General features: G+C 47.1%; 4 protein-coding genes and 1 long non-coding RNA gene across 8 annotated transcripts in view; 3 read left to right on the forward strand and 2 right to left on the reverse strand.

Annotated features, from left to right (window-relative positions):
* The first annotated feature begins 2,075 nt into the window (after positions 1-2,075).
* Positions 2,076-65,085, forward strand: ZCCHC14 (zinc finger CCHC-type containing 14). Its single transcript, XM_080410676.1, has 13 exons — positions 2,076-7,515; positions 21,496-21,619; positions 44,854-44,927; positions 47,747-47,818; positions 48,031-48,140; positions 50,101-50,195; positions 50,288-50,342; positions 51,806-52,079; positions 53,446-53,537; positions 54,972-55,099; positions 55,503-55,643; positions 55,730-57,199; positions 58,547-65,085. The coding sequence occupies exons 1-13, from the start codon at positions 6,952-6,954 to the stop codon at positions 58,600-58,602; spliced, it is 3,255 nt and encodes a 1,084-aa protein (XP_080266802.1). The 5' UTR covers positions 2,076-6,951; the 3' UTR covers positions 58,603-65,085.
* On the reverse strand, positions 63,711-73,238 carry MAP1LC3B (microtubule associated protein 1 light chain 3 beta). Its single transcript, XM_080410682.1, has 4 exons — positions 73,080-73,238; positions 70,309-70,364; positions 67,744-67,850; positions 63,711-65,652 (listed from the first exon to the last, which is right to left on the reverse strand). The coding sequence occupies exons 1-4, from the start codon at positions 73,117-73,119 to the stop codon at positions 65,478-65,480; spliced, it is 378 nt and encodes a 125-aa protein (XP_080266808.1). The 5' UTR covers positions 73,120-73,238; the 3' UTR covers positions 63,711-65,477.
* Positions 73,239-81,373: 8,135 nt separating this feature from the next.
* Positions 81,374-109,711, forward strand: FBXO31 (F-box protein 31). 2 transcript variants are annotated; one of them, XM_080410677.1, is made up of 10 exons: positions 81,374-82,316; positions 89,720-89,791; positions 92,137-92,223; positions 96,693-96,769; positions 98,131-98,298; positions 99,048-99,122; positions 100,787-100,896; positions 101,642-101,795; positions 102,426-102,790; positions 103,983-109,711. In XM_080410677.1, the coding sequence occupies exons 1-10, from the start codon at positions 81,935-81,937 to the stop codon at positions 104,203-104,205; spliced, it is 1,713 nt and encodes a 570-aa protein (XP_080266803.1). In that variant the 5' UTR covers positions 81,374-81,934; the 3' UTR covers positions 104,206-109,711. The 2 variants fall into 2 exon arrangements, with proteins under 2 accessions (XP_080266803.1, XP_080266804.1); XM_080410678.1 differs by lacking the exon at positions 92,137-92,223 and having other exon boundaries at positions 81,383-82,316.
* LOC308073003 lies at positions 105,025-116,875 on the reverse strand. Its single transcript, XR_013931864.1, has 2 exons — positions 105,769-116,875; positions 105,025-105,736 (listed from the first exon to the last, which is right to left on the reverse strand). It is a non-coding gene; the product is annotated as an uncharacterized lncRNA (long non-coding RNA).
* A 2,204-nt stretch (positions 116,876-119,079) lies between these two features.
* The window catches only part of KIAA0513, a 26,193-nt gene continuing 4,884 nt past the window's right edge, over positions 119,080-140,388 (forward strand). The window contains exons 1-11 of one of the 3 annotated variants that reach the window (XM_080410679.1): positions 122,477-125,665; positions 126,870-127,084; positions 133,498-133,992; positions 134,828-134,927; positions 135,369-135,442; positions 135,592-135,662; positions 136,219-136,426; positions 136,873-136,913; positions 137,502-137,580; positions 137,916-137,993; positions 139,694-139,723. In XM_080410679.1, coding sequence (XP_080266805.1) covers positions 133,655-133,992; positions 134,828-134,927; positions 135,369-135,442; positions 135,592-135,662; positions 136,219-136,426; positions 136,873-136,913; positions 137,502-137,580; positions 137,916-137,993; positions 139,694-139,723 — 1,019 coding nt within the window. In that variant the 5' untranslated portion in view covers positions 122,477-125,665; positions 126,870-127,084; positions 133,498-133,654. Of the gene's footprint in view, positions 122,441-122,476; positions 125,666-126,869; positions 127,085-133,497; positions 133,993-134,827; positions 134,928-135,368; positions 135,443-135,591; positions 135,663-136,218; positions 136,427-136,872; positions 136,914-137,501; positions 137,581-137,915; positions 137,994-139,693; positions 139,724-140,388 lie in introns of those variants that run through there. The other 2 variants (XM_080410680.1, XM_080410681.1) reach the window with 2 other exon arrangements.

Below are 140,388 nucleotides of genomic sequence, written 5' to 3' on the forward strand. Positions count from 1 at the left end.
TGCTGTAGGAACTTTTTGGTGGGAAAGAAACATCACAAACATTACCCTTACACAAAAAATAAAATAAAATAAAAAATTTAAATGCCCAGATGCAAGTTCTGGGCTCAGCATGCAAACAATTGATTTCTGTGCCTTCTGCCTTAGTGACATTTCTTTCCAAAGGGTTTTCAAGCTTCTGTGCGGTTCTGTACCACTTATTCTGGATAAAAGCGAAGCAAAAGAAGACATATGAAAAACCTCCCCCTTCAGAGAACGCATCAGGCCTAAGACACACACTCTGGCACTGAGAGTACATTTCTTTTTCTATGATTAATTGATCACCATGCAAGACATTTTAGAAGTAGTCCTTTTAATAGAAGACACAAAAAGTTGGAATCAATAAGCAATAATAAAAGAAAGGGAAAAAAAAGGCATTGCAGAGAAAGCAGGCACCAGGCCCATTCTCTGAGGGTTTTGTCCTGCTCCCACTGAAATCAAAAGGAGTTTTGGAGTTGGCTGCAGTGGGAACAGGAACAGTCCTTAAGGCACTAATTAGTACAGCTGGTTGAATAATGCATAATGAACAGTTCATTCAGCTAATTTCATCTCTTTTTCTATTCATGAATTGCCTGTGAACCAATCCCAATTTTCTCATTTTGGTCGTCATTCAGAAGTTATTTGTGGGTTTCTTCAGGAAATCATCCCCAGCGTGCAATTCCAGTGCACATTGCAACATGTAAATATTTGAAGTTTGCACAGAAGTGTTTGAAGTGTGGGTCTAGCAGGTAGGGCAGATGACATTCTCTCTGTTGTCCGAGCAGGTATTTCTGTAACCAAGTATAGCATGAATTTCAAATGTTGCAAAGAAATGCAGAACTTTATATTTGGTAAATAATTACGCATGTTCCTGTTCTTCCTCATGCTTTCTCCTGAGCATTTAAATGGATATAGCTCGTTAGTGGAATACTGACCAAGGGCAAAGAGAGGAGGGATATGATGTGAAAACACCCTGAGGAATGTCACTGGAATAGTCAAGTAAATACTTCCAGACTTTCCTTTCCAGCTCGAAAGTGATTTGGCTGTAGCAAAAAGTACGTTAACATTGTGTGATGGATAAGAGTTGGAATCAGCCTGTGGATAGGAGAGCATGACTCCACTCTGGGTTGCTGCACATCCCTCCTCCCAGGCTGCCAGAGCAGTGCCCTGTGCATGGGGCAGGGGTGGGCTCTGGCAACCTGGACCCCGACATGGCAAACAGCTGTGCTACCTCAAGTAAAAGGAAACTGAAAACGATTGCAACACAGCCTTGTTTTGTAAAGAGTCACCCAAAATGTGACTTTCCTGGGGTGAGATTAAAGTAAGGAAAAATTCAGAACAGGAATCCAAAGGAAATAGCTGCCCCGTGACTGGGGTGGTGAGGACAGGGAGGCTGTAGCTTCAGCAAAGGGTGACACATCCCTGTGCTTCCAGCCAGGCAGAGCAGGAGAGGGAGGGACAGGCCAAAGCACGGGCCGTGAAAGACAGGGAAAACCAAGAATGTTTCTTTTGCAGCCATTTCTGAGACGGATGTAGGGAGTAAGGGCAGGGAGGCGGGGGAAGCATTTTTGGCAGCCAGGGACTGTGGATTTTCATGCTGAAGCAAGCCCTACAGGGAACCGCACAAAGCCAGAAGGTCTGCCTGGCTTCTGGGGCCAAGAAGGGACGTGCCAAGGCTGTCCCGCAGAGGAAGGGACATGGGGGACGCGGGGCAAGGGAAGTTCAGGGCTGACTCGCACTTTGAATTTTGAAAGGTGACAGATGAGACAGCGTGGTGATCCGGGGGGGGGGGGCCTTTACTCAGGGAGAGGCAAGTCTATCCCTTATGCCTTCAGCTGGAAAAAATCCCAAAAAAATCCGTATTTAAAGACATGTCTGTGTCTGCCACAGTCTGTCGGCAGAGGGCAGTGACACTCACACACACACTCGTGCGCGCGCGCACACACACACAGAGACACACAGACACACACACACACACACCCCCCACACACACCCCCCCACACACACACATCCACACACATCCACACACATCCACATTGCTGCCAGCCTTTAATCCACCCTGCTTTTGCTGCCGTCACAGCAAGGACACCTTCCACCACCCCTGTCCAAACCGAACGCGTTCAGGTTGTTGCTTGAATGTCACACTGCAAGGGATGCTGCAGGCAGTCCGACAGCTGGCCTCTTTTTTTTTTTTTTTTTTTTTTTTTTTTTCCCTTTTCCCAAAGCCCACGTGATATTTTTCTATGTGCTTCAAAGCTGGGGTTTGTTTGTTTTTTCAAAACCAAGAGCTCCAATTCCAGCATCTGCAAGAAACCTTACAGGAAATCACCCGTGTGCACAGAAGTAGTTGAATGAACATGCAATGGCAATATTTATCTTTCCCTTTCATATAACGGCGCAGACGGCACGCAACGCTATCGCTCCTGTCACTCACTGCATCCCAGCAGAAAAGGGGACGAGGGAGTTCAGGGTGGAACTGCAGGATCAAAAGATTTCTCTGAGGCTGAATGGCGAAGAGGAATGGGAGAGGTGGATGTTGGGCAGGTCAGAATGGGCAGATTTATTTGGCAATGGGGAGCAAGGTTTTGGAAGAGGGCAGCCAGGAAGGGTGTGTGGGGAGAGGCAGGGGATGATCAGCAGCAGAAACTTTGGGAGAGGTGGGATAGAGCAAAGGAAATACAAGGAGGTAGCACTGATACCACAAAAGGAGCCCACAACTCCAGGGCCAAAGCCCACAGAGGTCTCAATTAAAACAACACAGAGTTGGTCTGTCAGGTTTGATGTACATCGATATACAGAAATATGCTTTCTCTCAGCGTATTTTCCTGGGACAGCATCCAATCCCAAAGTGGGGGAAAGCTGGCTTGGGGTGGAACCCACGTGAGGGAAGGATGCCCGTCACAGCTAACTCATACCCAGTGAGACCAAGACAGCAGCAGGTTCTTCTATGGCTTTGCAAGTCATTTTGGTAGAAGACTTAGGATTTCCAGGCTGAATTTCTGGCAGAAGTGCTAAGATTTAAGCCACATTGAGGAGGTCAAAAAATGCCAAACGTGCAAAACCTTCTGTCCGTTTAATGACAAGTGTTGAAGAGCCTCATAAAGGAACCAGAGAACTTTTAACAAGTGATAGACAAAAGCTCTGAAAAGGTCCCTGCAGAGGAGTCCTGTGGGCTGTGAGCACGGGGTATGAGATAGATCTGGGTAACGCAACTGGCCTTTTAACCAGCAGCCTCCTAAACAAAGGTCCCCCTCTTCATGTTGATTCTATGGATGGGTAAAAAAGCGAAATACCTCCTTTCACACTGGACTCAGTTACCCATCTCACACTGAATTATTTCAGTTAATTTTTATATGCTTTTGGACATGTCATGTTGCCTTGAGTCAAACTCACGTGAAGAAGAAATTATCTTCGTGGATTTGGCTATGTTTGCTTTGACATGCTGTTTAAAGGAAAATCAATACTTCAGCCAGGCTCCTTGGTTAGACCTGAGGAAATCTGAGTACAAGAATTCAGACCATTAAGGCAGCAGGTGAGAACTGAAGTAGACGCATCCAGTTCTGAAGAAATGGACCCTCTCCCTTCGCCTGAGACATTCAGTAACAGCCTCTGCATGTTCTGAAAATACGAAGAGAGGAAAACAACTGCACTTTCAGTTATTGTTTACCGATTACTCCGACTCTTCCCCAGCTGTTTGTCTCAAACATGCACAAGGAGAATTTACAGGAAGCGAGAAGATGCAGGAAATAGGGTGATCTGGGGATGAAAGAAGGAGCCAGTTTTGGTGTCCTGAGGGCTGTGGCTTACGGGGAACATGGCTGTGCAGGCACTCCAGAACGACCTTCACTCACAACCCGCTGTCTCGAGCAAGCGGTAACACGAGCTCTTACGAAGTTGATTTATCTTGCTGAGGGTGGTTCTTTGCTTTGCCCACTGGCTAGCCAGGAATTCTTGGTGGCTTGTGACAGAATTATATGTCATGCTCCTTTTGGTTTCTCAGGCTTCACCCAAAGCCACTTCTAATCAGAGAAAAGGCTCCCAGTTCATACACTACACTTCAGATTAGAGTTTGTCTCACTGTCTGGCATTGAAGACAAACAATTTCTGCTCTGGCTGTAAACCACAGACTCACTCTTTAGCAGCAAAATTCTGATTCAAACTTTCATTTGGGCTCAGGCTTAGACCTGGTTCCCAAGCAGAAAAGTTTAAACCTTTACCTTGCTACAGAGCAGGCAATTGTCAGATACCTGACTTTGAGCACAGCGCAGTGCTTTCAGAACGGATTAACTCTGGGATAAAAACCAATATAAGCAGAAAGGCCACCAAAGAACTCAATGTCCTTATGCCTACTGCCTGGCCTGTGCTGCAATTCAATGCAAACCTTTCCTAAGGGACTGAGAGCACTTCCTCTGTTTTCTGCATATCCTTTCCTCCAATGGACAATGCTGGGCACGGCAGGAAAAGGAAGCGCATATGGTTTGCACTCAGTGGCGGATCACTACAAGGAAAGGACACAGAGAGGCTGTGGGATTTTCAAGGACCCTCTCACAGCAGGAGTCTGCAAGACAGAAGCAGAGTTGTATAGCTTTACAATATATGACATTATGCAACCCCAGTAAGCGTCCTTTGATTGCTTACTCTTGCATTTCAGAGGACTCCAATAAATGCAGTTGATGGTCTACAATATTCCACAGGGAAATAAAAAAGGATAAACTACCAGCATTTGGAATTTTTGTGGTGCAGCAGTTCATCTTAGCAAGGTGTATAATGAGATTTCCAATAAACCGTCACCCAAAGGAATAAGCCTCTTTCTTTTACATGACATCAACACAAGTGTTCACACAACTCATGTGACAGAAAGCAGCCTGCGTTTGGGCATCATGTGCACCCCATAAAGATCAAGTCAAGACAAAATGCAATGCTGCTTTTAAAAACCTCAGTGTTAGCTCTTTCGTTTATCTGTGTTGCAGCAATATTGCACTTGTTAAAATAAAACACACGGTCCATCTTCCAAGAAGATTACAATCTTATAAAAAATCAAGTCTGGAATCATCTTTGCTTGCCTGGGGCTGCATTTAAAAATGTTATTCCTGGCCCACTCCACTTAAAGATCTTCCCCCGTATCATTTATCTAACTGATGCGCAGTCTGGCTACTGGGCTACAGCAGACATACAGCCAAGTCCCATGGAAAAACATTATGAAAAAAATAAATTATGCGTCCGCCCCTTGGTTGCCGGGTGCCGTCCGTGCAATCCATAGGCAAATCTGAAAGCTGCTTCAAAATGTGCATTGCCACATCGCTGTCAGCCAGAACCCCAGTTTAGAATGGAGAGTAGGGGGTAAAAAAAAATAAATACCATTTTGACACCTTCAGCATCTCTTTTGTTTCCACACTGTATTTAAAGACAATCTGAAGTCAGCTGCCAAATTGGCTGTGACCGTAGAGCGCGGCTTGGTTTGGTGAGGCTGCGCAGGGAAACGCTGGTGCCAAGAAGCTTTATCGGAGTTTTTGGCATCAGGCAGGCAGCAGCAGCTCATGCCATACTGCACCCCTCCGCTCCATCCTGGAGGCTCTTTGCCATCCCACAACGCTAGCTAAGGAAAGAAGGCATCGTAGCCATTCCCTCTTCTACTCTGCGAGGCTCTTCATGACTGAGATCAGGATACTTTTGACAGAAAAATCGGTGAAAAGGCACATACAGCCCCACATGAGGGTTAGCCAAGAGCACGAGTCAGCAGATGGGCTGGGAATATGCCTTCCAGGCAGGACAGAACGAAGGTGGTCAGAGAGAATTTGGGAAGTCAGTCAGGGCAGTGGCCTGAGGCACATCTCCAGGCAGCACTGGCCATGCCGCAGGAACGGGAGCCCCAGGCCCCCACCAGTCCCCACAGGAGGACAAGGCACAGCTCTACCCTGAGGTGGTCACTGCCCCAGGCCTGGCCCCGTGGGCTGCGACAGGGCCGAGAACACCATCTCCCCCCAGAAAAATCGTGCTCCCCGCCTCAGGGTCGCCTCACGCCCCAGCTCGCCACCGCGGGCGGCTGCACACAAAAGGCGGGCTGTGCCCCCCCCCTCATATTTAATCGTCCTGTCGACCAATCAGCGCCGGGGGAGGGATTAAAGGGGGTCTAAACGCTGGCGATTGACAGCCCCCCTAGACCCCGCTCCAGTACGTGAGGAAAGGGGCGGGGGGAAGCGCGCTAGCAGCCAATCCCCAGGTGCGAGTAGACGGCTCGGCAAATCGGAAGGGCGGTGGGCGGGGCCCGCCGCGGGGTCAGGCCGGGAGTGAAGGCGCTCCATCGCTCCTTCTCCTCTCTCTCTCTCTCCCTCCCTCCCGCTCCGCTCCCGGCTGGGACTTCTCACTCCGGGATCCCTCCGCCGCGGACCGGCGGTGCGCGCGCGGCACCGTCCCCCTCCGCCTGCTCGCCGCCTTCTAGCGAGGGATTATTTCCCGCGGTTGTGGCGGCGGCGGGGCGGCTCCGGCTGCGGCGGCGGGGCCCAGCGCGGCGGGACAGGCTTGCGCAGAGGATGGAGGCGACCGGCGCCCGGCTGAGAGAAGGAGCCGCCCCGTGAGGGACGACGCGGGAGCGCAGAGGCCTGCTCGGGGCCGCCGGGCCCTGCCGGGCGGGGACCCCGCGGCCAGGCCGCGCCTCACTGCTCGGGCCTGCTCCCCCGGCGCCGCCGGCGGCCACCCTCGGGGGGGCCCGGCCCGGCCCTGCCCGCCGCCGGGGGCTGCCCCCCGCGCTCCTCGCCGCCGGGCCCCCTCGCCCCCCGGGGGGCGGGTTTGCCGGGGGGGCGGGAGCGCGGAGGGGGCCGCTTGGGGGGTGTGGGGGCGCCGGCCTTGCGGGCCCCCCTCGGGGCGCTGCCGTCCGCCCTCGCCGCCGCTGCCCCGACCAGGGTGTGCGCCCTCCGTGCCGGGGGCAGGCGGAGCACCATGGTGGAGAAGCGGTGCCCGCGGCTGCAGCGGGACGGCGTGTACCGCTGGTTCTCCGAGCTGCCCTCCCCGCAGCGTGTGGAGTTCCTCTGCGGCCTCCTGGACCTCTGCATCCCGCTGGAGCTGCGCTTTCTGGGCGCCTGCCTGGAGGACCTGGCCCGCAAGGACTACCACTCCCTGCGCGACTCCGAGATCAAGGCCAACAACCCCGCCGACCTGGGCAGCCTCACCAACCTGACGGACGAGGTGGTACGCAGCAAACTTTTGGTCTCTCTCGCTCTGCTCGGCTCTGCCCACCGAGAGGCGGCCGGGGTCCTCTTCCGTACCCTCACCCACATCGATTCGGTCATCAACAACTATGGGCTACAACTCAACGAGGGCCGCACGGGGGATGAGTTCCTGTTGCTCTTCACGATGGCATCCAACCACCCTGCTTTCAGCTTCCACCAGAAACAGGTGCTGAGGCAAGAGCTCACCCAGATCCAGAATATCATGGCCAGCACCAGCAAGAATCCCAGCACCTCTACCCTCAACACCATGGCAACCTATCCTGGCTGCCATAAGGTGGGTATCCTGCTTTTGCTCACCATCATGGCACTGCTGCAGGGCACTGGGTTGCGTCTTCAGCTATTCTTGCAAGCCTGTCCTTTAGTACAGGCATCCTGGTGATAAATGGCAGCCTGAGAGGCTGGCAGGGATCACTTTGCTTGGTTGATGATGGGGATGGTCAACAGAGGGCAAAAAGAGGGGATGCGTGGAGTTTTTACGGGCTCGTGACATTTAGATGAGAAGGGGTTCACAAGCTGATCAACAGGCAGCAGTATAAACCTTAACTGATTGCTTTTGGAAATACATCTGCTGAGGGGACAGTCCTGCTGGCTGCATGGAAGACCAGTGATTTAGTAGGGGAAACAAACATGTAGTATCTCTAGATTCAGGAGCAAGCGCCTGTTTAAAAGTTTCCCTGGAAGAAGTTGGAAAGGAGGGTCGGCTTTGGGAGTAGCTGTCCAGTGGCAAAGGCATCTTGGTGAGTCTGGGGTTTTGTTCAGATAAGTGTGATGGCAAACAGTTTTGCGTTTCTGATACTGAGCTTAAAGAAATGTTGTGGTTGCCTGTCACCCTGAGTCTCTCGGGTATTGATCCTGGTGTCAGTGGTTCACCGTCATTAACTTGCTGTTCGTTCATTCAATTGCCAGCAATTAAGCTAGGCAGTAACATTTTAAGACGTGCTGTTAGTAATTAGATATGTTACTGACTGCTTAAGTACTCTTAGCCTGCTACAGATTAGGGAGTCAAACTGTCTTTTCGACTGAATTTAACATGCTTGAAAGTTCAAACCAAGTACTAGTTAAGTGGGTGTATGTAATCAGTTAACGGGATGTAGGTCTCCATCAGCAAATAACTATCTTACCCTTCTATTGGGAAAGATGGTGTATACCTGAAGGCTGCAAAAAATCCCTGTATTGGACTAGTATCCTAAATAAAGCTGTTTCTGAGGGCTCAGTACAGATTCCATTAAGTTGAGTATTGAATTTCAGACTGAAGACAGAAATCTATGCCTGGTCTTCTCCTGAATACAAATGTCCTTCCAGTTTCATGTTTCGTTGAATACCCCTGCTTTAATTGTAGAATTTAGATAAGTATTATTAAATTTCGTGTTTCTCTTAATCTTCCCTTCCTATGTCTTTAAACAGTGCTTGTTCCTGACATTTTGTTTTACGGGGAAAGAACAAGGTATGGGAAAGCCTCTTTATTCAGTTTAAACCTCTACGTGAATAAAATATAGATGGAAAGAATATTTCACACAGATTGTAGAAGGGTATAATTAAAACCAGAAAAAGCTGCCTTTCAGGCGCTTAACTACTTGCAACTTCCCTTATTCCAAAGATGCGAAACCCAAGGTTTGAAAGGAAAGACTGTAAATCACATACAAGTTTTCCCAAAATACGATGAGAAAAAAAAGGTACAATTATGCAGGCAGGAACGTTTTTTTAGAGTAAGCTTTCAAAGCTTCACAAATAGTGCACGATTTATGTAGCTGAAAAACTCTGGCACTATTTATGTCAATCTAAGATGGACGGAGAATCCATCCTACCATTTTTCATGCCAGTAATAAGGCATACAGGACAGTCATTTGATTATTGTGGTGGGGTTTTTTTCTTCTGAACTCACCGTAGGGTTATTTCTTTAAAAATACCTGTTGTTTTTTAAGAAATTGGCATTGAAGAATACTGGTTGTTGAGTACAGCATAGTTGAGAGTCATCAAAAAAGGTGATTTTCCTTTCACAGTCTCTTGAATATGCATTTTGTTTGAACAGATGCAGATTTCCTTTTTTTAAGATTGTTAAATTTTTTTCAATGTTGATAGTCCAGTAATTTTTTTACTTTTAGAGTAAGCACTTGGCTTAAAACAGGAGTTGGATAAAGCAAGTGGAAAAAAAAGTCTTTCTCCATTCAGCCCTGTTTAAATATGCACAAATAAATTCCGACGCTGTGGGCTTAGATCTTGTGATGTTACCAAGTTATGTTGTGACAATACTTGTGTTGAAACATCATCTAGAAAAAAAACAATGTGGATGTCAAGAGAAAGTGAGCTGCACTGGGCTACTGCCTGCCAAGAGTCCGGCGCTCTTCGTCCTCTTCAGAATTGGAGGAGAGTTTCTTCCCTGGTGCCAGCACTTTCTCATCACTCTTGCTGCTTTACTACAGCTTGAGCTACGCTAGGCTGGTACTTGAAGTCAGCACTGTGTGTTAAAATGGTATGAATGCTGCTCCTAAATTCCCAAGCTCAAACCTCTTTGAGCTCATCCTTAGAAAATGAGCTGGAGAAGTGGTCACCATTTGAGGTCCTGAGAAACTTTTGGAAGCTGGAATGGCATGGATGTGTAATGGCATGCAAATAGGGAGCCCTTTGTGAAGAGGGCTAGTTACCCTTCAGCATTTCCCTTGTGCGGAGTGTGGGAATAGGGGCTAACACTTGTGTGACTGCCTGTTTTTCTGTATAACTAGAGGTCTGTTACAATTTCTGATGATTTACATTTAACGTGTTTGTTAGAGAAATGCAACAAAAAAAAGTTGAACAGTGCTCTCTGTTCTCTTTGCAGAGATAAATGGAAATGCACTGCTTCTGCTTAGTCAGTCCTATTAAAATATGATCCAACTCGTTATTAGCTCCAACTTTTTTACTGAGGGTTGGAGCTTGCAGTCTTCTTTCCATCTCTTCTCTTTCACATCTTATAGTGAAATCTCTCAAAAATAAGTTGTGTATAATAGTGAAGAGACTGAAGTGATAGTGAAGAGATAGAAAATTACTGTAAAGATTTCATGATACTTCATGCTTTGGGGGTAGGTGAATACATTTAAGGTTGGTTACTGATGCAAGCCACTGCCCTTTGTGGTTGTCTTATGCAGCAAATGCTGACTAGAAGGAGGCTCAAAACAGCTGCCCATATATTTTTGCTTTAATTTGTGCTTTTTGAGATTATTCTTGGATTATATATGCGTTACATATATGTATAAATCTTAACTTTACAGGAAAAGGTGGCTGTGGCTGGCTTTAAGTAGGTCAGTAATTATTAGATTCATGGTTTTACTTGATAGTACAAAATGAACATTAAGTTTCCTTGCCCCGAGTAGGGAGAACACTGTCCTCTCTACAGCAGACTATTGCTTTAGTCTCTAAAGATGATCATTTCCACCCTTGTGTATTTTCTTCTGGTTTTGAATGGTGACAACGCCTGCAGGACTTGAGTTGTGAATTCTTGAAGCTTTTTGCTTATAGGCATAAAATCTAAGGTGGATATACGGTATTTAACAATTGAAATTGTCGTTTATACCTTTGCCACAAAGGAGAGAGAATGGTTTTCTGGCCAGCACTCAGAACCTAGCATCTGAAGGCTGATTTCTATGCTGATGTACCATGCTTAGAGCTGCAAATTGCTGCTCCCTTCATAGAGGAGGGGGGGCTGGAAGCATCGGGGCACATGAAAACCAGTAGTCAAATCTTTCCTGCTCTGCCTGTACACATCTGGGTGCTTTTATAGGCAGACTGACTGCTACTGCTGGATTTGTGACCCATGGAGAAGGAAGAAATGTCTCAAAACTGTCTCCCAACTTCTTGAACCACCCATTCAGACTTGTGTTGCGTAGGACTTGTGACAGTGAACATCTGTCTCTGCTGTAGGTGAAAACTTAATGTTTCTATTCCTTCTTGGTTTCTTTGAGGCTGTAGCAATGCTATCTTTACAGAACCCCTTAGGCTTATGTCTTGCAGATAGAGACATACCAGGACCTGCTTGGATACTGGCGCTCATCTAGACGTAATAATATGACTCTCTGCATGGGCTAACTTTTTCCTCTCAAGAAGTCTACATATGTTAGTGACACTGAGGACATGACTTCCAGAACTAGAGATTCATGAATCTGCCACCTTGTATTTCTTGGAGTTGTTTCATCAATTCATTGAGATCGTTCTGTAAAAACAGGGGAAATAAGATAATGCTTTGGCTACTTAGCACCTGCTCTGCTAGCTGGCTAGCTCTTCAGTGCAGTTAGAGCCATGATCTGGTTGTGGCTTCAGCTGCAGAACCAGGGTCATAAATAGCAGGTCTGACTACGGTTTTGTAGCTGAGAGGAAACAAGAGGCAGTGACACTGTAGTTATGTGGCTGTTTCAGGTTGGTATCTGGTGAATGGGAAAAAAGGCTCCTGCCTAGTCAGCTTCCAAATACTGCATCAATGGCTATTTCAAGTTTATAGCATAAGATGCTATTTTTCACCTGTTCTAATTCCATAGGCTCATCTAAAACTTGGAAGTAAAGACTGTGTATTGGGAGTGTGTAGAGCTGATGTTCTGAGGGGGCTGTTTCAAATACCTTCACCTGTCTGCACTCTGTGCTATAGGTGATTGGAGTTACATACTCCAGAAATACTCAGATTTTTTTTCATCTGTGGAATGATGAGTTGGAAAAAAAACCTATTACTTGTTGGGTTGAAACTGAGTCCTTAAGTCCTCACGGAGTAAGCAATCTAGCTATTAAGTGATCTAGATCAGTTGCCTTTATGGCCTTTATGCTAGCTTTGTAGGGATAGAATGAATCATGAAAAACCCAATTTTAGCCTCCTAACCCACTGAGGATATTTCATAGCTTTAGTAGATTACCGTGTTAATAGCAGTTGCTAGCTAGGATTAGAGGTGTTTACTCACTGATATCAGTAGTTGCTGTCCCAGGAATGATCTAATTTTCAAAAACACGTGCGACTAACCTTGGGAGCTGTAGGGGCAGGTTTTGCAGCTTCCATTTGGTGACACATGCCAATCTTTGCCCGTCCTGTCAGTATTTTGGATACTTGAGGCTACACGGATTACACTTGCCTCTTGATGTTCCAGTCAAGAAATGTGAGGCTTCCAGTGCTGGCTCATTTTTTACTGATATTCTTGTTTGAAAGTTGTGTGACTCTTATAAAATGGTTCATACTCAAACCTGTAATATTTTCAGAAATGAGCTTAACGTATAAAGGAATCCTTGGAAGATAAAGGTCTCCTGTAGTAACAGTATTAATTGCCCCCAAATTCACTTTGCCTTATCCTATGTTACATGATGAACTTGAGTTTAAGAACCTAAATGAGTTTGCTTGGGAAGTGCACTGTACATCCAAACACCAGGGACAGAGCAGCCAAAAACTTTGTGTTGAGCTAATAATGTTGCTTTTTCCGTGAACTGCTTTCCCATTTTTTTGTGCAGGCTGAATGAAGTTTTTGTTTTAAGAGTGAGTTCCACTTCACTTTTTTTTTATTTACTCTTTTCTACTAATTGCTTAACTGACAACTAACAGTATACAAGGTAATATTGAAGTAGGCCTCATCTCTTCTGGAATAAAAATGCCTGTTGTAAGGTGTTGGACATTTTGAACTGTGCCAGACTTGAAACTGTTTTAATTGAATCTGTGTACAAGCTGTATGCAGATCCTGCTTGGAAGAGCAGAGCCAGTAGTAGTTAACCACACCTAACAAGCATTCCAGTGTCTAACTTCAAAGGTACTGAACAGCATCCTTGTGTGAAAGTATTTAACCATTTGGTCTAGTGCTTTTTCTTAAACGTCTGAATTGCTGAAACGGAGATCCTGTCATCTTTTAGCTGGATATTAGATACAGCACTGCCTCTTTCTAGCAGGATAGAGCTCTGATTCTTGTATGGACTTCTCAGTGCTGCAGTACCTGTGATACTTTTAAGTGTGCTCTGGTAAAGGGATGTGTATAGTCATCTTCTGTATTCAGATACAGCAGTGTCCATTTTACTACTTGATCTTGAGTGCTTTTTCTACACCACCCCCCCCCCCCCCCCCCCCCAAAAAAAAAAAAAGCCAACAGTTCCCAAGAATCTAAAGAATATAGATCAGAGTTTCTGTGAATCTGCAGAATCTTAGTATAGAAATACTAGATGTAATTTGTCTGTCGAAATGAGAAGCATTGTCACACTTAAACTAGAATTTGACTTTACTCTTTGGCAAAAGAATTGGAACAAGTTGAATTGAAGTTGTTCCTTATTTAAATTTGAAATGGTACTAAATCTGGCAAAGAGATGTATTTCTTGGCATGGGTTTTGTAATGAGCAAACATCTAAATTCCTTGCCTTTGCCTCATGTTAAAACTGATTTTTTCCTTTGGTCCCATTTGTATGATTATCCAATAATATCCATTTGAAGAGATAAACTTTTTAACAGGTGTTCTGGCTGATACAGGGTGTCAGGGTTTTGGTAAATAGCTGAAGTGATCCAGAAATAAGAAGATCAATTACTTAAGAGCAAGATCTTAATTTTAATTAAAGACCTGCCAAGTCACGATGATAAATAGTGAAAGTGAATATTTTTCATGCGTATTATGAATACTTTTCCAGTGTCACCTTTTTTCACCATAAGTAGCTTTATTACACCCAAGCAATTACTTAAATGGATAGAGGAAGGGAAGGAGGGAGAAGTACAATTCAGTGAATTTGTGGCTTGTCAGATAACTTTTGCCAATCTTGTTAATTTGTGAATTGTTACAGAAGAGACTGGAGTGGCAATGAACCATTCTACCAGGGAAAGGCTTATGGTACCATTGCTTGGGTTATACTTCAGCAGATTTTGGAACTGCTTGACTCTGTTTACCTCCCAAATGTATATGCTGGCCCTGTGGGGGCAATTTCCCACCCATATGCTGGCAACGTAAGTATGGTAGCTTGAAAGTCAACATGATAATGTTTTAAAGGCAGATATCATTAAGGGCTAAAGGCTTGCATAGCAGTTAGGACATAGCTACATTTTGAATTCTCTTGGGAAGTATAAGGTAATTTTCCTGTTTCGATGCTATGCTTCTAGCTTTTGGTAGCATTCAAGTGGACAAACTGGGACATACTTGCCCATCAGTTTTGGGATACAGAGCAGTAGTATCTCTTCCAAGGTCTGGTTAGAAGCAGTTCTCTGTTTTGACTTTGAGGTGTTTTTAATGATTGGTTTGTAAAATTCAGATTTTATTTCTCTTTCTGTTTTTGAAGGAAAAAGGAGTAAAATATTCTTGTCATCTGTCTCTTCTGGAAGTATGATTCTGATGTACCAGAAGTCTAGAATGAAAGTGCGTTGAACTAGCACAATGTGAGTGAACTGGTTGCACTTGCAGCTTGTCCAGTAAGCTATAGTAAACCGTGGAAGATCAGGTAGCTTAAACAGGTTGTTGGTTTATAGCTTATTTGTATTAATACTTGTGTTTTTCATGTTGCCTGTTACAGAGAGGTCTTCCCTTTAGTTTTCCCTTTAGAGTTCAATCTTTAACTCGGTGTTTCTTTTCAGCGGGAAATCCCATGGTTTTTGCCTGTTTGGCAAGCTCATGTGGTTAACTGTTGGAGACTGTAGTGATGGCAGCAAGCATTGCGTTAGCTAACGTTAAAGAATTCTGAAAGGTCTTTGCAGAGCATGGCTTCACCTGTTTGGCTTAAGGGGTGAGCGCACATCTTTGCAGAAACTACAGTTGCCAGGTGTTTTCAAATGCTTCTTTTGACTGTCTGCCTTGAAGGGCAAACACCAGTGCAATGTAGTTAAAGTCCAGTTACTCTGTAGTAGGTTTATGTTCCTGGTGTTAACAAAGTATTCACAATTCTTTAAGCAGTGGATTTTTAGTAGAAATTACTTAGTCAATAGAATCTAGCCCAGACTTCTCTGGTCCATCTGCTCTGCTGAATGTATAATGTAGCCTTGTAGCAGGTGTGTGATTGTCCTGTAGCATTTTAGTACTGCATGCCTCATTTCATTCCAGTAATAGCCTCACAGGACAAAATCTATTATCCTATTTCACTGTGAATTGCCTCTTCACCCTTTGTGTTCAAAGATGGATATGTTTTTACCGGCCTCCTATGAGAATAGGTGTGGGACGTTTTGTAGTTGTGGAGAAACATGGACACACATGACTTGATTGCACCTGGTGCTTAAATCTTTTTTTTTTTGTAGACCCTGGCTATACATACTGCATGAATTTCTAGCACAAACGCTTTCAGTTGCATTCCTGTCCCAGTCCAACAGAGCAACTGAACACATGAATTTAAATGTTGAGCAGTGTTGAGGACTTTAAAAGGTACATGAAAGGTTGGGTGTGTTTGAGTTCCTTAAACATCCTTGTGGAAGAGCCCAAATCTTCAAAAGGAGTAGTTTTTAATGTTGTTCTTCTACTAGGAGAACAGTTGGGTTTTTGCATATATAAGTAAATGCAGAACTGGTGCCTGAGGCTATGGTTTCACAAGCAGCTGGGCAGACTAATGGCTTGTTGCTACTTAGAGGAAGATGTTTGCTCAGTCTTGCTCCTCCTGGTTTTGTAGTCTCAGTAGATTTTGAGTTTCAGCTCGTTGCATTGGTTGCTCTTGCTTCTGGCTCAGATTTAGCCTACTGAACAATCTCATACATCAGTAGGCTGACATCTGAGTGTCAGCAGTGCATTTCTAAAATATTTTTTTTTCCCCCCCAAGTAATTTGGGAACCTGAGTTATGTTCCTGCATTGGGAAATAGCAGCTTATCTGCCTAAGCATGCAAGGGCTGTATCCTTGCCATCAAGCTTCTGCTGGAGCATTTTTGCAAACAGCATTGCACTGTGTTAAAGACCTTGGTGTTAACCTCAAAATAAGCTGCTGTTAATACTCACTAATATGAAACTGGCAGGAGTGAATGGAGTTGACTGTTCTTTTTCCCCCCAGACTTCAGTGCTCCAATTCCTGAGTGCACTCTTATACGTTACCTGCATCAGCCTCGAGCATGGAGGTCAGTTTGTGATTATGAAAAACCTTTTTAAATTGAGACTTCCAAAGCAAGTATTGGCAGAAGCATTTATCTGTGGGGCTTCCCCAGTGTATCATTGGCCACTTTCGAAAACAGCATCATGTGAAAAAGTTTTTTCCTGCGTGATCAATGGGAGAATGTTTGTGTAGCTTTTAGCTGCAGCCCTAGTATCTCACGTAACTGACTCTTTGCTTTTATATTTTGTTCACTTTTCCTGTGTAATGCATGACCTAAACTTCATACCGACCTAGGTATAGAGATCTGTATTTTATTCCATCAAATCATATATTATTGTTACATGTATACATGTTACTTTAGGTAGTAAGCTATGTTAACTTTTAGTATTGGCTCCACTTCAAACTAAGTCAGCAAATACTTTGCTATTATGCCATGTATTCTGTGTTCTGCTTAAGTTATTTTTAAAAGGAACATATTGCTGTTTTGGTAAAATTCTTGCCACATTAAGTTGATTTCTCTCAGTCCTGTTATTTTTATGAAAGACTGCTATATTAAATGTTAGGCATTGTCCCTGGGGAAGCAAATCTACCAGTTACTGAAGCTGGCTTTACAGGTTTGCCATATTTTCCACACTGATTTCCACCGTCTTGGATCGTGGCAGAGCCACTTCAGGTAAGAGTGGCTGAAAGAGAATCACCCCCTGTGGAACTAACTGCTCCTGGTTTTGTTGTGTGGTTTTATTTATTAATTTTTCTGCATGTTTTATGATGGGTCAAGTGTTTTGGAGAGCTTTGTAGTGTAGAACTTTTTTTTCCTGTCCGAAGAAAATCTCTGCCTGTTAGTACATCTCTTGCCAAAAAGAAGATCGCTCTGCTGAAAAAAATGCTGTTGTTCGCTTGCAGGTGAAAAGGGGAAAAAAAAGTGATAACAGCTAAAATTCTCGCAATTACATCTGATACCTTGGCACGATTGTCCTTGACCCCTGAATCAAAGCAATTTTTGCTCTTCCTGGTTAACTCCTGGAGGTGGAGGCCTTCAGGGTGGCATTCTGTGATCCTTCTCCTCTAGCCCTTGCTTGGGAGGATGTATTTTGGTAACTAATACCAGTTTTGCTGCTGTCTTTACTAATATGGAGAATGAGGCACAGAAGAATTCAGTCTGAGCCTCAGTTAGTCATTAGGTAGTGATGAATTTTTGTTGTTATTTTTAGTTATGGCTACTACTTTAACTTGAAATTCAGGAGACAAGCTATGTTCTAATCTGGAAAATCAGAATTCCATCTGTGAGCCAGATGCTTTGCTATGGAGGGAGTAGATGCAACATCAGAGATGAGTAAAAATAGTTTAGGAATCTCTTCTGCACCCATTTGAATCCTGCATCTTCTAGAGTCATTTAATAAGCCTACAGGCCACTCTGATGTTAAAACAACTTAGGAGTAACCTAATGAAACTATGGATAGGTGAACAGAGGGTTTTCCTTCTCCCTGACCCTCTGCAAAATGCTGTGCTAAGAGTCAGGTTAGGCATAGTGAAGAAAATTTCTATTGCTTTAGCTCTCTGGGGTTGCTGTTGTTTTTGAGTAGTCTTTGTGAACTGTTTCTGCTAATATTCTCAAATTTCAGTGGAAAAATCCAAAATCTCTTGTTCAGATGTCTGATACTGTACCTTCTTAGACCTTGAATGAATCATGAATTTTTCCGCATTTATAAAATGTCACCCCTGTGGTTTGTTATTATACATAGCCTGAACATTTCTGGTTTCTGTGATGCCAGCTTATCCACCTTTGCTGTGGACTGTTAGAGCTTTAGAAAACAAACCTTTAGCAGCTCTTGAACAGCAGATGCTTATTCTTTAATGGCATCTTGGCTTTCTTCAGAGATGTTAAAGATCCTAAAAGATCCAAAGCAATTTGCTAACCACTTTTCAGAATCTTCATCTCACTGGAATGCTGTGTTCTTTATTGAGAATCCAGTGAGTACTTATTAATAGTTGCTTCTGCTGACTCCAAACTAGGGATTACAGTAGTGTTCAGATATGGTGAACATTCCTCCCAGAATTTACCTTGTACAGTTGAATTTGGACAAGATCTCCCTGGACATCTACTGTTAAGCTTTTGCCACTGTTTTTCTCAACCGTCCCAGGACAGTATCTTCTCCAGTTCATAGCTGACAGGTTCTGTTCTGTTTTCCTTGGTCTCAAATTAAAAAAATAAATTAAAAAAAACCCAACCGAAAAAACCCAAACACACACTCACATGCCCCGTTACTATTTTGGAAATAGAACTTTGATTTGCAAAACATTTTTTGTTATTTTACTTTCCCTAAAAAAATCCAAACGTTTGCAGTATTGCTATGTTTAAGTCAGTGGAAAAAATTATTTAAAATTTGGAATGAGAGCTTTAAGCAGTCAGATTTACTGGTTATAGCACCATTCAGCTCACTAACAAAGTGCTCCATTTGGAACTAATCAGAGCTTTGTGATTTTTCTAGGCCAATTTGAAACTGCTTTGCTTTGATGTGCGACTGAATCAGATAGTATATGAGCTCAGTCAGTCAAGACATATGGGCTAAATTAATCTTCACCAAGTATAAAAAAATTAAATCTTTATGGAAAGAATTGGAGGTTATGTATAAACAAAATACAAATTTTAAACTGCACGCGATGTTTATTTTAAGGATAGTGGCAAGAAGGGAATACAAGATAGGAGGCAATATATTGTAACAAACTGCTTGTTTAGAGATTTTTTTCTGAGACCACGTGGTGATGTTCTTACTCTTTCAAGTACTGTAAGTGTTTATATTTGCTGATAGTCCTGAATATTTGGAACCTCGTTGTTTAGGATAACATTGTATTGCCTGAACATAATTTTCTAGCTTGCTCTGTGACTCAGTTGCTCTTCTGAAATCTCCCATCGCCAGGAGGATGGTGGTGTCATTGCTCAGTCCACTGGAACTTCCTCCCAGCAGCAATCCACTGGAGTGAGAGTTTAATGAGCTCCAGGAGAGAGGTGGTGTGAGATAAGCTTTGGTAAAGACTGACATTGGCAAGGAGACTTAAACTATTCCCCACCTCTCCCCAAGCTTAGAGTTTAATGGCTAGTCTTTCTAATAGGAAAGCCTAATAACGGAGGTTTTGTTATTGGTGGAAAGCTGTGCTGGAGAAGCATACGAGTAAATATTTTTTTCATTGAAAAGCAGACTAACAGTGCTGAAAAGGAAAGCAGGTAGTTGTAATCCTGCTTCCTCCCAACACTCTGCCTTTCTGGATTGATTCCTTTGCACATACAAGCTTTTTTTTATGGATGTGAAGTAGACAAAGTCTTTCACTTGTGCTGCTGGCTTAAACTGCATATAAATCCGTAAACATTGGTCTTAAAATGGAGCTTACAATAGGTAATTGTATAGAGTAGGGATGTGCTATTTTTGGCTTGCATTGTGTATTCTGATTGATGTCAATATGTAAGGCTAATGATAGGGTGAACAAAGTATTGTTTCAAGCATAAATGATTCTAACTCATGGCGCTGTGTCGAGTAAACAGTGTCTGAGTGAGACTTTTTCCTTACAGGGACCTGTAGTTGCTGGTATTGGTTGCTGTGAATCAAGAATAGTTTCTTTGGTTACGTAAAAATGCACATTTTCTCCTGTGATTTGTAAAAGGCTAAAATCCATGTTAAATTCTAATTACAGCTCTCCATACCAGGATTTCAGGTTGATTCAAAATGTGGCAATTGAAATTCAAGTAAGTTAGTAGGAGTGCTTTTGTTAGTCTTAGCTACCTCTTTAAAGCACACTTTCCTCTTAAGATACTTAAACCCTTGTGTTCAAGACTGCTAATGTAACTGTTCATCTACTTCTGCTTCTCATTACCTAGAAAACAAGAGAGTAATTGCCTTATTATGAGGTAGGCTTGAATGTTACAAGTAAGGTGGTTTTGTGTTGCTACATAATTGTGAATGCCTTTGTGGACAGCAGCTGAAGTGGGCAGCGTTCAGTTCCTCTTTTTCTATTGACTTATGTTTGTTTCTGTAGTTTCAAGTAATGGTGAAAATGTTTTCTTATGCTAAATGCAGTTTAGAAGGTATGTATTGGGTAATGAAGCCCATTCAGATGATGCAGCCTTCTGCTTGGGCATTTTTAGTGTGCAGTTTTTCATTGAAATATGATCATGATAGCAGGCTTTTAAATGGCAAAGACAAGAAATTGAGTTTTTTGATAAATTGGAATGAATTTATTGTAATCTGTGTGGAAATACTTTGAAATGCCTTGAGTCTCCATCTGTGTAGATAGGTGACTGTCACGGTTTAACCCCAGCTGGCCACCTAGCCCCATACAGCTGCTTGCTCGCTGCCCCTGCATCGGGATGGGGGAGAGAATCGGAAGAGTAAAAGTGAGAAAACTCGTGGGTTGAGATAAAGACAGTTTAATAGGTAAAGCAAAAGCCCTGCATGCAAGCAAAGCCAAACAAGGAATTCATTACCACTTCCCATTGGCAGGCAGGTGCTCAGCCATCGCCAGGACAGCAGGGCTCCATCGTGTGTAATGGTAACTTGGGAAGACAAACACCATTGCTCTGAACATTCCCCCATCCTTCTTACCCAGCTGTATATGCTGAGCATGGCATCGTATGCTATGGAATATCCCTTTGGTCAGTTGGGGTCAGCTGTCCTGGCTGTGTCCACTCCCAGCTCCTTGTGCCCCCCCCCACCCAGTCCCACCTACTCACTGGTTGGATGGTGTGAGAGACAGAAAAGCCCTTGGCTCTGTGTAAGGGCTGCTCAGCAGTAACTAACACATCCCTGAATTACCAATGCTGTTTCCAGCACAAATCCAAAATGTAGCCCCATACCAGCTACTATGAAGAAAATTAACTCTGTCCCAGCCAAAAACCAGCACGGTGACATAACATAAAAAGGATATTTTCCAAGATCCCTTTTCCCCTAGTCTTCTTGTTGAAAAGTTAAGAACTGCACTGTGGAGAGGTTAAGGGTCTTGCAATATCTCCACAATTGACTGCTGTGTGACTATTGTTTAAAAAAGAATTATACCTTAAGTAGCTTTTTAGATTAGCCAAGATAATCTAGATTTGTGAATAGCTGCTGACTAAAACAACTTCCCTGAACTGTTACTTGTGGAAAATCAGTAATAACACCCTTTGGTTTCTAAAGAAGCAAACTTCTCCTAACTGCCTTCAAAGTGGTTCTGCTCACTCTGGAAGAAGGTGTGATGTTTGTGCATTCCCTCAGTGTATTTTATTGGATTTTTGTGGTTGTTTTTTTTACTTTTCAGGTCACTCCAAGGTCCGAAACCCCCATCAGCAGCGTCAGTAACAGTTTGGAAAATGTACTACATACATCAACACATTCCATTGAGGAGTCGTTACCCAAGAGGCCTTCGGGGAAACACTCCAAAGGTGTGTCCTTTTCCGCATGCGTACTTCTAATGGGGGAACAAACTCATATCTCTTGATGGTGATTAGTGTTATTTTAATTGTGATTGGAGACTGGGATTTTGCTTTACTTGTGGGTTGGGTTGAGCAAAGGAAATCATAGAAAGGTTTTTGTGTAAATGTTAATGTATCGGTGAAAAATGCTCAGCAGCAGACAAGTATGCATATTCTTCTCTTGGGAAAATAAGCAAGACAGTCCCTTATGAGTTGAAATACCACCTTAGCTCTCATGAAGTACTATATTCTCAGAGTTGTTAATACAGCTGACGCTCTACCTTCCGTCCTCATAGTAGCAGGTTACTTCTTGGATGAACCATATGGTAATGAGTAGTGCTTTACTGGGGAGAAGAGAAGCCATTTAAAACAGCAGTTAAGCTTCCAGTTCCACGTTTCTCTTGTTTCCCAAGAACATAAGTGTAAGTGAGATGCTGAGGGAAGAGGAGTGGAAGACCGGAAAGAGCTTGCACCTTTCTCAGCATGTACGCACTCTGAATGTGGTTAAAAAATTAGTTTTATTTTTGTAATGCTATATCACATGCTGACCTGGTCAAAAACTGGGTTTAGCAAATTTTGAGTTGATAAGTATGCATTCCATTTCCACACTCCAGGCTATGATTACAAATATTAAAATGCCTAGGTTAAAATGTGACTAACAGTATTTTTGTTTAATGCATACAAAAAGTACTGTTAGGTGGGGGAAGTCTTTGAACTGTAAGCTGCTATTTGTGTAGAATGGCTTTTGTGAACTCTTTGTGGTATTTAGAAAAACAGCTCTACGGCAGAACAAATGCAGGGAAAATATACCATCACATTAGCAGCATTAGTATATTGCCTTCAAACATCATTACAAATATTGTCATGGACCATATCAATTTTTTTTTTTAATTTGGAATAGGTCTTCAGAGTTCTGTTTCCTTTTCTGCCACTGGCTTGCTGTATAACGTTGCAAGTAAAGTTTAGCACCATGTAAATGGTGATAAAGAATTTAAAAATACGTCTTTGCTCAGTGGAACTGATACAGATTGGAAAGGGTTAAATGTCCCAAGGAAATGTTCTTAGCTTGCCTCCACCAGACATCCTTTTCTTTGACATCCTCAACTATAATCCTAGTAGCTGTAAGTAACAATAATTTTTTACAGTGGAATAGTGCTGTAAGTAGCTATTTCTCCAGCTGTAAAAACCATCAGGGTAGAAGAAAATGCAGTACTAAGCAGAAGCATGGCTAAGTTTGTGGCTTTCATCTGATTAAAAATAGGACAGGGTTCAACACTGTTTTCATTTGTACTCTGTGATTGCTATTCCAGTACCATATATGCCAAGATTAGTCATGGTACACGGTGAAAATTAATTAGGTTTTCCTCTCATCTGGTTTTCTCTTATAGAATACCTGCTTAGTTTTCAGAGAATGTAGCTTTTTAATTTATAGATTCCCTTAGTGGTGGTTGGTAAAAGGAGTTTGTGGAACAAATGCAGTTTTCTTAGGAACTGATACTCTGCTTTCTGGTTCACCAGCAGCAAAGATTGTGTTGAGCTCTCCTTGATATATGATGATCTGTCTGGTAGGGAGTTCTGTCTCTTAAGATTGGAGCACAACTGAAGATGATTTGCCAGCCCAGAGCCACATTGCTCGCTTAGAGATTTCTGATTCTTGTGGCAAACAAACAAGTGTTAATTTAGCAGGACCAGCTAACTTTTTAAACTAGAGCATGTGAAATTCAGTCATGAGTGTATGGAACAGACAGGTTGCTTGGCCAGTTGTGTAATTCTTGTGTTGATACTTTCTAGTGAGTCTTGTTCCAGACAGCTTGAGAGGACAGGATTTCTTCTCACTTGTGGTCAGAAATAGTGAGCTGCCTAAGTTCATCGTTCTTCTCTTGGCAAAGTACTGGAGCTGGAAGTGTCTCAGTTAAAAAGGCTGTAGCTGAAACAGGAGAAAAATGCAAAAGCTCATGAAAGGTGCAGTATCCATGGTGCTTAGTTGGATTAGAGACAGTTTGTATTAATTCAGTGAATGGTTTTAATCCTGATTTGTAGAAATGTCAGTAATGTAACGTACTCTGTATATAGTTGAACAGTGAATGGGTTTGTAGTAGGCTTGGAGCTGAAAGCTATCAGTGGCTGTATTTTCCCTAATCCATGTTTTGAAACTAGCTTTTAGCATAAACTATTTCAAGTTTCTACACGGGAGAGACACGAGAAGAGTGGACTATATTGCTCAATGCTTTTAAACAAACTATGGTGAACGTCTGTATGCACTTGTGTTTGCATTAAGTGGTTAGCTGGAAACATTCATACATGCTTCATGTAGAGACTTGTCAAATACATAACCTCTGAATAATTTCACCACCCAGTCCTCACAGAATATTGCTGCCTTGGGAAATGAATTTATATATCATGTGTCACTGTGAGAAGTCCATAAACCTTTCCTTTGATCTCAGAGGCCCAGCTAACCATGAGAATGTCATCAGGCACTGGGACACTGCATTCATGCTGTAATGCCCAAGTTGGAGTGGTGACCAGCAGGGGCAATCGTGGTTATTTAGCAAAATTCACTCATTTTCCTATGCTTGTTCTTCAGTCTCAGCTAAAGCCCCTTCTCCCTTCTGCATGTATCAGTGCTTGAAGCAGGGTAGACTAAGAAGGACATTTCTGCAGAGAAAAAGTTGTGACACTAGGAAGATCCTGTACCTGTTGACATAAAGCGCAGATACCCGAAATGCTTATCTGGACTCTTCTGTTGTAAAATAGTTGCCTTGTGCAAAGTTTAGAAAAAAACACGGAATGAGTATTGACCTAGAAGGATGTGGACCTCTTTTGAAGTCTAATAGCTGTAACATGCACTATAAATTGTGTTTTTCAATCATATTTTTTGATTAGTGGTTTAGGATCGTTCACATCTGTGAAAAGTTTGGAAGTTGTTTTAACTGGATGTGACTTGAGGAAGTGGAGACTTTCCCTGTTTTCAGGGACTGTCTGTTGTGCTTATAAGCTGCAGACAGGCTTATTTACAGATTTTTAAGGTATTGACAGATCTCACTGGTCAAGGAGAAGAGAGGTAAACACAGATGGATTCTTGTGTTACATGTCACTGAGATTCCGAGAGAAATCTGTTGCTAGATCTTTTTTCCACTGTTTGTAGAACGCAGTCAGGTTTTAACTATGGTTTTAACGCTGATCGGAACAAAACTACCAAATTCAAATGAAGGTTGGGCACTTTTTGCGTACCGTGTGTGGGTTTAGTGCCACACTGTCTTCCTGGTTGTTGCTCTAAGCTTTTTTTTCTGCAATGCTACAAGAATTGAACCAGTGCAACTATAGCTGCAGAAGGTGTCAGAAATGTTGATTCTAGTTTTGATGAGATTTCATGCTTGCCTGATAGGTACCTACTTTAGCAACAGTGTAGTGGTGGTCCCTTCTCTAGGCCGGTTGTGTTTCCCAGCACAACACCAACAAAGTCCACAAACTTACTTGGAGGGATTCTGTTAAAGGCACTGATGTTGATTGTTTCAAATTTAGGATTTTACCCTACATTTTTGGGGGAGTTACCTTCAGAACGTTTTCCCAGCAGCAAGTCACCCAGGTGGTTAAAGGTCACTGGTTAAAAGTAGTATATTCACTAGCAGCCTTTGTTTTGTAGGCAGTCCTGTGCAGGTGGCTAAGAGAAATTCTGTTGTTACGCCAAAGTCCAGAAGGAGCGATCTGAGCTATGGGAAGTCCCATTCACAAAGCTGATTTCTAACAAGCCTATGGACGTGGAGTTGTTCTGACCTTGTGTGGCAATTCCCAAAGGGCGGTAGTTACGGCTGTCAATGCTGAATGAAAAATTCAGCTTATTTTGTATTTTTCTAAAAAAGCAATAGGAATTTCCCATACACCAGGGATGTTATTGGTTACTTTTCCTGTAAAGTTCCAAGCAGAATGATTTGGCCATTAAGGGGGATAGCACTGTAGGCAAGTACTACTTTGTGCATGTGACATATTTTAGCAATGTATTAAACATGGTCAGTGACCACAGCATATTTTCCAAAAGCACAGTGGAATAAAGTACATTAGACCAGATGTTGAAGTACAGAACAAAAGAATCTTTATAATAAAGGCAGTGCAAGTTGCAAAACATTACAGTATGAAGACTGCATCTTCATACCATAATTTCTCATAATACTGAGTAAAATTTTGATTTGTCACAGCCTCTGTTTTAAATTTTCTGCAGTGGAAGTTCTGTGTTGGTATTTATAAGATGCTTATTACTGCTGTGAGGCTTTGCAGGTGGCACTTACCACTGTTTTCCTTCATAAAGCAGTCTGGAAGATGGTTTCCTCGACTGAGCAAGTCTAATTTTCTGCGAAGTGACAAAAATCCCCCTGTTTTTGTGTTTCCTGTATATTTATCTTGCCTTTCCGCTGTTGCCACACAAAACCTCAAAATTGTTTCCAAGCCAGTCTGATTTCAAATGAAGCAACTGTTGAAATATGATCCTTATATAGTGAAGCTGAATCACAATTCTTGCAACACATGCGTCTAATGATAGGCACAAACTGCTTTCTGTGGACAGAGAGGAGTAAAGCTTTTTGAAGTAAAATGGGTGCAGTAGGCTTTACTCCACAGTATGTACTCCATTTAGTACTCCTGCTGAGCACAGTAAAGCTTCTTGCTTAATTGAAGGTATGCTGCTAGTCCACATACAGGGTCCTGCAAAGCCTCGACAGTGTCCCAGGCTAGAACAGCACATGACTTAGTGGAGAAAAGGAGCTGCAGTCTGTGGACGTGAGGAAAAACAAACTGCAGAGAAAACTCATCCCAGTAATATATTGATTTAATTTTGGATTAATATTAAGATGTAAAATACATCCTTGTCTGCAGTAATCCTGTTGACCTCAGGTAGGTTAAGCTGATTGTTAATGTGCAGCAAGCTTTGGTATCTAAATTATTTCATTACAGTAGGCAGCAGAAATGTGTGGTATAAGCTATCCAGAACTTCTAACCACTATTTTTGCTACCCAATTTATTTTTCTTGGCAAAATGTATTTGTATGGTCTTGCACCTTTTTTGTCTCCCACTTTTGACGCATCCTTTTCCCCAAGAAACTAGACTGCAGGAGCTCTCTTAGTTAATGGCAATCAACAGTCTTTTCATCCTGAAATGTTTGACACCAGTTGTTCAGTCTGAAGGCAAGGAGAAAATAGAGAGGGAGAATAGCTCTGAAATCCTTTTGGCTAAGAGTCCAGACTTTAGTGCCTTGTTCTGCATTAGTTGTGTAGCTGGATTATTCTATTTTTAAGTAAATACATCATCTCCAACAATATTGGGTCAACTACTGTTAGGGTAGGGCTTAAAGAAATATTTAGGCTATGATAAACCTTCAGGAAAAATCTTCCTCTACCAACTGTATATAATATTTCAGCTGTTTGTATATGCCTTTGTCCATTTTATCTCTGAAGTAGAACTCTGCTTCTCAACTTCAGCAATGGAGATTGCTAGATCAGACACAAGGCATTGCATTCCTGGCTTACTGTCTCTAATATACTAGTGGGTTTATGAGTATCAAGTATTTAGAGTTAATTCTAGAAACCAAATCCAAGGATTAGTGTACTTAAAAAAAATAATAATGTTTTGATGTTGCATATTTTCCCCTGTGCTAGAAGATTATTGTATATTAAGACATTTCTTGAAGCCTGTATGTTGCATAAATCATGCAGCAGCTTGTCTTATGTAGTTGGAGTGCAGTTAAGGCTGGAGGTTTAATTTTGCAATGAAGACAATAGTCATGAGTCTTTAGTTTTTAAAATAAAATAAAACAAACCCCACTGCATTTCCTAACAAGTTTTACTGATTGTCCTTATATAGACAGGCATAGATGCCCATTTTATGTCCCCAAAGCCAGAGGCCAAGTTAAGAGCTCACCCTTCGGCTGTGTCAGAGCTGGCAGTAGAGTTCCACGCTCCTGAGGCTGCACCTGGACTCCGGCAAATTTATGTTGTTAACTGTTAATAAGCTAACTTTTATACTCTCTAGAGGTTGGAGTCTGTATTTCTCTGGTGTCCTCGTTACCTCCCTTTCCACATAACAAGACTTGTCAGGAGTGATCTGGGATTGCTGTGACAAGATACAAAGGGAGAGGAGGGGAGAGCCAGCATGAGGATTCGTCTGACTGAATGAAAAGTAGACTTCTGATCTGCCTACTCATGCAATAATTGTCATAACGTTTTTGTGCAAGTATTTAGAGGTGCTCCTTACTTGAATTTGTAATTCATGGCCTAGACTCCTTCTCAAGGGCAGCCCTTTGTGGTTCACAGGCACTTTGCATGAAGACTAAAAGGTCTACTACCCCTTGGCCAAGAGCTGCAGGGAGCTGGCTTCAGTGGAAAGTCATGCTGTATATGTTTACCAGCGACTCTTGCGTATTAGAGACTGTCATATGAACTCGAGCATTTCCTATAAGCAGTTTTAATTGTGTATATACCATGCGCCTCCTTGTCATGTATTCACTTAAAATAATGTTTATATCAAGTATGTACCCAAGGGCATTTTGTTGAAGCTGCTGAGTGGCCCATTCTCTTGAGTCTTGTTTGGACTTCTTCCTTGGCTTCCCTCCATAAAGGTGATGGAATCTCTGTGTTTGGGTAGCTCTGTCATGCTGTAGCTTATTAAACCTTGAGCCTGTTGATGAAATTCACATGAATTTGGCAAGAGGTATTTGGGAGTTTTTCATTTACAGTAGTGTCCGGATAGAAGAGACTCATTCATGCTTGCATCAAGAGGAGCGGTAAGAACAGTTCAGGCCTTTATCCCGTTTTGTTTGCCCAGCCGCTCACGGTGGTAGCTTTTTGTGGACCAGAGGCAACACGTGCTGATTGTTGCCCAGATCAGGACAGTCCTGTGCATGTCACTGTAGGGATGCAAGACTGAACTGGCGTTCTGCAGAAGTAAATGGGTGTGCAAGAGGCAGGTGTCTTGCTGTGGTACTTGTGCCTAAGGAAGGGAGGTAGCTGGTTATGTGTGCATGTTTAGGGAATGTGTGGGAAGGTTGAGAAAATTCAAGGTAGATGTGGTAGATAAGGAAAGTAGTATTGTCATAGGTCTGTTGTAGGGGATATGAGGCTGGAGTCTGCAGAAAAGACATACAGCATAGGTCCATGGGAAATAAGGCTTTATTTTGCTAATTACTAATTCATCTTGCTTTTATTTATTATTACAAAGACTTGTTCTGAATTTGTGTACTGGGCAATATAATTTTCTTATTAAGCATTAGAAAATGACCAGCTTTCTGCTGAAGTAAGGTTTGACAATGAAGCACTTGATTCTGGAGTACTCTGAAACCTGTTCAATTTGGCTTTAGTGGGAGTTGGATGATAGTTCCATTTATAATGAATTAGAATCAAGCTACTCTGAAAAATAAAAATGCTAAGAATAGCGTGCTGGTAGATTCAGCCATGCCAAGGAGTTTATCTCGCTGTAATGCATTCCTCAGGCAGATTCCTGATCACAGAATCGTATAATAGGATGGTTTGGGTTGGAAGGGACCTTAAAGACCATCGAGTTCCACAGCCCCTGCCATGGGCAGGGACACCTTCCACTAGCCCAGGTTGCTCCAAGCCCAGTCCAGCCTGGCCTTGGACACTTCCAGGGATCTTGGATAATGACAGTGTAGTTGTCAGTGTCTTAACATGGGATGATAAACTCGTATTTAATACTATTTGCCTTTTTTCATGGCTCTCCTGAAGCACAGGAGGCAACACTTAGGCATGTATATTCCCAGGAGAACTCTTGTATTGCTACTTCATGTCTGTGAAGTGCTGGAAACACATGCTATGGCACATTAGTTGTTAATGCAGATGAATTTAATAGCCATTACCTCAACAGCTATGGAAGCAATAGCATGACCTTCTGCCAGTAATGGAAACAACATAAGCAACTTGAGCTTTTTAATTAAAATTGCATTAAAACTGCAAAACCAGTTTTTCCTCAAATCTGTAGGTAATGGCTTAATGCAGTACATCTTCTGAAAAAATGTCGCAGAGTCAGAATAAAATGAGTTGTGAAAACTTTGCCTGATGCACATCTTGGTGGAACTAATGCTTAAACCTGCATTTATACAGAAAAGCCTTTATAAGGCGAGGGTGGGGGGAGAGGAAATTTGAAATGTCAACACTTATTGAAGGATAGAAAACATGTCATGCAGGACTTAAGAAAAAACTTGAAGAAACTTTCAAGAAAAAACAAGGGTGAACATTAACTGCTGAATCTTGTCTCCTGGCAATTCCTGCTGCAGCTTGATGGCAAATAGCTCACTAGGACTGGACATTTCTTTGTCTGCTGCTTGAAGATTGAGCGAGGGATGTGTGAAATGTTCAGAAATGTTCAGCTGTTCATTGCATCTCTTTAGAACTTAACACCCTTTAACATCTGGAAATGTCTGTTTTGAAATAACCCATTTCATTGCCATGTTAAACAGAGGTATACAAGAGTTTAAAATAAATGGCTTGCTTACCCTATCTAGGCTTATGTTTCCCCTAAACTAAACTGGACAAAGAAAAATCGCTTTAAAGAAGAAAACGGGAGTGATTCACATGTGTTCCTCAAAAGCCATAATGTCCTTGCAGTCTTTTTTTTTTTTTTTACATACTGTCACAAGTGTACTACTGACTAAATGGTAATTTTCATATGTATAGCATACTTAAGAAGCTTTCATAGCTGGTTAGTTGTTAGCTGGTAGATGTTCTTTCCCTTCCCTTGTCAGTTTATTGTTAAATCTCCCATTTTCCAAAGCGTGTTTTTCACTTTCATATACCTTTACATTTAGATTAGTCCTTTTCTCCAAAAGGTGGCTCCCTGAGGGTAATAGGCTTAAAGAACAATAATTTTATTGATAGGTAGCTGGAGTTTTTACAGGTAGCTGCATATACAAGTCAGAAATGTTGTCATCCCTCCCAGATTTTTTAGGTCCAGATCTGAAAATTAATGAGAACTTGAAGTAAATCTTAGGTTTCTTGCCTGATTTTTTTTTTTTTTTTTGATGTCAGCATTAGGATTCTTACACTGAGGCTTTTTCTCTGCAAACATGGGAGGCTGGCAATTTTTGAAAGTATCCGACTATAGTGATTGTATAGTCATTGTAGGACTTGAGATAGCATGAGGTGAACTGGTGCTATTGGGAATTGGAAACAATAAATTCTGGTTTCAAGTAGGGCAGTAAGTCACAGGAGGAGATGCGTTATTGTTAGTACTGATCACTGACATGACATATTGGTCTGGTTTGAAAATGAGGAGGTGGGTGGAGAGGAAGGATGAGAACATGTCACAGAAAAAAAGTTGTTTACTTTGCCAGCAATTTTCTTTGCTTCCCCTGCTACTACAGCAAACGCTTCTCTACTCTGCTTCCCTTCTTTCTAATCTGGAAGTGACCTTATTTAGTAAATGACAACACTTTATTTCCATGGAAGTGATCATGATTTCTCACATTTGGTATCTGGCACAAGGGAACAGATGGACTGCAAAGAAGAAAACGAATGTAATAATACATAGCTAGTTGAAGAGACCTTTTGCAAATGGAAATGGTAACTCATGAGTCTTAACTGCAGGACATGTGCAGTGAGAGGGGAGGAAACTGGTCATGTTTTTTTAAACGGCATTCTCCTGCACTTTGACTGCTAGCTGATGCCAGCCTTGATTCACAGGTCAGAAGACAGTGATTCTTTTTTTTAATACCTTTTTTGACTGCACATTCAAACTCAGAAGGAGTTAGTGCCTAGTGTCCTTTGAGGATCGCTGTGCAAGAGCTACCAATTCTTGTGTTCTAGATATGGCACCTTGTGATTTACTGTAGTCTTGTTTATATATCCGTCCAGCTAGGGTAGTTCTTGCTTCACATCAGGGCTGGCTTAATGTTTGTAGAGCTGTCTGAGGACAAAACCTCGGGTTTATATCAAAATGTTTGGGACTTTTCTAATTGGTGGTCACAAATGTTTTTCAGAACACTCTGTAGACAGAAGCAAGTTCCTACCCTTTGTTTTGCTTGAATAGTTAGATATTATTTCTTAAATTCTACGTGCCTTCACTGTTTTAGATCTCCTTTTGCTAATAACCAAACAAGGAAATGGTGCTATTAATATTTGGGGTTATTATAAAGAGAATCAAAATGAAGAAAAACTGAAGCTGACAACAGTCAAAGCAATGAAATTCTGTGTATTAATTACATTTTATTTGGGGTTGGTTAAAGAAAGTTGGATTCTTCTGTTTAATGCGGGTTTAAAGTAGTTTTCATCAACTGCATCGGCTGAAAAATGCCAGAGCAGAGCCAGATATTGAGACCTGGATTAAGAGATTTGACAGCTGTATGGGTAATGAAAGCATCTACCGTTGTTTGTGCGTTGATGCTAAGAAGGAAATTGAGAATAAAATCTCATTTGGGGATTGCAGATAGTGGAAACTGGGAGGAGTTTAGGGGGTTGCACTACCCCAGACGTGCATATAGCAGGGTATCTTGTACTTTCCTTCAGCATTTGATGCTGGTGGCCCTGATCCGTACGGTATATCTGTTGCTGTGCGCCACACAAGTAGAGGAGGACACAAATAGTCAGCTTTGGCATTGTTAAGGTGCTTTGTCAGATTTCATTTCTAGTGGCATTTTCTCTTGCTCTTTTATGCTGGAAAGTCGTAGGCTGTAATTATGCAAAACAATGGTTTTGATTAAAGTAAATTTTGTTTCTCAGGTGCACGGAAGTGCTAAGCTAAAAAGTTAACGTTTCATTTGCTTTCTCAGTTGTTCTTTTATCTCACTGGAAGAAAAAGCAGTGCACTTGCTGTGCTGCGTTACTTCATTGCCTGGAGTGGATGCATTTCATCAGTGTATGGTGCAGATGCTATTTTTAACAGTAACTCAAAGGGGTAGCCCTGCTAAAATTACATCATTAATATACACAGCTGAAAGGAAATGGCATAAAACACAACAGTGTTAGAAGATTATTGTGTTTTCCACTTCTGTGGATGAATTATTCAATGTGTATCAATCAAGCAGACATACAGTTGGACCACCACATTCGCAAAGGATTCAGGCTGTTTTCTTGGAAACAGTCCTGTGGAAGAGTGTAGTAAGTGAACTTTGCAAAAACAGTATGTATGAAATGGATATTAGTGGCTTGGGAAGCTCAATGTTTGTGCTCCTTCCTGTCCCTGTTAAATAGTTCAGGGATTTGCTAATACCCTACTATTGAAAAAGATGGTGGGGAGCTAGAGCTTTGAACTTTAGTTTTGCTAGAAGTGTGTTTTGTTTCATTCTGTACTACGTGCTGAAGAATGTGGTGGCGAGTGTGGAGATTCAAAGCCTCAAAGATTTTGAGGGTTTTAGTGGATGGGGTTTGGTTTTGTTTTCTGTTCTTTTTACTTCAGTTCCTGGGCATTCTAACTGCCTTGGCAAATACTAAAAATCTACTTTGGTCCTCTCTTCCCTCTTGTATTTGCTTCATAGATGTGTTACAGAAACAGTTGTCTAGTAGTTCTGTAGTATCTCAAAATAAGCTTAAATGCTGAACTAGAACTTTATTCTGCCTCTTTGAATTACTGGTCAGATCTTGTCTGGGATCCAGAATGAAGGAGCTGTGATTTATACAAAAGTATAAAAGGGAACAAGAATATTAAAGCCTGAGACCAGCGACCTGAAAATGTACAAGGACATAACTTCCAACAAAAGGAGAACCTCACAGAAGTGGTTGTGCAGAAGGATGTTTGTTTCTCACTGAACTAAGCACCTGAATGCATTTGTGGCTCTTGGCAAGACTGTATGTACTCAAGGTTTTGCCTATTCTAGATTAGTCCCTTATTCTGGTGTTTTTATGTAGTATGTTAACAGAATATTTTTTCATTGTTAACAAGGTTTTCATGCTATAATCCTTTAGGGGGAAAAAAATTGAAGCTGGTACGAAATGACTTGCTGCTCATGCTTGCTTGTTGTGGCAGCCTTAGTCATGAGTTTCAAGATGCTGATACTGTTCCCAAAAATGCAGAAAACAGCACGTGCATACTTACTTGAGCATTAAACTATGCTGGTCTGGAGTAGCTGTCTTTCAAATACATCTAGCTGTGTGTGTTCATGTGCCTTTGAGTGTGCAATGCGCGTTTCCACTGTATTTTTGCTTTGGAGTTGGAAACTCTTTTAACTCCTGTAGGTAGGTGAAGAAATCCTTCGGCCAAGGTTGGAGCAGCCGGCCATCTGATCCCAGCGCTCTGGTGTTTTATCGCCAGATTGCCCTTCAAGCCAGGGCATGCTGGCTGAGCAGCTGCTGTGTTATCATCTCACTGACACGGGTCCATCCATGCCGATATATGGTTACATGCTGCAGCCCACAATCTGTATTTGACTGTGCTGTAGAAAAAAAATTATATCAACATGTTTGTATAATATGCATAATTAATACAGATGTACATGTAATGGTCAGGTCCTGGCAAGGTGACTTTTAAGCTCAAAGTGTTGCTGGGCAAATCCTCACTGGATGCAATTGTGTTTAATTACAAGTGTAATTGTTTTTATGAAGTGGGGACTGGCTCTTACTATATAAGTGGCATCTAGAAGACTTAAATGAATAAAATCTTACATAACAAAGAACTAACGGGTAGTAGGCAACCTTAACTCAGTTCTCATTTTCCTCATCCCTCCAAAAAAGGTGGCTCATTGTTCAAACTGTGCTCAAAGGTGGCATGTTGCATTATTTCAGTGGTGGGTCTGGTGTGTTGGTGTGAGGCTGGATTTGTCCATCTGTATTTAGGACATTGCTTAAAACTTCTAAGCAGATGCCAGCTCAGATTCCCAGCTGTGGTGACTACCTGAATGTGTCACACTTCCCTGCTCTAGTTTCCTTTCAGGATGCATTGGCAAGGTTTGTATTCTAAGCTCAGGGTAAGTGTTCCATGCAGACGTACAAACTTCAAAGGCTTCAGTAGAATTGGGTTTGTTTCCTCTGGTGATGTTTGGGATGTAGCGAAGCCTGGGTTTTCTGAGGTTTGATACACTGGAGCACAAAAACTGTGATAGGGAGAGGGCCTACACTGCCAAGAGTGTTTTTTGTGGCAAACTGACTTTGCATTTTTAGTTTTGTGGGCTAATATAGCGTTCGGATTAGAACTAATAATCTGGCTCGCCTTGGGTTTGCAGGGGTTCGGTGAATTATATGCCAGAGAAAATCCTTTCTAGGGAAGCATAAGACCTCTCTAGGATGAGCTGACCTTTTCTTAAAAATAAGAAACAAAGCCAATGTTTTGTTGAAAAGTGATCTAAGAACAGTAAATAAAATAATCACTTCATCAGATAAAACTAGACTAAATATACAACTGCATGTTACTTACCCAGTAAGTATTTATATACGAAGTTGAACGTGTCTCCTGATTGCGGAGATATTTTTACTAGCATGAGCTGTGTAATAAGATATGGGTAGCCTGCTTATTTTAATTGCCTAAACAAGAGTGTACGTTAGTGGTTACTGAAGCTGCCTTCAAACTGAGTATTTGGGCTTATGGTCACTTTTGCAGGAGTACTTCTCAATACGAGCTGCCCGTTCCCCTGAGAAGTCTACTCTACTTACATCGGAGAAGGAAGATGAGTCATTGGGCTGAATCTCTAAGCAAATTGAGTACACAGCTGCCTTCATAACTTACACATGCTTTTCTCAGTTGTATGAAAATAGTTAATTAGCTGCGGTGACATGTAGAACTAGCCAGCCTGGGGAATTAGGCAGTAAATATATTTTACAGATTAAAAACTGAAGCCATTTAAAAACACATTAGTCCCACAGCCCCAAGCAACAAAATGCGAGCACGTGCTTGGATCTTACACACTCTGACTAGTCTCTGAATTTATTGTAGGATACTTTTAAGCCTTCAGCGTTGCATGTGTTTACCTAAAATTGTGCTTGAAAATGTCCAAGTGTTTCCGTGGTATTAAAAGCATAGTTGAGGATTCCTTTTTGGATGTGTTCTACCTGATGCTGAGAGAGACCTCTTCACTTGATTAGAGCAACTTGAATTAAGGAATATGTTTTACCTGTTGCTCAGTTGTCCCTACCTAATGTCAAACTCGCGCAGCCTTTTTGGCTCTGTATCATGGCTCTCTTTCTGCCCAGAGCATTATTATATATATTTCAACAGCATATCCTGGTAAGTATACGTTTCAAGGCACAGCACCTGTTTAGTGACATGTGTTGGTGCTCAGATTTAGTAAGGCAGTGGAGCTGTTACACAAATATGTCCAATACAGCAGGCTTTTCTGGATAATTTATTCTGTATAAGCTTTTTCTGGCATCGGAAAAGAAAAAAGGCAACTTGTAAGGCAGTTGTCTATTCAGTGGCAACGGCAGGCAGTTCAGCAGTAGTACTGCAAAAAAGTTGGTACTCTTGGCCTGAAGTATTTGGTAAGAAAAACCTTCAAATTAGCGTTTGAAGCTGTGTCTTGATTTTGAAAGCAGCTGACTGATTCTTCTGGGGTTTAAATTTTCCTGTCCAGATGGGAGTCTTCTCCAGCCTTTAGTGCAGACAGCGTTTTGTTTTTATTTAAGCTTTTGAATTCAATGAAGTTGCAAAACCGTTCTTTAGGTTGATTGGCTTTTATGGTTGGCTAAAGTGCTGACAGTATCATTCAGCGTTACTCAAAACAATGTATGAATTCAATTAAAAATCTTAAAAGCTAAGATACACAGATGTTTTTTTAGTATCTGCCTTTTTTTGGAGAAACAGAAGAAGGTCACTTAGTTGGCAAGTTAAATAAGCCAAACTGAGGAAGTAGCAGGAACATGAAAACTACTGGTTTGATTGGGGGCGAGTGATACAATCCCAGCATGTTACTGCTTCCTATATCGTGCCAAAAGTAAGCTAATGTCCTTGCTTTTTTTAAAAAACTGTGTAATTACTTCCTGCGGAATATTGCAGTTCGTAGTCCTCAGCCTTTTTAAAAAATAAAAGTAGGATTAACTTGTAACTTAAATTCATGTTGTAAGTATGTGTTGGTTTTGACCTTAAATATTCTCTAAACTGGAAGAACCCTTATTCCTTACAAAGAAAAATGACAGCTATAAGAGTTTCTTCTGTTAATGTTGCTGTTAACGGAGTTTTTTCGCTATGTCTATGAAGCTTTGATTTCCAGCATCTTCCTGTGTGTTTTTGTAGAGGCAACAGCCAGCCAGAAGACTTCTTGCTAAAACTATTCTGCTTGGTGACGAGTTTTTCCCTAGCTGTACCTTCCTTTTAAGCAGACACCATGGAAAAGCTGCTGTCTGCTCTTCTACTTCCAATCTGAAGAGAGATCAGCAAAAAACTGGACGGTCGACCCTGTTACGAGGCTGAACTGGGTCCTAACAAGTCCAACATACCTTAAATTTGTTTCTCCCTTTTTCTCCACAAAACAATCTGTCTTATGAAGAGAAGATGAGCTTCACACTGACTTTTAAGGAACCACAAACTCTTAACCTTAAGAGAAGTAAAGGCCAAAAAGTGGAAATGCAGTGAGCAGCAAGTGATACGACGTGCTCAATATCTGCTAACCGGTAGTCCTTGGGTCATGTGCTATGACAGGCGCTGCTTCATCAGCTTCAGTCGCAGGAATGGGCGAGAAGTAGGGGCCCCTTTTTGTCCTCTGCTAAATTTTCCCTACTTTGTTTTTCTAAATGAAGGATGTGACGGTAATTAGTTCTGTCGCCTGAATTAGTGTTAGCCAGGCAGAATCAGTTCCTGCGGGATACTTGGTTTAAATAATTTGGTAATCAGAAAATGACTGCTCCATTTGGAATCTCAAGTGAGTGTGGCTTCTTTTCAAGAGTATTTCAATGATTTTTGTATTGCTGTGGTCATTGCTAAGATTCAGAGATACGGTAGATGTAGTAGTCTTCTCCTGGAACACAGCCTTTGGTTTCCTGGATGGCTCAGGTTTCACGGGGTATTTTGAAGGTACCCGGTATGTAGATAAGCAAAGATTTTGCTGTTCTTTCATATCAACCGCAACTTTTCTGCCCTCTTTTGGGAGGGGGAGGTAAATGTGTGTAACTTATGGTTCAACTTCAATATTTCTTAGCAGGCAGCAGCTTTATATTTGCACAGAGGGTTTTGGATCACTTAACTGTCCCAGTTACATCTCTTCGCACGATGTTTTCTCAATCCATAACCACTGTATTATGTGGAAGCAGGTTAATATCTTAATAAATTACCCTGCTGTGTCTGGAGAGCTCTGAGAATGAGATGTCATTTCTCTTCACTACTATTACAATAATGGAAGGTCATTGTTAGATGACAACTCAGTGTAGTGAACTGTAGAGAGAATTGCGGCATTCTTTCCTATATTTGACTTTTTTAGAAGTAGCAAAATAAGATCAATTTCAAAAAGAAACACTTGCTTCCTTACCTGTTTTCCCTCACTTTTAAGGAGATATTCCAACGCAATTCTCGATGCTCTTGAGCAGAAGCATTTCCCACCCCCCCCAGAACAGCTATAGATAAGCTCACAGCTGATACACACTTAGCACTTAAGTTAAATTTACCTGATACTCTTTCATTTGATACAGTCACATTTTAAGAATATATTGTATATCCTGCCTTTTCACGTTATTTCCCTTCCCCAGAAGCACAGTTTCTGTAAGAGTGAACATTACGTACCAGAGGGCATCTCCCATTCTCCCGTTACTTCATTATTTGGACTGTGGCCCATCAATACTTTGAATGCAGATTGAGTATCTCTTAAAAGGAATAGTTTGTGTGAGTTAACATGTCATGAAACAATCAAAGATGTGCTTTTGCTGGCTGTTGAATAGGGCAGAGTTCAAGTTCAGTGGTTTCAGTGTCATCCTCTTATTATTTAGTGGTTCAGAACCTGCTGGGTCCAAGTTTGAAAGCTCAGAGTGAGGTGTCAGGGATACTCCTCTAGTGAAATTGTCCTCTGAAGAAGTCTCGGGGGACAGATTGACAGTGCCAGCTTTCTTGGCTTTAATGACAAAACTATTACAAGCTAATATCGTCATTTGCTGATTTGTTGAAAAGAGTTTTAGTAAACAAATGTGAGACTGACCTGATTTTTAGGTCTTGGGACGCGGCATTAACACCCAGGTTCTCAGCAGCCTGGAAGATGCTGATCGATACCCGAGTTATTTAGATCTCAGTTCTCACTAATCTGCTCCTCTTGCAGACTCTGGCCAACCGTTTCTGTATGTGCTTTGAAAAGCTAATATTTGATTCTGCAAGTTTTACTCAGGCCTCCAGTATTCCAGCTGAAGTTTTGAGAAGTAGGAGGCTATGGAAAGAAAATGAATCTAGTTGACGAGAAAACTTAGTTTTGCATGTTTGTGGCAGAAGTTATGTATTTGCTGCTAAGAAGAGTATATCTCAGGGTTGGGGATTTTTTTCATTCTCCATCATAGGCTAGGAAAAAAAGCTTTTAAAAACATCAGGAATGTGAAAGTAGGAAGCTGTCTGAAAAACAGGCAAAAAACCCTCTTAAGTTGATGATACTTGTAAGCAGTTTCTCAGCTCCAATTCAATTGATCAGTTGATCTTTTTGTTTAAAAAAAAATAATAAACAGAAAAACCAACAAAACAACCCCTTTAATTTCATGTGCTGCATTGCCATGAATGTGCTTTGAAACTAGCAAATAAGCTATTTCTTCTGGTTTCCCTCTCTTGCCTGTATGTATGGGAATATAAATAATGGTGGGTTTGAGGGTTGAAGGGGGAGACTTTGTGGGTTTTTGTTTCCAGTTTCAGTGCAGTCACTTGGGATTACCTTCCAATGTCTAATGGACGACAGTAATTGAGTAATGCTGCTTTTGAAGTATTTCTTCTAGAAAAGCAGGAGGAGGTGGCATGTGAAAGTCTTGGTGGTGCATTTTTGGTTACCACTTCTGTGTAAACAAGGATGTGGAAAGTATTTTATTAGTTCCCTTTTTGTGAGGTAGACCTTTTCAGCAAAAATTCAATTGCTGTGTTTGTGTTTGAATGCTTGCTTCCATGAAGGCACAACTTTGAATTAAAATTAATAAATCTGTAAATCCAGAAGCATCAAAAAAAGCTATACAGAAGAGCAATGGCCTCCTGTATAGCACAAACTACATAGGATATTTACAAACTAAATAGGATTTTACATAGTATTTTTTTTCCTGCTTAAAAAGAAATTGTAGCATTTCTGCTTTGTTGTCAAATACTGTGTCTCAAGAGCTGCACAGGTTCAGCCCAGTTTCACGGCACTCAAATTTTACCACCTGAATGCTGGAGAATAGTATTTCTGTGCTACAGGCCACATAAGCTGAACCTACGTGCAGCAATTTAATAAAAAAGGAAAATTACTAGCTAGGTATGGAGTAGAAATTACTCTTTCGGGCTGTGTGGTAAATTCTTCCTGGTAGTTTCAATGTCATTCACTTTAACCCAATTGCTCAGCTCTAGTGATGTGCTCCTAGCTTGCAGTCTTATCTGTAGTTTTTATCTAGTGTAGAAAAAAAGCTCTAGACTGTCATGTATGTTTTCTTTTGGTATAGAAAGCTGCTAAAAAAAAAATACACTGTATAAAGATATTCATGAAATCAAAGGGAAAGCATACTGATAAAAAATATACTGATATGCACAGTAAAACTGGTGAAGGATGGACTAGGTATTTTATTAAATAGAGCGCTGGTGTTAGTGCTGAAATACTGGATAGTTTGAAAAAGGGCCAGCCTTCAATCAACACTTGTGATTATCTTGATTTTTTTTTACTTTTTCAGGAGGAACACAAAAAGTCTGTGTGGACTTGAGACATTGATCTATCTAGTCCTTTTACTGGTTAACAGTGGCTGGATCCAGAAGTTGAAAAAGGGGAGTTACAAGAACCACAACCTACAATGGGATATTAAGGTGGTTTCCAAAAATGATGTATTTTCAGCTCTTGCCCACATCCACTGCATGTTTTGTCCTGACCTTGATCTGTCAGGAGTGGCTCATTCTAAATCATTTGAATTGGTCTTTCACATTAGCTGCTGCCGTTTCTGGGAGGAGGAGGGCATCCAAGATCCTGCTTTTTCAGAGGGAGAGGCTGATCAGTGGCTGGCATCAAGAAAGCCAGAGGGTTTAATACCTGGTTGCGAGGAGAGGGAAGGAATTGTCTGTGCCTTCACAGAAACACTCAGCTGGTCAGAGAACAAATGCACTAATATCAGCCAAATGGATAGAAACCCCAGGCTAAAATAGGAAAACAGAATAAAATGTCTTCAGGCTTACTGGATCTGTTTTACCTGGATACCTGTTTACCCGTGGAGGAAGCATTATGTGAAAAGGAGAAAAGATGACTCTAGTTCCTCTAATGGTGTGATTTCTGACTGCCTCTGTGCTGTAGCATTTCAAAGGCAAGCTTCCATAGCTGGTACAATTCTATGTACAATTGAAAACTACACGAAGAATGCTTTTCTTTTGTCTTTAGCAGAAAGCAGCAAATAAAGTAATAAAAAAGCCCTACAACTTAGGAAATTTGATTACAGAAAATCTCTGTGAGTGAATGAAGATGTTTTTCTAGTCTGCTGCCCTTTCAAAGTGGAGTTTGGCAAAAGGCAAAGGTTCAGCTATTGAAAAAACTGATTCCTGGGACCTGTGAATGCATGCTTGGGGTGGTGTGGATCCAGCCCTGTACTCTGGCCTTTTCTGAACGATGCCACAAGACACTTGTAACAGAGAGGGTGCCACAGCCTCGATGGGGGTCTCTCCTTACAGCACTGAAGTTCTACAAACCTCTTTTGTATTTCTCTACCACTTTTGTATGTCACTTGTGATCTCATCCAACTGTTTCACTTGCCTGCCTTAACTTCCCAGATAATTCTGGATAGATCTCCATGACTAAAAGCCTTCTGTGCCCCAACGCCAGTGCAGCTTAGAAAGCCCAGCAGCGAGGGAGGCATGTATGCATGCACACAGAAGCACTTTCCTTGGATCATTTACAGGGAAGCGCTGGGAGAGAGGAGCAGACTGAAAGGTATGTCTCTGAGATCTGGTACCATGCCCGATGCCCTGCCAAGCTGCCCTGGTGGGTTCCTGCCCCGTGCACAGCGACAGAGCCTAACGTGGAGAGAATAGCTGGATCACTTGTGGATGAGTTCCCATTGATTAGTTCCAGACCTAAAGCTCAGATTTAAAGTAGTGCAAATTTACTTGCTCTGGCTATCTCCCGAATTGGAAACATTAAATTTTATTTTTATTTTTATTTTTTTTTATCCCCTGGGTTGGGAAGCTTGAGTTCTGCTGAATTCAGCATCCTGAAAAGACAACAGTATCATGTGTCCTTAACTCGGTACAAAGGTTTTTCTGGTCATGGAATCATTTATAGTGATACTGGGTAGAGTCAGCTGTGAGCAATTTCCCATGCTTTGAGAGTAAATACAGTATAAATTTATTTTTTTATTTTTTTTAATAATTTGTTAGACAGCTAATTTAATATCCACTCACGTCTGCTTGGCAGATGGCACCTTAGTCTTCCTGAGTTTTGTATGACGATTGCTCTGAATAAAGTTAAGCTTCATGGTAGGTTTAGGAAGGCTGTTTTAATAAAACCAACCACAAGCTAAATAATACGAAGAGTATGTGAGAGGTCACATAACAAAAGCACAGAACTCGACAAATTAAACAAGAATTTTAATTTATTTTAGACGGATGATATTTTTTACAGTGTTACCTAGTTGGGAGAAAATTACTGGAGTACTTTGTATAACATTAGAAATTACTGAGTCGATTGTCCCTAGAAGCATATTGCTGCTGTATGATGAACTGTATTTCATGCTCTGGAACACACCTAATCTTACAAGATTCAGTTTAGGATCTTTGCAGTCAGTGCGGAAATATCTACCTAATGGTTCACTTTTTGCTAATTGCAATCATTTTCCAGAGGATAAATCCACTGCAGCAGATTATATTAACTGGATAAATTCAGACCAGAACTTTAGCACGAAAAGGTCATGTAGCTGTCAGCACAACAAAATCCACAAGGTGATTTAAAGTTTATTATTAACCCACATAGTAGAACAGAAATAACTTTATGTGGAAAGGTAATACTATTTTGCTTGGATTACTGTAGAGGAATAATGAATTGATAGACAAGATGGTAGAAATGCCAAGATAAGAACAGTTGTGGTAAAGTGATGCTGGATTTGTTGGAAATGACAAATGTTAAGTAACACTTGCTACGTCTTTCTGGCTTGCTTTGTCCTACTCCCAAAACAGATGTTGCAGCAGTTGACACTAGGCTTTCTACAAGTTATTTGCTCATCCTTCAGCTGTTTCACCAACAGTATGGTGATACCCCCCCTCAGTATCCGCTTTACAAGTTCTTTCTAATTCTGAAATGCATGTAATTCCAATCAATATTCAGTAAACCTGAACTGTGATCACAATTAAGGGTGCCCTGAATTCTCTAAAGTAAGTGTACCGAGGTAGATTTTTCTTAAAATGGCAAGAAAACCTCTGAACCATGTGTATGTTTAAATCTTCATGCCACTACATACTGTCTAGATAGCTCATCACTATCTGGCGTGCAGGAGATTCATTCCTGTGGCGCTCAGCATGCGGTGTAACAGCGTGGTAGTACTGTAAAATCACTTTAGGAGCGTGAGAGGAATCCACTGAAAAACGTTAAGAGGAGCAAGTCTCTACAAAATCAGAATACGCAGGAGAAAGTAGTGAATAACGAATTGACATTATTCATAAGCTCAGGGATTTATGTTATTGTAATTGGGAATTACATGGAGGAGGAACGGTTGAGATGATCATAAAAGGAACGTTAGTTCTGTATTTTGAAGACAGGCATGAACATCTGTAGATCTATTTAAAACATGCCTGTTTTAAAAATTTTGACTGCAAGTAAGTAAGACTCAAAGAGGAGGTCCTTAAACAGCCAAGACCCAAACTGTAACATTTTTAAACGAACAGGACACAACAAAAAATTTTAAATGGTCGTGATAAAGACTATAGGTTATGATTGTTTAAGCTAGAGGAAAATCAAGCTCCAGGCAGGCGACAGGGTGGCTTTGGCTGAAGTCTGGCTGCGGGGAGCAGGGAGGTGAGAGGCTGATGAAACAGCTTGCCTTTAGTAATGTTGTTGCTGTGACTTTTGCACTGCAACTGTTCTGTCATGCAGTTACGTTGTGAGGAAGTTGTATGTGATAAACGTAGGTTTGAGTCCTACATGTAGTACTGTGTTCAGTCTTGAAAGCAGGTTAAACAGCTGGGAAATGGAGATTCCCCAGAAATGGAATGGTAGGGCTTTGGGTTTGGCTTCTTGCAACTGCAAGGTGAAACCACAACATACACAGCATTCGTCCCTACAAGCACCCATTGCTTGGAGGTAAAATTCTAGTGACTTTGGCTTAGTATAATTGCTTTGGAATTTTGAAGCCAGTGTAAACTGGCTCTCTATAAGAAAAAATCTGTGTGTGTTCCTCCACGCATGCAGTCAGAAGGTAGGAGAAATTTGCAAGAGAAATAGAGAATCAGTGATCTTAATAAAGTTTAGCATGATGGAATTTCTGATCTGTGTGTATTGGGAAATGAGAGTCTCTCCAAGAATTTAGCATATCAAATATCTGATGTGTGAGGTCGTGTCTTCAAAGGCTGCATATCGTATGTAGAGATGGAAGCAGTGACCTGTACCGTTACTCAACCCTTTCCACAGTAAGATCCTGTTTTTACTTAGAACTTATTCCAATTGCAGTAATTGAGGCTGACATTTTCCAGGAAACTGCAGTCAAGGAGGAGTCGTGATGTCAACACAGTAATAAAAACACACTAAACTCCTTGCAAAATCAGCCCCTGAAAACATGGAGACTTTTGCCTGTCTTCGTTTCTCTATGCATCAGTTTTCCCTCGGAGGGATGGTATTCGCTACTTGATGTTATTAAGATAAATCCGTACATGTTTGTGTAGCATTCTGTTATTACACCAATGAGTGGTATGATAAGGCTGTGAGGAAATAAAGAGCTTTGCACTTAGCGTGTTGCATGAGTACTGGTTGAAACAAAGCCTTGCTAAGGCTAGAACTGAAAGCCTCACAGAGCGGTGGTGTCAACCTTCCTGTCTGCTGAGTGAGGCGAGCCCGAGCTGTGCACCTGAAGCATCGCTGCAAGTTGTCGGATGTCCTCAAAGCAAGTGCCGGCAGAGTCGTTGCTTTTGCATGCATTTAAGAATATCCCCCTCATTCTTCTAATCTCTTTGCTTTTTCATAGTGAGTGTTGAAAAAGTGGAATTAAAGGGACTGGCACACAAGAAGAATGAAAGAAATGTTGAATATTCCTTTGAGGTAAGTTTTGGTGATTGCGTTGGGGTTTTTTACTGTGAAAAAAAGGAGGATAATACTTCAGGAGGAGTTAAATTCTCAAACTTCGTTGTTAGATCCCAGAAACAGATTTAGTGGAGCTTCTTTGGGATAATGGTAGTCATGTTTTTTAATCAGTTATTTGGAAGTAGTCATAAATGGCTGTTGATGAATATTTGTGGGTGATGCAGAGACTGTGTGGTAAGTAGGACACAGGAAAAAAAATAGTCACTCTAATGCAGCAAGTTGTGGCAAAGTATGTATTCAGGGGAAAATATCATGCCACGCTTACAGAATGGTTATCTAAGTGCTGGAATGCAGAAGATTAAATTCTTAGAAAGAATTTAAATCTTAATCTGGACAAATGAGAATTTAGACTCTTAGGGCGCTGCTGCACGCATGGACAAAGAGGTAGGATGGTCATTCATCTTTGCAGTCCGCATTGAGGGGAGTGTGAGGCTGTGGCACATGGTTCAGGCATTACTGGTTGTAAAAGGGGTATTGAAGAGTACAGAAAATAGCAATGGAAATTATTCAAGGCTTGAGGAAAATGCCAGGTAGTGAGAGTCTTAAAGAACTTGACTGAAAGATAGTTTTCAGTATCATCTGACCGTGCCTTCAAAGGGAAGAAAATATTTTATGGTGAAGGGGGCATTAATGTAGCAGAAAAAGGCATAACAGGAACCGTCGTCTGAAAATTGAAGCCGGACTAATTCAAACTGGAAGTGAGAATAGTTTCTTTGGAATGAGAGTGGTTAACCACAAGCTGCTAGGAGAAGTGGCTTCCCCCCGTTTTTATGCAACTTTTGGAGGTTCAGATTTGTCTCAGAAGTTCTGTGGAGGAATGACTTCATTCTGTGAAACCTTGTGTTAATAGCGGAGACTGGATTCTGGGTGCTGGCGAGAAAGAATGACAAACTGCTTTTCTCCCATCTAGTTGGAACGACATATTCCAAAATTTAGAATGCAAAGCCCAGAAAATGTCTTTGGTTTGCTTAATGAGGCAGCGGAGCCAAACAGTTGGTGAGAAAAGGAGAACCTGAAAGAAAATGGACAGTAGAATTACAATTATCTACAACTTTTACCAAAAAGAAAAAGTTACTCCTTAAAACTGCCGCTGAAGATAGAGCATCAGTTCAGCATCTTCTTGCGATGTTGATAACGTTAACCTCTGAGTGACTTGATTCATGGATAATGTTCTGAATTTTCTGAATCCCGTGATTATTCCAGATGTCATCAATATTAGAAAGGATTTTTTCAAGGGGTTTTAAAAATCTTTATGAAGTATGCAGTTGTCTGGACTCCAGTTACATATTAATAGCTTGTGAAACATCTTTTCCTATTAGAAATTTTTTCTATAAATACCAGAAATTACTTTTACCAGTATTCCACTTGACAGCTTGTAACTGAAAGAACAGTCCATAGTTTAGCTGAACTAATAAATTGCTGTTTGCTGGGTTAGAAACCCAACTATTAAATGTTTTGTTTAGTAGCTTGGGAATAGAAAGTCAATAGATAGAGCAGTTTAGTGTTTTACAGCATTGCTTTGCAATGCTATTGTTCCCTGCATTTATGGTTCACGGTATTGTTTTATAAGTATTGAAAATTACAACAAGTTAACAAAACGTAAGTCGTAACAAATGTCGGGTTATTACAAAACTAGAAAGAAAGAGAAATGTCTCCTCTATCTTCTGAAATTTTTCATGAATCTAAAAAAAGTGTTTATCACAAACTTTAAAAAAAAAAAAAACCACAAACAAAAACCCCGCAGGCTTTGTAAAAGCAGAAACTGCTCCAGTTTTCTTTCTTCTTTTCTTTTTTTTCCCCCTTACTTTTTGTGTAACGGCTCTGCAGAGAGGAAATTCCTCCATTATGTAATATATTTTGAAATACTCTCCTCTCACCAGTCTTTTTGGCAGCATTTTGATGGCTGGAAAAACTGTGTATGTTTTCAGTTGTCATTGAAACCTAGTGTCATGTGAGAAGATGGTCTCCTGATTCTTAAACACGCAGACCCAGCTTCTTCCCCTATGGAACTGCTGAAGATCCATATGCCTTCCAAACGCCTCCAATAGATATCTGAAGTCTGAAGGGACTTACCGTTGGCCAGTCTCAGGCTGATCCTCTTCATGCCAAGAAATCCTGACTTTTGGCTCAGTTAAGCTAATCATCTACCAAGCAATAAATGCCTCTGTATTTAAGAATGTAATGACTTAATGCGTATGGGAAGAGATAGCGAACTATTTTCTTTTTCTGGGGCATATCCAAGATGGTGTCTAAAGAACGTAGCTAGAGCAGTAACTGCAGGTTTCATTTCTGTAAGGTTTCGCCTCTTTTTTTTTTTTGCAGTGGGGTGATTTGCTGCCATCTTCAAGTTTGCATGGCATATGGAGTTGATTAATTATAAATAGGCACTGTTGTGCTGCGGTGACTTGTTCATATTGTACATCAGATTGTACAAACCAGCTGTTTTCTTTAACAATAATAAGAAAAAAAATTTCCATTACTTAGTAGTCTGTTGCTTAATACTGGATGTCTGCAGCGTGCAATGGCTGTGTAAACTATGAAGTGCTTTTTTAAGCATTCAGAATAGTTCTTAAGTATAATAACAGCGAGAATCGGGCAGTGAGGGAGGACTGAGTAACAGTTACTTGTGCACAAAAAAAGTTTTTCGTTATTGATGTCACCCATTACAAACTTCCTTGCAGTCTGGGGGGGACGTGTGGTACCTGTTTTGATCTTTTGGAATCAAACTGAAGTCCCTAACTATTAGTTACTAAATGGAATACTTTTTACTTCTTAAGGTCCTGTGGTCTGATTCTTCAGTAACGCTGGTAACCAAATCTTCCACTGAAGTGACTGAATTTATTTCAAAGGTAAAGGCGATATGAAAAATATTCTTAAAACGGAGACATGTTTTGTCCCTGTGTGTGATTTTGTTCAATGACATTAAAAAAAAAAGGTACCGAGATAATACAGTTGGATTGAATTTCATAAAATACTTGACTTAGAAATTGCTGTGCCTTGAATCTCATAAGAATAACAAGTCTTCCTTTCACTTATTACTTATAATACCCTCTACCTTTAGCTATCTCAGCTGTATCCAGAAGAAAACTTGGAGAAGTTCATTCCTTGCCTAGCTGGTCCAGATTCGTTTTACCTAGAACGGAACCACATGGACCTGGAATCGGACCTTAGGTATGCTGGATTTGTGGTGCTGGTGGTTTTTTTCATCTCGACACTTGGCTTTTTTTCACCGAGTGGAAGAAAAAAACAGGGCATAGAAATATTATGTTCATATTCTAAATTACTTTCAAGAAATTAGAGCCTGATCCTAAGAATTATTTCTTGATGTTCTACTAATTCCAGTGCATAAGAATTTTTCAGGAATTCTTTCTTCAGAAATACAGATGGTAATAATATTCTGTATTAAGCTTTCTGGAGAACCAACATTTCCTCATTCCTTGTTAAAAACAAATAGAGGATCATTGGCTTTGCAGAAGCTTGGTTTGTGCTCAAAAAATAGTCAAAACTGCTTTACAAAAACCACCAGAACTCAGGAAAAAATAGTTGCCTGAATTGTCATCCTTCTGTATTGAGGGATGAGTTGTGGGGATATTTTTTCCGCCTCTACCCTTTCACTGAGTTTTTTATTGTCTCAGTTGTTTTAGGGTGTTGTAGTGTTTATTTTACTTTAATTTGAAAAAGGTAGGTAGGTATATATTATAGCCATTACATTTTTTGGAAGCTATTAACAGCCAAGAAATTTTTGAAGCCCTAGGTAGTACCTCCTCACATCATCATAAATCACCTGGCCATTATCTAATCTAAAACACCATTTTAAAAATCGTTGTCTGTGGCAGGTCATACCAGTTCTCTCTTTCTAAATACTGAAATAGTTCTGCTAGGAAAATTTGAGGAAAAATTTATAGGAAAGTTCTGCTAGGAAAATTACTCAATTTAAATAAAATTTAAATTTTATTTTCAGCTGCTGCTCTCTATATCTATGCAAAATATTAAATGACATTTTAAAATACTAATTAGCTTTCGTTAGAGCTTTTGCTAAGCACCTATTTTCCCTAAGTCAAGACGGACCACTGGCGGAGCCCTGGTGGATATTGTTTTTTCCACAGTCAGAGCCAGCAGGTGCCTGCCTAGATTATTTTTCGTGGCAAACAACGTTAACATTTCAAACGGTCCCTTCTGTGCTTTGAGGATCACAGCCTATTGACGAGAATTAGGGAGGGTACGAGGGAATGCATGTTGCTGCGGCTGCTGTTTAGCTAGCAACAGTCTCTACAAATCTAGGTTAATAGAGCAGCAATCTGCATTTAGACAGCAACAGTTGTATCTTTGGAGCAGAGAAAGAAGCTGTTCTGTTAAGTCCTGCGTGTTTTGAAAAATTCAGAAATGAACTGTGATTTTTCAAGGTGGAAAGCACATTTGTGTGTGTGTATACTTGAATTATTTTTACTCAAAAGACTTTAAAAATGACAAAGCTATGGCCAAAATGCTTTTTTTAAAAACAACTTTCTGTATGTTTTCAGTTCTACAGAAGATTTGGCAAAAGGCAGTCGAGTTTGCATGACAACGAAAAGTTTAGTCATGTTGATAGAACACACTTCATACATTGCAAAGTTTTAGGAGATTGCCATTTTCTCCCAAAAAAAAGAGGCACAGCAATCCCAGGAAAATGTGACATAAGTTTTACAGCCCTTTTCCCTACGCTGCCAGACTCTGCATCTGCTGTTTATCTCAAAGAGGAGAAAATTATATAGCAGATACATCTATATTTTATGGTCTTCAGGTCTGTGAATTTGAAAGGAATTTTTCAAGTTCATATTTGAATATTTTCTGCCTTACAAGTGCTCAGTGCTCCTAAATTAAGCATCTTTACTGAAACACTGAATAGAGTGAAAGCAACACAACAGTAACCTGTTTAAGTAGTATTAAGGATAAGAATATCTGCACATTTCAAGTCTAGTTTGATTCAGAATTATATGATGTTGTTAATTTGAAAGGCTTTTTATGTTTTAGTTTCAAAATTTCGAATTCAGTGTGTAAGTTTCATGTACAGTCTACAATCATGCTTGCAGAGCGAGCTGCAAATCAAATGTAATGGAATGGGGGGGGTTGTTTGCTTTTGATGAACGTGCAGGTATTTGGCACCATTACCTTCCCATGTGGTGAAAAACGACCACGTTAGAAAGTTCTTCAGCACTTCCTCTCCTTCACAGCAACTTCAGAGTGCAAGTAAGTTTATATAAATTTTTTAAATTCATTTTTTGTACTGATGTACATTTCATAAACTGGTGGCATTTGTAACTTCTCTTCCCTGTTTTTAGATCCTGGCAACCCCTCCCTTTATAAAGTAGGAACTACGCTGGGAACATCTGGAAGGTGAAATATTTATTTTATTTACGTTTGTTCTGGTTAGTTGTAAAACCCCATTACACATGTAATTACGTGTCCCCCCTTGGGGGTTTATTTGTGTCTACCCTTTCATATTCCAAGATTTTAAGAAATTCTAGCCTTAGTGTGCGGTCAGCCCAAAACAGACAAGTGGTAAGAATATTGCTGTAAGGCACTACTACTAGGGTTGTCATTTCTTCATTCTTTACGTGCTTTAAGAAAACATAATAGTAACTGCAGAAGCTTGCTATAGGTAATTGCTTGAAGAAGAGGTTTGCAGTGAGTCTGTTGCAAAGACAACGAAACTTAGGTAGCAGACAGTTTGCAAGTCAAAATATAATGTGATATAATTACTGGAAGTGGAAGATGGAATTCAACTTCAGCTTCAGAAATAAAGGATATAAAACGTAATTACCATCGGACCAAACTTTTAAGCATAGTGACTGAATCTCTTGTCATTGGTGGTTATGACATCAGCAGTGGCTGTCTTGTCCTCTAAGAAATGTGTATGTTCAGGGAAGAATTTAGGGCAACCTTTTGACCCGCGTTATATGGGAGATGAGGTGGGATGATGCCAGTGTTCCTGCTGGCAGTAAAACCCATGAGCACCAGTTCCAAGCAGCATTTCTGAAAATGTGTAAAGCTTTAACTACTAATTGACATCAGCGCATCAATGTTGGGCTGTTGTGATGGATGACTGCTTTGTGATCTGCTGCTTACTGCAGAAGTCGTAATGGTCTCAAGCACATACTTAAAAGGAATAATGATCATCCGAATTGTAGGCACAGATCTGGGCATCCCTAGTATAAGTCTTCATGGGCAAAGGGAGACTAGAGCATCTCTGAAAGTGGTTTTTTCTCTCTACAGCATATTTGAATGTTTCCTTGTACAGCAGGGGTTTGCCTTTCAGAGGGAGGAAGGAAACCTCTTCCAAGGAAGGTAGAAGTCAGCCTTAGGAAAAGCAGGAAAGAAATGCTCTGGCCTTGTGTTAGGATTTAACAAATTCAGAACTCATTCTCTTAAGACGCAATTTTCATTTTCTCCAACAAAACCCAGAACTGTCCAAGGAGACAGTATTGTGGGTTATTTTGCCACTTCCACATCCACGAGGTTATATTTGGGCTTCTTTTCTTCTTTTAAATAATGCAGAGCTGAACCATGGCCATTCTCTCTAAACCTTTTGTAAGTCACAGAGAGGTAGTAGAACGTATATTATCTGTGGTTGTAGAAGGAAATCTCTGCTTAAGCTGAAGGTAGGGCTTACACTTTGCTGTAAATGGCACGTTTTTTATCGTGCTATTGAACAGCATAAGTACAAATCTGTAACTTGCATCAAACAGTGCAGGTTTTACCAGAAATGCTGGAAGTGGTGGATTTGTATGGCTGTAGCAGCTGAACTCTGGGTGACACAGATTCAATGTGCTCAGTCGAATTCTGTTACTATTTTGCAGACCTATATGTGGAGTGGCTGGCATTCAGTCTTCTCAGAATCATGTTCAGCACTCGGCTGCTGCTCCTGTTGCACTACCCCACTGTTCCCACGCAGGAGGTACTGGCTCATCGCTGGCCTATCGCACCCAGATGGACACCTCTTCTTCACCCATGTTAATGTCTTCCAGTCCACAGACCCCTCAGACACAGGAGCAGAATGGGATCTTAGACTGGCTCAGGAAACTGCGGTTGCACAAATATTATCCTGTCTTCAAACAGCTCACGATGGAGAAGGTAGGGCAGTAGATTAAGCAAAGGGAGCCAGCTTTTAAATCATCCTTATATTCTCTAGCGCCGAGAGAGAGGCTGCAAACATCTGCATTGAGAACTGCAGAACTCCTTGGCAAATGCTGTGAAGGTCTGCACTCTCTTGAAGCAATAATATTTGGATGAAAACCTTCTTTCTATTTTCAATCTGTGCTGTGTCCGAGGCCTGGGCTGTTCAACAGCTGCCGCCTGTTTTCAGAATTCTTCACCGAATGCTTGAAGATCCAGCTTCCCTGCTGTCTTAGGAGCTCTGCGTTGGCTCCCTGTTCACCCCTTTAATGTGCAGTAGATAACTGAAATTTGTTGATATTTTTTTTTTTAATTTCTTCTTCTTGATCGATTTTTCTCCCAAAATACTTGTTCTCTATATTTTAAAAAAGAAATACACGGAGACTTCTGACATGAACATTAGCATGTGCACATACCTGCAAGCGAACATGAGGGGTTTGTTTTCTGCAGAAATTCTTCTGCAGAAATAATCGTTTAGGTATTACTATATGCATAGTAAATGTGACAAATGATACCTATGTGTGCTGGATTTTATCTGTCTGGAATACTTTACAGCATTTACTCGGCTCCATCTGTAGAATTCATGTCCTTTCACTGTTTTTTTAGCCTTGAACGCCCTCCAGCGGACTAATTTAGTCTAATTTGGGATGGCTTTGTGCTGGTCGTAGTGTATTGTGTGTGTTTAATTACAATCTGTTACCAGAGTCTTCTGATTTGATTGCCTTTATTATGTGAGGGAAAATATATAGTGGCTTTTTTCTTTAATAAAGTAGCAAAACTGTGCACACTCTAGTGTGTTTTGAAAAAGCATACATTATTATGCATACTTTGCTGGCTTTAACTTTCATTACATTATATTATACAGGTATATATTTTATTTTCATATTCTATGTCTATATTTTATTATAAAATTTAATTTTGAAGCATGTTTCCCAGTTAAACTGACGAGGTGAGTGCACATTGATTTCTGTGTTAAATGACACAACTAGGAAAACTAGAGTTTTTTTAAGAGAAACAGATCTTAAACTCATTTATAGCACAAAGCTCTTTTAATATATACATTAATTACTTCATTTTTGTTGTGAATAGTTCATATAAACACTTGCCTAATTAAATTCAACCTACAGATGTTCTTTCTTAAAAGTCCTTCACACTTTTATTCTACACTGATTTTATAATTTAAAACGGGAGTAGAGAGTTACTTTGAATTAATACATGTTTTAAAAATGGCTTTAAAGTTGCCTTTCAGAATTGATCTTTACTGAAAATGTAAACAAGTATATTTCGGGCTGTAAAACTAAGCATGAATGTTTTTCTTTACAAGTTTCTGAGTCTTACTGAGGAAGATCTGAATAAGTTTGAGTCCCTCACCATGGGAGCAAAGAAGAAGCTCAAGACCCAGCTGGAGTTGGAGAAGTAAGTTTGGGGGGAAACCATTGTTTTAAGGTCATAAGGTATTTAATGCAGGTTTTACAATGGTCTTTGCTTCCCAGACCGTAAACCTACCAGGATTGCCACCTGTAAATATGGATAATGCTTATCTCCCGTCCTCTGCAGTTGTGTGAGTTAATTTGAAAAGCTCCTGAAATGGGGGCTTACTAGAAAGTATTTAGTACTTGCTGGTTTAGCGTTGCCTGTTCAGGGTTGTGGTAAGGATAACTAAATGTAAGGAATTTATGAATTCCATTTTAAAAAGATGTGGCAACCCAGTCATAACATGAATGCCTGTCTTCACCTTTCATGTTGACAGCTCTTCTAAGGAGGGGAATATTTTAAAAATAATTTACAAGAGAGACATGTTTTTGCTTAGGGTTGTTTTTTTCAAACTTGTATAGTAAGTATTGTAAAACAGGTATGCAAAGCCCATTTAGATTTGGGTTTACCGCCTCTGAGATGCATGGGGTAGGAGGGAATTGGGCTAGCAAGCCGCTGAGCTGTAGAGTTTGCAAGCTCAGGCGATGCACACAGCAGTTCAGGATGCCCAGCAGGGCTTTTTTCTTCGTAAGACCTGACAATTTTTTGGCTTCCAGTCAATGCGGATGGAGCACAGCTACTCTGAGAGCCTCCTTGGCGTCCCACGGTGACCCAAGCCAGCCATGGCAGCTCCAGCTGCTCAGGCCTCTGCTGACTGCTGGAGCTGGGGTGTGGGTTGCCAGATGACGCCCATACAGGATCTGGACTCCTCACTTTGTCTGGGGACAAACCACTGATAGTCAGGGCTGTTGCAGGTAACCCAGGTCTCGGGAGGATCGCAGCTTTACGTGGCAACGGAGATACAAAGAGGGCCAGTGCTATGTGCAGCATCAATAGCCCTTTAGGGAAACTGAGGCAACAGATTGTCCTATTTTTTATATCTCCGCTTCAAGGGAAATGTTCATTCTGAAGCTACTGCAGTTACTTAAAAAGCAATTAAAAAAATCCAAACCCATGCCCATTTATCAAAGCGCCTTGACAGCATTTTTCATTAGTCTTAGTTTTTCCAGACTGCGTTTGCAAAATGAAAACTTTGAGCTGCATTTGGCTTCCCTTTGGTTTCTGTGTGCATGGCTAGGTTTGGGGCGTGTTTACATAATGTGTGATAGAATTTTAGTCACCATTGGGTGATGCTTTACCTTGTACAAAGAAGAGCATCAGTACTGTGATCAAATGGCAAATAGTCCAAATGTAACTGCTGGCAAGAAGCTGTGGTCAAGATCGATGTGATTTCCAAATGCTTCCATTTGAAATTAGCATAACATTTAGTGGATTGTGTAGTGGGCTTGGTCTGCTTCGGTTCCATTCAGAAATTGATTTATCTGTTGTGCTTTAGCCAGTTTCTGTTTCTCCATATGTTTCTCCATCACCCTGTAGAGAAAAATCGGAGAAGCGATGCCTAAACCCCACAACACCTTCTTCAGTTACCAGCAGCGGTGTGGCAAGGGTTCCCCCTACTACGCATGTAGGGCCTATCCAGAGTATTCGTGGCAACCATGCTGCAGGTAAGAAAGAGGGGCAGAGGACACTGCTGTGCTCTCGGGGCTGAATATGTCCTTGCACAAGAGCAAGCTCGTTCTTATACTGCTTTTTCACCAACCTGTCGTAAGCTTTATCTTCCAAAATGTCATTGGCTTAATAGGGAGCAATCAAGAAGTCAGATTCCTGTGTCTGTGGAATGCAATAGTTTCCTCTCCATGGCTTCCCTGGGAATGGCTAGCTGTACTAGTTAGTCAGCGACTGTTACGCCTCCAGGCTCCTGCTTCTTAGCCCATGTGTATCTCTGTAAATCTTGAGCATCGCTGTAAATTAGATGGTGTCATGAAACAGTTGTAATTAGGTCCTGTAAAGTAGGTGTTTCCAGTCTTGTTTTGGTTCCCTGATTGCCTGCACACCCTTTATCTGCAGAGCTGCGAGTGGATGTGGATCAGCCAGCCCACCCACTGCCCCGGGAGGGCAGTTCTTCCGAGTACTCCAGCTCTTCTTCCAGCCCCATGGGGATCCAGACAAGGGAAGAGAGCTCGGACAGCGCCGAGGAGAACGAGAGACGTAAGCAGAAACAATCAGAGAGGGTGCCTGTGTTGCCTGGCTTTGTCTAGCAAAGCAGTTGTATTTATAGATGTTTCTGTCCCTAGGTTTGGAGATTCACTTAGACGGTTCAGAAAAGGAGAAGCCGGTGATGTTACTGAATCATTTCACTTCGAGCTCTGCCAGACCCACGGCTCAGGTCTTGCCAGTGCAAAACGACGCAGGCTCCAATCCGTCCGGCCACCATGCTCTGCCAATGCAAATGATGTCAGCGGCCTCTACTCATATCACCCCCATTCGGATGCTAAATTCAGTGCATAAATCAGACCGTGGCAATGCAGACATGAAGCTACTTTCATCGTCTATGCATTCTCTTTTATCTTTAGAAGAAAGAAATAAAGTTTCCTCTGGACCTAGGGGCAGCATAAAAATGGAAAAGAGCTTTGGAAATGCAGTGGTGGATGTGATGTCTGCATCTTCTCCCCACCAGCCCTTGCAAGTGCTGTCAGGGGCTGCTGAGAACAGCTCACCCACGTCTACTATTAACTTTGGTCCTCGAACCAAAGTCGTGCACGCTTCGACTCTGGACAGAGTGATAAAAACAGCTCAGCAGCCAGGATTAATAGTAGAAACAAGTACTGCTGCCACTGTAACATCCAGCACAGTCTTCCATGTGGCTCGTCCACCCATCAAACTCCTGGTGTCCTCGTCTCTTCCTACTGATTCTGCCATTGCCGGACAGACTTCCTGCTCCAGTAATATGCAAATAACGGTGTCCCCTGCAATAATAAATCCTCGGACTGCTCTGTACACAGCCAACACCAAAGTTGCCTTTTCTGCAATGAGCAGTGTGCCAGTGGCGCCAATGCAAGGCAGCTTCTGCGCAAACAGTAATGCAGCCTCCTCCAGCAGCCACCCCTCCACGTCATTTGCAACCATGGCGAATCTGCCCAGCTGCCCCGTGCCCAGCTCCAGCCCCACACTCTCATCTGTTGCCGAGAACAACTTCTACAGCAGCAGCAGCAGCAGCAGCAGTAGCAGCAGCAGCAGCGGATCCGCAGGGAGCATCCCAGTACCAAACCAGAACCATCACCACCATCACCACCAGCAGCAGCAGCAGCCGCAGCCGCCCGGCTGCATGGTGTGCAGCTCCTGCGGGTGTAGCGGGAACTGCGGTTCGAGTGGTATGACCGTCAGCTACGCTAACTATTTTCAGCACCCGTTTTCAGGACCTTCCATGTTTACTTTTCCATTTCTGCCCTTCAACCCTTTGTGTAGTAACGGCTACATCAACACGCAGCAGTACAACAGCAGCACGACTTTCCCGGTGGTGCACACCGCTTACAACAGCGGTATAGCACCGGACTCCGTAATGACCGGGCAGTCGACGTTTGCGGTACCGCCGATGCAGAACTTTATGGCAGGGACAGCAGGGGTGTATCAGGCACAGGGAATGATGGGAAACAGCAATGGTTCGAGTCACAAAAAAAATGGGAATCTCTCCTGTTACAACTGCGGGGCCAGTGGTCACAGAGCTCAGGACTGCAAACAGCCTCCGATGGATTTCAATCGACAAGGTAAAAGCAGGGGGGGGACTGAGGCAGGACATGGCTTGCAGGGCACCGCATTCACCCGCGGGGAATGGCTGCGTGCGGTGCTGGGTTTAGGTTGGACTCGATGATCTTCAGGGTCTCTTCCAACCTACATGATTCTGTGACAGCAGTGCCGTATCTTTTTAATTGCTGACTTGCATCAAAAAATCTAATTCGTGAAGGCTGGTGGGTTTGAGCTACCATTTGCAAAAGTTGAAACTGAAGTTGTGTGCGTACCCAACACGAGGGCAGGGCCCAGGGAGGGCTCTGGGTCAGCCCCGGGAGCTCTGTGGGGCTGGGGCTGGTTTCAGGGGGAGGGGGGGGAGCTTCTGTGGACAAACCGCAGCGGGATTGTTGGTGCTGCTTATACCCCCCGTCATCCAGGTCATCTTTGGTTATAATTGCAAGCTCCCCTGGACATTTACAAACTGAACATCTCCGTTCCCCCTTTCTCTTCTTCCCCAAAATAGGAACCTAAACGAAGAATTACTGTTCACGTGCCCTCGAAGGTCCCGTGTTTGCTGCTGTAATTATTTTGTAGGGCATGTTGCTTACACAGTTGCAGCACAGGCTGCTCCAGGAGAGAGTTGAAATCCTTAATTCCAGGAGGGAAACAACTAAGAGAAAAATATTGCTTTACCGAGAGCGCTTTCTAGTCCCATTTCCATTTTTCTTTTGATTGATTAACATATTGTGTTGAGATAATTGAGATAATTTGCATGTGGTGTAGGCTTAAAATATTAAATACAACCTTTTGACTGGCGCGAACAGCAGTGAGGTGTTCTGGTTTACATTGAGTCTTGTCTATAGCGTATGTCTGTGTTCATTTTTATACGGTGCAGATGAGGTCTCGGGTATTTGAGCTCTATGAATTAGCAAGTGACTGGTTCTGAGGCAGCAATTTACAGCAGTGCTAAAATGTAAATAATTAGTGGAATTTCTGTGGTTGATAGTGGCCAGCAGGGAAGAAGTGACACTTCCTTGTCAGTCCGAATTCAGAGAACTTCAGAAATGTAATCTGCTGTCTTTTTAAGCTGAACTTCATTTCATTAATGCAATTTCCATTTAAACGATCCCCAACAAATTTTGGCCAGCCCTAAAAGTACATCTAAGCCGATGACTTTTCCGATGTAAAACTGTGCTTTGATTTTTCGTTTCGGCCAGCTGCAGACACATACATGCTTGTTGGCCTCCTCTGCAGCTTCACTGCAGCGCTGCAACCTGGTGTTACGCTGTAACGTTGCGCTACGTGTCCAGTAAGAAGTCGGTTCTTCTAGAAGGTTCTGAGATGTAACGGGTGTGAGATTAACTCTCCTGTTTCCTCTCCCCCAGGTACGTTTAGGCTGAAATACGCTCCTCCCTCTGAAAGTCTTGACTCCACAGACTGATATTTTATCATCTGGCAAGAAAATACTGTAAGCCATGGAGACAGAAGGAGATTGAAATACAAAACTGAGACGTCCAGTTGCTGTTAAGCTTAATGTATTTTTTAATCCAAAGGTGCTTTACTTTATTAGACTAGGTAGAAAATCTAGCTTAGGGGTGCATCAAACCCATTTTTGATTGCCAAATTCAAGCTTGGATCTTGTTGTTGAAACTTCTGACTACGTGTCATAGGACCGATGCGTACTGGATGGATGGTGGAGCTGGCCAGCTACATTTTCTGTTGCAAGTACAATATCCAGTGTACATTTTTTACTGGAGAATGTTGCCATATGTGGACTTTCTAAGGGGAAACGTCTAACTCCAGGGCAGCTACATTCTGAAGTGGAAGCTGGAGGCTGAAGGCAGGAGCGGCCATTCGCCAGAAGGACTTTGGCACCCCTGGGCTAGGTAAAATGTCTACTTTTTTTCAAAAGTGATCAGGCACTAATCTCTGGGATTTTTAAGGATTGCACTACAGAAGAATGTAAAACTCTTCAAGCTTTCTGCACTTTTAGCAGACAGTGTCACTCTGAGACCAGTGCAAAGAGGCAAAGAAGTTCCAACTTTTAAAAATTGGCACCAGCAGGCTATGTGACTTAACTACACAATAAAAATCTTAAGTCAGTCTCTCCTTTCCCTTCCAAAAGAACACACATGGCAGTTTCAGTTCCTTCTGGAAACAAACTTGTGCTTCATTGTCTCACTTATTACTAGATAGTGCTGGGTTCCCGGCAGTGGAATAAACTTAGTTTCCAAGGGTCCAAGTCCCAGAGACTCCAGAGTCATAAAGGCTTCAAGGATATTTTCCTGTAATACACAAAACAACCTTTACGTCCTGTTACTGTATATAGGTCTCTTTCACAGAAACCTTATTATTCTGCTTTTGTAAATGAATTTTAAACCATCCTAAAAAAACCCCAACAACTCTGGCAGCAGAGTTTGTAAGCTTTTGCTTTACTTTATATTAAAAAAAAAAACACCTTTGACTCCTACCCCAAGGCTTTTGCTACAGGATTCAGAAGTGGTAGAAGTAAAACATGTAAAAGGTAGTAAACTTCATTATTATCAAGACTTTGAAGGATTTATTGTCAGCCTCCTTCGTTGCAATAGATTGTAGATGACTAGCTTTGGTGTTAACTACTTAGCATACATAACTTGTGGGTGACAAATCTAAATTAGGACTTGAGAGGGAGCCAAATGAATCTGGAACTGCTAATTTGAAACGGTTTGGTCCTGTCTGGTTGAAAGAAGATACTAATCCTCATGGCTCACCCGAGGAATTTGATGGCATTAAATGGGTGAGGCCTTCTCTTTAAAATGTCTGACATAGAGATATTTGCATACTGTAATTTGGAAGACACCTTTAAAGTCTGAAGCCTTGTTTACACTTGGAGGTATTTCTTACACCAATTTAAACCACACCAGGATGCACAGTATTGGTAGTGGCACAGCTGACTTCCGCTTGGAAGCGAAGGGGGTGTTGAAGTGGTGCAGAGCTGCCCCCAGGAGATCAGGCCGTAGCCATGAAACGTCAGCGTGAGGGGGTGACGCGGTAGCTTGACAGCTGAGAGCTTCCTGGACCATGTTCGCAGGGAAGAAACCCCCTGGGCCATCCTTCAGTCCCGCTTTTGGGGCTGGGGGGGTCGGCAGCCTCGGCGGGGGAGGCAGGCAGGGTGAGTGAGCATCACCGGCGAGGCACGGCAGCGTGAGATGGCCACAAACCAGACTCGGTCCAGGTAGTGATCTGCAGCTCAGAGCGGATTTGGCTTTGCGGAAACCAAAATCTAAATTTGTGTAACGCTTGGTCTAAAAAAAAAAAAAAAAAAAAAAAAAAAAGGTAATTCTTATGCCTATGCAATGAAAAAAAAAAATAATCTGATGTGTGTATTCCGAGCCCAGCTCACACTACCCGCAGCATTGCACACGCTGTTGAAATGCTTCTGTTTGCTCTGCCCGCGCTTGCAGAGGTTACCTGCATTCTAGTGAACAACCTCCAGAACCTACAACACTAAAGTGATGAAAACTGACAATGCAATTTACTTTGCCTTAATGAGCTTGAGACAATGGTAGGAACAATCTGTCACACTGTATTACTGTGAAGGAAACGCAGTTTTTGGTGACGATGTTTACTATTTACAGCTTTGAGGGTCTCTCCGGTGGCCTGGAACATGTGCTGAAAGCCAAACCGTAACGGTTGGGGTTTTTTCACTTTTTTTAAATGATATTTTAAAACTGAATTGTATTTCAATAAACTGTATTTCAACACAGTGTTAAAAACCCTCTCAAAATAGCAAAAATCAACAGAAAAAAATAATATCTGTACTAGTTGAATTTTCTTTTAATACCCAAGGCTGGCACACAGTCTCGTCTAATACTCATCACCGAGTCGAAACCGTAACAAAAGGACTGTAAAACCGAACTTCTGTCCGGCAAACTGTTCCATTCCTTTCTTCAGAGCTTTCTTTGGGATTGTTTCCTTTATGTAAAGTTAAGGCTGATGTTTCTTAAAGTGGCTTATGTGTACTTCTAGGTAATGTTTTTAAATGGTGAAGTCTGGTTTTAGAATAAGTTCAAATTCAGAAGTCTTGAGTTTTAGAATAAGTTCAAACTCAGAATCCTTAAAGCAACACGAGTGGAATAGAGAAACGTTTGATGAGCCAGCAGCAAGTGCAGAGCCCTTCCCTAAGTCAGGGCAAGTTGTGGCCTCAGATCTGCTGGCCCATGCTGTTCACTTTGTACCAGAACAACCAAAGGTGGTGAGTCCGAACAGAGCACTTAGTTCTGTAAAACAATCCTCAATCTCTTTTTAAAGGCACAAATCCATCTTCTTACCCCCAAAAAGCAAGGCAGCTTGTGTTAGAATAGTAGTTCCAGCTTCCCCGGCTGAAAGAACCAGTTCTCAAAACCTATTTTTATACATTAAAGATGGAGATTTCAAAGAATGCTATTTATTCCTATCTTTGTCCTAAAAGTATAAAAAGAATTAGTTCTCAAAATGGATTTCACTGTGGCATAGAAACGATTTTTAAATGTAAGACAGAAGGGAATCCCAAGTCATCTCTCTGAGAGGGCACAGAGAAGTTAGCGATGAGTCTTCCCTCGGGGGAGTGAGCGACATGTTTTCTCTTTTTTCCAGAAGTGTTTTCCATTTGGGAGTGTTGGTGATGGAAATACTCAAAATAGGATGGAATTCCCAGCAAACTCCTCCTCACGCTGGCAGCCCGCAAATTAAGCATTAATAAATATGCCAGCCTCGGCACTAAACAGCGGGAGAGTGAAGAGGGAAGCCTCCTTTTAGCAAGCGAGGCATCGATCAGAGAGTTACGTGATAGTTCTTAAAACGGCATGTCACGCTCCTCCACTCCACTTTTTGTGAAACTTTTTCATACCCCGGTCGTTAAACCTTGGCAAACAAAGCGCCAGGCTTCCGAAAACGACGGTCTGACGCCGGACCTTTTACCATTACCCACAGTTCTGTTTCATGCAATTTCTCGCTGGCAAGCTTCAGGGTGAAGGTACTCAAAACTTAAACGTAGCCTGTGGTATTCGGCAGAGCAACACTCCTTCCCAAAAATAGCAATGACATCATCCAAACCCCCGCAGAGGGGTGAGCTGTCTGTTTACTGGAGGTCACGGACACGCGGGAGCTGTGGATTCGGGGTAGTCTAGAAAGCCTGTTAAATGAGATGGGTGTGGGCAAACCTGGACAGAAATCCATGGAACCGAGCGCTCGCAGGAGTCTAGAAAACACTTTTGCTGGTGGAGGCCCCAGTAACCCTGCCCACCACCCCTGCCCACTGACACCTCTTGTAATAAACCCTTGGAACTACCCGTTTGCTCTCTTAAAATTTTTCTTACGTAAGCAAGAAACGTGTTGGTACTGAAGCAGAAAGCAAATCCTGTGTGTTTTCAAGTGCAGATTAACAGCTTCTCTTGGACATAACTTTCCACTAGGAATGAAGGAAACTCCTGCTCCATTTGAGCCATTTCTTTTACTTCGGTCAATTCTAGTATTACAAATTGTGCATGTAACTTTATAAATATTTTAAATAGTTTTGTAAATATTTAATATTCAGCTAATTTGATTTTGAATTGTAAATGTCAAGTATTCTGGTATTGGGATTTTTATGTTTTATTATACTTTGTTAAAATTGTACATTTTTAGAATGTTTTTATCTGAGTAAATTTAATGTATGGAAAATAAAGAGTAAAACTGAATCCTTTTTTTTTTTTTTTTTTTTTTTAATTTAAAGGGGCTTCATCTGTGTGGGGGCTCCTCCAGCTTGGCAGTTACCAGAGATTTTTTTTTTTTTTTCTCTTTTAATTCCTTTTATTACTTTTGCTGTCTCTCCACCCACAGACATCTGCTGGTGAATCCCAGATCTACTGCCGTGCTTGCCATCGCTCTCCTCTCCTTGACTCGGCCCCGGCTGAGCCGAGGAAGCCGAGCTGCTCGGAAAGGCTTTGCGCTTGCTCTCTGCTCCCAAGGGCGGCCGCGGCCCGACTCCAGCTGCCTACCCGAGCCTGTACCCCATCCCACAGCAGAGGGGGTGGGGAGAGGATGAGGAGGGAAGCATTGTGCCCCGTTGCGCAGGGAGGCAGCAGCCGAGCCTCTGGGCTCTGCTCTGCCACCTCAGCCTGCCCCTTGCACAGGCTATACTGTGGAGGGAGGGCAGGCTGGGGTAAGCAAAAGGCATCACCAGCTTGCTGCATCCTTCATCCTCCTGCGGCCAGTTGTTCCGGACGAGCGGAGTCCTGCTCGCGAGAGCATCGGGATTCTGAAGCCGCGAGGGAGTCAGTCGAGCAGGAGAGGGAAGACAAGGGGGATGTGGAAACCCACGCCCCAATCCGTACCCGTCTGCAGAGCAGAACTGCTCTACAGGGTGATCACAGGGGAGATTCCTCCTCACGGAGGGCAGCAGCTCCCTCGGTGCTGGTCACGACGGGTCATGGTCAGCAGGACCCCGTTCAGCACCTTGTGTGACCTGATGCAGGTGGAAGAGCTTCTGTGCTTCTCCCTACAGAGATGCTGTTTAAGAAAACCGTCTAGAAATAACCACACAAGCCATAATTAAGTTGGGATGTAATCCATCCATACCAGCACTGTATTAATTTTAAAAAAGCAACATTTGTACAGGAATATCAGTCAATCACGTTGTAATTACAAGTATGGTTGTCAATTATGAGTTAAACAGTTCCTTACACAAACAAAACTAAACAGAACAAGCTGCACTTAAAAGTTTACGTTGGAGTAAAAACACAAAGAACAATAAAAAATCTGAAGTAAGCATTGTGAACGAGATGCATGCAAAGAGGTGTAAATAGGTACAAATTGTACACCTTATTGAGCTAGAGTGCCAAGACGCAGTAGTATTGCTTCTTTTTCCCCCCGTGATAGTAAGTTAGCTTCCAGTAACAGATGTAGTTAGTTCACAGACACATAATATACAAGAGTAATCTCATCCTGCTACGCTTCACTTGACAACGACTCTAGAGGAAAAACACACGTCCTACGAGATACCTTTCCTCTGCACAGGCTGCCTCCCTGCTCAGGACAGTAGTAAGTAACACCAAGATCTTCCAAACCCCGTGCACGTGGCAGGAGACTTCAGCGATGGAAAAAAAAAAAATAATAATAATTTGTTCATCAACTCTTGACAGCAACTCCTGGGCGTGAGATGCTTCTAAGAGCGGTTCTCCCTGACCCCCCCTCGGTGGTAACATGCAAAACGAGTGACAGACTGGGTAGGCAGTGTGGGTTGGTAATTCCAGTGGCGTGTCCGAGTCCAGCATTCGGCACGGAGGCGAGTACAACAAAGCCATTCGCCCGCTCGCTTCGGAGGGCTTGAACGCACCCGCCCTGCCGAGCAGCCGGAGAGGGCGAGCGGCGCTCCGGGGACCACGAGCCATGTGGGCACTGCTCGTGTCTCTGCCCGCTCTGCGGCCGGCAGCACGCGTCCCGCCAGCCCCGTGTGCCGCGGCGGGGCCCTCCACCGCCTTCTCCCAGCAAACTGCCGGGCGGGGAACAGCCAAACCTCCGGGCTAGGGAGGGGGGTGACCTTTCGGAAGCGAGCTCGTATGAACAACGGTGTTTCACTGAACACGCAGGGATTGGGAATTCATAACAGACTGGAGTTTTATTTCAATGTTACCTGTCCAGGTGTGTATTTTACAACTAAACACGTCCTAAAACTACAATAAAGCTGTGATGTTTGGTATGAGTATTTCAGAAACCGGCACCATGCCTAAGTTTGCGGTGCCACAAAAACCAGAGACAAAAAGAGCTGTCCTCCCCCAGCTCACCCCAAGCACTTGCCTTAACTCACTGCAGCACTGACACGAGTCTGATCGAGCTGCAAAAGACAAAGCTCAGCTTTAGAACATTAAAACACATTTGCTCTCATGAGAGACCTTCCCATTTTTAAAAAAAGGGAAAAAAAAGAAAAGCTTTAAGGAATCATAGGGAGATTTTCCAGAAAACTGTCACAGGAAACACTTTAGCTCCTCCCTGGTGCCTGTTTGCTTGTTAAAAGTCAATCGAGTGTCCCTTTATTCACAATTGTCACATGCACAATTGGGTTCCATTCGTAAGGTCCAGAAATGTAAATGTGCCTGTGTGGAATATTACAGCAGGTTTCAAAGCCGGAAGTGCTCGTCTGTACTGTTTAATAGTCACAAACAAGGCAAGGTAAGATGAGACACCTGCTAAAGCAAGACTATGCTAAGGTACTGAGAGCGTAGGTGACATCCGTTTCTTTCCCTGGGGTGTGTGTGGGGAAGAGTGGGGGTGATGGCCAAGGGTAAACCAAAATCCTAGGCTAGAAGCCGCTTGCGTGTCTTAGACAGAAGATTGCACTCCGAAAGTCTCCTGAGAGGCGTACACCATGTACAGGAACCCGTCCTCGTCCTTCTCGCTCTCGTACACCTCGGATATGGGTGTGGAGACGCTCACCATGCTGTGTCCGTTCACCAGGAGGAAGAACGCCTGGTTGGAGTTCAGCTGCAGGCGTCGCCTGTTGGGGGGAGGCAGGGGGAGCGGACAGGGGAAGGAGTTTGACAGTGATGACCATGCATTTCCACTCACATTAACACAGGACAGATGGCAAAACAAAGTCCTCCACCACTGACAGCAGTAAGATGTCCCCACCCAGAGCAGCCCTGCCACTGCAGAAGGCGTTTGCTTCCCACCTCAACGTCGTGCCAAATCCATCTACTAAGCCCAGCCAGACAGGTCCCCCCACAGAAGCCCCTACTTCCCTATGCTCCAGAAGGGCGTTAAACTGCAACGAAACGGAAGCGGTACTCCTTGCCAAGGCGGTCCCTGTACAACCAGCCAACACCAAGGCCTGCGGGACCTTCGCTCTGCAGCACCTCGCTGGAAATACAAACCCCGGCTGACCTCGAGCAGCCTGCGTGAAGGCAGGGCGGGAGGACGGGCTGAGCTTTCATGCGCAGGCCCGGGACCTTTTAAACTCACTTTGTCACCAGCTCTGTAACAGCCTGTGTTTAACCTTTGGAGCACCTTGCTCCCTCTTCCCCTCCCTCCCAGGAGAAGCATCATGGGAAGGGCAGAGAGCGCCAGGCTTTACAGACAGCGTGGCACAGTAAACATCCAGCTCTGGCGTTCCCCTTGGATCGTTCATTTTAGCTGGGGGGAAATAGATATTCCTGCTAAACTGCCCCCTGGAAAGCAGGTTTGCAGACAGGAGCTCTCTTACTACTTCATAAAGCAAGCAAGCAAGAGGAGCTCGGATATGTTGAGGTGCAACCAAAGAAAGAAGGAAAGAACAACAGATAGAAGAGCTTCCTGCCGCTTCCGCTCGCTGCTGAGGGGCAGCAGCAGCTGGAAACAAGGATTTATTTATTTAGCCTCCCAGGCAAAGGCCTGGAAAGGGACCCTTCCAAAACCAAGCTCAAATCACTCCAGAGACAGCAGGCTGAGAGACGGCAGCAGCTCTCCAAGGGCTGGGAAGGACAGGCTTTGCTATGCACAAGAGGAACTGGCTGAGGACCAAGTCCAGCTGGTACCAAGTCATCTATTAACAATAAAGCCAAAGAAAAAATGTGGCAAAAATCCTTTAGCTTGCCATTAAAACTTTTTGCCCAGGGCCTTTAATGTTCATGAGAAATTCTGGAAGACTTGAACAATCTGGTTCCTGCTTCCAAAACCCTATCTTACTTTCTTACACATGTAAGAGCTGGGATTTGCTTGCGACAGTTTTTGTACAAGCCTTGGAAGCAGGGAATTGTTTGGACACGCTGGACAACTCTCAGTTTTTACAGCTTGTGGCCTCCACAAATCAGCTCCCTGCTCCACCGTGACCAACCAAAAGCAAACTCTGGTTTGCTGCTAACTTCCAAGTTTACTGCTTGAGAACTCTTACTAATCAAAAACTCCTTCTAAGCCAGGAGAAATGCACCTCTAGCAGAATTTCTGACCACAGTTTTAAACCACATAACTTCCACTCTGTGGCTATTTCCCCTTTGCCTTTCCTTGTAAACAAAGCTCAAGCACCAGAGCAGAGCAGCGCTCATGCCACAGCCTGTGCAAACAGCTGGGACAAAAACACACCGGTCTGAACGTGTGTTTTTTCAGGCCTCAACGTCAACATTGAGGGAAACCTCATTTCACGATCAAAGGATGCCAACATCAACCCTAAGCAACAGCTCAGAGCTCTGGCTATGAGCCCAAACTCCCCCTGCAGTGGGTGGGTAGAGGCAGGCACTCCGGAGAGGGACTCCCAGGCAGAACACCAAGAAGGCAACCCCTAAAATAGCCATGCGGGAAGCACTGGAGCCCTGGGCCAGAAGCACCCATGTTAGACAGGGATTCACAGCCCCAGACTTCCTCCTACACCTCTGGGAACCAGTTACTTCTGAAAGCAGACTAACAGCTCTGCTCTTTTCAGAGGCTGGAGGTTTTTTTGGGCAAAGCCAAAGGAAAAGCACCATCTCATGAAGCTGTCTTATGATAAGACCAAGCACTCATTAGATGAATTTTCCATTTAAAGAGCTCCCAAATACATACACCAGGTGGGGAATTAACCAAGAATCATAGTCTTAGGCTGATACAGCCTAAAATCACTGAAATCACAGCATACTACCTGATAATTTTGATTAGCTCGCTCATGTTCACGTGATCTGGCACCAGGAACTTGGTCTTATCCAAAACTGGAAGCTGCTTCTCTCCCTTGTACCTTTCAATGATCACCTAAGAAGAAACACAAAAAGACAGGAGCGGAAGATGTGAAAGGCAAGAAGCGGTGTCCGTGCCCTCATCTCCCCCTTCCAATTTTAACACAGCAAAATACAAGCATTTACGGTAAACTCCATTTCTCTTCATTTGTGAAGGCAGTTATCTCAAATCTGAAGAGGAACAATTGCAATTACCTTCACGTGCTCCTCTTGTTCTGTTTGCAAGAGTAACTGCATGAAGTAGCAAACAGGGATTTAACAGCACATGTCCACAGCTTCAGTGCAATTTTACAAGAGCTCATTTGCTGGAATCATTTAATCTAGCACTGAATTACCCAGCAACAAGGAAACCAAAGAAAAGATAAAGCACACCTCCCTCTAACGCATTACAGTGGCTGACTCGGGGCTTGAGCTGCTAAGGAAATCTGCAAACTCAAGCCGTTTTCCCTAGAATTTGTCCAGTTTCAGGCCATCTCTTTCTAACAACTACACCTCCAGATTAGTATGCTATTCCATTCACCTTCCATGGCTACTCTAATGCATGAGAGAAAGCTACTTCTGAAGGGTATAAAGCCTCAAAGGAGAGAATTTCCTCCTCCTTAATCTCAAGACAGCATGCTTAGGAACCAGTAATTCTGTCAAGATTGTTATGTTCCTTAATTCACAAGGAAAATGCAGATTTGCCAGTTTAAGTAGCACCCTGCCCAGCAACTGTATATAGTTCCTGCTTTTAAGAAATGATCTCAGAATTCGTGCGCTCCCTTTCCACAGCCATGTGGCTTTTGTTGTTTTTAAATCAACGGTAGCTACGTGACACCATTTACTTGGATCATTTCCATGCTCACGGGGTCTGGTTATGTTGATATTCCAAAGTTGCACAGGTGAAGAGATATTGAGCCAATTTAATCATATCAGAGAAAGACTTCCTTACACCAGTTTAAATAAATGCTGGCTCATTCTGGAAAAAAAACAATACCATTTTTAAAAAGGTAGACCATAACCAATAGATAGTATTTCCAACAGCAAAATGAAAGATGTCGACAGTACAGGAGGAATTTACCATCTAGCGTGACATTGCCATCTTATCTCATCCAGAACCGCTAATGATAATAACAAGGCAGTGACTCAAGCTAGGACATGGACACGCAACTACAGCAAGCCTCCAGGGACCCCAGCAGGCCTCTGCCATAGTTGGGAGTTTGCATCGCTGCATCTTCAGCAAGTTGCTTGTGTACCTCTGAATTTTTGCTAGCAATATATCTGTGGCTGGCTTAAAATGAGAGCTTTGCTATAAATCAATGGCTTTCAATCTGTGGTCAAAAGAGCTTGGGGACTATGGCTAAGTGATCTGTGAAAAGTGGGTAAAAAAGCAATCTTCTGTGAGGAAACAGGTTTGTTAGGAAAGAGCCTTTCGGGAAAACTGCACATTCCAGGAAAGTCAGAAAATCTCTGCTATAAATTATTACTTGTTCCCATGCCCAACAGCAGAGTAAAACAGCAGCAGAAGCTTCGAGATGAAGTAGTTAAATGCTAAAGAAAAGCTGAAAACCTTTCGGTTTCTATTTGACTCCGAGGCAACAATTGCTTCTGTTGAACAAACTTGCACCAGTTTGTTTACAGAAGAATTTCCACACACAAGGATCATCAGCTCTCATCACTGAGAACCAAAGGCTGAGGCATCCAATTAAGTTCTCTCTTCTGCCCCTCAAGATCTCCTAAGGTCTTCCTTGTTCCACCAAATGGCCATAAGGACAGTTGCATTTATTGCTTTCTGCAGTGACTGCCGTCACACAAAGCCCACCAGTTGTGAAGAACTCATCAGCAATAGAAGACAATCCATGCCCTTTGGTTCCTAGGATGCTTTGCTTTGCATTTGTAACCTTGAGGATGCCATAAAGAAAAGAAAATAAAAATTCAGGCAGCAATCGAAGCTGACCAGCTAAAGAAGAGTGATAAGGTGAGGGCTGATCTGCTCTTTGGAGGTGAGGTGGAGGGGTTTGACAGCCAAGCACCATTTCTGGAGACCTCAAGCACATGCCCATCTCCCAGAAGGCAAGCATTGCTGTCTTTCTCAGCACAGACTGGTGACAAAAGCCTTAACTGTCTCTACGTTATCATGTATTCTTCTTGGTTAGCCTCTGCAGATTCTTCTTTTAGAGAAGAAAAAGAAAAGAGCTGAACACTCAGGAGAATCTCAAGAGTTCATCCAGGGTGTGGTTTTCTTTAATGTTACAACAAGCAACTGCAATACACAGGAAACCCTGCTTCCTTCAGTCCCCAGCTAGCGCCTTGCTCTACCACGCTGACTGCCAGTTACTAGTTTGAGAAAGTTTCTGAAATCCAGACTTAACAACCCTGAACAGCCAAATTTTCATTTGGTGGTCTCACCAGGACAGCTTTTTTACAGGTTTCTAACTACTAACAAGAACATGAGACTGGAAATCAAAGTGAAAAAAGAAAAGAATTAGACTTACTGGTATTTTAGTTGGATGCTGATCTCGAATCAGTCGTACATCTTCCACTCTTTGCTCTGCAAGAGATTAAAAAAAGTCTGTTCAAACATCCACACTTAATGCTGTTATTACCTTCAGCTCTCCACCACTGAAGAGAGGGACCGCATGTTAATAAAAGCCGCAAATTCAGGCAGAGCAGTTTTTGAATGGGACAGCACTGTCACAAGCCAAACCTCTCCTCTGACAGCTGATACTTTGCTTTTTCCCCCCAGGTGACAAGTACTGCACTTACACTGCTTCGGACTCCTAGAAAGTGTTAAAGGAGACAGCTTCCTCCCCACACACACCTCAATTTCTGCCCACCAAATCAGACGTTTAACCTCTTAAATTTATGGCATCAAATTACACCACCCAAGTTAATGACTAAATATCCTGTACTATTTTTGCCAGATCCCAGAAGAGGAAATTGTCAACAATTGAGACCTAGGACTAGCCAAAGCCTGGCAGCATCAGCTTACGCCGTGTGCTCTAGCGTTACTGAATTACAGTTTTCTATTTTGATTATGCCGCACCCATTGTCGCAGAAGCTGTCGGTAAGTTCTTGAGTACCTAGACATTTCACCGCTCTCCGTGCCAGTTTTCAGGATAAAGTTCACCTCTCCTCAGACACAAATATTAATAGCACAGGTATTATAAACCAGGCTAAAGTACATGGCAAAGTAAACAGGCGCTGTTGCTTTTAGAGGAAGTTGCATCTGTTTATACCCTGCCTGCTTTCAGATTCAGTAAGCTCGATTTTAACCTCTCCAGTTCTTTTCAGCAGGCCGGAGCTTTCCAGGCCATTTCCATCTTATAAACACCTCTCAGAGAGAAGATTTAGTGTTGCATCACAGCTTTAACAGACATCTACCGAGGGAGAAGTGCTGCTCATGGGAGAGGAAGAGCTTACATCAGCACCCATCATCAACTCATTGCTGGTATGCTAACACACAGGACATACTACCTGTCCCATCACTCAGCAATGGCATCACTCAGCTCTCCATTAGTCCATATTAAGTGGCTGTGCATTAAATAAGTCCATGCGCCTTTTTATGAGCCCGGTAAGGAAATGCAACTCACGTGAATCACAGTTTAAAGCTGAAGGTGAATCAAGCAGAACTAAGGCAAGGAGCATGCAAAGCCTTCACCTGACTGTGAGACTGAGAACCTGAAAGCCATCCTGCTTCACGTCCCACAGCCTGAGCCACCTCTTACAGACCAGCATTAACGCTTCAAGAGCAGAGATTACTAGCCAATTAAAATACTTTTTAAGATTAACCAGAAACACAGGAGATAGGGGGAGTGAATAAGACCAACCGTCAACCTAGCAAGCACAGACAGATTTGACTAACTTTTCAACTGAAACAGGTTTGTTCACAGCAACGTTATTCAGCAGAACTCCCTGGAGTAGGAGGAACATAAACCGGAAAAATCATTGAGATTATTGTATACGGCGTGTTCAAAATCAGGCTTCTGTCAGCCACAGATAAACACTGTTCTCTGACGACATTAGTTGCAGTGGCAACTGCTTGGCTGCCGTCCTAGCTGAACTTAATACCTGCCACAGAGGCTGCTGACAGGTGATGGGGTCAACAACAGTTTTGGAAGACTCCAAGAAAAGGGGCAGCTTAAATATAGGCCCTGCTAAATCAAAATTCTCTCCGCTTCAACGTGGAGAACAGCTTACATTTAACAGAACAGCAAAGGCGAGGGTGGGCATACCAGAAAGCTCTAAGAAGCTTGACTTCAACCCAAAGGCAGAAGGAAAAGAAAATCTGGATCGATATCTTCCACCAACTCCATTTTATGTATGGGATTTTATAGTTCACACAGAAATAGGTTATGCTGCCAGTTCTTGTTACCCTCAGAGCGTTTCAGCCTACCTCACTGACACACATGAACAGAGACTGAGCTCTTTGATCGCTCTGGTCCCATCCCAAGCACAGAAAGAAGTGCTGGCACCGCTCTATCAAGGCTGCTCCTTCTAGAAAGAGACTAATCTCATTTCTCCAGCCATCATTACACAGCTCTTTTTGATGCCTTGCTAGTTTTCAACAACCGAAGGGAGACGGGAGGCATCCATCCCAGCCCATGCCAAGCACCAAGCTGCAAGGGGAGCTTAACGCTCCTGTCGGGAGAGCAGTATGTCGGGAGGGAAGGGAGGCCCTGCTCCTGGCACACAACACACAGTGATGTTTCCAGGCTCCTGGGAATTTTGCAGTCGATAATGGATGCTGCGGAGAGGCGATCTCCCCCCGCCAAGCCCCCCTCCCAAGGCAGCGCCCGGCACAGCGCTGCCACCCACCCCAGCGCCTCGCTCCCCCCGCCCAGAACAAGACCGCTGGCCCCAACGCCCGGCCCACAGCCGACAGCTGGCCCACTGGGCCGGGCCGGGCCCCGCGGCCGCGCAGGGCAGCGGGGCCGGCCCGGGGTTGTGCCCGGCCCAGCCCCGAGCAGCGGCGGCTCCGCTCCGGCTCCAGCAGCCGACCGGGCAGGGGCGGGCGGGCCCGCTCCGGCCGCGGGCCCCGCGATCAGCGGGAGCCGGCCCAGGCCTGGGCTGCCCGGGGATCTCGGCGGCGCCTAACGAGATGTGCCCCCTCCCCGCATCGCCGCCCCCCCCCCCGCCGCCGGCCTGCCCCACCGGCCGCCCCCGCAGCCCGCCGGCCGAGCGACGAGGCCCCGAGGGGGGCCGGGGCAGCCGGCGGGCCCTGTCAGCGACCCTGCCCCGCCGCGTCCCTTCCCGGGGCGCTCACCGAAGGTGCGGCGCTGCTTGAAGGTCTTCTCCGAGGGCATGGCGGCGGCGGCTCGGCCTCAGGCCCAGCGGCTGCTCTGCGCGGCGGCGGCGGACAACTCCGAGTGCCGGCGCCCGCCCCCCGCCGCCGCCACCGGCGGCTCCGCCGTCAGCTGACGCCGCGCGTCACGGCGGGGAGGGCACGGCCGCGCCGGCGCCGACATATTGAGTGTGGCGGGGAGGGCCGCCCGCCCGCCGCCTCCCCCCGCCGCCCGCCGCGCCTCGGTTGCCTCCGCGCCCTGCCGCGTTCCTCCCCGGCGCCGTGCGGCCATGGCCGCCTGGGAGCGCGCTGGCAGCGTGCCCCCTCAGCGACACGCAGCCGTGGCCGCCTTGGGGCACCCTGAGGTGCCACCCTCTCGGCGACACATAGCCATGGCTGCCTCAGAGTGCCCTACCATGTGCCACCTTGGCGACACACAGCCTCAACAGTGTACTCTCTCCGCGAAAGACAGCCATGGCTTTCTCAGCTGTGTGCTCCCTCAGACACAGCCAGGGCCGCCTCAGCAGTGTGCCCCCTCAGCGAGACACAGCCATGGCTTTCTCAGCAGTGTGCTCCGTCAGACACAGCCATGGCCGCCTCAGCTGTGTGCTCCCTCAGACACGGCCATGGCTACCTCAGCTGTGTGCTTCCTCAGACACGGCCATGGCCGCCTCAGCAGTGTGCTCCCTTAGCGAGACACAGCCATGGCCGCCTCAGCTGTGTGCTCCCTCAGACACAGCCATGGCCACCTCAGCTGTGTGCTCCCTCAGACATGGCCACGGCTACCTCAGCAGTGTGCTCCCTCAGCGAGACACGGCCATGGCCGCCTCAGCTGTGTGCTCCCTCAGACACGGCCACGGCTACCTCAGCAGTGTGCTCCCTCAGCGAGACATGGCCATGGCCGCCTCAGCTGTGTGCTCCCTCAGACACGGCCACGGCTACCTCAGCAGTGTGCTCCCTCAGCGAGACACGGCCATGGCCACCTCAGCTGTGTGCTCCCTCAGACACGGCCATGGCCGCCTCAGCAGTGTGCTCCCTCAGCAAGACACAGCCATGGCTTTCTCAGCAGTGTGCTCCCTCAGACACAGCCATGGCTGCCTCAGCTGTGTGCTCTCTCAGCGAGACACGGCCATGGCTTTCTCAGCTGTGTGCTCCCTCAGTGACATGCAGCCATGGCCACCCCAGCAGTGTGCTCCCTCAGACACGGCCATGGCCGCCTCAGAGCACCCTGACAGTGTACCACCTTAGCAATGCACAGCTATGGCTGCCTCAGAGTGCCCTGTCCTGTTCTACTTCAGCAACACACAGCCATGGCCACCTTGGGGCACACTGACAGGCCTCTCTCTCAGTGACACACAGCCATGGCCGCCTCGGAGTGTCCCACCACGTCCTCTTTCAACAATATGTACTCTTAAGCTACTTTGCCTCCATGCAGAGGTGCAAGTTCAGCAATTTGCCTTCAGCATACGTAGGCACGAGTATGAGGCAGCTGTGGTAAAGTTTGCGTTCAGGGAACAAAGTGGTCGGAGCGGGTGTCGCAGTTCCCTGCAAAGCCCACCACCTGGCCTCGTGCGGTTTGTCAGGAATCGAGGAGATCGCCAGCAATCTCAGCCGCGAGCCACGTTCGCCTGCGTTCACCCTGCAGATACTGCGTCGCAATTGGAAATGCCCAACTGTTTCTTCCCCTAGCAGCTTTCTGACACAAGCTGTTGGCTGTAGACTTTCAGCTGCCTGCCTTTCTCTTCCTCTCACATATGTTCCCGGCACCGTGTTTTGAAATATAAGAATGATTTTGCAGCAATAGGGCTACACAATTTCGCTGTACAATCCAACTTGTGTGGCTGAAGGGATGGGGAGCTGCAGCCATCAGTGTCTTTAGGAGTACAGGGAGAAGAGCCGTTTCCTAACCAGCTTAGAGCTTATCAGGGGTTTTTGCATTTTTTTCGCCTGGAACGATGCATTTGAAGTTAGAGCCATGCTGTGTTCACACACTGGAATGAGGGTTCGTTGCCTAATTCTGTGATTCAGGGTCATACAGTTCCGGTGGCTGTATAATTATAAGGTGACACCATTAAAGATGTGACTAACCAAGGAGAGAAAAACAGCCCTAGGGTCTATGAGTGCTCTATCAATCACATCACTGTCCAGGGACAGCAGGTGAGACATAGTGGATGATCATCAGAAGGCTGATACACCTGAAACTTAAACTAGCAAGCCCTGATTTCTGTTCCAACAGAATTCTTTCTTATTTAAATGACTGTCTTTAAAAAAAAAAAAAAAAAATTCTGGGCTGAAAAAATTCTGCCACGCTCTCAGAATTGGATGTGAGGGGCTGCCGTGTGGCTGTGGGCAGGAGGACAAGCCCCGGTGAACCAGGTAGTGTTGGTTTTGGGGTGGACAGTGAGTCCTGGTGGCAGGGCTGACAATACCGAGCGCTGCGCGTTATGCGGTTTTCATCCACACTACCAACTGTTAGCGGGGCTGCAGCTCAGGCTGAAAGCATCCATATGGTGCTTAGGAAGAGCCACAATCAGAGTATCTGCTGACAGGCAGGGCTATCACATGTTCCACTCATAAATAATCAGCAGAGACTGTGAGAAGGAAAACTTAGATCCACACCAAGACTTGCTTGACCTTTCCCTCCTCATCTCATCCTTCGCCTATGTCTGCGTGTCGACAGCACAGACAGTTGGTGAGTCTGGATTTAGGAGAGGTGTTAGGCGCAGTTGGAATGACAGCATGGACATAGCCTTTGGTACCAGCTCTGCCTAAGCACAGTTCTCCATCCCTAGTGAGAAAATGCTGCTTTTGAAAATGCTTTTCCTTCAAACTTGGTGACTATGCCGGAAAGGAGCCCTTTAAAAATCTAGCCTGCAGAGCATTTTTATTCTAGTCTTGGAACACTTTACAAAGCATTTAGTCTGAAGAAGAGAAGACTTAACTGAAAGGAGACATTGTATTGTCTTCAAATATGCAAAAGGTTGCTGCAGAGCAGGAGGGTATTAGTTCTCTGCGTGCAGTGAGTCTAGGACAAGAAATAATGAGCTTACATCTTGGAAAAGGCGATAGAAATTAGACATTGGGTTAAGGGTAAGAATAGCTGAGCACCAGAACAAATTGCCTAGGAAAGCAGTGGAATAGTCACCATCGGATATTTTTATTTAACAAGAAGTCAGTAAAAAATCTGTTCTGAAGAGTTTAGGCAGAATTGTTCTTATCTCAGGGAGAAGGATGGGGTAAATAATCTCTTACAATACCTGTCAGCCCTAGTTTTTCATGAAGCAAGAGAGATGTGATTTGCCCAAGCTTACAAAGCAGGTTAGAGCACAAGCTGGGTTTGCATTCCAGCTCAGATCCTCATGTCTGCAGCCGACAGAGCTGGCTATGCTAAATCTGAAGTCTGAAGTGAAAACAAAGCCAGGTTTTCCCAACCATCGTATCTTCCACAAGGTTGGGTTTCGGTGGCTTGGGGTTTTTTTGTTAAAAAGCCAGTATGAATGGCGGCCCCAAACCCTAGCTGATATTTGCAGCATTTCCCTGGGGAAAAACTCCCACTTTTCCTATTTTTTTCTGTATGAGCTGCTTCACAACAAAGTGAGTGTATCTCACAATCAGAATTCTAAACCATCCCCTCATTTCCCTGGTACAACAGTACTGGAAAGGCTTTTTACAGTGAACAGACAAAGCTATTCCTCTGCAGTGCTACACCCATGCTGGAAGACAGCACTTTAGTGTCTAGGGCTATTAGCTCAGCAGCTGTCAGCAGGATTAAATTCGCCAGAAACACGGAGAGAAAACCCCCATAAAAGAAAAGGAAAAACACTGTGCTGAAAGTAACTTGCGTTTCAATCTGAATCAAAATACCTTCCCTCAGTTATTTTCTCATGAATTGTTCTTATCGATCTAGCTCAGCTAAAGATCAATGTGGGCCTTCATTTTTTTAACGCAGTGTGCAGCCATTACCCAGCCACTCCTGGAGATTTTCAGACAGGATCAGATTGTACTGAATTGTTTGCAATGCCTTAAAATAACTCTTCTGAGAAGTTTTAATATCAAATTTGTCTTAAGATGGTGACTACCCTATGCACAAATTCCCAAACTTCAAATTTCTCTGCAGAAGTTCTGAGTTAGGAGAACTCTAGCAAGAATGACAAAGTATCTCTTTTTGTGGGGAATGTAAAAGTGTAATTTGAGAAAACTGAAAGTAAAGAAACCACTCTCAGAACATTTTCCCTATGTGGGTTTTCTCTGAGGTCTAACAACAGATGAGCCTGTCCCTCAGTGGGAACGCTAGCACTGTCTCTCTCCTCTTTCTGGCCACCTATTTCACAAGACTTTTGGAATATAACACTTTTGAGATTATTAGACAGATGTTTTTTTGGATGGCAAATCCAAACTTACAGAGACACGTATGCAATTCCATCACAAAAACATAGTTTTCTTACAATGTTTGCCTAAAACCTCATTGCACTCCCCGTGCAAGAAGTATTGCCCAAGACATCATTGCCGTGTACCATAACCCTGACATCAGTTACTGCCATTACTGCTGTTCCAGCAAACATTTCTTGGCTTCAGGATCAGGTTTTAAATGGGAACCACTGGTTTCACAAGGAGACACAGTAAATCAGTTGGTATAAGCAACAATAACTTATGTTTATGTACTACCTTTGACTCAAAAAGTTCCATAACCTCTTGGCAAGCAGTAATGACAGTGTGAGTGCAGGAGGCATAGCAGGGAAAAAACAGAGAATAATACAGCATGCAACAAAGTCTTCCACTGATTTTTAGTACTCCCGGGATTTAAGCAATTTCACGCATATTCAATTATTAACCGAGTACTGCGTAGCCTGTGGCTTCAGTAAACACCCACCTTATTTACATCGTGAGAAACTGAGGCATGTGGAGGTTCAGTGTGTCTGTGATTGCACAACCATTGCTCAGCAGCCGAGCCAGTAATAGCATCTCAAACACCTGACTGCCTGTCCCATGATCTGTCCTGGGCAGGATAATGCTTCTGTGAACTAGAGCTGCCAGAGGTGTTGGGCACAATGAAATTGTTTCAGGCTGGACCGTGGCCAAAGCTGAACAACAACTGCTGCTAGCAGAAGTGCTATAAAGCCTTCTGTGACCCTAAGCTGATCATTAGATCAACTAATACCTCATTGCAAGGACAGTATGCTGAAGAAAGACCGTACCCTCTCTCATCAAGGGAGGGCACCGAGCTCAGCTCTAAAGCAGAAGGATGCAAAATGCTTCCTGAGTCATCAGCAACATTTTCTGCAGTGTTCTGGATTTTTCCTGAAGAGCCCTGCCTGTCCTCTGATCAGTTTATCCTGCAAAATCTGGTGAGATCAGTGTCCAGACAGAAAGGAAGAAGGTGGAAAATACTAAAATCAGGATGAGAAGAGCTATTTTCGCAGCTTAGAATAGCAAGGAAAGGGTATCTGAGATGAAAATAGGAGATCACAAAAACCAAAGCAAAATTCTTTGATCTTTTTATTGAAATATTCTCTCTTCAAGTGTCCTGCCTCCAAAGATGCTTATTACAAAGCAGAAATCACACTGCAGGCTTATGCCAAAAAAACGTGCTGCAGATACTTTGTGTGGCAAACAGGGCTTGCAAAAAGGGTTTGTTCATCTGTCTTGGCCTGCCTTGCCATACTTTTCTGTCCCTCTTGCCAAATGAAAAATAAATAATTCTCTCCTAGCTGTTCAGGTTATAGTTGGCTGGATATGCCATCAGCTGGCTCATCCCTGCTCAGAGGATGGGAAGGCGTAAACACTTCCAGGATTACAGAAAATGAGGACACTAACTTTGGGACCAGTCCAAAGCCCTTTAGAGTAAGTGGGAAGACTAATTGACTATAGCGAGAGCTGCATCAGCTACTTAATTGCTGAAGGGAAATGAAACAATAAAATTTCCCCTTTTGGTGCATCCTTTTCCAAGAGCCCTGTGGTAATGGCTGCAAGCTGCCTGTCTGAAACAGCAGGACTGGAAAGTGCTGGACTATTACTCTGGTAATATTTACAAAGAAAGGTTCTCAGACTCTTCGTAGTGCTAGAGAGGATGGGAGATGGTGATAACACACTTTTACCATCTTGCCTATTGTCACAAACAAAGCTGGTAGATTCAGATAATGGATTCAGCAACACAGAGGAGAAAGTGCTGATTTTATAGTCTGGCCACAGGGTGGTAAACACTGACGTTATAAGTTATATTCAGTTACAAGCACCCTGTTCAACACCAGCTCTCTGCCTTCTGGGCGCCAAGGACCTTTGCTGTGCCCAGACTCTGCTTGTAACTATTGTGTGATGCTCCGCAAGAACAGCACTGGAAACTTTTTCTGCCTGGGCCTTGAAACTTGGAGCGGAGACAATGATTGTTTCTCCTCTCTAATATGATGAAAAGCTGGGATTCCTCCACTCTGCTCCACAGGAAGGGGAAATTGGTCACGTCGAGCACTGAGAGCCCACAGGGCTTGTCACGTTGCATCTGGCTTTGCTCTCTGCCGGGTGACATCAGTGCATCGTGGAGGTGGACACTACCTTTCAGCCAGACAGACTTTTCCCCTTCTAAATCTGGAAGACGTGGGCATGGGGTGACGGAGCACTGTGGGAATTGGCATGGATTTATGATGGGCTGTCCTGCCTTCTGCTGGGTTGGATTGGAAAGGGGGTCAGTGGGCCAGGGGGAAAGTCTGATCACTGAGGGATGGGGCAGGATGCGGTGGCTCAGCATCCGTGGAGCCAAGACTGTGGGTTAAGGTGATAGGGGTCAGATGGGTGAGGGGAAGGCAGAGAAGGTGGTAGGGTGATTACGCACAGCAGGAGCATTCAGAGGAAAAGGAGAAAGTCCAGATAAAAATAGAAAATGCAAAAGAGAGATAAGCATGTGTGTGCTGTAGACTGCTGAGTTTCAGCTCGAGGCAATGTCACCAAGGACATCTTTTGTTTCATTCACACGAAAATCCTTGCCATCAGTATTTCTCCTGTCTTCTCCATGAATCCGTCAGTCCCTAAACAAACAGACATGACAGGGCCTTCTACAGCTGTGTCAGAAGCCTTGAGGACCAGCTCAGCATCATGTAACGTGGGGGGGAAAACCATGTGATTCAGTACAGGTGGAAAACGGTTACAGACATATTTCCAAACAGTCGGATGTTCGGTCGAGGTGACTTGTCCATGTGCCTGGTTTTAGATGCTTGGAGCAGCTTTTCTTAATTTAACCAGAATTGTGGGCACTAAACTTGTCCGTCACTGAAGCCCCAAAGGATTAGCACATTGTTAAAAATGACATCCTCATTCTGGACGTGGGTAGTGTTGGAAGGAGGAATGCAGTGGTTCAGGCTGTAAAAAGTCATGCATTTACTCATCCTGTGGTTGCAGCAATTTTGTTCCTACCACAAACCTTGCAGCCTGGACTCATCATCTGGCCGTCCCATACACATAGCCACCCAGACCTTCGGGAATCAGGGCATTGTCCCCCTGATGACAAGAGCTGCCCACTAAACCCTTGGCAAAATCCTTGGGCCGTCCAAGGCGACCCAAACACCTCTTTTTGTCTGGTGGGACTGATGTCCAAAGGTTGTTCCTCCTTCATCTTCTGCCAGTGGCTCGCTTTGCAGGCAAAAAGCTTCCCTGCAGTGATTCTTGCTGGCAAGGTTTGGAGACTTTCTGCATCAATTAAACGTCTGCTTTCCTGCCTTCTTCCAATTTAGGTATTTGTCGCTTGATTGTCATGGTGATTGCTGCCTTGAGCCCCTCACTGAGCGTGAAGCCTGTCGATTAGGATTCAGGGCAGCACTTGTGCTGGCATCGCAGGGGACCCTCTTCTGCTGAGCGCTTCACTGAATGCACAGAGTTCATTTTGCTGCGGAAATCCCAGTCGAACAGCGACTCTTCACAGCGCGCAAACCAGGTTGGCTTTGATTTTTGTAATTACGTGGAAACAACTTGATTTCCTTGCGAGCATGTTGTCAGTGCGGTCCTCACAGCCTGTTTCCTGGCCAGAGGATCTGGATGTGGGTGTTCAGGAACCCCGAAGGACTCTTTCAGGAAGGCAACTGTTTTGCAGAACATGGGGAAAAGAAGCCCTTAACAAAAAACCCCAAGGTCTCTCTTGTGGAACAGCATGGGAAAGAGGAGCCATTTGCAAAAAATGTCAGTTCTGTCTTGCAGAAAAGCATGGGAAAAGAATGAATTTGGAGGGGGGGTAGGAAGAGAGAGAGAACGCCAAGAGGTCTCTCCTGCAGAAAAGGAGCCATTTGCTAGGCAGCGAGGTTTCTCAGGCAGCATCCCAAAGCACAGCTGCCCCAGGGGGAAGGCCAGGGACGCAGGGGCAGGTAGAAGGGGGGCGCGCGGGGGTGTGCTTTCGAGGAGCCTCGTTAGCGCAGTAGGTAGCGCGTCAGTCTCATAATCTGAAGGTCGTGAGTTCGATCCTCACACGGGGCAGCAGTGGTTTCCTCGTATTTTTGATCCGGTGGAGCTTTCCAAGGCACAGCAATATAGTTTTATTTTTTTTTAATCGAATTGCAGCAGGGGGTGCGACCGAGGCGGCGGGACCGAGCCCCGCGGGCCTGGCAGCGGGCTGCAGCGCGGGCCGTTACTGGGCACAGCCACCCCTCAGCGGCGCCCCGCCAGGCGCTTGGTCCTCCCGGGCGCTAGGGGGCGATCCTGCCGACCGCTCTAGCCGGGGAGGGAGGGGGGTCAAGCTCCATGGTCAGCGGGAGGCGTGGCGAGGCGATGGTGGCGGCGCTGATTGGTGGCGCCGGGCATGAGGCGGGCCGCCGGTGCCGCTGGCGCCGCGTAGGGCCCCGTGAGGCAGAGCGACCGCGGCCATGGCGGTGTGCGCCCGGCTGTGCGGGGTGGGCCCGGCCCGCGGGTGCCGCCGGCGGGGGGCGGCGCGGGAGCAGCGGCGCGGGGGCGCCGGCGACAGCGAGCCCGACACCGACACCGACCCGGAGGAGGCGGGCGGCGGCGGCGCCACGGAGGACGAGGAGGCGGCGGAGCGCATTGAGGGCGGGGGGCCCGCGGCGCACCCCGCTGAGGCCGGCCCGGCCGGGCGGGCGCCGCTGTCCCTCCTGGAGCTGCCCCCCGAGCTGCTGGTGCAGATCTTCGGTTCCCTGCCCGGTACCGACCTGCCCAGCCTGGCCCGCGTCTGCACCACCTTTCGTCGCATCCTCCGCACCGACACGATCTGGCGGCGGCGCTGCCGCGAAGGTACCGCCTGCCTCGAGGTGGGGGGCCGGGGGAGCCCCCAGGGGCTGGCCCCGGGGGGGTGCAGGGAGGAGGATGGGTCGGGGGTGCAAGGTGAGGGGCCCGGAGGATGCAGGAGCACCCGGAGGGTGGGGAGGTGGCGGGGTGCGGAGCGGGGCATCCTAACGGGGTGCAGAAAGGAGATGGTGTGTGGGGTCGGGAGGAGCTGGGGCCTGAGGGGGGGGCGGGTGTTGGGGCCGGGGGGGTGCGTGCAGGAGGGAGAAGAGGGCAGCCCCGGGCGCCTCTGGGGCATGGGCCCTTCCTGGTGCATTTGCTGCAGAAGCCGTGATGTGAGCGGCTCTGGCAGAGGGCATCAAGCAGGGCTTCTGCCCCGGGGAGCACGGGGACGGCACCAGGACCAGGCCCTGGCAGGTGATGCTTCCATGTGGGTGTCCTTGGGTGAATCCTGCGGATGGGGTGCTGCGGGCGGCGAGGGTAGGGAATGGTGGGCTGCCACAGCATGGGCCTGTGCTGGGGAAGGAAGGAGTCGGTGGGTGTGCGGGGCTGGGGGCCCTGGAGCCGCAGGGAGCCCGCTGGGGTCTAGCGAGCGGGTGGAGGAGGCCAGGCCTGGCTAAGGTCATCCCTTCCCATCCTGTCTCGGGAGGTGCAGTGCCAGGTTCCGAGGGGTTCCCACTGTGTTCCCAGGGGAGTGTGTGTGTTGTGAGGATGCTGTGCCGCATCAGCGCAAAGGCTTGGGGTGTTGCTTGTCAGTCGTGTCTCGGGTCTGTGCTGCTTGGCCCTGCTGCGATTCTTATTCTTTACACATCGTCCTTTTCCTCGCATCAATGTGGCTCTGTCCCATGTTTGTTAATCCAGCGGCTCTCCCGCTCTCCAAGGGCTGTCTTGCTGTGCTCATCATCTCTCTAAATAGTGTGATCCTGCCAGGTGCATCTGATGCCAGCACATGAAGTCATGTATTTTTTTGTTGTTGTTGTTTGTTTTCTGTTTTTAATAGCAGCGAGGGCATTGGGATGAAGAATTTAGGTATGTCAGAGTGGCTGGCTGCCATGGGCAGTGGGATCTGTTCAAATGTGTTAAACCTTGCAGCAACGAGTTCGTGCCTTATCAGCACTATCCCAGAACCCTTGAACAGTACAAAGGCTGTACCTAGAAAAAGTATACCAAAGCATTCTCATTTCTTAATTCAGCATGGGGTGATCTCATTGTCCCAATAACTTAACATTGTTTTTTGGAGATAGACTAATAAAATGGTGTTCATACTAACACAGAATCCTCATGGACTTTGTGTATTTCATGAACAATTTGTAAAGGTCACTGATTATTATTTTGATAGATTATGATCCTGGCAAAATCTTTATATAGAAAAGTATATAACTTTTAAATGTAGTCTAGATTGTTTTGTAAAGGAACCACTAAACTAGGCCTAATGGGGAAATTTATTTATTAAATTAATGACCACTCCTTGGATTTTCTTGCTGGTAGATAAAGCAGTGTTCAAGAGCTTAGCTGAAATTTAAAGAAACAATGGGCTTTGTATGGCTAAAACTAAACTGGACAGGAAGGGGAAGTATGAAGACTACACTTTGTTCCCAAGGCCCTTAGCTAGCTACAAGGAGAGAGGTGCATAAAACAAATCTTTATGCTCTTTTTGCACATTGTTTCTTACATGTCCCCAGCATATCTGTTCTGGCCACTGTCAGAGAGCGCTTTGGTGGACTGCTGGTATGATTAATCTTGTACCAAAGGCATGGTGTGCCGTCTGTGCCAAACGGATAAGGGTCAGGTTCCTGGCTGGAAAACTACATCTCCCAATCTGTTAGTGCCATCTTGTAACCAGTCATGGTTCTCAGAGCGGTTCCTGATCTAGACTTCTTGCATAGTGCTTTGTGTTGCTCTACACAGCAGTGTAAGTAGTTACTGTTGTGGTAGTACTGTAACTTTGAGTATTTGTATGTATGAGCGTAAAATCGGTCGTCATTTCATGGAGCTGTTTTGTGGTTAATTTCTCTGCATATATTTCAGAGATATGTTGCACATGTTCAGCTGTAGAGTGTGCTCAAACGTGAACATGCCACTACATGATGAGTGCATCTACTTAAGGATGTATATGGACATTGGATATTAGTATATAAATACACATACAAAATTTAAAATATCCTGCCCTGTATCTCTGTATAGCAGTACATTGGTGACTGTATGATAGTCGACCATAAAATTTAATTACTTTGTGTAATCTTTTTTGAAAACAAGCCATGTCCCAACTGAGGACAGTTCTTAAGTGTGTGCTTGTATCTGAGCCTTGTGAAGCTGCACATCCTAGAAACAGAGCGAGAACACGTGTGACTCTCCTAGCATACTCCTTATACTGGTGGCTTATTCACTCTGAAGCCTACTGATACGTTCCAGAGCTGAGCTCTCTGAGGAAGTAACTGGTAAACCTTGTCAGTCGTATATGCAAAACTATTTGTGTTCTCAGAAATGCACAGCAGTAAAGAGACAAAGATGATCCTAAAGTTAACCAGAACACTTCTCTGAGAAGTTGATTCTTGCAGTGCTATGTTTCAGCCATTTTTTATCTTCATCTTGGACGGGAGTAGCGCTGAATGTAAGGCAAAGCCTGGCCGTCACCCAGGTCAGATGGGGCACTCAATCCATTGAGCGTTGATACCTTGCTCTTGCACTGCTGTGGGCTGGCTCAGCTGTAGATTAGTCTTGGGACCATGTTGTGATTAGTATGAGCATCCAGAGGACTTGCCTTCCTGAAAATGGAGTGGCTTTTGCTGGTGATTGTGAGCTTGGGAAGTGCTGGGATTAACCAGAAGTAGTTTTGTAACACTGGTGTGGCTGTTAGGGCTGTTGTCCTTTTATCATTGCAACTGTTTGGAGTAAACAATGTCTCTGAATTGCTTCTTTGGCAAGACAAGTATTGCAGTGCTTTTGTGTTTTCTATAAATAGGAGATTGCTGATCTCTGCAGTGGGAGCAGAATTAAAGCCCGCTTCACCCTGGCTGGTGGCCTGACCTACCTTGATTAACACCTGATAGTCCATGCTAAATGGTAACCACTTTCATCTGAAAATAAAACAGTGCAAGTGCAGCAGAACACCTGGAAACAGATCAGTAATTCACAATAACCAAATCTAGAACTTGGATGGAAAAGCTTTTGTTTGGGAGAACAATCTCCAGCAGCTTTTGGAGCTGCTGAAACTTGTCAGCCAAGGTGTTGGCGTCTTTAACGTTCAGCAGGTTTTATAGAAAGAGGTGCCCCTGGAGAAGAGTGGGAAATCTGGTTTATACACTCAGTGAGGGGACTGTTGCACGGAGTTTAGTTCTTATAAGACTCCAGAGAATCCACGCAGGGGTTTGATGTGCAACTGTTCCCACAACAGGAGCGATTTCTTGTTTACTAGGGTGCAGTGCTACATGAAGGTGGTTTTAATAAGTCACAAGGCTTTAATCTCCCTTTATGTGAGGTTAAGCCATTGTATAATGTGTTTCTTGGTGAACCGTGATGGGCTTTTCCTCAACTCTGACCGCGTTCTTTGGCATTTCAACTACAGCTTGGCAATGGTTTGCTGTCTCTTGCTGCTAACGGCAGGTGCTCGCTCTCTGTCTCGCCATCCTTCAGTCTTCCTTAAATCTGTTTGGGAGCTGTTGATCTGCAGGTACACATCTTTTGCTTTAGGATTTCCACAAAGGCTTTCATTTGTTGCAGGTCAAATCTCCTTTTGCTCAGCTCCTTACTTGTGGCTGCAAAATATCTCAGTGGTAACTACAAGCCTTCCTCTGGGAGAAGTACTTGGGAAAGTATTTAATGTATTTTATTCCGATAGTTCAGCCTTTAGAAACAAGAAGCTGGTTCCAAACTTGTTCACCTGATATTTCGGAGATGCTAGCCTGAGAATCTTCCATTTTTGTGGTCTCTGAATTAACCCAGTAGGTTTCTGTGCTTTCTGTTCTGTGTACAGCCTTGTAAACATGCATTTATCCAGGAGTGACTGGAGGACATGATTACTCAGAGCACAGTGGAAGCTTAGCAAAGGTAAGGATGTCAAGCTCTACCAGATATCCTAATTTGCTCTCAGGTGCAGGTGTCCACATACAGTGCTAGCAGCTGCTTACTGGCATTGCCATGCTGAGAAAATCAGAAGGAAAAACCAGTTATTTGGTCTTTGACGTGAGTACAGGGGTTCTTCCTGATATGGGTTGGAAGAGCCTTGTTTGTTTGTTTGTTGTTTGTTTTTTAAACTTCAGCATAGGCCACACAGAAGGAGGCATGTGACACGGCTTCTTGTAGAAAAGGCAGGAATGTGAGGCTTAGAGCATATGGTGAGAGCAGGCCAGGGAGTAAATTACACTTGCAAAAGTATTAGCGCAGTTCAGAATAAATGGAGACTGCCTTTCCAAGTCGTTTAAATTCCAGTGCATGTGACCATGGAAACAGCACTGTGTCACTGTGTGTTTGGTAAAGCTTTCAAGCACTCATTATAAACCTAATAAAACAGGCTTCCCAGCTGGTCAAGTAAAACCTTTAAAACCAATTTCTATCCTTGCTTTTGAAGCAGGATTAAGTAGCCATTTTCTAACGGTATAAATTCTGTGTGTGAGTTTCTGTGACTATTAACTCCTTAAAATACTTTACTCGGTGAGCTGTTGCACTGAGATATGTTTCCTTAAAATAGACTTAATTACAGTGAAGTGGAATTTCCCAGGAAGCTTGAGCCCTGCAAAGCTTTCTTGGAAAAGGCTTTCTATTCTCTGTCGAGAAAAATCTTACCGGTTTTATTTTTCTGTAATTTATCTTGAAGCTCTATTTACTGTTAAAATTTGTCCCTCTTGTATTCTGGATTAAAAAGAGATGGCCAGCTTTCTTGCTTATGGTATTTGGAGTTTCTGTTGGCACTGAGCCAAAAGACTGATTTCCTCCCCCCCCCCCATGAAGTGGCCATCGTGGTGTTAACAGCTCAGGAGTCAGAAGAGCTGAAGTGATGCACTTACCTGGACCTAAGCCATCACTGGGCTTCTGACTCTTTGTAGTTGTTTGCTGAACAAAACAGGGTAAGGACTAGTTATCATAAAATGACATGAGTGGTAAAACACACTGAAATGAGATTTTTTTTTTTTCCTTGAGAATAGTTTCTTATAAGAGACTTGGATGTCTAATGTTAAATAGCATGTAGCAATATCAAAATTTGAAATTTTTGCCTTTTTTTTTTTTTTTTTAAGGAGCTTGCTATTACTTGGGAGAACTTTGAATCTTTCCAGGAAAGACTTGACCTATAACATTTAGGAAGTGCGCCTTCAGTGGTGATTTGGCATTCATAAAATTTCACTGGGGGTTATCAAGGGCACTTGCATGAAGTTGGGATAGAGCTGTAACACTTCATCACTTCCCACCTCACCCTGTTGTTTCAAGATACCTGATGGTAGTGGATCTACTGTGGTACTGCACAGAGACCGCGCTCAGAGGGATTTACACATCTGCTAGGGAAAGAAAACACTTTGTGAAAAATTAGCACTTTCTGCAGGAGGAGAGAATGTCACTGTGCTAGTACTGCTGTTGGAGAGCAACCCGGAGAAATGCCATTCGGGCAGGATCCTCTGCATGTCTCCTCCCTTTATGATGCAGTATAAATATCTTCAGTGACACTGAATTTAATCTAGCTGCAATGCCTGCTGCGCAAAGTGTGCATCTTACTGATTGTGTGGCCAGGTGAGTATTTGTTTACATGGAAAGAGTTGGCTGTTTCTAAACAGTAGCTATGACCACACTGTTTCTGTCATCTTACAAAGATCTCTAGCTTTCAGATCAGCTGAGGAAACATACTGTTCCCTCCATCCCTTTGATGTAATTACCAAACACATACCCACTTATGTACATATGCAGGCCGGTGGTTGGAAGCCTCGGTAGCTCTGGCAGGAGGGGTAGGCATGGCGTGATCTGCTGGGAGGGTCTGAATTTCTAGCCTCCAGCAGAGCTCTGGTTTCACAGATCCGCAGAATGGCTGTGTGGGGTCAGCTGGCTGTAGCCAGCACTAAATAGCTTGTGCTGGGCTGGATGTACTTTCCTGTCTGCTCTTTGGCTAATTGTGCTTCCTCATCCCACTTTGTGTTTGGTAACACTTGGAGCTTGCTCTGGCTTTTGCTACAGAAGTCAGCAGGAATTTTGCCACTGACCTTTGCATCTTTTAGTGAAGGGCAGTGTGTGTGTTTGTGCCTTCTGCCCACTCTTATTGAACTTGCCGCTTACCCGAAGTGATGTTATGAAGAATGTATATTCCTCATAGGTGGGCTGACAGTAAGCTTTATCATTGTGTATGTGTACCACAAGTGTATTTGTAGATAGGAGGAGGCTGAATTAATTCAGGGAAACTTCTGCTTTTCTCGTGTATGAAAAATGAATTCTCACTTTGCAGCAGGTTACCAGCACTGGGTCTTTGGCAGCCATGGTAAATTATTAATTCAGGGAGGTTTGACTGAAGATAAGTTTCATATTTAATGATTTGATGAGGGCCTTCACAGACTTGTGTTGAATATCTGGCAGCTGTTTGGTATTGCTAAGGAAAGCTGGCGTTTGATCTGTGCTATAGATGTCTTTGATGTCAAGGAGGGTAGTTTTCTGTACTGAGATCTATTGGGGTCACTGCAGCAGGATGTTTTTTGTTGCTGATGATTTTTTGGGTCTCCCTCCTCTCACTTCCTCCCTCTGGTCTCCTAAGGATTTCTTGCATTGAGATGTTAGTGCTTGCTTTTATTTATTTAAAGTTTCTTAGAAGTTTGGCATTGACTCCCTGAGAATGAAAGGAGAGAATCTCATTTTCTGCTTCAAAGCTGCCTCGAAGATCTCTGGACTACTTTGTTTTCAGGGTGTTCTGTAAGCAATCAGAGGCATTTGAGTGTACAACAGACCCGTCTCAATCTGATCAGCTTTCAAGTGTAACCATATTTGTACATGCTGATGCCTGTTTCATGTCTCCATTTTGTTCTTTTTAAACTCTGTGACCTTTTGTTTAGGATCCTAATAAGCAGTTTTCCCTATTGGATACCTCAGTGGGAGCAGATAATTACTACACACAATCATGATTTGATCTGAACGAGCATACAGTCCCAGCTGGAATGAGTACATCTTCCAGATTTTGTGCTTTTTCTGGTCTAGGTGTAAGCATCTGTAACTGTGCTGTGTTTGTTGCAGGCATTGCTTGTAAAATGTGTTAGATTCCCAAGCTGCAATGAAATTACATCTAGTTTTCAGTTTTTTCGAAGCAGAAATAAGATCCTTGGACTAATGTGGCAGCTTGCAGGAACGCACCTAATAAGATCTCATTTTTGCTCCAACAGTTGATATCAAGATCGTGGGTAGCAAACACCTTTGTGCCAGGACTGACATTATCATCTGTGTCATTGCAGAATATGGTGTCTGTGAAAACCTGCGGAAATTGGAGATCACAGGAGTGTCCTGTCGAGATGTTTATGCCAAGCGTAAGTAATAAAGCTGATATAGATCTGTATGTTCTTGCTTAGTACCAATTTTGAAAGCATATATGTGTTGAATATTTATTAAACTTTGGTGACATAAGTTATTCAGACTTACTTGTTGATGGCAGGGGTTTCATCTGTGAAGTTAACCTGTTTGGAGTTTTATTTAATACTAAGCAGATGCCCAGAACTGAGATGTCTGTGCCTCCTAATCCTTTAGTGGGAAAAGAGCATGTAATTTAACTTTATAATAAAGCGTACTGAGGATTTTTTTTAATCCCATCCTGTTCTGCCATTTCCAGATCTTGCTAAAGAATTAACTGGTATTTTTCCATAGCCCTAATGTTGCCAAGTCTTACTCTTGGTGAAAGGATGCTGTTACGTTGACACTGGCGAAGTGCTGTAGCTAAAGGGATGAGCATTCCTCTGGGCTGCTCCTGAAGGAGGAGAGCCTGGCAGGGCTGGGCTTCTACCAGGGTGTCGGTGTGTTTTAGGAATGGCTGTGGGAGTGGGACCCCCAGCTCCTTAGACCCGCTGTGCCTTCTGCAAGGCAGATGCACGTCTTCTCCCTTGCAGGAGGAAGGGGTGGGGGCATCATTGGATGAGAGAAACCAGGGTAGGCTGAGGACTGAACAGAGGCCTGGGTCCATGGTGAGGCTGTCTCTGCTGTCACCAAATCTTGCTCTTTGCAGTCAGAACCTGAGCTGGTTGCTCAGATGGCCTGGCATAGCCCCCCAAGAGCTCCCATACCAGCACTGTCAGGCTGTGTTGCCTCTATCCCCCGCCCCCTCCCCCCCCCCCCCCCCCCCCCCCCAGTTTTTGTAAGGTTTTGTAATGATGTGTGGTCCTTAGGATAAAACCAGATTTAACCTGCAGCACTTGAACTATGGCTTCTGGATGTTCACAGAAGGCCCTGCTTTATGAAACAAAAGCAGAGAGGTCAACTATGAGAGGTCCCTGTAGGCTTTGCAGACCCAAAATCTGGCTCAGCTTCTACATGTACTGTATTTGCTGAACCTTGAAGCAGTGATAACCTCAAGCATTGATCTTTAATGCTGGAAAGAAGAACAGGTAGGAGTGTTTTAATGCCATCTTTAACAGACTTGCTGAGCATCCACAGGAAAATTATTTCGTCAGCTAGCATCCCTCTTTACCTGTTTGTACACCAGGAATGGGACTGCCTAATTTTTCTGGGTGGGAGGGCTTAGTCTCATTAGTACTTGAGGCCTCCCTTACTTTCCTTTCAGCCAGTATCTCTGTATGACATTGGTGTGGTAACAGCCATACAGCACATACCATATCAGATCTTAATTCTGCATTGCCAGTCTTAAATGGCAGAACATCTCTTCATGTCCTGTAGTCTTTTTCACTAGCCCAGTGCTGGATCTCGCAGCCACGGCTGTGAGCAGTCACCCGGGAAAGACTGAGAAGGGGGCAAGCCTATGTGATACTTTCCCATGTACTCTCCCAGCTTCTGACTGTTTTCAGTTTTGGGGGATTTTCAGTGTCTAATGCAGTCTGTTGATTCAGTAGATCTCTTACATGTATGTTTCCAGTCTTTGCACCAAAGCAGTTTCTGAATCCTTAGCATCCATTGGCAAGTAGTTGCACGTGATGTGTGAGAACCACCTCTGTGACAGACTTTGCTGTGCTTCTGAGTGAGGGCTGTGTGTGTAGCCTTTCAGCAATCCTAACCAGCAAGGGTTACTGTGAAGTCGGAATGCTCAGCAGCTGTTTCTGACTGTCAGGGATGCACCATCTCAGTTCTCCTGCTCAGATTCAGCGGTTTGCCCTGTTGCAGACACTTAGTGAAACAGTTTCCTGGTGGTGTGACCCAGTTTTCTCTCCAGTCTCATAAACCTCTTTAATTGCAGAAGAGTTTGATCTGGGGGTACTGGCAGGACTCTCGTGCATTTTTCTGTCTACTGAATCTGCTTCTCTAAGTAGTAGTGTGGGAAATGGGGAACTGAGCTTAAGCACTAGAAAGAGTTACTAATCCAAGGCCTGGGCTACTGTCCCTGTAGTTACTTGGCCTAAATGGTCTTCTGAGACAGTGGTGCTCATTACAGTCACACTACAGAGTTTGAGGAGGACCCCGATTCCACCTTGAACTCACTAGATGCCATTTGTAAATATTATCTATGGGAATCTTGAACATGCCAAGTTCTGTGCGAGTAATCCTGCTAACCTGAGACCAGGGCGGACTGAAACAAGTGGTGCACCACAGCTGGAAGTGAAGTCAAAAGAGTTTGACTTTCCTGTGGTGTTGGGCCAGATTCATCGTACTGTTACGTGCTGGTTACAGTGGAGCAGAGTTCGCTGGTACTTACCCTGCTGTGTCTGTTCAGGTATAAACCCACGAGTGAAGTCGGGGCGTTTTATGAAAATCCTTCCCGACTACGAGCACATGGAGTACAGAGATGTTTACACCTGCCGTACGTACCTCCTGCTGGTTGATGCTTCCTGCACTAAGCAGATATAAGATGCTGCATGGAGTGTGACGTTGCTTTATTTTGGGGTGGACCTTGGGACAGTATGGAGGGTGCCAGTTAGTCGGTTCTTTCTGTTGTGCTTTCACGGAGTGTTCTGCCCCTTTGGAGTGACCACGCGTGTAAGGTGGGCAGTGAGGTATGTTGGTCTCCTTTTGAAGTGCTTTGAGTTAGAGAATTGTCCTGACCGAGTGCAAAAAGGAGGGTCTCTTGTCACGGGGAGGACTCGCTCTGCGCTTCATGGACGGCTCCCTTCTTAAAAGGAAGTATTCAGACACCCTGGTGAGGGCTCCCAAAACCAAGTTTAAATAAGCCCTGTACTGACAAAAATCTTTGTCTTGATTCGGATGAGCTGCATCCAGATCCATAGCCTTACCCAGTGAAGAATGCTGGGGGTTCCCATACTAATTCCTTCCCTGCACAGTGAATCCTTTTAACTACAATCTCTGTCTCTAGGAAACATTCTGCTGATGTTTCAGAGATTGTGATTTGCCTGCCTTAGTCAAGAAGCCACTCTGGGTAAACTGTTCTTTCCCTCCTAATGTTGTACTGAGGGAAGAATAGTAAAACATTGGGAGTTAACACTTCTGTTCAGCAGGAGCTGGGGGGAATACTGGTTAGTTCACATCAATTAAGAAAGCCAGTACTGCTTGGTATTTGGAAGAGCTGTCTCTAATGCTGCTTTGGGTCTGCAGAGTTCAGCAAACTCAAGTTACTAACTCGCTGGTGCTTGGGAATGTAGTTTTTCACACATGCTCCTGAGCGGAGTGGATGCTGCAGACTAACCTGTGCTAAAGAAAGCAGTTGACCATGGGTCACGCAGAGAAGATATGCCTTTAATATGAGTCATGACAGACAAGCAGCAGCAGTGCTACAGCAGGAATTGGTAGAAAGTTTAATTTAGGTTTGCAGTCCTGCCTGTCAACATCAGCCTTGTTCTGGAGCTGGAAGGGGAGGAGAGGCATGTCCAAGCTGCCTTGCAGAAAGAGGAATCTACATCTACAAAATCTTTTGTAGATTGCTACCTGGGTGTTTGCTCCAAATGTGCCACTTGTGGTCGCTCTCAAGTGGCATTTTGCGCTCTTCCCTCAGTTAATTCTTTAGCTGCAGCCCCAAATTTCTGATGCCTCATGCCCCTTCCCTTTAGGGGCATGTTGTATTACTTGAGAAAAGCCAATGTGGTTTAAGATGCGACTGCCCATTTCCCCCTTTATCCCCCTCCTCTGTATTAAGACTGTGTCGCCAGGACTTACCATGCGAGTGCTCCCTGATTCATATTTACGCAGCGTTAGCCAGGTCAGCTTGGATCACTTTCTCCAGCGTTTTGAACCAGCCTGTCTGACGCTTAGCTTGTTCCACTAGCAGGTCATTAATCGCTAGCTGAGGGGCAGTAACTGCTTATACTGTTCTAACTCATTGTGCTTATGGATACCCTGCTATCCTGAGGGTCTAAGAGAGTTGTAGCGGGTCAGGTCTCTTCCACTCAAAGTGAGCTACCAGTGCTTTAAAGGCTGCAGCTTTCACTGAAAACTCCCATATCAGGTTTTTGCATTTCTCTGCCTGTGCCCTCCGAGCTGGACACGGTGAATAAGATTTGGTTAAAACAGTAACATCTGAAAGCATCTCCTCCTGTTTTAATAACCCGTTCTGGGGTTGTAACTTGTCTGTTCATACCTATGGTGTCTGTGGCGTGCCAGCACTGCGATACTTGAATTGCTGTGCATTTGCTTAGTGTCACTTCCTTATCCTGTGCCTAACTGTAATGAGGAGCACAGGTATTAGACCTTGCCCAGACAGCCTTCTGTTGGTGACAGCTTGGGCATTCACTGCTTTTTCCTTGCCCGTTCCCATCTGGATTCAAGCCACCTTCCCATCTGAAGAGCGTGCAGTGTTGCTTGTGGCAATGTGGGTAATAGCCAGGCTGGGTGGACTTGTGCTGAAGTGTGCAGTGGATGTGTTTTTGCTCCATCTGGCAGGATGTGGGCTCAGAAATTCAGATAAGCAAGAGGCTTCTTTAGGATTGAGAAAAACAGGCAGCGTGCATAGCAGAGGAAAACCCTGGAGAAAGACCCAAGTGCTGTTTTCTTTTGAGGAGTAGGGAGGGAAACAACTGCCAGATCCATCCTGTATCTTGCCAGGAAGAGCTAGAGCTGGAATTCATCAGGTTTTTGCTGCAACGAATATAGCTGCTGGCTTGCTGGAGCTCAGAGACACCTCAGGCTTGAGAATGGAGCTGTATTTTTGCTTGGAGACTTTTTTGGGCCTGTGATGACCAAGTACTAGTGTTTTTCCCAGTAACTTCCTTCCCTGAATGAGCAGGAGGAGGAGCCCACAGCACCCTGAGCAAGTGAGGGAGACTACTTGGACGGGTCTGTTAAGGAGGGTGAGTCTAGGTGGAGCGCTGCTCACATTGCAGCCTCTTCCCCATCAGCTCATCTGGATGCTTCTGTGGTGCCAAACAGCTGGGTTTTTAAAAAATTAAACAGGAAGAGCTGCCCACAGGATTGGTGCAAGCTACACGCATGAGCTGCTGTCCAGGGGGTAGGGTTCTTTTGGAGGTGAATGGGATTTTCTTGCCGCCTCCTTCCTTTGCAGCCCCAGGTTTCCAGGTGGTCGGGGCAGATGGTGAAGCAGGCTCTGTCTGTGGCTCATCGGTGTTTCCTGGACTGCCATGGCTCCTGGCGAACCAAGCTGCAGCTGGAGCCAGCTGTTTACCCAAAGTGAGGACACAAGCTGCCCTCAGCAGACACGTGGCTTGGAGTAGAAGGGCTTGCTTCATCAAGCAGACACTTTCTGTGCTCTTGAAACGTCCATCAGCTCTGAAAGTGCTTATGACAGGAGCTGGGGGAGGAAGAACATCCTCCTCCCTCTTGGATAGCTCAGCATCAAGTTTTCTGTCCTAAAAATAATAATAATAAAAAAAGAAGCTGGGTTTTATCAGCTCCATGCCAGACAGGGTAGAAGGCAGATTGTGGTGGGTGAAGTGGCTGATGCACATACCAGTTATTAATGTGTAATTACTGCACTGAGACAAGAAGACAGGGAACATGATTTGCTTGCTTGCCTTAGTGCTGTTTGTGCTGCACTTGATTCACTGGGTCAAACCAGGCCATCAGTCTTAAATTGTTTACTGCACAGGAAAAAGGCTCCTCCAGGCCAGTTGGCAGCAGCCTGGACAACCCTCCCTGCTGCCCTAAACCTCTGTGGAAGTTCTCTGCTTTGGCATAATAAAAACACTCCTGTAGTTCTTGTTACCTGAAGTAGTTAATGAAACAAAGCTGTTCTAACATTTGCACTGAAACACAATTCTTCCTATAAATTCATGCAAAGCAAAAACTGTTTTTCAAGCCAGTCCTGTAAGTTTAAAATGGGTTATTGTGGCTTTCCGAGTTGGCCATGAATATCGTTGTAAGGCAAGTGTAGTATCATCTTGCCCTCCTTATAGAAATAATCTGCACCCTGTTGTTCCTGCCCAAAATACCAGGTTGTGTGTAATGTCTTCACGTGAAGGTTACTGGTCATGTCAGGAAAGTATACGGACAAATTTAATGTCTGCCTCTGTAAGGACTGGAGGCAAGTAGCATCTCTCAGCTTTCCTTGAGAGGAGATTGTTCTGTAATAGGCATTTTCTCCTGCTTGCTGAAGATGTTCCTACTTGTCCTTCGTTTTTGGTGGGACTGAAGGTGCACCTCTCTCTGAGATGGCAAGTGGAGAAGCCTCACCTGCTGCAGTAGGCTTTCAGGGGCACTTTGAAGCAGCTTTTGGGCGCTGCTGCAACAGCTGCTTACTGAGAATTCTTAAGGCTGTTACTGACCTAATAGCATTGCCAGATCTCCTGAGCTGGTGTGGTCTGTGTGCTTTGCCCGTGCTCTCTCAGTGGCTGTTTTTAAGGCTGCTTGACTCTGGAGACAAGTTTGTCTATACAAGGCAGGGAATTATTTCAAAATACTCCTATTTCCCTGTTCCTTACTGCCTTTCTGCCCGCCCTTATTTCCTGTTGCTTTGCAGTCTGAGGCATCAAGTACATTTTTGGTAACTGGAGACGGCAGATACTTTATTTGGTTTTAGCTCTGGGTATATCATATGATTTGCATTAATGGGACCGTGTTACAAAAGTTTTCTGGGAATTCCTGGTGAGGTATCTGGTTGTGTAAAGTCCTGGAAACTAACTCCTGCCCCTGCACCAGGGCCAGAAGCAGGGCTGCAGAGAACAACATAAATTTGTGCGAGCTTGTGGGAGGCCTCAGTTGAGAGCTGCCTGGCTGTGGTCAGATGTAACCAGCTTTCCTTAGGAAAGGCAGTTGTGGGTAGTATGGGTCGGTGTTGCGTGCAGTCTGGTAGCAGTCTTATTTTCCTTCCCCAAATCCTAATTCCTTAGCTTGATGTGCTCACTTCAGTGTCTCACTGTTCCCTAGTGCTGCACCGATACAGACACATCCTGGGATTATGGCAGCCGGACATCGGGCCCTATGGGGGACTGCTGAACGTGGTGGTGAGTACGTACCTCATTCTGGGGGCTGCGGTGATGAGGACTGATGAGTCTTTCGTGTACTGCTTTCTAGGCCTGGTTACCACCTCCATGCTACCGAGAAGTCTGAACAGGCAGCCCTCAAGCAAGTGACTGGGACCCAGAGCTTGCTTCTTGGATCTTTTCATCGTCACCGCCTTTCTCCAGACAGTCCTCTTGTTTTTCAGCTGTACTCCAAACAGCCAGAGGAGCACAGAGAGAACATGAACAAGTTTCAGGGAAAGGCTTGATTTAGATTTTAATGCTCATTATTCCAATGGCTGGCACAGGAGTCTATTCCTTGTGCATTGAGTGCAGCAGAGGTTTTAGCACTGGCCTGTCGCTTACTGCATTATTTTTGCCTGCAGCTGAATGTTTGGCAAAGGGTTTTGCCCTGGCATTCGTGCATTTCTCCTTCCTGTAGTCTGCCATACTTTTCACCAGCCCTTGTCTTAAGAATAATGTATCAGATGCAGTGATACTTTTGCACGACTGGGGCAAGACCTGTGCAGTCTGGCAGCTCTTGTGCTGCTGGGGAGAGTAGTTAATGACCAACGTATGGGTGAGAGCTGGGCTAGACGTTTGCATGAAGCCCTTGTTCTTTGCTCCAAGGTTCAGTAGGTGACAGGCTGAAGTGTAGCAAATCACGAGGCCTTTGGGTTTTGCGGGGTTCTGTTCCATGAACTGGTATAAGAGTGCATCCAACTGCACCAATACTTACATGATATTGTGACCTTATAAAGACAAGTGTGCCTCTGTGGCATTGCTCTGCTTTTGTCTCGGTTCTCTGTATTTAGAAAATCCACTTTCTCTGGAATTGCATGGCTTGAAGGAAGGATTCTGTTAGGCGTGCAGGAACAAGGTTGGCACTTTCACCTCTGAGCAGAGGAGATTGTTGCTTCCTGTGCTGGCTGTGAGTAATAGGGCCAAATAATTCCTTGTCCAAAAGGCGTGGATAATCATGAGAGGCAGAATTCATCTATTCGAGTATCTGCCAGTATGAGCTCTCAAACCAATTACAGTTTGACTAGCTGTGTGGTCTCTTCAGTGCAGTCTCCCTCTGGATCCTGTGCACCAAGTATCTGTCACAAAGTCATTTGCGGTAATAAAGGCCTGATCGTTTTCCAGTGGTGCAGGAAGCCCTGTAAAGAAACCCTTTTCCTCTTCACCAGGGCTGTGTGTGTGCATATGGTCTGGTTTAAATGCTGGAAAGCACTTTGGAAATGCAGCAAGCTGTTTTGCAGCTCCTGCCCTGTTGCAGAATAGGCCCCAGGGTTGTTTGCTGCAAACTCAACAGAAAGTGTGCAAGGCTGATGTAGTGTGCTTTGTCTCCCATCCCTCTGCAGGTTGATGGCTTGTTCATCATCGGGTGGATGTACTTGCCACCTCATGACCCCCATGTTGATGATCCGATGAGATTCAAACCTCTCTTCAGGATTCATCTCATGGAGAGGAAATGTGCAACGGTTGAGTGTATGTATGGTCATAAGGGACCTCATAACGGCCATATCCAGGTGAGCTCCTCTAGTACTTTCAGCATCCTCTGTCCTAGGTGTGATGTGCATGTGCGTGCGTGCACATTGGCTCTGGAAATGGATTAATTGAAAAAATGTATGAGAATTTTAAGTGATACGGCTTTCACCACCTTGTTGTATGTGTGGATACCAGCTGTATGCTCATTATGTGTCTGGCAAGTTGTGTGGGCTGTTCCCTGCTCTGAATTTGTTCACTGGCAATAGTACAGCAAGGCTGTTGGACGTCTTCTGTTGGGCTGGAGCGCAGTGGGAGGGTGGGAGCACCAGTACGCGTACAGGCTGAGGGAAAGGATATGTGAAATGGCCTTGTGCAGCCAGTGAATGTGTCCAAGCAGACACACAGACGTGTTCTGTTTTACAGTGAGACATTGAGAAAGTGATGTAGCATCCGTTCAGTACATTGGATGCTTTGAAAAGCTTCCTGAGAGATTGCTTCCTTTTCTTTGAAGAAGGAAGCTCAGAAGGAAAGACTGTAAAACTGGTGTCTTTCATTAGAATGCATTGGGGGTTTATTGCTTTCATTCAGCTGCTCTGTAGCTGATGCACTGGGTATCTTAATTTTTAATAAATTAAATTTAATTAATTATTATTAAATGATTTCTCTGTTGTAGCAAATTCAGTAGCCTTTGTTGTGTAAAGCATTTACTCTAAGCAGCCTTAGTTACACCATCCTAGGCATCTCTAAACAGGTCTGTAACCTGTTCAATTCTCCTCCATGGTAACTACAGATTGTAAAGAAGGATGAGTTCTCCACCAAATGCAACCAGACGGATCACCATCGGATGTCAGGGGGGAGGCAAGAGGTAAGAGTGCTCTGCCAAGTGTCTGCATTAAGGCTGTTTATATGTCCCCTTTCTAAAGATAAAGCATTGCTGTCTTAGCTAAGCTCTTAGCTAACGTTGGGGTCTGGGATGTGCTCTTCTCCCTTGTAATTTCTGTGTATCTGAACGTAGGTGAAAACCCAGGCTGGGTACCCTCTGGTTGATTTTCTGCAATCTGTTTTTTCGGGGTTTTTTTTGAGTAGAACTGGTCTGTTACTTGAATCAGCACTTGAAGTGGCCACACTTGAATAATTGCAAGAACTTGGGGAACCTCTTCTGTACTTGCTGAGGTGTGGTTTAAGGATACAGTATATGGGATCAGTTTGACATTGCACCCGTAGAATGTCTGGGTGCAGGCTGTTAATATCCATCCTGCTGAGCAGAAAGCTGTTTTAGGCAGTTCTCTGTGGCAGGGTGCTCTTTGAGCACCAGCACCTCTTTTTCTTTCTGTGCTGTGACACCGTTCCTGTTCGATAGCAGGCCTGTCCAAAGAAAGACAGCAACATGCATTGTATGCTGTGCAGCACTTGCCAGGCACTGATCTCTGTGGTATTGCTGTCTGAATAATTAAGATCTTTGAGATACAGGCCTAATATTCAGTACCAGCTGCATTTGAATACCTGCTTGTCAGTGAAGCACCTTTCTACTGCTTGTTGTCTTGGTCAAGGGATTAAAAATTTTATTTGGTTGGTTATCCTGTGTCAGCTGTAGCCAGCAAGGCAGATTCCTGACTCACACTGCGTGTTTTAAGGTGCAGGTATAAACGTCAGGATGAAGACCTTCAGCTAATACCTGTTCCAGGTAGTGCTGTTTGCTGCCAGCTGGTTAAACATGACAAATCTGATACTTCAGTTGCTTCTAACAAATGCTTTAAAATGTCTGTCTACTAATGGGAAACAGCTGGGTGAAAGGTTTAGTTAAGTGTTTTCTGGTTCTGTGGCAGATGAGAAATGCTTTAATACTTTCAAAGCACTGTGTTAAGTGTGCGTGGCATTATGGTAATTGGAGGATCTGGCTTTAGAAGATAAAGCAAGCAGGTTTGGAACATCATTTGGTAGGCAGCTATCTTAGTGTAAGCTGTTATCACACTAACTCATGGAGGGTATTAACTTGTCAGAGCTGGTGTAGAGGTACTTCAGGAGATGTTTTCAAAGCACCCTTTGGATTTAGATGCATCGGTATTAAATCAGCAGGGTTTAACCACCTAAATCTTTAGCGCCTTTTGAAAGCTTCTGCTTTTATGTTTAACATGCCAGGATAGGGCACAGGAGTCAGCTTATGGGCACACAAATGAGTTACTGCAAGGTAAGTCACGACATAAAGAAGTAGTAGATCAGCTATTTTGCAGAAACAGGTGATGCCTTTGCTTTTATTCTGAGGAGGCATATTGGTTCTACCTGTCATTTGTTTGAAGGAGAGTGTGTTTATTGTGTGGTGTCTGGCAGGTATAGGGCAGTTACCATTATCACTACGTGTTAGGCATATTTCCAAGCCAGCTCTGTAGTAGCACAGTCTTCTTCCCAAATCCAGTCATGGTCTTTCTGTAGCTTTGCCAGAGATTCATGCTGACAAGGTGAAGTCATGTTGGGGTGCATCAGTGTCGCAAATGAAATGCCTTTATCTTCCCCCTTTTCTTTATGTTGCAGGAATTCCGGACGTGGCTAAGGGAAGAGTGGGGTCGGACTCTGGAAGACATCTTCCATGAACACATGCAAGAGCTCATCTTGATGAAGTTCATCTACACCAGCCAATATGAGTAAGGGCACCAGCTCTTTCTAGGTATTGAGGCTGTTGCAACTGCAAAAGCACTTAGTCATTTGTTCCAAAGATGGGGTGCTTGCGGTGGGCTTTAACAGCCAGAGGAATGGTCTGTCTGTGCAAAGGCATGGTGAAGCACAGCACTTTCCAGTTGTGCAGAGAGATGAGGTGTAATGACAGCCATAATAATAAGGTTCCAAGTTCTTTAGAATAACTAGGCACAGTAAGGTGGCTTTGAGTCATTTAACTGTTTAATTTGAAGACGGAGCAAATGCCTGTGATCCCAAGGAGCTCTCTGCTTATTATCCGTATTAGTAAGCAATATACTTTGCAGTGTGCTAGGCACAAAGTCTCTCAGTCAGTCACTCAGACACTCCCTGAGAACTTGGTTTTTTTTTAACTGTCACTCCAGACTTCTAAAGCAGCCACCTCACTGTGGCAGATGTTTAAATGTGCTTCATCCTTCAGTTCTCGGGCAATCCCAAGGAATGAGGAGGTTTACTGTGACATTGCTGCAGGAGCCTCCTGGTATGCTAATGAGGACTGGTAGAGAGAAGTGAAGGGAGGCAGTGCTTGCATAGGTCTGGAGTGAAATCTGTTAAGCTTGTTGGTATTGCTGAAAACACAGATCCTGTATCAATCGTGACAACATCCCAAAGCTGCCTGGAGGAGCAGACTGCAAACACATCCCTCATCTTGAGGGATTCTCGCTTAACCTCTCTAATGTGTTGGTTTTTGCACAGCAACTGCTTGACGTACCGACGCATCTACCTCCCTCCTAGCAGCCCTGATGACCTTATAAAGCCAGGTCTCTTCAAAGGAACATATGGGAGCCATGGGCTGGAGATTGTCATGTTGAGCTTTCATGGAAGGAAGGCGAAGGGGACTAAGATCACCGTGAGTGTATTTTCCTTTCTCTCAGATGCTCATTACAGTATGCCTGATGCCATGGATCCGTAGAAGATGTCTCTGAGAGGTAGTCGGCTGTTGCCACCCTGAACCCTGTTCCTTGTGGGGATTGGTGGCACCGGGTGAATCTTAACACATGTAGAGTAGCTAGAACCTGCTTTGCAAAGTTTCTCATGATGCCACCTGGCTCCCCCTTCCTTTCCTCTCCCTTCCAGCTGCTTTCTGTGAGCAGCTGGTAGCAGGTCACTGGAGATCACCTGCGTGTATCTGAGCAGGCACCAGAGGTTGGCAGCTCCTCACTGAAGCCAGGCTAGTGAGCTCCTTCCTCTTTGCAGGGAAGGATTCTGACAAAATGCAGTTGCAGCTTTGACTTAAACCCTTGCAAGTACAGCCTGACTTGTAGCTTTTGATTTAAAATTCTCTTTCTGGGAGGGGGAAAACAGAGAGATGATGTAAACAGCTTGGGGAACAATAAACAAGGTCCAAGCAGGGTGGGTTTTTTTTGTGATTGTGGTATAGGGTGAGCTATGTACGAGTCAGATGATGGACACGGGGAGGATGCAGGTCTGAACTCTGGCACCCTGCCTTTGTAGCCGTGCTGTTGCTTCCTGTCTCTAGGGAGATCCCAACATCCCAGCTGGGCAGCAGACAGTGGAAATTGACCTGGCGCACCCTCTGCAGCTACCCGACGTTGAGAACCTTCATGATTTCAGTGAGCTCTCTCGCATCGTCCTGGAGGTCCAGGAGCAGGTGCGTCGGGAGGAACAGGAGAAGGAACACCGGCAGGGGGAAGAGGACCGCTCCCAGCAGGCTGCCTCCCAGCCTGCTGCAAAGCCCCTGGGAGGAGAAGGTGCCGAGGGGGAAGAGACTGCAGCTGGGGCAGAGGGAACAACCCAGGACAAGGCACCAGCTTCCCAGTCCTTCGTGCTGCCCATGGGAGTCATATCAAGGAATGAAGACTATCCCCGGACCTGCCGTATTTGGTAACGGGGACTAGTGGGTTTAATAGCCTAGTCGTGCCAGTCACTTTTTGAAACAGAACAGGGAAGTCCCTGAGGCATGTTCTGTATTTGCTTGTGCTTTACCTGTGTGCAGATCTCCCAGCCCCTTGTGCTCAGAGTTGCTGCTGCTGCTGTCCTCTCTCCCACGCTCTTGTTTGCTCCCCCTCTTTCTTACCACACTGTCAGCTACCATCCTGCTTCCTTCCTAGATTTTATCCTGTTACTTCTGAAGCTAGCACCTATCCTGTATTCCACCCCCGCCTTTTTTTTTAATGGTGCGTTTTGTTTCCCAGAGCTGCCCAGCTTGTATGTTTGGAGACCTGTTCAAGCTGCTTCCCGTTCCTGTGTGTGCCATTTGTGGTGTTTGGCTGTGGGAATACAGTGCGCTCTCCCACCCTTCCCTGCCTGCTGGTGCCTTGGGGCTAGCTCTGGAAGGTGCTGAGCACCCTAAGCAATAGGTGCACGTACGCAGAGAGCCTTGCTGAATGGGACCTGGAGTCAGTGAAGCAGTGTACTAAATGAAGTGTGGAAAAAGAGCCCAAAAGCTGAGGCTTAGGCAGGTGACCTTCAGCCAAACATCTGTGCTCATGGAAAAACCTACCAATAGCTGGTTAATCCCAGAAGGCCCCTGCTGACACAACTGAGTTGTGTTTGAATAAAACCCTGCTCCACCTGCTGCTTGCTTGGAGGTTAGGCTGACCTTTACTCCTCCTCAGCTCCATTTAGATTTTTCTGGGGTTTAGATTTTTCTTTCTCTCCCTCCCGCTAGGTTTTGTCACAAGGTTTGACTCTCTGGTCACCCTCTCAACATGCCTTTCCTTTTCTGTGAGGAGTGTCTGGGCCCTGGTTGCTCCCTGAGTTGCAGAAGTAAATCTCACATGGATTCCTGGGCTGAACTACTGAAAAATTCAGCCTTGATGTGCAGGTGCTAATTAGAATAGTCTAAAGCAGCAACCTACAAAAGCAATGGAGAGTTTCTTTTTTCAAAATGGTATCAACAGTGTTTTGTGCTATGTGATAAGAACTGACTTTTGAGTATAAAACTCTGTTCTGTAGCTCCTGGCAGTGTGTTGGACAAGGGCTTGATCGTAGTTTGGTGTTTATTTTTTTTATTAAATGCTGGGTAATTATGGCTGTTCTCACTCTTTTTTTTTTTGCTCTTCCCTCCTTGCAGTTTTTATGGGACGGGGCTTATTGCTGGCCATGGCTTCACCAGCCCTGAGCGAACACCAGGTGTTTTTGTTCTCTTTGATGACGATCGCTTTGGATTCATCTGGCTGGAGCTGAAGTCATTCAGTCTTTACAGCCGGATCAAAGTCTCCTTCCAGAATGCCGAAGCGCCTTCCCGTGAGGCTTTTGATGAAATGCTGAAGAACATTCAGTCGTTGGCTACTTGACGGGTGATTTGTGATGGACAGGGCTAGGGGTTGCAAAGGCTGCTGCACTCCCCAGCCAGGGCTGGGATGGGGCGTCCTTGCTCTCGGTACCTCTGAATAAAAGCATGCACTTTTAATACAGCCTTTTTACCCCAAATGTACACATCCCGGTTAAAAAAAAAAAAAAATCCATGACTGCCCTTTCCTCCCTGCCACTCCACACTGCTCCCTAGCAGTCCTTGTTACCCAGTCTGTAAAGTAGCTTTGTATAGCTGAAGGGATCCTGGAGAAGGAGGAAACAGACATTTCTGATTGCAAAAAGAATGTATTGGAACAAAAATAACTCAAGGTCAGAGCTGGATCAAAGAACATCTAAGTGACTGGATGGACACAAGCCCTCTGCTTTGACCATTAGCAGTCTCCTGGGGAAAGAGCTCTTCTTCAGGCAAGGGACTCATTTAAGCCTTTGCTGCGCTCTAGACCGACCTGTCCTCCTGGGAGACTTGCTTTACCCTCCTGAAATCAGCACGGTCCCCTGCTGCAGGCTGAGTGGCTGCTTAATGATAAATTGCATCAGCAGTGACAAAGCATGTCCTCCTCTCCAGAAACCTTTCTCTGTTGGGTGCAGCGTTGTCAAGAGAGGCTGGTGTAACACTTGCATCCCTGGCTTAGTAATTGGAGTGAGTGGTTTACTTTTGAGAAATTCCCTCAGCTTGGCAGCAAGGGGAGGATTCCCACTGTAAATGACAGTGTATGTAGTGTTGCCCTGGCTTCTGGAGCTTGATGGATGTGCTGTCCCTTGGGCTCCGGGTCTGGGTGTCTCCCTGAGCCTAGAGAAAATGATTCTTTTTTTCATATAGGAGCTGGGTATGGAACTGGAAATGAGTGTGAACTGCAGAAGCTGATGCATTCAAAATGGTTCCGTACCGGGAAGATTCACCTCAGATCTTTTAAAGTGGGTCTGCAAATGTAAAGGAAGGAGAGGAAAGAAAACCAGCTGCAGTCTGCTGACTCCTGTCTGTGATGGGCAGCAGAAGGTGCCATATGTTGCTGGTGCTGATGTGACCCCAGTTATTTGTCATTCTTGTATCAGGTAGCCCCACGCAGTCTGAAGGAACAATGAGGGATTCTCCTAACATCGCTGTGGTTGGTTCTGGCACCTTTTAGGGTTGGTGCTGACAGGTGGGTGCTGCTGCTCCACTCACAGGACCTTTCTGTTCCCTTTCTAGTTGTACTTGTTTCATCTCAGATAATGGCTGCTTCCACAGAAAGCTCCTGGGCCTGATTTATTTCCGTGATAACTGCACTCTGTGTGGCAGATCTGAGCTCTGCTGGGGAGTGTGGGCTGCAGACGAGGAGAAGCAAATTCCCCATAGACTGTTCTGTGCAGGAGAATCCTGGCCAGTGGTTATCTACAGACTGTGGGTTGTGCTATAAATCGGCATTTGCATCAGCTTGTGTTATTAATCCTGTGTAGGAAGAGGTGATAGGGATCCTTGTGCGGAGAGAAAAGAGCAGTTTGTAAGGAAGCTCTTGGTTACAAGCAGAACACCTCCTTTGTTGCAGTTGGTCTCTGGCTGTCACGATAAACTCCAGGTTTCTTTTCCCACCACCAGCCAGATCAGTGTCTAACAAAACTCTGCCTTTACATCTGCAGGTTTTGGTTTGTAAATGTGTCTGTACATGTGTTGTGCTGGGCGGATTCAGGCCCCTTCTGCGGAGAAGTTTCAGTCGCTGCCTCGTTTCGCTGACTGCAAGCAGCTTTTATTCTCGCAAGGGCTTTTTGCCACCTCTGGCTCTTGAGTGTTCCCTCGAGCTGCATGAGAGCTGAGTCTCCAGCAGAGACTTTGAGCAGAAGGTCTTGTCACTCACAGGATTAATTCCCGTCTCTTTGGATATAGTTTTACAAACCCCTGGGAATGTGAAGGTGATTGAGGGCACTTTTTTTCTTTGTTTCCTACAGCTTTGTCAGTAGTGGAAAACCTGCCTCAGTGTTAGAGGTGAGGATCTGAAGTGCTATTACTGTTCCAGTGAATAAGCTATAAAAAGCAGGTTGTTTCTGAGCAGCCTGTTAGAGGTGTTGCTGTCAGCATCAGCAGAGGGAAGAGTTGACTTGAATCTCTCCCCCGTTAGGCAGGGCTGGGAGGGAGGAAGGGGGGCAGTTCTCTGAACCTTGGTGTGTGGGCAGAGAGGTGAGCCGAAGCTAAAATCGGGCGTCTCGGCCCCTGGCTGCAGCTGCTGAGCTGTGTGCAGAAGAGAATGTGCTTAATCTTGCAGACAGAGGTTTCCAGCTTGATGATGCGGATTTCTGGAATACCTAAAGACATTAGGTATTCCTTGCAGACTGGGTGGCCAGTTTATCTTGGAGCTTGCTGTTAGGCTGGTGCAGGCGGTATGTTGGCTGCTGTGTATTCTCCCTAGCAGCCTAAACGGATGGGAGAGGTCCCCTTGAGCAGCTGCTTGAATTGCTTGTCTCTAAAACCAGCTCTGCTTCAGCTGCCACTGGATCCCTAGCTCTGACCGTGTGGATTCCTCAATTTCTTCAAAGTCCCTACTCACCCGAAAAAATAAAAGTTCTGAGGTTTTACATAATGACTTAATAGTTTTTGCTTTTTGTTTTCAAAGTAAGATTGAAAATCCAGACTGTATTGAATGGACTGCAAGCACTTGGCCTGACTTGAGCCATTTTCTTCTGAGTACAGATGCTGGCTCTGTAGCCACTCTCCTCCCTGTAACCTGCTCTGTTGGGCAGGCTGAGTAAAGGCAGTGTAGGTACGTGTCACTGCTGTGTCATACAATATTTTTCATAGTTTTTACGTACAGCTTAAATTCCTTTTGATACCAAGAGTCTCCTGGGGGGTGCAAACCCATGGGTAGCAGGAGCGTTTTGCTCGGTGCTGAGTACAGGTCTGCTTTGTCACTTGAGCGAGGACCTGTTGGTTAGCGGTTGGCACAGGTTGCGTATCTGCTGTTCTCCAGGCGGAGATGGTTCTTCTGCTTGTAGCTTGTCCTTTCCAAACCTTTTCAGTGGCAGTGTAAAGGGTGTCCCTTCTGAAGGCAAGACCTGCTTGGCTGGCTGGAGAGAAGGGTTTTGCAGGGGCTTGATGCTCTGCAGGAACTTTTCACAGCTCGGCTTTGCCCCTGTAGTAGCATCCTTTTATTTATAGCGTACCTGATTGTGACGTTTTGAGGCCAATGTGCTAGTCCTGATTAAAGGCAAAACTGCTGATACACTGTGGCTTTACTCTGTCTAGAGCAAAGGCAATGCACATACCAAATTTCGTATTAATGCTCCTTCCCTGCCGCCTTAATTTCTGCTCCTCAAAGCCTGGCAGGCTTTTGTGGCATTTCGGAAGGAAATTCCCTCTGATTTGTCTTAGGGTGAAGAAAGCAGTTAAGGTAGTGAATTTGGAGAGACTTGCTTAAATGCTCTGGGTGCTCCAGTGCCTTTGCTGATTCCTTTGTGCACAGCTACATCTCTGCTCTCGGAGAAAAGCAGAATAACGTGGTGAGGAGTTGCAGCTTGCGTTTCTGAGAGCTTTGGGAAAAGGGAACAAAAGCAGTGCAGCCGGGTTTAGCGGCAGGCCGTTTGGATCTGAGCATCCCCCATCCTGCCTTCCCTCGTGGCACCTGTGGGAAGCGGTGCTAACGGTACCGGGGTTTGTTGGATTTGTTGGTGTTTGGGATGGGCTGTACCACCCTCCTGCGCAGTACGTCTCGGTGCATACCCTGCTTGTTTCCTGAGCCCTGGTTGTCTAGCTTGTTGGGATATTTCTGGGAGCTGTTGACAGGGATAATGTGTGGTGGTGCCTTGCAGATGGTGATAAATTTCTGGTGCTGACGTGGCCTCCTCCTGTTCGCTCCGTAGAAAATCTTGGGGACAATTGGCTTTATTTCTTGATCCCAGATGGATGGAAAGAGCTGAGGAAGATGGAAAACAACTTGTCAGGGGTAGGAATACTGTCTTGGCAGAAGCCTTTTGGAATAAACAAAGCGCTTGCAATTAGGATGCAGAGCAGCACTGCCCCAGTAGCCGCAGCAAGACCTAGGGCTTAATTCTAGCTCAGGAGCAATAAGCAGTGCTTACGTGCCTGGGCCGTGTTGTGCTCCTACATCATGCTTTCTGTGTTGTCAGAACACACGGGTTTGGCCAGCTGGAAAACAGAAGCATCAAAGATCCTCACCCAGCCAGTTTGTTTGCCTTGGGCCTGTTTTCATAGCTATAAATGTGCTGTGAGCAGGCGTTGTGGTTGTAGGAGACTCACTGCAGTCCACATGGACTTGTCAGTTTTTTTTTTAATTATTATTATTGAGGAGGAGGAAAAAGGATGGCATTACTTGTAACTTTGGCGGTCAGCTTCCCTTTGGAGTGGACAGTGCAGTGCTGCCACAGGTACTCTGGAATGGGACAGCAAAGGTTGGATGGCAAATATGTTGGGAAACTTGTACTGGGGAGAAAGCAAATACATGTGCAAGCGTGCTTGGAGGTGTAAGCTACCAGGAAAAACCCAAAATGCAGCTGGATTAATGTTTACTTTTAAACAAGGTTGACTTTTTATTACTCTTTATTAATTTAAAAGTAGTGGAACTTAATGGAAGTGTTGGGTGTTATGTGGGAATGGGCTGTATAATCCTGACTTGCTAGTTTAGGAAATGATAATATATTAACTCTGTCTTGTAGCTGGTTGCTCACATGGCCAATAATCTTCCGTTGTGTTCAGCTGCCAAAGGATTGTGTGCTGGCCGCCGTGCCGTGGGCCAGACGGGCAGCATCACTCACCAGTTGGACAGTGAAATAGTTGAGATGTGTGATCAGGCGGTGGAGTGGAAGATAAGGTACCAAACTGTGAGTGCCACTGACCTTTTTTGTGTGTGCTGAATTAAAATGTATGATTCTGGGTTTTGTTTGGATTGCAGTCTCTTTAATTTTTGAGGAAAAGAGCACTCAGATGACTGTGTTCATTAACTTAATTGAAGCAATCTGCACTTTTTTCATTAATACTCTTCCCTTAAGCAGGTGTACCCCGTTTCTGTGTGTATTTTGCACTTGCTACTTTAACATGACACCGACAGATTAATCTGGGCATCTCCCGTAGGCTCTGAGTGTAAGTAAGTCCCTATAAAGGACCCTGTGGGGCTTATTAATAATGAAAGTGAAACACCAGATCCCTGCCTCATACAGAGGGTAGTGCATAGGAAAAAGGGTGAGCTTTTCTTTTGAAAATGCCATTTGACATCAAACACCTTGGTTTCGTGCCACAAATATCCATGTGGAACACAAGAACTGTAGTTTAAACAACTCGCCTGTAGTTTATACAACTCTGCTCCCCTGTCTGAGGGATTTTGTTTGTGGTTGGAGAAGAACAGGCTGTATAAAAGCCGGACATAATTTATCAACACTTGGCCTGCTTCATCCCAGGTATCAGAAAGCTGAGCAAAATGCGTGTGTTACTTTTACACCTGATCATTGTTACCCAAGGAGCCTTTTCCAGTTTCAAATAATAAAAAGGAAAGTTTTGTGAACGTACTTCTGTTTGCTGCTTCTTGTTGTTGTTCCAAAGGAAAGTGGCAGGCGAGTCCACCCTTCTGACATGCAGCAGCCTGTCTTCCGCCTGTGATAAAAATTCATTTTCCCTTGTTTGGGTATTTGGTGAGCAACTAAACTGATCTCCCGAAGGTGCGAGGCACACACCTCATGCTGTGAATTCCCAACTCTTCCTTGTCCCTGTTTTCTGTTCTTTCTCCCTGCATCTACCCCCAGCAGGTCCTGCCTGGGGAGCCCAGCTCCCTCCCTCAGCACAGGCTGGAGCTGGCAGAACTAACGGCCTGAGCCCTGACGAGGGCCACAGCTCTCCTTTCTGAAAGGAAGCATGTGGCAATCCTGAATTTTTATGTTTTTTATTATTATTATTCTGCTTTGTCTGAAGGAGATTAGCTGGCACAAAACTAACGTGAGGGATGAGGAGGGGGAGGCTGCGCAATGGTGTAAGCCCCCTTTATGGAAGCAGGCTAGGAGTTCTCTATTTTTTAATGCCTTTTTTTTTTTTTCAGGTTTCCCCACACCACACCCCCCCATTCAGATTCACGTCCACCTCAGATCTGAACTGCTTTTGGCTTTGTGGTGTGAGCTCAGCTGCCCCCGAGGAGCCGTTCATCCCTGTGCAGCAGGGCTGGCGCCTGGCCGTGTGCTGGGACGTGTGGTGTGGTCCCCAGGTCGGTGCAAACGGCCCCAGCCCTGCCTTTACCGGAGGGGATGCTGTGCTTCAAGTTTTGCAACCCAATGCTGCCAGTACATTTCTTGGCAGATTATTATTTTTGAGAACAAGCCTCGGCCATGGAGCACTAAAGTACCAATGTTCAGGCATGAACTTTTCATCTGGCAATGGCTCTGCTGTAATGCTGGTAGTGAATGAAGGGCAGAGCGCGCCGTTGCAGCTCCTCCCGTGCAGTCCTCTGGGGAGGTGGGACCTCTTCCATTTCCCCTTTTGTGTGTTTGGTTTTTTTTTTTTGTTTTTTTTTTTGCCACCAATTCCTTCCCCTAATCTTCTGCATTAATTTTCTGGTGCTAAAGGCACATCTGACACGACTCCTTTATGCGAAGTGTTCTGTGTACGATCACAGTCGTTGAAGCCTTAGCAAGGGAAACGCATCTACTAAGCACACAGTAACTCCTACCATATGTTTGGCCTTTGAGGAGCGCAAATGCAGTTTCTCAAGTGGCAACATTTCTGAATACCCGCCACATGCACCTCCCAAGTGCTGGCTTGCAACCCTCCCTCTGCTTCCAAAGAAACTCGGAGGTGTGAGGGTTCGGTGCTGGGCAGATTCCCACCTCCCAGAACGGAGCGGGGCAGCGCTGAGCCTTGCTCCCCTTGCTCCCCTCCCTTGCCCTGGCCGAGGCGTGAGGAGGTGGGTGCCACCTGGCAGAGGTGGTCCTCAGCAGGTGCGTTCCTCCTCCCCATTGGTGATGGAGGAACCGCTTTTTCCATCTGCAAGGGGTAAAGTCCCGTGTGTCACAGTCGGTTATGGGCTGTGAACTGTGGAACAGGCAGAGAGAGGGTTGTCCCCTTAGCTGTCAGTTTAGAAACAGAGGCTCTGCCAGGGTAAATTTTCCTGCTCTGGGAAGACTGCTGCTGTGAACAGGCATGTCCCACGCTGGCTTGGGGACTGTTTGCAGCTGGGTCTTAGTCTCCTCTCAGGGCTGTGTCTGCTCCGCCAGAGGCCACTGCTGCTGTTTGCGGTGATGCTGCTTCTTCCTGCTTGGCTTGTTTCTGAAAACCACAAGGCTTTGTTGCCTTATTGCGGAGTCAGAGGTCTGTTGGATCCAGCCAGGACGGAAGGTGGGTCTCTGTTCTTAATGCTGCAAGTATGTGCCTGAAAATCTGTTCCCTGTGGGAGCTCAGCTCCTGGCAGCTGCCGGAGACCTTACCCTGGGGTGAGGATGGGATGTGAGAACCGTATCGAGTTTGGCCACCCCGTCTCCCACGCAACACTGCTGCCTTTCTGCCTGATGCTTTTATTTTTGGCTGTTGGGAGACATGCTGCTGGGCAGGTCTGGAGCCTCCTGCTGACTGACTGGCCTGGCAAGCCACAGCGAGCTTGGCCCAGATGTTGCGTCAGCTGATCCAGAGCATCAGCACCCCTGAGCTGTGTGAAACACCATCTTGCGCTCTGCTTCGCTCCTGATCTCCCCGCTCCTTCGGGAACGGGCTGGAACACAGGCTTTTATTCAGCACTGCTGGGCAGGGTTGGGGTTTTTTTACTGTTTTCTGCTTCTCAGCCATCTGTCTTACTCGGGGCTCTTTCCCTGCTGTGAGGGGAGCATCACCTGCCCCCCTGGTGCAGGAGGGGTTGGAGGGTGACAGCCCCGCACAACGCCTCCCAGGGCTGCCTTAGGGGCTGGGGTCCTGCTGCTGAGTCCAGGGACCAGGGGAACCCGGGAGAAGCCTTACCCCCCTCGCTCCTTGATCCAAGGGCTGGTGTTTCCCAGTTTCCAAGCCTTTGGAGGCACCGGAACGGGGGAACGTTGGGCTGCCCGAGCTGGGGTCTGCCCTCTCCTCCTGTGTCTCCCCCGGGCGTGCAGGCTGGAAGATGAGCACTTGGGTGGGTTTCACCCACCCCGTGCCCCAGCAGGGCTTGGCTGCTTCCTTCTCCTGCTGCTGCCAAAGGGTGATTAGTGGCAAGCTCCACACAGTTAATTAAAGACGCCTGAGCTCTTTCCTTCGGACCTTGGAGTTGCCGACCTTTGGTGTGCACACTGCCATCCCCCCTGATGTGTTCTTGCGGTAATTAACATGTGAAGGTGGTAATTAACGTGCCCGGCTCCCCGAGGCTGTGGCCGTGGCTCTGGGACCCGGCTTTAATGTCACAACGTCCCTCTCAAACCCGACCTTGGCAGTGACCCCCGCCGGGGCCCGCTGTGGCGCGCCACATCCGCCAGAGGGCGCCCGGAGACCGGACAGGGACACGCGTGGGACCGGCACCCACGGGCACGCGTGGGACGTGGCATCCCCGCGGACACGGACACTCGTGGGGCACGGGACCCCCACGGACACTTGTGAGACCGGCACCCCACGGACACTCACGAGACATGGTACCCCCGTGGACAAGGACATTTGTGGGACCAGCATCCTACAGGCACAGCCACTCGTGGGACCGGCCCCGCCCGCGGATACAGGCACACATGGCACCCCCAGCACCCTGAGACTCTTGGGACCAGGCACCTATGGGACTTAGGACCCCTGGGCCATGCCTCAGGTGGGGACATTCAGGGGCACCCATGGGAGCTGGGCACCCCAGGGGACTGAGCACCCCAGGGGACCGGGTGGCAGGACCCCCGGCAGCCAGGCACCCCCAGGATGCTCTGCTGCTGCCCTCCGTCTGCAGCCACCTGCCAAGAGGCAGCCCTGCGCACTGTGCCAGTGCCGGGGTGCATGGGGGGGGGGCTAGGCGGGAGACCCATGGACCCCGGTGTGTGGCTTTGCCAGCAGCCACACCTGGACGATGCCCACCCCAGGGAGGTGTGGGGACAGTGCTTTCTCCCACCAAACACGAGTGGGAAGGGCTGAGCCGGGTACCGAAGCGCTGACCTCTCCTGGAACACAGCTTGAGGTGAAACAACACACTGATGCGCAGGGCAGGGAGAGCGGTGGGTGATGCAGCCACCAGCCATCAGCTCCCTCGGAGTTAGTTATTCAATAAGCAGCTCGTTAGCCTCCCTGACGCACTTCCTTCCCTGCCTCCTGCTCCGGCACCTTGTGTCCTGCCTCGCTCTCAAGACCGCCAGGCTGTTGGTGGCTCCAGCACCCCCCGGCACAGGCAGGGTCAGAGCTGGGGGGACGATGCTCCTGCAGGGGCTGGTGGTGCCGTAGGGGCTCATGGGCTGCTCTGGGGTCAGGCTGGGAGAAGCACAAGCTGGAGCATCTTTCCTGCTTACTCACCTTTCTCCACCTGGTCCTAAGCTACCTGATTGCCATCAGCTTCCTCCACCTGTCACTCTGGTACCAGGGGGACAGCCCAAACCCACCTTAGTCACTTGTGAACATTTTGTGCTGCCCGAGCAGCAAGGATGCAACTGCTTTACACGTATGTGGACGTTCACTCCCCTCCCTCTCTCTCTTCCAGCCTTTGCGTCTCACCTCTCTTCCAAGCATTTTCGCAGTGGCCGGCTTCTCCCCGAGGCTCTTTCTGTCCTTATCCCTCACCTGACCTCCAGGAACCCTCGTTAGTCACGGGCTGGGGCAGGGCTCCCTGCTGCCTGCAGTCACCGCTCTTTCCACAAAGCCTCGTTTGACCCTGTGTCCCTCAGCCCTCGTCACCACAACACCCAAGACACAGATCAAGTGTCCTTTTGGCAGTGACCTTGTTACCTGCTCGAGTGCATTTATCCCCACCTTGCTCCCAGATATTAAGGGGGTGATTTGCAGCCAACCGCCTGACATCCCATAATCCCGGCTGAGGCGAGATCCATTATCTGTCACTGCATCAGCGGTGCTAGTGCTGCCTGGCTCAGCTTCCTGCATGTTGCTGCTAATTAAAAACAAATGAGGAGGGGATGGCTGGCAAGTGATGTGCTGGATGGCTGCGACTGATCCACTCCGTTTAGGAGTTCTGTGAGCTGCTCAAATAAATAACGTGGAAATTTAATTTTCTGCCACTCTGGAAAGGAGAGGTCTTGGATAGCATTTGTGCTCTATTCTGAACATCTTGCTTGCTGTAAAGGGGAAACCTGCCCTTGCTGGGACCCTTCCCAGTGGCTCCCGCATGGATAATGCGTTTGTTTCATCCACGACCACATCTTGGCTCGGGCTGCTTCGTTAGGGAGAAGGTGCCAAATTGGCCCTTTACCATGCAGCGCCTGACACGAGGGCAGCTGGAGGCAATCACCGGCAGGGGAGAGCCTTTTCCTCTCCAAAACAAGCAGATACGGCAGCAATGGGGAAAAATACGGCTTAGAGCCTGCAGCCAGCTGGGAGCCAGGCAGCGGAGGCTGTACCCCAGCCCTCACCGCGCCGTACACACAATTCCCCTCTCCCTCTTTGTTTTCTCTAATTGCAGAGCGAGGCCTCCCAGGCACAGCCTGTTTCTCACCCCGCGCTGGTACAAAGCTCTGCGGAACGGGGCTGGGACGTGCTGACCCGGGAACGGGGAATGCAGCCTTGGAAGAGGGATGGAACCGGTTTGGGCTTCCCTGGGGAATGATGCTCGGCCGCTCAGCAAGCTGTGGCCGTGACGGTTGCTCTCCTCCCAAGTGTTTTGCCCTGGGGTGGGGGGTGAATGCTGCTCCTGGGGAGCAGAGCGGGATGGGTACCCCCACCCCAGCATCCCCGAGCCCCCCGGGGTGGGTGGAGGCATCGGGGCAGCACCGCCACAGCCAGAGCAGGGTCCTCGCTGGGGTCTCGGCAGATTTCACATGTTTCTTTAAGCCTCTTGGGTGGGATATTGGCTTCTCCCGCTGGGCAAGGGTGTGAGTCCTCTGCAATCTCCTCTTGCAACCGTTTCCTTGCCTGCGGCTGGGTTGTTTCACATCCGAGGAGGCTCGGGGAGGCAAGGTGGAATTACAACATTACAGACAAAGCCTTAATATAATCTTCCCCGCGTGAACGGCATTGCAGGGGGAAGATGTGGAGAATGTTCTGAGGAGCGGGCTTCAAATGAGGCAAGCTGCGGTTCAGGATGTACACTGAATTGCTTCATCACCGCTCCTAATGGCTTAACCAACGAAATCCATATTCATAAATCAAAACAGGAGCGTGAGCGACCTCTGTTCAGCTCTGCTGCCGAGCTGTGGTGCATCCAGAAATAAGGGCAGATTATATATTGCAGGCAGCAGCTCTGTATATATCTTCTGCAGCTGCCACAACTTGGCCTTGGTATTAACTGAGCCCAAGGAGAGACGATACGATCAAATCTGTCTGTCGGCGTCTGAAGGATTAGCTGAGTCAACCAGGAAAAAGCTGAGCTAATTTATCATGCTATTTTCAGTACTGAAATGCACCCTGGACGTAATTTCACCCTCAATTACAGATCTCATAGTTCTGCAGAACATAGTTATCAAAAATATTCTTTTTCAAATGCATTTAGTGTTTGGATTTCAGCGTTACAGCGGTGTGGTGGCAGCTCTGTAACCAAGGCGAGCTGATGAGATCTGGGAAGTGGAACCAGTGGAGAGAGAAAATGAATGTTATCTGTTCTCTCTGGCCAAGGAAAACATGGTGCAGGGAGGAGAGCGTCACAGATGTGTTGGCAGAAGGACCTGGCGGTCTCTTGCCCACCACACAGGGCTGTCACCAGCACTGGATCAGATCAGCTGCAGCTTTTTCTGTCTCCCCAAGGACACAGAATCTGCTGTTTTCCACCTCGAACCCCCTGAAGTGTCACTGGAAAGCCCAGAACAAAGTCTGGCTCTGCCCTTCTACAGCGGTCCTTTGGGTATCTCCCCCCCCCAAACCAGGCTAGTACCCCCTGGGATGCCAATGCCACCCCCAAACCCTCTGGTTGCCCTGGCTGGACCCCCCCCAGCATCAAAACATCCTTAAACTGGTGCCCACTCTTCCAGGGCCGCCTCCCCAGCAGCAGGCCAAGGGTGCAGCAGCCAGCCCAGGCTGGAAGCATCTCCATCTCCATCTCCAGCTGATGCCCTTTGGCATCCACAGGCAGAGGCATTTCAGCCACCCTGACTTCACTCCCTCCGCAAATCCGGCTGTCAGTGGCCATGCCCCGTGGTGCCTGCTGCAGGTTGATGTCTTGTGTCTCTGCCGGGGAGATCTCCCAGAAAGTAAGCCATTCCCAGGGGACAAAAAAACCCAAACAAACCTCAAACCAAGATGAACTGCAAGGATTCTGCAGCTTTAACAAAAACTCTCAGTTTTACCAAAAGTTTAGCCGTTTGCTGGTGAGTTTGGCAGCCACGGAGGAGCTGGGCTTTGCAGGGATCCCTCAGGGCTGCGGGGCTGGCTGGTTTCCCAGCCCAGTGCGGGTGAAGGCAGCAGTGTGATGTGACGGAGGGGCCAAAAATAGAAACATTACCACGAATGGAGAGGAATAATACTTTTCCTGAAGCCCTGTAATAGCCTTGAGGCTGCTAACGTGGTGATAAGCAGTTGTTTGCCTGTGCTCTGGAGCAGGCGTGTTTTATCTCTTCCTTGTTCCAGCCTGGAGAAAAAGCCCGGTGATTTTGCTGCCGTGGGACCACCAGGTCTGTATTTTACTGTTTCTCTATTCCAGCAGCGCCTGGAGACCTGCCTGGAATTACATGGCATGACACAGCTGGTGGCCCGGCTGTGCTCTTAGATTAGAAGCCAGAAGCAGAAGGTGCAGGAGAGGTCTGCAGCTTTTTTGGAGGGATGAGCTGAGCAGATCCGATGCCTTAATTTGTGATGTTTTGTGGAACTGGGGAGTCATGGGTGCAGGTGTCTGGCTGGGGGGCTCCCCTGGAGCCATGTGAGGGGCAAGCGCAGCCGTTCCTGGTGCCGGGAGGAGGGAATGTTTGCAGCCGCCTGTGCAAACAAGTGGCCTCAAGGAGGAAACACCATGGGCTGGGGGAAATCCCAACCTCCTTGTGCAAAGCCCAGGGCTCGAGGAGAGGATTACATCCCAGGTAAAACTGGGATTCCTTTCCCCCTCTCCTGTCCTGCCCCAGAAGTTGTGCTTTCAGGGGAGGTGACGCCAGCGTCCCGTGCAGGAGCACAGGGATGCCAGGCAGCTTTCAGTGGTGCAGAGGTAGGAGAAAACCTTACTGATACCCTCCATAAAAGACTTACGTTAAATATCGAGCTAATTTTAGCTATTTTATTAGCAAGCAGCTCTGGGTGATGATGCCTATAACGGTTTAGCGGCTGGTTGCCTCTTGCAGCACCAGTGCTGAGCAGGGTTGGATGAGTTTTTCCCTTTATAAAACCCTGCAAGCGCCATCCCTTGCCTTACACCCGCCCTGAAGCGTGGCTGATAAAACCAGTGACTTCTCCCAGCTTCAGCCCATCTCCGGGAAGTGGCTGATATTAAACTTGAAACAAATTACACTGTGCATTCGAGTGTGGATGCTCAAATGCATTTTCTTTTCCTAATGACAGAGGCAGTGGGAATTGCAGCACCATTAATTTCTCCTTTTGCCTCCTGCGAGTTGTCAGCGGCTCTCCCTCTCGCCTAGTAACTACCGCATCCAAGGGGCTGGATGCTCTGCTGCAGCCCCGGCACCTTTTGTACAAGCTCAGGACTGGAAAATAACTGGAGCAGCCCGGGAAATGCTGCGGGCGAAGCCGGGAGCGGTGGGAGGCAGCAGGGATGCAGGGTTTGCGGCGAGCTGCGGAGGGGCCAGCCCGGCCCTAGCACCCAGGGCTGCTGCTCCCCGCCGTGTTTCCTTCTGGTTTGTGCCTTTTGAACCATTTTGGGGGTTCTCGCTGTTGGTGGAGGGTGGGGAGACGGCGTGACTGCCGGGCTTTAAAGCATTTCCAGCCCGGAGGAAGATCAGCTGTGCTGCCAGCTCTCAGAATGGGAAACTGCCGCTTGGAGGACAATAAAGGTTATTAAATGTCAGGGAGAAATAAAGCTGCCTTTTTTTCCTTTTTCCTTTTGGCTTTTTTTCCCCGCTGGCTGTACTGGTTTGCAGGCACTCAGTGCAGTGGAAGATGGGGACTGGGGCACCAGAGCGGCTGCCTTGGGGTACCCATTGGCTCTGGATTTAGGATGGGGGGTTACTCTTTGACCGTTTGGGGGTCCTGGCTATGGGTCAGGGACCTGCAGACCCAGCCTTGTGCAAGGGCAGTATTAAATGGGTGTATTCCCCTTGTGGGCACAGCCTCACGGGGTCTTGCGTGGGTTTGGGCTCACGCTCCGGGCTGTGGGATGCATCCAGCTGCCTCCGCTGCCGGCTGCTAACGTGGCTCCGACCCTTTGCCAAGTTCAGGAGCGTGGGTGACGGTGCGGGAGGCGGTGACACCGGCTTCGCTGGCCTCCGCCACACCTCCCAGCTCCGTGCCCTCGTGGCTCTGGCAGTGTGAGCACCAACAGGTCTTTCCAGTCCTGTCCACGCGCTGCCTAGGGCCACGTTTCGGCACACCGTCCCTTCCGGAGCTCCCATCGCGGCTCTCGGGGCACGTCGGCAGCGGGGCGGCACCCGCGGAGAGGGAAAAGCACCGGGTGCGTCACTGGCTTGCCTTGTTTATCTTTTATTTTGACAGTTGTAGCTATAATTAACCACCGTAGGCTGGTAAATGCTTGCGGGCTGTGCCTGCCCCCGGACCCAGCGCACCAGGGCACGCAGGGTATCTATCGCCTTTTGCCAGACGCTTCTCGCCCGCTGGAAGGAGCAGCCTCGGGGAGCCAGCGCCTACGGGTTGAAGGTAAAAAGCAAACTGGTGCTGCAGGGCTCCCTGGGGAGTGGGCTGGGGCTGGGGCAGCCCCTCGGGGCTCCCAGAGGGTGGGTGTCTGCCTGATCCCGCCTGGCAAAGCCGCTGGAATGTGCCAGGAGAAAATATTGGGTGCTGGTCGGCACCCTGCGTGAAGTGAAGGTGTGGGATGGCAAAAGTTGGCAAATTTGATGCAGTTTGGGGCATTTTCTCAGAGGGTGAGCAGGATGAGCCCTAGGATCTGTGGCCAATGATCGAAGTGCAGATCCCATGAGATCCCAAATCACGGCATCTCCCCTGCTTCCCCTCAGAGGCTCATCCATGGCACCGCTGCAATGCTTTCCCCCATATTTTCACCTTTGCCATGCCACTGCCGAGCTCTTTATTTTAACAGATGGCTGGAGTGACAATTACTGCCTCAAAAGACGATATTTATAAATTCCTTGTTGGGCTGTTATCTGGCATGTGATAGAGCTTTACACAAACAGAGCCGAGAGTCTCTGCTGGCTCTTGTAACTGGAAAGGAAATTATATTGCACAAAGTGCTTCAAGAGAGCATGACAGGTTTTGCTGCGGAAGTAGCTTTGGTGGGTGCATGTAAAATGAGTTTGGTTTGCATTGATTTGCTGCGTGTTAAGAAATAGTCACCTGGGGGTAACTAGCACTGGCTGGCTGGCTGGCATCCCATCCCATCCCATCCCATCCCATCCCATCCCATCCCATCCCATCCCATCCCAAGGAGTATGCCACATTGCGGAGAGCTGCAGGCCCGTGAGGCAAAGCTGCTTTTCATGGCTCCTGGAGTTAATTTAATTGCTTTTCTCCTCTTCTTGGTTATCGTGCTCATGAATTTGGAAGCTCTTAATGCAAAACAATTAGGCTGGAGTTCCCTGGGGATGGAGTGGTTTCCTGTCTGGAAATGCTCCCTGTCCCTGCCCGCTTGCTGCTGGGCACCGTGTGCTGCTGACTGGGGAGGTTGATGGTGATGCCTGATGCTCCGGGCTGCACGGTGGGGATTGTGCTGGTGATGTTAAAGTTAAATGAGTTAAGTGATGTTGAAGTTAAATGGGAAGGACACCCAGGAGAGTGGGGAGGTCTGCGGGGAGGTTACACCTAAGCTCAGGAGGGGATGGGTGAGGTGGCCTGCTCAGGGATCCACATCTTTGTCATGATTTGGAAATAAAAGCAGGAAAACAGCATCTGGTCCTCTGCCAGCATGTTGTGCTCTCAGCATCCGCTTTGCTGGGCTTGAGTCATTCGCACCATCTTGCTGGTGACCTTCCCTTTGGCGCTGCGGCTGCCAGCATCTCCCGAGCATCCCCTGCCACATCCTGAGCTGCTCACATCCGAACGCCCCGGGGATCGCGGGGCTGCCATGGGCTCCTCTCTCCTGTGCGTGGGTCGGTGATGGTGGACCACGCTCTGCCTGGGTAAGAAGGCACTGCTGGAGGTGATACTTAACCATGGCTTGTCACCCCTTCTAGCAACTGAGCCAGGAAAAGGAGAGGGGATGTAAAACAGGAGAGCTGCGCTGGGCAGTGCTGCAGGTGTCAGCCAGCAGCATGTTTGGGGGAGGCTGGTGGAGGCACCGCAGGGTTTTGCCCGGTGTCAGGCTGCCCACATCACCATTCCCTGGGAAACCCAGCAGTTTGCACAAGCTGGGGTGTATCCTGCTGTGCCGAGGTCCCTTCTGCTGCTTTGGGAGCCAGCCCACGACACTGGCAAGGTTCCTGCTGTCACCCAGCCCTGTGACACCATGATAGTGGAAAGCTGAGCTGTCGCTCGCCGATGCAACCTTTGCACCCCCAGCAGTCCCGCGTTCGCTCCTCGCCCATCCCAGCTGCCTCGCATGGGCAGGAGGGATCAAACCCCCTGCGTTTCTCCCAGCTCCAGCACTGCCAGCACTCCCTGGGTGGTTTGCCGTGCTCCTGTGGGCTGGTTTCCCTGGAAGGGAGGAGGCAAAGAGCAGTGCTTGGGGGAATGATTTAAGCTGCAGGTGCAGCAGGAGCTCTTCCCCAGGGCTGTCTCGCCGTGCAGCAGCGATGGTGTGCAAGCAACGCCCGCGTGGGCCCAGCTATTCCTGGATTAAGTGTTCCATGGAGCCCAACGACTCAGGCGTGTTTGCAGGGAAAGCACAGGGAGAGGAGCCCTGCTCCTCTTGCTCGAGCTCGTGTCAGCCTGGCCATCTGCATCTCCCCGGGAAGGCATTATAAATAGGTTCGGCTGCTTTCCTTTTCCCTGGCATAACTTTTTGGTGCTCTGCAGATTACAGGGAGGCTGAGGGTAATTATAACACCTTCGTCCTAACTTGCTGACGCTTGCCTCCCTTGCTAAGCTTTTCTAACGCACGTGCTGTAGCAGATGTTTGCTAACCGAAAGGACCCCGGGGAGACACGGGGAGGCTTTTTCCTCGCTAAAGAAGTTAGCATCAAGGAGGCACGTGTCTTTGACAGCCCATAGCCAGCTCTGCTTTGCTCAGCAAAGAGGTAAGCAGCAGCTGGCGGCGCATGGCATCCCCTGATGTGGGACCTAGCCGTGGGGTGGCCCCCAGGAGGGCAGAGCATCACCCCAACCGAGCTGCGGCGGGGACCGTGTGCTCTGGCACCTTCTGCTCTGCATGGATAAGGCACCAAATCGCTGTGTTTTCGGGCTCGTTTTGTAACTTGGATCCCAGCTGTGATTTACTGGGGCAAGCTGGAAGTCAGCACCAGGCTGATCCCCTCCAGCTCTTTTGCTGTGTCCAGCTAAGGCAGAGAAGCCCCTGTGTTTTAAACCACGTAAACAGCCGGCAAAGGGAAGGTGCTCGGCAGCGCCTGGCTGCGTTCGGCTGCGTTCGGCTGGGCTGCAGTTGGCGCAGAGGTTTCCCATGCCTGGGTGGCGTGCCACCATGTGATGAGCCAGCGGGGTGTGAAGTTGGGACTGCAGGCGGATCCCTGTCCTTAGATACTTCCCTAAGTGAGGAGAAGGAAGCTCTGGTGACCTCTGCATCAGAGACTCAACCAGGAATAAGGAAATGAGAGGATTTTCCCAACCGTTGTGCAAATAGGGGCGTTCAGTACAGGAGGGTCCAACTTAATGCCGTAAACCAGATTGGATTAGGACGGATTTGCAGAGGGCCAGTCTGGAAGAGCGGCTTATTTAGGTTTTTAGCAGCTGTGTCACAACCATACGTGGTGTTGCAACACGCTGTTGTGTTGTATGCTCGCACTGGGGCGTTGGGTCTGAGGCCTCAGTGAGCAGCCAGGAGCTCCTGAGCTGGGCACAGGGGACATGCTGTGGGGTGGCCATAGAAAGGTGGCCTGGGCTGTGAGAGGGCACGGGAGGACACGGCTAGAAAAACACCAGGAACCTGACATCTTCCTTGTCTTGTGAGTCTGCACCGAATCCTTTAGCCCATGAGGTCGTGGAGGGTGAGTATCCTTAGGGGCTTAGATGGTTTCATCGTCTTGTGGGTCTTTTTAATGTAAATTTATCGTTATGCAAGTGACTCTGTGGTGCTGAAGTGTCTTGCTGACCCTGTCCCACTCCATGTGCTCTGGCTGTGCTCCGGGTGTGCTCACACCACGGGCTCAACCTGGCCCTGTGGTGTTTGCGTGCGGGACCTGGGCCTTGCGGCTTTTGTCAGAGCTTTTGTCTTGGTTTTCCCTGCTCTTGCTCTTCCCCCATTCCTTACAGCGGGTTTTTGCATCACATCCTTCTGTCTTCAAAACCCTGTCTCCTTTCCGGGGCTGTTGGCACCTTCCCCTGTGCCTTGTACACAGCCCCGCTCTCCTGGGCTGCTTTTTGCTCAAGGGCGTGAATCAAAACATTGCCTAATACTTTAGTAACTTCCACAAGAGAGGTGCTTCCCCTTGTAGCTGCCAAGTAGGTGGGCATGTCACCCTCTGTTCAGCACCGGTTCATCCTCTCTGCCTCCCTCGTGGTGCTGGGGAACCGGCCCCGGCAGATGTGAGCTTGGCTGTCTCGTGGTGCCCGCCTACTGCTGGAGTCGTGCCGGGTTGTGATCAGGGAAGGAAAATAGGCCACTTATCGTGTGCGACAGACACAGCCACCCCCGGAGCCTTTGTCTGCAAAAAGGGGAATGAAGTGATGAATATCCGCGTCAGTCCGGGGGCAGAGGCAGCTCGCTGTGTGCCAGCACTGCAGCTGGCGCCCCGACGCCAGTGGGTCTGTGAGTGTCCACGGGCTCCCTGCAAACCCACCCAGGAGGGTGGCTGCAGCTGCAAGCGTGGAGAGATGGTCCTCAGCTGGCAATGGAGATGGGGAGAGGGGTCACTGTCCTAGGAGGGTGTTTTGGCGGGGCACCACCATGGAGAGGTACCCACAAGCTGCTTGGAAAGTCTCGAACATCTCATATGGGTGCAGGTGGGGTAATAACCCAGCCTGAACCTTGGTGGAGATGGGCTGCCCTGGTCCATGGCTGCTTCCAGCCGAGGTGGTGTGCCACAGCAGTCACAGGGCAGATGCTCCCAGCACGCTCAGCGAACAGCCCAGGGCCTCTCCTTTAAGGAGAATCATTAAGGTTAAGCTGAATCATTCCTGGGAGGGCTGTGAGTTACTGAAGCAGGTGGAGCAGCACAAAACTGCCCTTCTTCCATCCCAGTGCCAGAGTCCGGCTTTGGTTTGGTGCCAGGAGCATCGCCAGGGTTCCCACCTCCCCTGCTCCAGTGCAAAGCCCAGGTCCACAGCAGAAACAACAGATAAAAAACATGACCTGCAAGTCGTGCCTTAAAGATCAGGCATCCACATGAAAACCAGAAAGAGCTGGCGAGGGGAAGGCAGTAAAACCCTCACCATCGGGTTATATAAAAATTGGGGATCTGGGATGTGTTTTTACATGTCACTTGCAGTTTCTGAAGTCTGACTTAATTATAATAATCACCCTCAGCAAACAGTCAATTAGTAATGCTCTTGGATTTCTGCTGAGCTCAAACTTTGTGTCACAAATGTGTTGTTTCCTCTGTGGGCTGTTGCTAATGTGTGCGGGGGGCTGGCAGCATCCCCTCCATGTGGGGGCGGATGGGGTGTAGAGCAGTTTTGCACTAATTGGCACCATCTGAGCCCCCCCTATAAGGATGCTCTCACTCCTGCATGGCTCAAAAGGACTGAAAAGCCATGCAGAAGCTTTTACTCTCTTCCAAGGGTGCTCTTGCGTGGCAGCACCTGGGTTTGGCTGGGCTTTGCCGGGGATGCTGCAGTCCCCTTGGCACCGGTCCCAGCGATATTTCCCTGGGTTTATACAAAGGCCATTGCCCCACGGTATCTCCTGGGGAGGGAAGATGCTGTTGTTACAGCCAAGCCTGGTTTTTGCTCGCTATGGGTAGTAGAGCAGGACCAGCTGTTGTTCTCTGGGGTGTGCTGGGTCAGTGATCACGGACTCCCTGCCCATGGGGGATGCTCTGTTACAGGAGCACAAAAGGGGCTCTGCTCTGGGCTGGTGTGATGCTGGAGCAGGGAGGATAAGCAGGACTGGGGGTGCTGTGCTGACATGGGGGGTTTCCAGCCTCCCCTTGCTGTCCCAGCATATGTGCCACTGCCTGGGCAGTGCTGTGGAGTTGGGGGGGCTGTTGCTTCCCCCCAGAGCACCTTCTTCAGAGACAGCTCACGGGGTTAATGTGGGCAGTGGCTGGTCAAGTGGTAGGGTCCTTCTGGGAGGGCTGAGATGCCCTGGCAGCGGCTGGTAAGGGTGGAGCTGGAGGAGTTAGTGGCCTTATCTACCTGGTTGTTTGCTTCTCTTTGTATCAGAGATTCCCCGTTGTTGTGAGCACCCCAAAACTGTCACCCAGGCATGTAACACCCTCTTTGGGATATCCTTCCCAGAGGTCTCTCCCTCTCTCCTATCTCTTGCCACAAAACCCCTGGAACTTTTTCTCCAGCAGTGCCAGGGGACAAACTGGACTCCAGCAGCACTGCCCTGCAGGCCGGTGAATTCCCCCGAGTGCTGCCCTCATGCCACCACTCACTGCACCGGCTGCTCTCACCCATTTTCTCCTCCCCACTGGGGCTTTTCTGCCTCTGATCTGAATTGTGGGTTCCTCCTCTCCCCCAGAGTGGCTCACCTGGGAAGGAGCAGAGCAGGTAACCCGCAGTCCTTAGGGGTATGAGCAATGGGGAAGCTTAAAAACCAGCTAAAGGTGTTGGGAAGGGCTGGAGAACTCCCCTTTGATGGGGACCTCACCTAATTTTGCTTAATATTTTGGAAGTCTGTGCGTGCAGGGGCTTGGACAGGCTGTTTTGGTGGGGGAGGGGATGATGAGCTTGGCGTGAGAATCCCACCGCAAGGCAAGCGCTCCAGCCGGGGCTGCACACTCGCCCTGTGCCGCAGGAAAGGGGCTGGCGTGGCTCTCTGGAGACGTCCGCACTCGGCCGGCCGTGAAAACCGTGGCGAAATTACACAATGAGCTTTTTCCTTCCCCTTCCTCCGAGCCGGCGCTGCAGCCAGCCAGGCTCTGCGCGCAGCCGTGCGTGCCTGCGTGGGCACCCGCGATGCGCCTGAGCTCCGGAGGGAGGGAGCGCATCGTCCCCGCGTCGCCTGCATCCGCTGCTCCCCGGTGTGCCGGCCACGCCGGAGCCAGCCCCGCCGGATGCCGCTGACCCGCTGCCGAGCCAAGGTGCGCCGAGGCTCCTGGGTGCAGGTAAAAGCAAGGGGAGGGCGGGAGGGCAGTGACGGGGGACACCAGTTCTCCTGTGACCCCGCGTGAGGACAGGCCTCGGCACGGCAGCGTGGTCCCCCCGCTGAGGTTTAATCCATCCCTTTTCCCCATCTCACGCTGGGAGGTGATAACGCTTTTTTCGTGGCCCGGCAGCCGCTGAGGCAGCACCGACTTCTCTTTAAACTCAGCTCATGGGTGGGATGAATCCATCCTCCCTGGGTAGGATGGAGGGTCCCCAGGTGCCCCCCCACGGGTCCCCAGGGTCCATCAGCAAAAGACTTCAGCCGCGCTGCCGTGCTGGCTGCATCTTTAACCATGAACCCAGCAGCGGGGGGCTGGAGGCAGCACCTCCTGTGGGGGGAGCGGGGGGTGGGGGGAGTGTGTTTGGGGCAGGGGAAACCCTCCTGTGCCTTTTGGGGAACCCATTTCCAAAATACAGCCTGGCCCCCACCACCCCTAATTGAAATTTTGCCAGGTGAAAACGGGAATTGCAAAATAAATAGCTCCATTTCGGGGCTCCATGGGGATGTGCGTGCATGGTGGGGTGTGTGTGGAAGCTGTGCTGATGGCAAGTGTTAAAGGAGAAACTGCTGCTCGGCACAAAAGCCGTTCTTACGCAGCACAGGTCTATTCAAGAGACATTTAATTCTCTTCTAAAGTCCAGGCGGATGGGGAGCTGCCATCTGGTGTCTGATGGCAGCAGGAAGAAAGGGCTCTCTGCAAAGCGGGGCAAGTTGGGAGCTTGCTGGGCTTCAGATTGTTTGAAACGGCTCCGCTATTGAGGCTGAGCGAACTGGCTTTGGAAAGTGACCCGTGTGGGTTAATGCTGGCTTTGGAAAGGGGAAGGATCCTGCCTGCAGCTGCCGGACCCAGCAGGCAGCAGAGCCCCTGTGGGGGGATGCTGGGGCCAGGGAAAGAGCTGCAGCTGGGGAAAAGACCCAGGGGACCAACGGTGTTCACGACACCTGCCAAAAATCCTCCCCTGCACTGGGGACTGTCAGGGGCTGGGACCACCAGCCACAGGCTCTCACTCTGCTTTCCAGCTCTCCCTGTCCCGGCACAGAGCTGGGTGCTGGTTCTGGCATGCACCGAGTGCGTGCGGCCTCTGCCCTGCCTGCGCCAGCACAGCTGAGCGCAGGTCTCGGCTCACAGCCTCCCCGGTATTCAGGGAATTATTTTTATTAAGTTGCAGAGGTTGTAACTTCTCCGCCTGCGAGGAGCGCCTGCAGCCGGGGGAGCAGGGCTGCGCCTTGGCAAGGACACAGCTTAAAGCCTGATAAAACGGGAAGCGTGTCTTCACTGCCAGCGCAGGGAGCAGAGCGGATCTGCGGCAGGGACAAGCAAACTCAGCGTGGGGGAGTTCCAGCTTCCCGAAGTCCCAGGGCTTGTTTGAGCAAGGAGGTTTGTGCTTTTAAATGTTCACGGGGCGCTTTGGGAGGAAGGGTAGGTGCGGTACCTCTATATTTAGGGTGGTTTGAGGGATCTGGCACTTGATGGGTCTGCATCCCGCAGCCATGACCCTGCCGCTGGGGTGTTCACGCTGAGGGAACAAGACTGACCAGTTCCCCTGGAGGAAACAGACTGTTCCCTTACGGCACAGGGAGTTTTCCTTGGCAGAAACAAAGCTTTGCCCATGGTGCCTTTGCAGAGCCCTGCCGGGCTGGCTCAGCGCCTGCCACAGCACTTCTCACCGGTGTGGAGGTGCTTTGCCAGGATGGATCCGTAGATGCAATGGAGGTGGGTGGCTGCGTGGTGTCCCTGGGGAATGCTGGTACCAGGAGCTGCTGCAGTGGCCGCAGTGCAAGCAGCATGCCCGTGTCGGAGTGTCGGACCTCACGGTCTGGCTGCCTGGGGGCTTGCAGGGACCTGGATGCACTCATGGATGTGCTGTGCACAGGGAGGATGAGATGAGCGTGGATCTCCGTGGTGGGCTGCAGTGTGGAAAAGTGCCAGCACTGAGAAATGGCACTTTGCCCTGTCCTTCCAGCAGCAACAACTCCCCATGTGCCTCCTGCATCGGGGCTGCGTCCTCTCTGGGGCAGCAGGACATTCGATGGGAGGAGGTGGCAATACTCCGTCCCCCTTCCCGCAGGTTAGGAAGGACATGTCCCCTGACATGGCTGGGAAATGGAGACGTGGGACATATTTAAAGCACCTCTGCTGCAGAGCAAGACAAAGCCCTGTCGTGGCCAGGGCAAGATGCTGCCCATGCGCTGCGGGAGCATCTCTCCTGCCCCCGCACAGCTCCCCCAGCTCTGCACAGCAGTGGGGATGAACTCAGCCCTTGGCATGGTGTGGATGCACTGCTGGAGATCTCAGTGGAACTCGTGGCTGTGTCAGTGCCGTCCCCTCTGGGCTGCCAAGCCAAGTCCTGCAAGAATATTGTGTCTTTTTCCCAAAGCAGCATCTCTAATGGGGGATGCAAATGTGCTGAACATCCCCAGGGGCTTTCAGAGCCCTTGCATTACGTGTCTGGGTGCCATGCCAGCACCCAGGGAGCAGAGGGACTGGAGGGACGTACTCTTGTAGCTACAAGAAGACAGCCAAAGGTTTCTTTGTTTTAATTACAGTTTTTAATCGCTCCTGAACGGCTCCAGGCTGGAACACCATCTCCATGTAGGACACAGATGTGAGTGTGGGTTCGAGTGCTGTCATGATGCAGGATGCTACCCACGGCCTGAGCTGATAACAAGGATTAGCTGAGTTTGTCACCCAGCTCTGGGGACGGGGTGGGCAAGTGCTCAGTGGGGGCCAAGCCCCACCACTGGGGAGCGAGCAGAGCTGGGCCACAGAATCCTGCTCCCCGCTGGGATTTCCATCACAACAAAGTGGGATTGGATCCCACTTCCCAGGCGTGAATTTCTGAGGTCCTGCAGCATTCCCGAACCAGCACACCTGTAAAAAGTTTTGGGGGTAAACTCCATGCAGGGTTTAGGGATGATGGGAGAAAGCATCTCATCCTGAAATCCCTGGAAAACACTGGCTTGCCTGACAGGATCATGGCATGGGGACACACGCTGCTGGCACAGGGAAAGGGCTGCTGTTGTAGGGGTCTTGGTGGGACGATGGGGTCTCTGGTGCTGCTGAGAGGGACAGTTTTGGGTCTACCATGTCAGGCCACTCACCTTGCAGAGTAATAACAGTTCTTAGAGTGGAGCCAAGGCTCTTGCTTGGGGGAGAGCATCACACCCTTCGTGCATTGCTTGCAGCAGCGCTGGCAGCTGCACAGGAGCACAGAGGGTCCCTGAAGGCTGTGCTCAAAGCTGGGCTGCGTCGTGTCCTTTATCATTGCTGTTCTCTGGTCTTGGTCCTGCAGGTGTCAGTTCAGCATCACTTGGAGAGGCTTTGGGAGTGATTTTTTTTTTGCCCCGTGTGTCGTTTCCTCAGGCTTTGCAAGGAGAAGGAATTCAACTGCAAACCTAGATTAGGTGGTCCTGTCCCCTGGAAAGGATGCGCTGGGACCAGGGTGGGAGGAGGATGGCAAAGATGCGACGTTCCTCTGAAACAGAGCAGAAAAAAGGTCTTCACTCATCCCCAGCTCCGTTGCTTTGCATCCCAGCTCCTTTCTCCTCTGTTCTTCTCCCAGCACTGGGTTTAAACACCCTGTGGGTCCCTTCTGGCTTTGCACATGCCTGTCTCAGGGCAGAGCCACGCAACCTCTCCCATTCCTCCCTGCCAAATTCCTCAGGGCATCGATCCACCTGCAGCCCTGGGGCTTGACCTGCACAAACCAACTTGGTTTCGTTCATCTCCAGGTCCCAGCAGCATTGTTACCCTGAGTACCCAGGCACATGTGTCCCATGCCACCCACAGTTCTCTCAGTGCCCACGTCAGCAGGTTCCGCCCCCTCCTTAGGTAGCTGAGACATCGCAGGGGCTGATGCAGGTGGAGGAAGCAGCAAAACTGGGCAGTTCCTCGGTTAGATGGGCCAGAAATGCTGGTTTCAGAGGCAGATCTTGGAGGAAAGCCACTTGCGCATGTATGTGCAGCTATAGGTGCATCATTCAGACCTACCCCAGCATTTCTCTTTAGTACAAAACAGGCCTTTTCCAAAGTTTCAGGGCACCACGATTTTCCTGTGGCGTTTCCATGTGTGGCTCCAGCCACCTCTTTCTTCACTAATGAAATTCCCTGGCTAGTGCCTCTGGTGGGAAGATGCCACGCCAGCTGCCTGTGGGGAACACAGATATGCGGGAAGATGCTTGCTTGCAAGAAAGCCCACAGTCAGCTACACTCTGCCTTGTCTGTTGGGTTGAGCTTCATGGTTAAAGTCAGCCCAGCAGCTGGAGGACCCAAAATATTCTCATGATGGTGCTGAAGCTCATGATGTCGTAGTAAGGCTCCCGAGCAGCCAAAAAGCCCCTTTTTATTCCAGAGCCCTTGTTTGATCTCAGAATTGACCCAGCAGTGGCAAGGCAGGAGCGGGATCCCCTGGGCTGTGCCTGGGCAGTGGGGGGATGTGCTGGTCTCCACGTGTGGATGGAGCTGAGTGCTCAAGCTGCAGGAGCTGAGGTTCCTCGTTTGCACTTTGGCTGTTCCTTTCCTGCTTTTGTTCTGCTGGAGTGATGACGGGGCTGTGGAGTGGGTACGGGGCTGAGTTTGAGGTTTGTTTTGTTTTTTGAGGTTCTTCTGGGTTCTGTGCTGAGAACTCAACAACCTTGAGGCTGTGGAGACGCCTGGGCACCCGCAGCAGCTGCCAGCACCTTGAAACACCTTCCGTGGCCTTCGCTCAAGGGCAAGGCTTTATCTTGGGCCGGTCAGTGAGTGCTTAAATCCTTTCTGGCCCTTTGTGAGTAGAAAGCACTTACACATGCTGCCCGCAGCCCTGGCCAGGTTTCTGCTGAGCTTGCAACACTCCTTATACCCACTGCCAGTCCTGGGGTCTCGCTCAGCCTGCACCCCAAGCCCTCTCTCATGCCGTGGGATGTGCCTACATGGAGAAGGGCAGAGGGATGTCAGGAAAACACAGTTCAGCGTGGTTCAGAGCAGTTGTTGGGGAAGCGGTGTGTGCTGAGGGCTGTGGGTGAGCTCCTGCAGGCTGCTGCGTGCAGGGCAGCCCTGACCTGCTGCCCGGGGGGGACAGGGCTGGGCAGGAGCTGGGCAGGCAGCGATGCCATCTGCTTGCTGCCTGCTGTGCACATCTGGCGCGAGCTCGGGGATGCCTCTCTGTCCCCTCCTGGGCACAGGCATCGCCTGAAGCAGAGCCAGGGGCCACCTTTCCCCCAGCGCAGTCCTGTGATGTCTAGAGAAATATGTTGTCCTGGATGTGGCCGTCTCTTCCCTGTGCCACTGGTGTGCTGATGCTGGGTTTCTGGGGCAGGACAGACCTGCCCAGAGCTAGAGCTGGTGCCAGAGTGATGCATCTTCATTTCTATTTGTTTTCTAGAGCTGGAACTCCCTAATCTTGGCTCTATCTTGCTCCTAAGCAGCGTGTTGCTTGAGGCAGCTTCTGCAAAGCTCTCCGCTCAGCCGTGCAGAGGGTGGGTGGCAGCCCAAGGGCAGGCTGGCCATGGGAGGGGGCTGATCGGCAGCTCTGGGCCGGGCTGTGCCCCCTCCATTTGCAAAGTACCAGTGCAGAAATGCTGTCATCTCCCCCAGCCACCTAGTGGGAGCAATTCTGATTGGGATGGATATTTATAAGGGTGACCGCCTGGTAGAGGAATTTCTCAATTTCTTTACAGGCTGCATGTGGAAGGGGGCAGCTGGGACTGCCACACGCCAAGGAGTGCCCAGCTCACAGCTTACCTGCATGAAATCTTTTTGCACGGGACTGTGTTCAGTGTCACATCCGTGCAGCGCCTGTCATTTGGGCAGGTGGATTTGTTGTCCCCACCAATTCCCTTCCACTGAGCGCTGAACTGAGAAAATATTCTCAAAAAGCTCTTTTGAGCTCAAAAAGCTCAAAAATCTGCTGCCTTCTGCTTCCAGGTGTGCTCCTGCACAAGGTGCACGGGGGAAAAGCAAGGTGCAGCTTAGGGAGGGAGGCACGTGCTGCCAAGCATGGCTGCGTGAAGGTCCATCATGTGCACCCTGGCCTGCCTCCCCTTAAAATACAGCCTGGGATGCTCAGAAATGAGCTTGCGCTGCCGGAGGCAGCTCTGAGCCCAGATCTGCAGGTGCTGGAGGGGCTGGCGGAGGAGGTCCCCGCTCCATCAGTGCAAAAAGGGACTTTGCAGCTGCCTTGGGTGTGGGAAGGGCCGGGGGCGGATGGATGAAGCGCGGCGTGGTCCCCACAGCTGGCTGGCTCCCCGCGGGCACGCCACCAGTCCCTCCAGTACGGCAGCCTCTCGGCTGCTCCTCTCCTCCCCACAGCCGATGCTCTCGGAGGCTCCCCGGCTGCAGCAGCATCCTTGCGGCTCTGCCAGGACCCAGGTTTCAGCACGTGCTGGGGGACAGTGGGGCTCAGTGCAAGGAAGGGGGGAAAGCGGGGTGCCAGCAGAGGGAGGAGGTGACCGCTTGGTGTTGGGTGCATGTGGGTGCATGAGCTTTTGCCACCCGAGGTGACTTTCCCTTCTGTTCCCCTTGTCTCTCAGCCCTGGGGACCTGGGTGACAGGGGCTTTTCCCAGCCAGGGTGATGGGCTGCCTAGTGCTCAGGGAGGGTGCAGTGTTGTGCTTCCCTCTCTGTCCCATGGGTCCCAGCACCCTGCTGGCCCAAGGGGGGCGTGGGGAGGAGGAGGGCACCGCGGGGAGAGCAGCTCCTGCTGCAGCCTGTGGGTTATTTTCTGAGCCTCTGAGCTAGGAGATTATGCTCTGCTTGGTGAAACGTTTCAGATTGGGCTTCATTTTGTAGGCCTTTTCATCTGAGGAACTGGACGTTGGTCCTTTGGGGTATGCTAGTCTTTGAGCTGAAAGAAATTGTGGGTTTTTTGTTTCTCTGGGGGTGGTTGCTTGTGCCCTGGGATCAGTCACCTCAAAGGCAGTGGGGCCATGGCAGTGCCATCGAGCTGCCCTGGGCTTGTCACTGCTTTACCTGTGCTGCTGTCCCTGCGTTGGCTCTGTGCCTGGCTGCTGCAGTGGGGCCGCTTGTACCGGGCTTGCTTCTCAGAAGGCATTGCTGGCCACCTCCCAGGGCAGCAACACGTTTGCTGAGGACATGAGTGACCCTGTGATCGAGGCAGTTCAGGGCAGCCCCTTTCGCTGCCTTTTGCTGCACAGCAGCTGCTGCGGGACTGCCTGGGATGTGTGTGCGCTAGAGCATCGCGGTCCATCACCAGCCAGTGCTCCCTGTGCTCGATTAATTAATCTAATTGCAGTTCAGAGCCCTATGTCCACATGCCGTTACAGTTTCTGCATCCCCTCTCCATTCCCATTTTAAGTCAGTGCACATTTAAAGCTGGGATGCTCCACCCCAGAGATAGTCCCATTTCCAAATGGGGTCAGGCACACCCGTGAGCAGAGAGGAGGGAAGGGGAGAGGAGGATGTTTCCCCAGGGCTGCCTTGGAAAATCTCCAGTGTGTTTGCCAGCTGCTGGCTCATGCCAACCCAGTTTTGCCCGTCAGGCTGTGAGATGTCATATCCCAAATGTGACATATGGAGCTTGAGCTCAAATTGTCTCTTTTCTGGGCTAAAGGATGAAACCCCCTCTTGAACAGTGCAGAAAGCACACAGGCACTGCATGGGTTTTCTTATTCACGTGGCTGATGGAGAGCAGCCACCTCTGTCTGCCTACTGTGTCCCTGTCCTGTCCCTCTCCGCTGCTGATGAGCATCCTGGGGACATCATAGGTGATGGTCTATGTTCTCCTTGCCCAAGGTCCATGGTGGCAGTTCCCTGCATCTCTGTCCTCACTCTTGTCCTCCCCTTGTCTTTTAGATGTCCTGCGGTAACCTGTCCCCCCACAGAAGGGTCTGCCTGCCTTAGCCAGCCTGTCCTCCCAGGCATCCTGCCAGCGATGGCCTCGGCGCCCCAGTGAAGGGTGAAAGGAAGAGGAGCGAGTCCCCCCAACACCGCCACATCCCCCAGGAGAGCCATGGAGGCCCCCCTGGACGTGCCTGTAGGGAACCTCATTGACTTTGATGCTGAAACACCCACCTGCATCCCCTCGGAGCCCTCCCCTCCCGCTGCTCCCAGTGGCAATGGGCACCTGGGGGACACAGGGGACATGGCTGGGGAAGAGAGTGATGCCACTGAGTCAGCGGACAGTGAGAATGACATGGGTGACTCTCCCAGGCACTGGGGTGGCTACCGCCGCTCCTCCTCCAACGAGTCCTTCTCCTCCAGCCACAGCACTGAGTCAGCCCAGGACGAGGCGACGGCCGAGCGCCGGGAGTTCATGCGGCACTACGTGGAGAAGATCTTCACCGGGGGGTGAGTGAGCGGGGCCAGCAAGTGCTGCTGAGCCTGCTGCCAGGGGACATCCCGCGGGATGGGATCTGGCTGCTTTCCCACTCCGGGAGCATCGGTTTGTGCCCTTCCCCATGCCTGGCTAACGCAGCTTGTTGCTCCCAGCCATAACACGGCGTCAGAGCTAAGCGGGGCGATGTGGGCTTTGACTTATGCCCCTCTCTTGGGCATATCCCGGCTCACCTTTCACCCCCAGCTCCCCTCCCTTCTTTCTCTCCTTTCCCATGCAGGGGCTCACCATGCCGAGGGTCTCGCTGTGCTGAGGGTCTCCAGCTCCTCTCTCTTACTGGGCATCTCTGCTGATGCTCGTGCAAACGCCAGCAGCTCACACATGCCCCAGGGCCCTGCGGCAGCCCCTGGCACTCCCCCCCTAGCCCTGCATCCCTCCCCCAGCTCCCATCGCTGAGGTCTCCGCAATGCTGTGGCTTGGCGTGTCAAGCAGGATTGAGCAAACTGAGTGTGATGAGCAGCAACAGGGGCTGGTTTTGCTCTGGGGCAGAGCGCCTGTCTTTGGAGCTCAGTTTCTGCTCAGGCTGTCCTTGGCTCTTCCCTTCTCCCTCTGCCTTTGGTTCCCCGCCCCCCCTCCCCTCCGGGAGGAACAAAAGAGCAGCGTAAGCCGAGGGATGACAGAGTGGATGCTCCCCTTCCCCTCTTGCTCTGCTCCCTCCCAGCATCACAGCACAGGGATGCTGCCACCGAGATGGATGACGTGGGTGAGCTGAGCCATGCTGGCTGTCTGGGGGATGCTGGCCACATCTTCAGCTTTAACGATATTTTTTTTTCTTTTTCCACGTTTCAGAGAGGATTTGGACCAAGAAGAGAAGGCCAGGTTTGGTGAGCTCTGCAGCAGTGAGAACGGGAAGGGCAGGGAGTGGTTCGCAAGATATGTGAGCGCCCAGGTAAGGGGAGAGATGGGTGAAGGAGCAGTGATCTGGCACCAGGGGCTTTGAAACAGCCTGGGCAGGAGGCTCAGGCCAGGGGAATATAGAAAGACCACAAAGCAGTATTTTTGGAGGGCAGGAGCTCAGGGAAAGGGAGGAACTTCAGTACAGGGAGATACAGAAGTGAATAAATGCACCTTGAGGCAGTTATGTGCATGCTTGTTGCAGTATGCGGGAGAAGTCACCTCTTTAACCTATTGGCGCTCAGAAATGCCCTATGCCCTAGAAAAACAATTCAGAGAGGCAAACCACTGTCTCCGAGAGGGAGGCCCAGCTGCCTGTGCTCTCTGCCCACCTCCTTGTGGCCAGGGGTCCTGGGGGGGCTGGAGTTGTTCTTGCTGCTTGCAGCAGGCAGCTGCTCCGCAGAGCTGTGCTAAACCCTGGGCTTTGTGCCTGCAGCGCTGCAACTCCAAGTGCGTCTCGGAGCAGACCTTCTACCGCCTGATGCAGTCGTTCGCCCTCGTGCTCTTTGAGTAAGTTGTGGCGGGGGGTGGTTCTGTGGCTTCGTTGCAGTCACCAGAAGCCCCTGAGATCAGAGCCATGGCTCGAGGAGGGGCAGCAACACGAGGTTGCTGTGGTTGCCATCGTTGGGTGCCTTCACCGAATCCTTCCTCCATGTCAGATGTCACCAGATGGATGACTTCAGCCCTGCCAAGAACCTCATGACCATGTGTTTCACCTACTACTACGTGGGTAAGAGTCACCTGCACCCTCGGGCTTTGCTTGTGCTGGAGACCAGTGGCGGTGTGCCCTGTGTGTGGGAAGGGTGACGGAGGGGTACCCAAGCTTGGCTTTTTCTGGCTGACTCCGATACTGAGCAGAAAAGAGCCTCCATGGCCAAGAAGCTGTGCAAACCTGTTGGAGACCCTCACTGGGGTGGCAGCTCACGCTGATGCTGGTTTGTCATTGCTTTTAGCCATTGATGTTTGTATGTGGCAATGCCCAGATGTTCCCTGACCCTGGGGATGCGATGTGAATGCCCCAGCCCAGAAGCACCTTGGCTTACTGCTGGGTGTGTGGTGGTCACCGCTCCACAGAGGACTGGATTTTCTATCCAAAATGGGGGGGTGGGGGGGGTGGGGGGGAGGAGGATAAAGACCTACAGGAATTGGGATGGGATGGGGTCTGAGCCGTTTCCATTTGGCTCCTGGTCTCTGTGGTGCATCTTGTAGCTGGGAGCAAGTTCCCCAGGAACTGGCAGCACCCAGGACCCGTGGGGCCAACTGAGCTCCTGATATGTTGCCTGCAGGCAAGCCCCACGCACTGCCCTTGGAGGCCAAGGAGAAGCCCATGGGCAGCATCGACTCATACTTGAAGTCGGCAAACAGCTGGCTGGCCGAGAAGAAGGACATCGCGGAGCGGCTGCTGAAAAACACATCGGCCAAGACGGAGAACGTCAAGGGCTTCTTCGGGGGCCTGGAGACCAAACTGAAGGGTCCTACCACCAAAAAGAGCGAGTGGGTACCACTCTGTTGGGTGGGCAGGGGGTGCTGAGGCAGGTCGGCATGACCAAGCCAGAAACCTCCTGGGTGTAGGGTCACCAAGAGCCAGGGGTTATCATGACCATGGGAAGATGATCTCTAGCCTGGTCCCATGCTTCACATTTTGGTCACTGGGTATCTCATGGTCTGAGAGTCCCGTGTCCCTTAGGCATGGAGATACGCGGTTCCAGGAGATGGTGCTGTTGCTTTGTGGTCTTCTGCATCATCTCTGTACTAGGTCCGACTGGGATGGACATCACAGTCTCTTAGCCACCTTTCTGGCCCCAGGGACGGTGGCATGGGAGCAGGGGTCTTTCAGATGAAGGTGCTCCCCTCACAAGGGGGGGGCAGGGCTTTGCTGCATGGGCTGTCATGGGGGGGGACAGGCTTTCTGGGAGCTGACACTGATTTCTGTGCCGCAGCGAAAGCGAGGACAAACCAAAGGAGAAGCTGAAGAAGACGGGTGAGTAGAGCCAGCATTGCTGAAGTAGGCATGGTCAAGGCATCCCTGGGGGGAAGGAGCGAGCATTGGAAGTGGTGCGAGATGGCCGGGATTGTCAGAGCTGTGGGGTGGTGAGAAGGGCAGGAAGGACCGATGCTGTCTCCTCTGAGCTCCTAGGGAAGTGCTCCAAAGGAGCCTTTAGCAGCTCCTTGCTTTGGAGCAGTCACAGCTCTTGTCTCACAAGGACATCTTGTGGCATCTTGTCCTCAGTGGCACAGGTTGCAGAGGTCTGGCCATCTACTACATCTGAGCCTTCATGTTGCACCAGTCTCCCTCCTGGTAGCTGTGTGTGTTACCAAACCAGCGGTCCCGTCCCTTGAGTATCCTCCTGGGACATCCATGCCTTGACGAGAGCTCATGTCTGCCCACAAAGGGCAGCCAAAGCTCCTCTTCTTGTTGCTGAGGGGGTGTCGGGTATGAGTATTTGGCTTGCAAACCTCACCATCGCGGCTGCTGGGATGCCAAGCTGGCAGGGGGACCCGAAGCCCACGCATGGGTGGGAAGGTGGGAGTCATCCAGACCTTGGCAGGTAACTGTGTGTCCCCGCAGTTTCTGTGCAGAGCCCAGAGGAGGAGAAGAAAGGAGAGAAGATCTACCTGTACATGCACCTCAAGCAGCAGCCGATCTGGTAAAGCCTGACTGGGGCGAGCGAGCTCCTGCCTGGCAGTGGCCTCCCTGGGGAGGGGATTTGTCCCTGCCCACACATTCCCCAGATGTCCGTGAGTGCTTTTGAGCTGCTGCTGCCCCTGTGGCAGCTGCACACATCCCTGGTGCTAGCGAGAGCCTGTTTGCAGCCACAAAAGGAGCTGGTCCAAAAATGGACCAAATCTGCCAGACTTGCTGAGCTCCTGGAATCCTCTCCCGGCCCCTGGGCGGTGCGTGAGCTTGGCCCTGGGAGGGCTTGGGGACAGGTTGGGGGAGATGGAAGGTGGCTGTCCCCAGCGTCTGTCTCCCTCCCTGCAGGCACAACCTGCGGTTTTGGAACGCCGCCTTCTTCGATGCTGTGCACTGTGAGCGCAGGAAGCGGTCCCCCACCACCAGGTAGGACATGGGACCGTGGGAAAAGGAGACGTCGTGTCCCCTCTAGCCCCCCGGTGTTCCCCCCGCTCCCGACGGCCCTAAGCGTTACCGACTGTGGGGAAACCCTCTGCTTTCTGCCCCTGACTGCAAATCTTCTGGGGCCACTGGGCTGCGGGCCAATGAGGTCTGCATCCTCTTAGGGATTTGGGAGCACGAAGGTTCTCTTGCTCATTGTGCATCATGTTTTTTTGCAAGAGCTAAGCCCTGGGGGTGTGCCCAGAAAACCCAGCCAGGGTTCAGGCTGTTGGTGCTTAGTTTGCAAGCAGATGTGAGAAAAGATGCTTGGTGCAGCCCTTCAGGGAGGTGCAGCAGATGAGGAGGGGATGCCTGGAGTCCCGGCTGTCCCCGGGAGGGCCGTGGAAGTGCTGTCAGTGTAGCGTGGGGACTGACCCGAGCAGCCAGCAGGGACAAGAGCTGGAGACAGCAGCATGGCTAGTCCCAAGAGCTGGGAAATCAGGATAAACCCTGCAAAAGGAAGGGGCTGCTCGTTTTGGAGGGTGGCTGTGTACAGAGAGCATCTGGGTGCCCGGGCATGGGGCACCCCATGGGTGCAAGGCTGGGTGAGACCCTTGCCAGGCTCGTGCCCATCTCTTCCTGCACCACGGAGCTGCCACGAGGGCTCTGGCAATTCACCGCTCTCTCGACCGCAGTTTCACCCCTCCAAAGCCAGACCGTCCTGCTGCATCCGTGCAGTGCTTTGAGGGTTTGAGTTCTCGGGGTGAGAACTGTTCAGCTCGGAGCATTTGAACAGCCCCTTTTCCGAGCACTGACAGCACTTCTTGAAGCAACCAGCCTTCCCGCATCCTCCCCAAAACCTGAGCGCACACGCTGCAGCCCTGGCTCACACCCTGGGATGCTCTGCCAGGCTCAGTGCACCGATCAATGTCTGCCTTCTTCTTTATTGCTTTTCCCTTTTTCCAAGCAAGCCACTGAAAGGGCCTATTGAACAGTAATGTAACCATAACTGCATTTGCTTTGATTAAGCCCCAAATTAGCAGCAGCAAATATCTCACAAGGACATACGCCACCAGCAGCTGCTCTCCGCTCCAAGTGCCTTTCTCAATTAATCTGATGGCTGAGTCTGCCTCCGCTGCAGAAGCAAGCCCGAATAATGAACGAGCTTCAGGAGCTGCAGCCTGGAGTACTCCGAGTATCTTACAGGGGGCTGGAAGGTGGTGGTGACCACCCCTTAGTCCTCTGGAGAGGATAACAGAAGCCACTGGGTGAACTGGGATGCTGCTTGCTGGATTGAGGATATTAAAATCCCTGGCAGGAGGAGCTGGCTGGTGAGGGCTGGCATCCCGTGGGTGGGTTGGATACGCCAGGGATGGTGCTTGGCCGCGGCAGGTGTCCGGAGGGTCCATGGTGATGGGGCTGTGACCACCTCCGTGGGGTGGCCAGGGCAGCTGTGGGGCGGCTGGGCTGCGTCCTCCTGGGGCTGCACTGAGAGCTGGGGAGGGGGTTTTTTTCTCCTCTTGGTGGGGAGGGCATGGGATGGGGGGAAGGAACCAGAACTAAATTCCTCTTTTTCTCTCTCCTTCCTCTCTCTGCCTCTAACAACCTTCCTCCATCTCTTCTTCTCTCCTTTCCCCTCCATCCCTCTATCTTGCATGATCTTTCACGCACCACTTTTGTCGGCCCTGTTTCTGCTGCCGCTCCAGAGGGAACACTGGGGAGGAAGAGGAGAAGAGGTGTGTCTGTCCCCGTACTTCAGTGCATTAGTGTCCAGAGGCCAATGTTCGCTTCAGGTCCAAATCCTGCCTGGGGAGGGGGGTAACAGGTTTCAGGGGGGCTCTGAAAGGCCCTTTCTCCACCCAGGAGGAACGGCTGTTGGAGGTTCGATTTCGTGTGCGTGACCCTCTCAAAAGGGCCAGAAAGTGAGTGGGCTCCTCTTTAATGTGCCTTTTAAAAAAGGAAACCTGACCGGTTTCCAACTGTGATATTTTACTGTGGAAATCAGATGCCTAGCTGCTGGGGAAGCTGAGGACTTGTGCCAGCAACTGTTCCCTGGGCAGGTTTTGGAAATGAACCGAGTCTCTCCGTGGAGAAAGCATCCCCCTGTCCTGTCCTTCCCGCTTGCTCCCGGCTTCTGCTGCCACATAGAAGTGCTGAGTATCCTTTGCCAGCTGGAAAAAATGAACCTTCTTTTTTTTTTTTTAATGCACTCTTGTGCTGCCATCCCTAGATAAAAAGAAAAATGCAAATGCGGGCTGCATGTCACGATTGTGAACATGTCCTTTGGGCTGCAAAGCTCAAAGCCAGCCACATCCACCTGTGCTCCGAGCTGGGATCGGGGCAGGGAGAGAGTCATTGCTCTCTTGCTGGAGCGTGGAATATTCGATCTTGGAGCAAATCA

This window comes from Falco punctatus (assembly GCF_963210335.1).
Source record: "Falco punctatus genome assembly, chromosome: 14".
Lineage (NCBI taxonomy): Eukaryota > Metazoa > Chordata > Aves > Falconiformes > Falconidae > Falco > Falco punctatus.

Coding starts and splice junctions, on each gene's coding strand:
- ZCCHC14 (XM_080410676.1), top strand. CDS start 6,952: ATGGTGGAGAAGCGGTGCCCGCGGCTGCAGCGGGACGGCGTGTACCGC. Junction 48,141..50,100: donor GACCTGGAATCGGACCTTAG/GTATGCTGGATT, acceptor ATGAACGTGCAG/GTATTTGGCACCATTACCTT. Junction 57,200..58,546: donor GATGGATTTCAATCGACAAG/GTAAAAGCAGGG, acceptor CCTCTCCCCCAG/GTACGTTTAGGCTGAAATAC.
- FBXO31 (XM_080410677.1), top strand. CDS start 81,935: ATGGCGGTGTGCGCCCGGCTGTGCGGGGTGGGCCCGGCCCGCGGGTGC. Junction 89,792..92,136: donor TCGAGATGTTTATGCCAAGC/GTAAGTAATAAA, acceptor GTGTCTGTTCAG/GTATAAACCCACGAGTGAAG. Junction 102,791..103,982: donor CCCCGGACCTGCCGTATTTG/GTAACGGGGACT, acceptor CCCTCCTTGCAG/TTTTTATGGGACGGGGCTTA.
- MAP1LC3B (XM_080410682.1), bottom strand. CDS start 73,119: ATGCCCTCGGAGAAGACCTTCAAGCAGCGCCGCACCTTCG. Junction 67,851..70,308: donor AGCATCCAACTAAAATACCA/GTAAGTCTAATT, acceptor GTTTCTTCTTAG/GTGATCATTGAAAGGTACAA. Junction 65,653..67,743: donor GAGCTAATCAAAATTATCAG/GTAGTATGCTGT, acceptor TCCCCCCAACAG/GCGACGCCTGCAGCTGAACT.